At 52.8% G+C, this 102,549-nt stretch overlaps 33 protein-coding genes across 33 annotated transcripts; 15 read left to right on the top strand and 18 right to left on the bottom strand.

Moving 5' to 3' along the window:
• Positions 1-1,689: 1,689 nt before the first annotated feature.
• Positions 1,690-2,700, bottom strand: POSPLADRAFT_1040070 (hypothetical protein). Its single transcript, XM_024477661.1, has 5 exons — positions 2,517-2,700; positions 2,310-2,437; positions 2,280-2,288; positions 2,158-2,180; positions 1,690-2,136 (listed from the first exon to the last, which is right to left on the bottom strand). The coding sequence occupies exons 1-5, from the start codon at positions 2,669-2,671 to the stop codon at positions 1,960-1,962; spliced, it is 492 nt and encodes a 163-aa protein (XP_024338191.1). The 5' UTR covers positions 2,672-2,700; the 3' UTR covers positions 1,690-1,959.
• Positions 2,701-5,988: 3,288 nt separating this feature from the next.
• Positions 5,989-8,181, top strand: POSPLADRAFT_1145520 (hypothetical protein; the record flags this gene model as incomplete). Its single annotated transcript, XM_024485812.1, has 9 exons — positions 5,989-6,156; positions 6,217-6,426; positions 6,511-6,705; positions 6,765-6,832; positions 6,885-6,944; positions 6,999-7,079; positions 7,131-7,540; positions 7,619-7,820; positions 7,872-8,181. The coding sequence occupies 9 exons, from the start codon at positions 5,989-5,991 to the stop codon at positions 8,179-8,181; spliced, it is 1,704 nt and encodes a 567-aa protein (XP_024338192.1).
• A 562-nt stretch (positions 8,182-8,743) lies between these two features.
• On the bottom strand, positions 8,744-11,641 carry POSPLADRAFT_1143957 (hypothetical protein; the record flags this gene model as incomplete). Its single annotated transcript, XM_024485638.1, has 9 exons — positions 8,744-8,934; positions 8,991-9,168; positions 9,309-9,332; positions 9,428-9,530; positions 10,093-10,310; positions 10,544-10,846; positions 10,984-11,020; positions 11,073-11,517; positions 11,575-11,641. The coding sequence occupies 9 exons, from the start codon at positions 11,639-11,641 to the stop codon at positions 8,744-8,746; spliced, it is 1,566 nt and encodes a 521-aa protein (XP_024338193.1).
• A 551-nt stretch (positions 11,642-12,192) lies between these two features.
• POSPLADRAFT_1145441 (hypothetical protein) lies at positions 12,193-16,091 on the bottom strand (the record flags this gene model as incomplete). Its single annotated transcript, XM_024485802.1, has 7 exons — positions 12,193-12,471; positions 12,682-12,872; positions 13,148-13,564; positions 13,619-13,720; positions 13,761-14,891; positions 14,951-15,073; positions 15,134-16,091. The coding sequence occupies 7 exons, from the start codon at positions 16,089-16,091 to the stop codon at positions 12,193-12,195; spliced, it is 3,201 nt and encodes a 1,066-aa protein (XP_024338194.1).
• Positions 16,092-17,632: 1,541 nt separating this feature from the next.
• On the bottom strand, positions 17,633-19,200 carry POSPLADRAFT_1170133 (hypothetical protein; the record flags this gene model as incomplete). The annotated part of the gene is made up of 4 exons (XM_024488084.1): positions 17,633-17,871; positions 17,935-18,345; positions 18,415-18,767; positions 18,849-19,200. The coding sequence occupies 4 exons, from the start codon at positions 19,198-19,200 to the stop codon at positions 17,710-17,712; spliced, it is 1,278 nt and encodes a 425-aa protein (XP_024338195.1). The 3' UTR covers positions 17,633-17,709.
• A 428-nt stretch (positions 19,201-19,628) lies between these two features.
• Positions 19,629-21,143, bottom strand: POSPLADRAFT_1034083 (hypothetical protein; the record flags this gene model as incomplete). Its single annotated transcript, XM_024476988.1, has 5 exons — positions 19,629-20,144; positions 20,167-20,420; positions 20,475-20,618; positions 20,668-20,710; positions 20,772-21,143. 5 exons carry the CDS (start codon positions 21,141-21,143, stop codon positions 19,629-19,631), a joined length of 1,329 nt encoding a protein of 442 aa, XP_024338196.1.
• Positions 21,144-22,672: 1,529 nt separating this feature from the next.
• On the bottom strand, positions 22,673-30,496 carry POSPLADRAFT_1094491 (hypothetical protein; the record flags this gene model as incomplete). Its single annotated transcript, XM_024483119.1, has 17 exons — positions 22,673-22,738; positions 27,720-27,784; positions 27,849-27,881; positions 27,937-27,984; positions 28,034-28,125; positions 28,194-28,255; positions 28,308-28,377; positions 28,439-28,684; positions 28,742-28,832; positions 28,894-29,017; positions 29,070-29,088; positions 29,145-29,323; positions 29,383-29,534; positions 29,869-29,994; positions 30,056-30,169; positions 30,275-30,340; positions 30,397-30,496. Coding segments are annotated over 17 exons (1,653 nt in total), but the record flags the coding sequence as incomplete, so codon positions are not given.
• A 1,144-nt stretch (positions 30,497-31,640) lies between these two features.
• Positions 31,641-34,822, top strand: POSPLADRAFT_1046809 (hypothetical protein; the record flags this gene model as incomplete). The annotated part of the gene is made up of 18 exons (XM_024479124.1): positions 31,641-31,706; positions 31,758-31,819; positions 31,869-32,016; positions 32,073-32,117; positions 32,180-32,280; positions 32,339-32,356; positions 32,408-32,476; positions 32,531-32,606; positions 32,672-32,721; positions 32,790-32,940; positions 32,998-33,073; positions 33,140-33,172; positions 33,211-33,391; positions 33,441-33,522; positions 33,576-33,600; positions 33,663-33,897; positions 33,957-34,007; positions 34,783-34,822. 18 exons carry the CDS (start codon positions 31,641-31,643, stop codon positions 34,820-34,822), a joined length of 1,509 nt encoding a protein of 502 aa, XP_024338198.1.
• Positions 34,823-36,830: 2,008 nt separating this feature from the next.
• On the bottom strand, positions 36,831-37,049 carry POSPLADRAFT_1089730 (hypothetical protein; the record flags this gene model as incomplete). Its single annotated transcript, XM_024483074.1, has 1 exon — positions 36,831-37,049. A coding segment is annotated over one exon (219 nt), but the record flags the coding sequence as incomplete, so codon positions are not given.
• Positions 37,050-37,151: 102 nt separating this feature from the next.
• POSPLADRAFT_1093729 (hypothetical protein) lies at positions 37,152-37,943 on the bottom strand (the record flags this gene model as incomplete). The annotated part of the gene is made up of 5 exons (XM_024483112.1): positions 37,152-37,343; positions 37,399-37,547; positions 37,606-37,698; positions 37,748-37,808; positions 37,869-37,943. Coding segments are annotated over 5 exons (570 nt in total), but the record flags the coding sequence as incomplete, so codon positions are not given.
• A 6-nt stretch (positions 37,944-37,949) lies between these two features.
• POSPLADRAFT_1094910 (hypothetical protein) lies at positions 37,950-38,342 on the bottom strand (the record flags this gene model as incomplete). Its single annotated transcript, XM_024483121.1, has 2 exons — positions 37,950-38,094; positions 38,155-38,342. Coding segments are annotated over 2 exons (333 nt in total), but the record flags the coding sequence as incomplete, so codon positions are not given.
• A 1,482-nt stretch (positions 38,343-39,824) lies between these two features.
• POSPLADRAFT_1066184 (hypothetical protein) lies at positions 39,825-40,732 on the bottom strand. Its single transcript, XM_024482047.1, has 4 exons — positions 40,638-40,732; positions 40,217-40,585; positions 40,006-40,168; positions 39,825-39,951 (listed from the first exon to the last, which is right to left on the bottom strand). Exons 2-4 carry the CDS (start codon positions 40,243-40,245, stop codon positions 39,832-39,834), a joined length of 312 nt encoding a protein of 103 aa, XP_024338202.1. The 5' UTR covers positions 40,246-40,585; positions 40,638-40,732; the 3' UTR covers positions 39,825-39,831.
• Positions 40,392-40,722, bottom strand: POSPLADRAFT_1046810 (hypothetical protein; the record flags this gene model as incomplete). Its single annotated transcript, XM_024479125.1, has 2 exons — positions 40,392-40,585; positions 40,638-40,722. The coding sequence occupies 2 exons, from the start codon at positions 40,720-40,722 to the stop codon at positions 40,392-40,394; spliced, it is 279 nt and encodes a 92-aa protein (XP_024338203.1).
• Positions 40,733-42,565: 1,833 nt separating the features above from the next.
• Positions 42,566-43,481, top strand: POSPLADRAFT_1046811 (hypothetical protein; the record flags this gene model as incomplete). The annotated part of the gene is made up of 4 exons (XM_024479126.1): positions 42,566-42,636; positions 42,686-42,764; positions 43,111-43,191; positions 43,428-43,481. 4 exons carry the CDS (start codon positions 42,566-42,568, stop codon positions 43,479-43,481), a joined length of 285 nt encoding a protein of 94 aa, XP_024338204.1.
• A 1,530-nt stretch (positions 43,482-45,011) lies between these two features.
• POSPLADRAFT_1145336 (hypothetical protein) lies at positions 45,012-46,614 on the bottom strand (the record flags this gene model as incomplete). Its single annotated transcript, XM_024485792.1, has 4 exons — positions 45,012-45,292; positions 45,361-46,081; positions 46,136-46,291; positions 46,348-46,614. 4 exons carry the CDS (start codon positions 46,612-46,614, stop codon positions 45,012-45,014), a joined length of 1,425 nt encoding a protein of 474 aa, XP_024338205.1.
• A 1,237-nt stretch (positions 46,615-47,851) lies between these two features.
• Positions 47,852-49,446, bottom strand: POSPLADRAFT_1170134 (hypothetical protein). The gene is made up of 8 exons (XM_024488085.1): positions 49,289-49,446; positions 49,136-49,229; positions 48,833-49,083; positions 48,677-48,775; positions 48,529-48,617; positions 48,352-48,476; positions 48,092-48,271; positions 47,852-48,028 (listed from the first exon to the last, which is right to left on the bottom strand). The coding sequence occupies exons 1-8, from the start codon at positions 49,429-49,431 to the stop codon at positions 47,996-47,998; spliced, it is 1,014 nt and encodes a 337-aa protein (XP_024338206.1). The 5' UTR covers positions 49,432-49,446; the 3' UTR covers positions 47,852-47,995.
• Positions 49,447-50,388: 942 nt separating this feature from the next.
• On the top strand, positions 50,389-51,149 carry POSPLADRAFT_1040075 (hypothetical protein). Its single transcript, XM_024477662.1, has 3 exons — positions 50,389-50,590; positions 50,640-50,865; positions 50,915-51,149. The coding sequence occupies exons 1-3, from the start codon at positions 50,434-50,436 to the stop codon at positions 50,937-50,939; spliced, it is 408 nt and encodes a 135-aa protein (XP_024338207.1). The 5' UTR covers positions 50,389-50,433; the 3' UTR covers positions 50,940-51,149.
• Positions 51,150-52,218: 1,069 nt separating this feature from the next.
• On the bottom strand, positions 52,219-53,326 carry POSPLADRAFT_1046814 (hypothetical protein; the record flags this gene model as incomplete). Its single annotated transcript, XM_024479127.1, has 6 exons — positions 52,219-52,398; positions 52,497-52,585; positions 52,625-52,691; positions 52,721-52,857; positions 52,910-52,992; positions 53,106-53,326. 6 exons carry the CDS (start codon positions 53,324-53,326, stop codon positions 52,219-52,221), a joined length of 777 nt encoding a protein of 258 aa, XP_024338208.1.
• A 3,193-nt stretch (positions 53,327-56,519) lies between these two features.
• Positions 56,520-57,658, top strand: POSPLADRAFT_1057174 (hypothetical protein; the record flags this gene model as incomplete). Its single annotated transcript, XM_024480881.1, has 4 exons — positions 56,520-56,628; positions 56,667-56,810; positions 56,867-57,120; positions 57,179-57,658. 4 exons carry the CDS (start codon positions 56,520-56,522, stop codon positions 57,656-57,658), a joined length of 987 nt encoding a protein of 328 aa, XP_024338209.1.
• A 218-nt stretch (positions 57,659-57,876) lies between these two features.
• Positions 57,877-59,179, top strand: POSPLADRAFT_1145085 (polysaccharide lyase family 14 protein; the record flags this gene model as incomplete). Its single annotated transcript, XM_024485764.1, has 5 exons — positions 57,877-58,339; positions 58,417-58,504; positions 58,594-58,793; positions 58,888-59,005; positions 59,062-59,179. The coding sequence occupies 5 exons, from the start codon at positions 57,877-57,879 to the stop codon at positions 59,177-59,179; spliced, it is 987 nt and encodes a 328-aa protein (XP_024338210.1).
• Positions 59,180-61,198: 2,019 nt separating this feature from the next.
• POSPLADRAFT_1090396 (hypothetical protein) lies at positions 61,199-61,597 on the top strand (the record flags this gene model as incomplete). The annotated part of the gene is made up of 2 exons (XM_024483079.1): positions 61,199-61,392; positions 61,453-61,597. Coding segments are annotated over 2 exons (339 nt in total), but the record flags the coding sequence as incomplete, so codon positions are not given.
• Positions 61,598-62,497: 900 nt separating this feature from the next.
• Positions 62,498-62,716, top strand: POSPLADRAFT_1090250 (hypothetical protein; the record flags this gene model as incomplete). Its single annotated transcript, XM_024483077.1, has 1 exon — positions 62,498-62,716. A coding segment is annotated over one exon (219 nt), but the record flags the coding sequence as incomplete, so codon positions are not given.
• Positions 62,717-65,017: 2,301 nt separating this feature from the next.
• On the top strand, positions 65,018-67,859 carry POSPLADRAFT_1144177 (hypothetical protein; the record flags this gene model as incomplete). Its single annotated transcript, XM_024485666.1, has 10 exons — positions 65,018-65,124; positions 65,181-65,303; positions 65,358-65,680; positions 65,733-65,849; positions 65,909-65,977; positions 66,032-66,326; positions 66,388-66,647; positions 66,878-67,118; positions 67,177-67,550; positions 67,609-67,859. The coding sequence occupies 10 exons, from the start codon at positions 65,018-65,020 to the stop codon at positions 67,857-67,859; spliced, it is 2,160 nt and encodes a 719-aa protein (XP_024338213.1).
• A 2,874-nt stretch (positions 67,860-70,733) lies between these two features.
• POSPLADRAFT_1057177 (hypothetical protein) lies at positions 70,734-71,535 on the top strand (the record flags this gene model as incomplete). The annotated part of the gene is made up of 4 exons (XM_024480882.1): positions 70,734-70,821; positions 70,878-70,893; positions 70,944-71,078; positions 71,133-71,535. The coding sequence occupies 4 exons, from the start codon at positions 70,734-70,736 to the stop codon at positions 71,533-71,535; spliced, it is 642 nt and encodes a 213-aa protein (XP_024338214.1).
• A 1,090-nt stretch (positions 71,536-72,625) lies between these two features.
• POSPLADRAFT_1034093 (hypothetical protein) lies at positions 72,626-74,083 on the bottom strand (the record flags this gene model as incomplete). Its single annotated transcript, XM_024476989.1, has 1 exon — positions 72,626-74,083. One exon carries the CDS (start codon positions 74,081-74,083, stop codon positions 72,626-72,628), a length of 1,458 nt encoding a protein of 485 aa, XP_024338215.1.
• A 1,525-nt stretch (positions 74,084-75,608) lies between these two features.
• Positions 75,609-78,440, top strand: POSPLADRAFT_1145065 (hypothetical protein; the record flags this gene model as incomplete). The annotated part of the gene is made up of 10 exons (XM_024485760.1): positions 75,609-75,736; positions 75,791-75,913; positions 75,975-76,300; positions 76,380-76,499; positions 76,562-76,630; positions 76,684-76,972; positions 77,031-77,429; positions 77,481-77,678; positions 77,732-78,129; positions 78,190-78,440. The coding sequence occupies 10 exons, from the start codon at positions 75,609-75,611 to the stop codon at positions 78,438-78,440; spliced, it is 2,301 nt and encodes a 766-aa protein (XP_024338216.1).
• Positions 78,421-79,619, bottom strand: POSPLADRAFT_1144253 (hypothetical protein; the record flags this gene model as incomplete). The annotated part of the gene is made up of 2 exons (XM_024485682.1): positions 78,421-79,056; positions 79,110-79,619. 2 exons carry the CDS (start codon positions 79,617-79,619, stop codon positions 78,421-78,423), a joined length of 1,146 nt encoding a protein of 381 aa, XP_024338217.1.
• A 1,414-nt stretch (positions 79,620-81,033) lies between these two features.
• POSPLADRAFT_1046822 (hypothetical protein) lies at positions 81,034-82,814 on the top strand (the record flags this gene model as incomplete). Its single annotated transcript, XM_024479128.1, has 13 exons — positions 81,034-81,080; positions 81,136-81,170; positions 81,205-81,392; positions 81,530-81,566; positions 81,615-81,712; positions 81,763-81,842; positions 81,906-81,907; positions 81,995-82,102; positions 82,148-82,178; positions 82,230-82,278; positions 82,333-82,364; positions 82,420-82,553; positions 82,594-82,814. 13 exons carry the CDS (start codon positions 81,034-81,036, stop codon positions 82,812-82,814), a joined length of 1,062 nt encoding a protein of 353 aa, XP_024338218.1.
• A 383-nt stretch (positions 82,815-83,197) lies between these two features.
• On the bottom strand, positions 83,198-84,432 carry POSPLADRAFT_1144609 (hypothetical protein; the record flags this gene model as incomplete). The annotated part of the gene is made up of 5 exons (XM_024485715.1): positions 83,198-83,254; positions 83,363-83,632; positions 83,685-83,945; positions 83,999-84,142; positions 84,202-84,432. 5 exons carry the CDS (start codon positions 84,430-84,432, stop codon positions 83,198-83,200), a joined length of 963 nt encoding a protein of 320 aa, XP_024338219.1.
• A 335-nt stretch (positions 84,433-84,767) lies between these two features.
• POSPLADRAFT_1145059 (hypothetical protein) lies at positions 84,768-85,996 on the top strand (the record flags this gene model as incomplete). The annotated part of the gene is made up of 4 exons (XM_024485758.1): positions 84,768-84,975; positions 85,026-85,288; positions 85,345-85,413; positions 85,565-85,996. The coding sequence occupies 4 exons, from the start codon at positions 84,768-84,770 to the stop codon at positions 85,994-85,996; spliced, it is 972 nt and encodes a 323-aa protein (XP_024338220.1).
• Positions 85,997-87,396: 1,400 nt separating this feature from the next.
• Positions 87,397-89,464, top strand: POSPLADRAFT_1040078 (hypothetical protein). The gene is made up of 10 exons (XM_024477663.1): positions 87,397-87,555; positions 87,615-87,879; positions 87,935-87,990; positions 88,042-88,170; positions 88,191-88,196; positions 88,295-88,442; positions 88,495-88,659; positions 88,718-88,887; positions 88,947-89,162; positions 89,215-89,464. Exons 1-10 carry the CDS (start codon positions 87,436-87,438, stop codon positions 89,272-89,274), a joined length of 1,335 nt encoding a protein of 444 aa, XP_024338221.1. The 5' UTR covers positions 87,397-87,435; the 3' UTR covers positions 89,275-89,464.
• Positions 89,465-90,147: 683 nt separating this feature from the next.
• Positions 90,148-93,884, bottom strand: POSPLADRAFT_1066191 (hypothetical protein). The gene is made up of 24 exons (XM_024482048.1): positions 93,562-93,884; positions 93,488-93,506; positions 93,415-93,439; positions 93,244-93,358; positions 92,734-93,185; positions 92,632-92,686; positions 92,522-92,581; positions 92,442-92,469; positions 92,283-92,384; positions 92,088-92,228; positions 91,975-92,036; positions 91,901-91,925; positions 91,798-91,848; positions 91,723-91,748; positions 91,598-91,668; positions 91,422-91,546; positions 91,200-91,357; positions 91,022-91,146; positions 90,849-90,961; positions 90,783-90,795; positions 90,603-90,722; positions 90,517-90,548; positions 90,442-90,464; positions 90,148-90,387 (listed from the first exon to the last, which is right to left on the bottom strand). The coding sequence occupies exons 1-24, from the start codon at positions 93,743-93,745 to the stop codon at positions 90,287-90,289; spliced, it is 2,226 nt and encodes a 741-aa protein (XP_024338222.1). The 5' UTR covers positions 93,746-93,884; the 3' UTR covers positions 90,148-90,286.
• A 527-nt stretch (positions 93,885-94,411) lies between these two features.
• On the top strand, positions 94,412-98,030 carry POSPLADRAFT_1057186 (hypothetical protein; the record flags this gene model as incomplete). Its single annotated transcript, XM_024480883.1, has 4 exons — positions 94,412-94,441; positions 96,026-96,377; positions 97,204-97,780; positions 97,883-98,030. 4 exons carry the CDS (start codon positions 94,412-94,414, stop codon positions 98,028-98,030), a joined length of 1,107 nt encoding a protein of 368 aa, XP_024338223.1.
• Between the last annotated feature and the right edge of the window lie 4,519 nt (positions 98,031-102,549).

Genomic DNA, 102,549 nt, shown 5'->3' on the forward strand with positions numbered 1-102,549 from the left:
TTTCACGGGCTCGAACCCGCGACCTCTGTACTACCTACCCGATATGGACGCGTCGCTATCTACTGTACGATTAGATTAGATGGGGCGGCAGCGCACGGCACAGCTCGGGCCCCGCTGACACAGCCGTTCTGACTCACCGGCCCCCGGGGCCGCGTCGGCATGCTGCGCACAGACCAGCTGCGCACGGACCAACGTGCACAGCCTGCCCTAATCTCCCCATGTATATAAGCCGGCCTCTGCTGCCCTAGGGACCTCAGTTTCGACCTCTTGTCCCTAGGTCAGTAAGCTCCCCTTTGTATTCCTTTCTTACTTAACTAACTAATATACTATCTTGTCCCTAGCCTTAGGTTTGAGCGCTGCTCACCATCGCTTCGGTGAGATTTAGTCGGACGCCCCCAGCTTTCAGATCTTCCCCTGTCGCTTGACCTCAAGTCGCGACACATACCAAGTCATGACTACTAACAGGTTGAGTGATAATGGCAATATCATGTGGGTGTACACACATACACAAGCAACATGCATCCTGTGCCTCAGACACATCACACTCAGGTGCTTGATGTTATTCTGGGCAAGAGACCTTTGTTTCAAAGATATAGAAATCCCCTGCTACCTCCTTCCAATCATGTATTTATGGTCAAGTATTCAAAAAACTAGATGTCTCATATTGCGCTGTCTGTTGACCAACTGTGTCACGAGTTGGTACGGCGCCTAGCTGTTTTTTATTTTTTTCCTTTTTTGCGGGCTCGAACCCGCGACCTCTGTACTACCTGCCTGATACAGACACATCGTGATCTACTGTACAATTAGATTAGATAGGACGGCAGTGCGCGGCACAGCTCGGGCTCCACTGACACAGCCGCTCTGACTCACCGGCCCCCGGGGCCGTGTCAGCATGCTGCGCACGGACCAGCTGCGCACGGACCAGCTGCGCACGGACCAGCACGCACAGCCTGCCCTTATCTTCCCCTGTATATAAACCGGCCTCTGCTGCCCTAGGGACCTCAGTTTCGACCTCTTGTCCCTAGGTCAGTAAGCCCCTGTACTTACTTACTTATTCAATACTAACTTACTTGTTCCTAGCCTTAGGTTTGAGCACTGCTCACCATCACTTCAGTGAGATTTAGTCGGACGCCCCCAGCTCTCAGGTCTTCCCCTGTCGCTTGACCTCAAGTCGCGACAAACTGGCTGTGTTACTATACAATTGGACCTTGTTAGCAGTTCTCCTCAGGCTGTGAAGACTCGTCGAAACCTCTCTACACTATGCTCCCCATCATGTGCAACTGTACAACTCTGCGTGCATTCTCCAAAGCAACCATTGCCATTGTATAGATAATAGCGCAGCGACAAGGCGAAAGTAGCAGGCGCATCTTAAGCGCGCCACACGACGGGTGCGAGCAAATGGTTCGGCCTCCACCACTTCCTCGCACTCAGATTTAGAGCGCCGCTCAAAGAAACCGACCTCACGGTAAGGCGACGCGTTGGATCGTAGACTACGGCGCTGCATTGGCGAGGTGCATGTGCACGGACGCTCGAGCCGGGTGTCGAATGTCGATCGCGCGGGCTGGCCAGGGCGCTTAGTGGCCTCCACTCACGAGTCAGAGGCCGTTGGCCCCCCTGCACAGGCGTGCGTGCCGCCCCAGCATGCCAGCATGCCAGCACAGAAGGACGTAGCACGGCGCACCGCCCCACGATCCTGCATCCCGAAGGCCTCACATATCACATGCCGGTACAGGGCAGCTGGTATACACACAGACATACAGCAATGATGCACCCGCGCCCGCCATCCACGTCCAGGCCCACGTCCGTTTTCATATCCACATCCACGTCCACGTCCACATATTGATATTAAAATTGATCTCCGCCTCCCTCTCCGTCTGCATCTGCATCGCTGCTGTCCTGCGCGCACAGCCTCTCTCGAGTCACATCCGCCCTCATCGACATCGCCAGCGCGGCTGCCGCTCACAGCACCAGCGCCGCGCCGGCGCCGACGCCCGCAAGCGCGACGAGCACGCCCACGACGGCGCCGCGCTCCAGACGCACCGCCGCGCCGGCGCTCTTGCTCGTCGTCGGTGTGGTGGAGGCGGATGTGGATGCGGCACCGGAGGACGCGCCCGACGACGCCGAGGATGCGCCCGACGACGCCGAGGATGCGCCTGACGACGCAGCAGAGGTCGCGGAGGCGGCGCCGGAGGAGGCGGACACTGGGCGTAGATCAGCATGAGCCGTGATGCGCTATGAGAGGGTATCGCTGTGGGGGGCGGGGGGGCGGGGGGAGGGAGATGAGGACGGGGGTAAGGACAAGGACGTACCGGCGGCGCACTCTGCTGACTGGAGGGCGAGGGCGGCCTGCTGCTCGGCCGTGGTGCACTTGCTCGCGAGGCACTCGGCGGCCGCCTCCTGGAACGCGGTGGACGAGCACACGCAGGCGAGGTCCGTGCTGGCGGGCGCAACAGTCAAAATGCGTGCGTGAGCCGGCGCGCTAGAAAGAAGGAGGGGTAAGAAATGGGAGCACGCACGCGCTGGAGCAGGTGTTAGCGGAGACGGCGCTCTGGAGGCAGGAGAGGATGCAGGGGTCGATGCCGGCGGTGCTCGTGGGCACGGCGGCCGAGCTGCTCTGCGCGGCGGCGGCGCCGAGGAGGGCGGCGAGGACGAGCGTCTTGACGAACATCATGTTTTGTTTTCAAGAACGTCTGCGGGGGGCAGCAGGGGTGCGCAGGGTGGGACGGAGGGGCTTATAACTGCCATAGGGACAGGTTATAGAGGGCGGGAACTGGGAAGGCTCCGCGGGGTCGGTACCTGTGTCGAGCCTCGAACCCCGTGGGGCGCGTGACAGCGGCTCGGAAAGGCAAGGAGAGACATGGACGCCGATCACGGGCAGCACGCGTCTGTCCCAGCGCCGCTCCTGCTGCTGTCCACAGCGGGATCATCGCTTGCCCAAACGGACACGTGGCCAGGCCTGCATCCACACCCACGCTGTTGGGACGTCAGCTGCCATCTGTGGCCCGTGCTTCAGAGTTCAACACGACTCCCGAGGCTTCAATCACAAGCTCAACACCTCCGGGCCTCACCAGGAGCCGTCAGAAGGCGTCCCATGTGACGTCTTCGCTGCGTGGATGCCATCTCCTGCTCGCGATGCATCATCATCGTACGATGGCCTGTTGCTCAATCACGTCCAACGTACGCCGCCTTGGCAGCTCCTCTGCGCTCACACGGCCCCACCTCCTCTGCGCCCGCACGCTCTGTCTGCACCCCGCAGGCATGTCCCCTGTCATCTCCCCTCGCACAGTCTCCCGGCCGCAAAATGCGTACGCGGTCCAAGATACCATGGGCGTGTGCACCGCCTCTCCGGCAATCGCGTCGCGCGCATCCCTCTTCCTGATGGGTCCCACCAACACCTTCGGTGCCAAACCTAGGCCTGACAAGCTATCCATGATCATCTATCTGCCATAGCCGGCCTGGGACCTGGACCTTCCGCGCGCTGCAAAACCACCGCCAAGAACCGTACATACGAAACACGGCACCGGGCACGCCCAACAATGCTGGAGCAGTCGCGTGCTATCATGCTGGTCCCGCTCCCAACCTGAATGGCCCTAGTCCTTTTCCCTAGTCTGCGCTCGTTTTCTAGCGCGGTTCTGTACCCGCGGCCCAACATCTTTACCTGTTGCCAACCTGCAGGCTTACAGGCACTCGTTATGCGTCATCCACCGCCGCTGTCAACCGCGAATTGTCCTACGGTACTGGCACTACTGGACTATGGCGCTGTGAATTGAGAACTGCCTCCTGATCAACCTACTACAGCCGTCTGCTGGTCAATGAAGACTCAAGAGCGGCAAACGGCCGTCGTTTATTTGAAGCATCCCAGTCGAGGTCCTCCGCGCGGACTTCGCCCGAGCTCGCAATGTTCGCCGACATTCCGCGCTCCAGCCTCCTGCCGTTCTGTCGTGAGAGGACAGCATCAACAGCCAGGCCTAAGATGGCGCGCGAGTCGCAGATGAGCAGTCTTGCTGGCGATGCACACTGCACGCTCGCCGCTCCTGGGCCGTCGTGTCCCCGCCGTCAACACTTCCCAGCATAGCATAGCTCGCTCGAACGACGCTACAGATCCACCGACTCTACTGTAGCGTCGACCGCCCTGAATTTATTCATATTCATTGCTTACGCCCTGGACTCCAGCCCTCGGTAAACTGCCGGTTAGTCAACCGGTAATCAACCGGCGAATTAGGCCGATGTTAATTGGGGTCACGAGATGCCCCGCGCCCTACACTGGGCGCGCTGATTGGCCGACATTGCCACAGTCATGATGCATGATGCATGATGTTTGGTTGCGTTTCTGAGCTGTTCGTTTGTCAGCGGGGGTTGGGTTGCTCGTCTCCCGTACGATGAGTATGCAGCGCGACCCTTCGCATCGCGGCGTTGTCGAAATTGTGAATCGTTTCCAGTCGCTTTTGCGCATTCGGTTGAGCGGTGGTGCGCATAGCATCCTGTTGCGTTCTGATCTGATGAGGGACTGATGGGTATTTGTGTCCGCGTCCGCTCCGTCTAACACAAGGACCAAACGGTATTGGGGGGGTTGAAGGGGTCGTGTGGAGCGCTCCCGCATCTGAAGGCGGGGTTCCACCCCCCTTCAGCCGCCATCCCTAATGCAGATACAGATGCAGGCAACCGACACCAGGCCGCGCTGCGGCGCACCTGCATTTGCATCGCTCGCGAATAACATAGGCATGCGCCCTGTCTGCCCTCATTCGCCCCGCAGTGGTCCGTCCGGCGGGCCACAGTATCCCAGAGGCAGGACTCGCCTCGCCTCGCCTCGACTCGGTATGCGGCAGGCAGAAGGCGGGCAAGACGCAGCCGGCGGCGCGACCTGCCTGCGCGTCCAGAATGACCAATCCGGCCCCCCTGCAGGCTGCCTGTCGTGCCCACGCCGCGGATCCCCTTGTCTATGCCGTGCGCCCGTTGTGCGCCCCCCCTCGCTTCCTGCTCGTGCGGCTCACCAGTCGCCTCGTGGCAAAGCAGGTGCTTTCCTCGGTCTTCCGCGGGCACTGGACGTGGTACGTACACGTATGTGGTTCCGCGGCCTTCATGGCATCGGCAACGCGCGCGATCCGATTCGTGGTGGCACGTATGCACAGGCGCCGTTCTCCTCGAGATCCCTCCTCGGTCACATATTGCGAGACCGCTCGACGTGATGCGCTGCGCTCAGAGGGTGCACCACAGGCTGCCGGGGAACAGAATCGACACGACATGGTCATATGGCGCAGGAGCTGCTGTAACTGGATTATCAAGACCTTCAACGGTGTACGGGTCGTTTTCTTGTCATTCGGAGAAGGAGCCGCATCAACTGCCCAAGACCTTCCGATTCGGGAGTGTGCCGGCATTTCAGAAGTCAATCAACCTCGACTGCAATCCTTCTAGCCGTACCTTAAACTCTAAAGGTGGGCGCACGCTCATCTACTCGGTGGTAGTCCCGACGAACCGGCGCACGGGTAGTAGCAGAACCCAAGGTGCTCATGTGCAATCAACGCCATCAGTTTTCGCGTGGCAGACTCGTCTCTTTCTCTCCTATCCAGCTATGCGCATGATGTGCCGTGGATCCAGGACATGCCGCCGGCATACACGCCGTTGGGAATATATGGCAGGATTTGAGCCCATCTCGGATGAGACGGTGGGTGTGCTGATTAACGCTGAGTGTTCTTGCTGACGGTGCTTCACGTATATGGTGCATGCTTTGCCGCCGGCCTTCTGGACGTCTTCGTTATCTACACGAACCACCACTAGACCGTTGGTTTGTGGCAGATACAACTTCTCCTTCTCGAAACGATGGCTTAATACCATCTGTCACGCCGTCTATCAGTCAGTAGTTGTGCTGTGAGAGCACGAGGCCGGCCAGCCCCATGACTGCAACCACCCACCACTACTTAAGATGGGTCGAGTACTTGCTACTGCACGCTGCTACTGCATCCGCCGCCATTGGCAGAACGCGGTAGAAGCATGGACGCGAGGACCAATGAGCTGGCGATTGTCGCTATTACTTTACTTGCTACTGTGGTGCTCCTCTACGCCAAAGGCACTCGGCGTGCCCCATTACCGCCTGGACCTCGTGGTATCCCATTCTTCGGCAACATGTTCCAATTCAACGTGATGCGCCCCAACCCCCAGGTATGGTGACTGTCGGCCTGCGTCGCTCCGCCCGCCACATCTGACGCGCCCGACACGCAGTATCTGAAGTGGGCGCAGAAATATGGTCCTGTGTTCTCTGTCAAACTGGGCGGCCAGCGCATCGTCGTGCTGAACAGCTCCGAAGCGGCGGACGAGCTGTTTGTCACTCGCAGCAAGCTGTACTCCAGCCACGAGTCCCCGCATGTTGGGTTCGACCTGGTGAGCGACCAGCAGCGAATGGTGTTCATGCCGTATGGCAGAGAGTGGAAGGTCTGTCGGACGTGCCTCTCAGCGTCAACGGTTCGAGCTCACCCGTCGGCTGCCCTGCATTGGCTGTGCGCCGTGGTCAATCAGATTTCCAGGAAGAATGTTCACGGCCTTCTCGGCCCCGGCCCGTCCAAGCAGATGCGTAAGATGCAAGAACTCGAGTCCCGCGTCATGCTGCACGATCTGCTCTGCCACGGTGAGACCAGCATCACAGAGGACTTCGTCGAGGGACCGCACGGGAAGGTGCCGGAGAGGCATTGGTTCTCTATCATTAGGCGATATGTGAGCGAAGACAAGCCCTCAGCTTTGTGCATTGGTATGCTGAGCGCATCTCCGTGCAGACGACCAGCCTAATGATGACTCTCGTGTATGGCCGTCGCATCGAGCGCATTGTGGACAATCCGGAGCTGTATGTCGGCGAGTTCAGACCGTAGATATCACTGCTGACGAGCTACTGTCAGGCATAAAGTCTACGACGTCATGGCCAATATCACACACGTGTGCCAGCCTGGGAGTTATCTGTTTGTCAAAGTCATTGAATACCTACGCGTCGCTCATAGTTGGTCTTGATGTAGGGTGGATGCACTCCCTTTCCTGCGTTGGCTACCCGACATGCTGGCCCCATGGAGAGCAGAGGGGAGGAAGATGCATGAATGGTATCTATCGTTTTGCTCATCCGAAGTCCCACATACTAATCTAGTCTACAGGGAGATGGCATTCTGGGGGAAGCTGTTCTCCGACAGCCGCACGGCCTTGCTCAACGGCGCCGGGTTCAACGGATTTGTGCAGTCCTATCTGCGTGCACGTGCCGAAGCGGGACTCGAAGACCTACCCGGTAAGGGTGCAACAGAGGACGCGGCAGGATGGATGCGCGACAAGCTCGTTACATACACCGCCGTGTCCATCATCGAAGCGGGATCTGATACGACCTCGACCGCCGTCTTCTCGTTCGTGCTGCTCATGCTTAGCAACCCAGACGCACTGCAGCGTGCTAAGGAAGAGATGGACCTGGTGGTAGGCTCTAGCCGCATGCCCGAATGGGAGGACGAGGATAGGTTGCCCTGGCTCACAGCCTGCATCAAGGAGACGCTGCGACGCGCACCGCCGTTTCCCTTGGGTGAGTACGATGGCAGCTAATTCCCGTGCAAGCACTGACAATGTTATGTGCACAACCTAAATCCCTAATGCGATCAAGGTATACCGCACAAGGCAGACGAGGACGACGTTTACAATGGGTATCTCATCCCAAAAGGATCTACAGTCGTTGGGAACATATGGGCTATCCATATGGATCCGGTTCGGTACCCTGACCCAAGCGCATTCAAGCCGGAGCGATTCTACAATCCAGATGGAAAGTTGAACTGGGCCAGTGGTCCAGACACCCACAATCGCGACCAGTACGTCCTCATCGAAACGTGGAGTGATGTGTACTGACCAGTCCGGCTCAGCTACATATTCGGGTGGGGCAGGCGCTTCTGCTCTGGCAAATACGTTGCAGAGGCGTCACTGTTTATTGTTCTCTCGCGTCTCATTTGGGGCTTCGAATTGCACGCGGCGTCTGATCCGCAGACTGGCAAAGCTAGACTGCCTGGTGTCAACGAAGAGGACACGTTCACGGACGGGCTCGTGAGTGCGCCCAAGATCTACCCTGTTGGATTCAAGCCACGGTCCGAGAAGCATGCAGAGATGATCACGGCATCGTATAAAGATGTCCAGAATGACTGGCAGTCGATGGGGCTGGCGGGAGATGAGCGGTGAATGTTATGTAGCTTAAAGAAAGCGATCGCGCCCATATTTTCATGCCAGTCTTCAACGCAATGCAAATGTCCCTCTTCCCGTCGTGTCTAGGCTCTACCTTCCTGATTCCACGATGTTATAGAAATCTGTGCATAATACGATGCTGAATTGCCTTTCTGATATAGTAAGATTGGCCGCATAGATCCGGAATAGGCATAGAAACCCTCAAGGCCGGTCTCGTCATACTCGAGATGCACAGATATTAGTGAGACTGCTCCTTTGTAGCCCAGAGTACTGTACATCTTTTCCATTTTAAATCCGACGATAGTCCAGCTTTCGGAACAGTTCGGAGTCCCTACATCGCGGCCGTCGTTATGGAATACTCTATCTACTCACTGCCGTTCTGAAGTTTTGACGTATTGCGTATATGAAATATAGAGCATACCGGATTCCCAATTATCTGTTGTTTAGTTATTATTGTACGGACACTTTGGGTCCACGCATGACACCTGTGCTTCATAGGCTATAATGTCAAGCCCGAGATATTTTCCTCACCTTGTTTCATACGTGTGGATATGCCGAATTAACCACCCTTCACGAACTCATATTGAAAGCCACGATGGCGTGACGCCAGGTCTCTAGCCCATTTCGTTGTCGTCCCTGCCCTCGTTGCGCCTGTCCTTTCCCTTTTATGCTCCTCGTGCGCCCGTCCTTTCCCTTTTATGCTCCTCGTGCGCCCGCCCTCCGAAGCTATTCCCTTTCCCTTATCATGCGCTCCACACGAATGTTTGTCATTAATCATTTGCACCCCGCTGGGTCTGCCTCCTCACGTGCCGCCTCCGTGACCGCGACCCTATCTTCAGGTGCATCCTCCGCCGCGCTTGTCTCGTACGCCATGTCATCCGCCATCTCCATAACTTCTGCAACCTCTGCCGTGTCCGCGAGCAAGTGCGTGACGGGTACGACGATGTGAGAACCACGCCGGAAAGACCGCCGGCAGACAACGTCCTCGATGGACAGGAATCAATGGGTGATTAGGTTACAAACCGATGGGGCTACCTACGGCGCGCAACGCCTACATAAGTCCTATTCCCACACCGGCGCACGACAACGTGACCCGGGCCGGCAGCGACGCTTGCCCGACGTACCCAAAAGTCAACAGACGACGTTGGCTGTTGTGTGTAAAGCAGAGCACGGTCGTGAGCGTGCTCGTTGCGCTCGCGTGGGTGGCCATGGCCGCGAGTCTGGCGCTGTGAGCCGCACGCACTGAGTAGTCATGCATCCGCTCCTTGAGAGAGCAGGACACGGTTAAGGAGCGAATGAAATGTGGATACATCAATGAGATGCTACCTCTCCGTGCACTCGGCAATCTTGATGTATTGTGATTCAGGAGGGTTACTAAAACTAAAAGGCTTAGCTAGAGGCGTCCATATTCTGCCTTGTTGTGGACATGGTCTGGCGATTGTCTATGATTTTTAGCTGCAATATGAGCGTGAGCTTGATTGGTTAACCAGGTCGAGATCGAGATCCGAATCTTACGAACATGGTCCCGGGAGATGCCGAAACAGCGAGCACTCACGACCGGTGTCGGCCTTTCCACCTCCCTGTCACACACTACCTTTGCGATTCGCGAGATCATGGACAATTGTTCCGCCACTAGTAAGACGTGTTTTACATGGATGAAGACAAACTCAACCTTCTTCTGCTCAATGGTGTTCTAGACGAACCGGCACGTGGGTAGCTGCGGAACCCAAGGTGCTCATTCGCAATCACCGCCGGTCTGTTCTCGAAGAGTTTCGCTGGCGCCCGTGGCCTTGTATTGGCGGCCGACGCCCCCTCACTATCTACGGCAGACTCATCTCTTCGTGTTAGACTCGTCTCTTCGTGGCACTCATCTCTTCCTTTCTCTATCTAGCTATGCGCGTGATGTACCGTGCTTCAAGGATATCCCGCCGGAATACGCGCCGTTGGGAATACATGGCAGTAATTGGGTCCATCTCGGACGATACGGTGGGTGTGCTGATTAACGCTGAGTATTCTTGCTGACGGTGCTTCGCGTATGTGGTGCATACTTCGCCGCCGGTTTTATGGACGCCTTCTTTGTATGAACGAACCGTCGCCAAACCGTTGGTTTGCGGCAGTTCTCGAAACTACGGCTCAACATCATCTGTCATACTGTTTATCAGTCAATGCTTGCATGCGGCCCGCCAGCCCCATGTCTGCAACTACCCACCACTACTTAAGATGAATCGTGCGGCACACTACGACTGCATCCACCGCCATTGGCAGAACGCGTTAGAAACATGGACGTCTCGACCAATGAGCTGGCGATTCTCTCTGTTGTCTTAATTGCTACAGGCATGCTCTTCTACGCCAAAGGCACTCGGCGTGCCCCGTCACCGCCTGGACCTCGTGGTATCCCGTTCTTTGGCAACATGTTCCAATTCAACGTGATGCGCCCCAACCCCCAGGTATAGTGTTCGTTGGCCTGCGCCGCTTCGCCCGCACCATCTAACGCGCGCGACACGCAGAACTGAAGTGGGAGCAGAAATACGGTCCTGTGTTCTCTGTCAAACTGCGCGGCCAGCGCATCGTCGTGCTGAATAGCTCCGAAGCGGCGGACGAGCTGTTTGTCACGCGCAGCAAGCTGTACTCCAGCCACGAGACCCCGCAAGTTGGGTTCGACCTGGTGAGCGTCCACGTGGAGGACAGGGTGTACTGCGTTCTACTTCGTGTACTTTTAGTGCTGAAGTTGCGGAGTTGGTACGCCTTATCTCGCCGCGCAAGCGGTGGATTGTATGATTTAGGTGTTCATAAATTAACTAAGGCTACCGATACAGTCCTGACGTAGAAGAGTTGACTGAAGGATACGACAAAATAACGCAAAAGAAACAGCGAGATCATTTGCCTACTCCCGTTTGAACTTCGGGTAGCCTGCGTAGCCGGGGTACGGTTGGGCAGTGTCGGGTGTGCCATCTGCGCCCGTGACGTCAGGCGTGTGGGTAGGATCGTACCCTTCCTCTCCCTCACCCTCGCCAACCTGTCCCGCATCCTGACCTACGCCTTGGCCCACACCCTGATCCTCACCCTGGCCTGCGCCGAAGCCCACACCGGCATCTACGGCTTGTCCCTCACCCTGCCCTTCCCCATGGGCTCTTCGGCGGGACTGGCCCGCAGTGACGACGGCATAGGTGGGGATTATCACCGTCGTCGTGGAATCGAACTCAGTCTCTGTGGTCGTCGTAGCATCGGTCAATGTGGCGACCGTTGTAGTCGGCGTTAACGCGGTGCGCTCAACAGTCGACGTCGTGGTGGTATATGTCTGCTCAATTAGCGTGCGGGTCACCGTTACCGTCACTGCAAAGACGATTGGCGGTCAGTGAACAATCGTGGAAGAGGAATAGCCATGCTCACCGACTGCGTGCGTCAAACCGGCGAGAAAGAGCGCCGCGAGCGCGATTGAGCGGAAAGTGCGAGGCATTGTGTGGGTGAGTGGGAAGAGTTATAGAGGTGATGTGGGGATTGCGCCAGACTGGACCAAGCCTATATACTCTGCACAGTGCACACCGCCTCGGCGGACTTCCATTGTCATCGCCGGTCCACACACGCGTAGCCTGGACCGTCAGCGGATTTGCATCCGCCCCGCGCCCCGCCGCCGACGCTCCGCGCGCCCCATCATGTATAAGCGCATTCCGGCTCTACCATATCATCCCCGCCTTCCGATGCGCTTCCGCTTCCCGCCATGACTTCCATTATGCTTGCGATCATCTCCACTAGGTGTCGCCAGATGCGAGCAAAGCGGTTTCGATCATGCCCGCTGGGCTTTTTCTTACAGGTTGATCTCAGGTTGATTGGAAATCAGGCGGCAGGTGCTGTGTTAACGCATCCTCATGACCGAAATTTTGAAGTCGCGCTTTTCAATGTGTGAAAGTACGATGTTACTTCAAGAAAATTATTCAGTCCATGCGCGAAAATACATGCGAACGAACAAGTATCGACAACAGCAGCACATATCAGCACATATAACACTGTCTACTGGTACGGGCTGTAAGGAGCGTAGGGAGCGTAGCCCGTCGGGCTCGACGTGGTTGACGTCCCAGTAGTAGTGAGGACAGTGTCAGTCTCTGTATCGGTGACAGACTCTGTGACGGTCGTGGAGTAGCTCGTCGTCGTACTCGTGATCGTCGTCGGGACGGTCTCGGTGGTAGTGGTGTACACATAGCGAGTGCGCGTGACGGTGGTTGTCTCTGAGGTGTTAATAACAACTGTGGATGCCGTTGAGTACGCTGCGAGTGAAGCGGAACGACTATGCTACATGCCTGCACTGGAACCAGCGATGAAAAAAAGCGCAACAAGCGCGAAGATGTTCATGTTATATAACATCGTGGCAAGGAGCAAGAAGTGGGTTGGGATGACTTGGGGAAGACGGCAGCTCAGTTTATAAGCCAACGAGATCGCAATTCAAACTGGGTATCGGAACCGCGGGAACATGTACGATACACGAGGCGGACGATGACATACGTATGGTCGGCAAAACGTATTGGACACAGCGGATGCTGGGGTGCCCCATGCACGCCGGCGGATTCTCGACATCTCGAGAATAGGATAGGAAATCCAGGCAGGCTCGGCTCGGCTGAAGTGATGCTGTCTCAGTGTAGCCACAATAATCCGCCCGGAGTCGATCAGTGCATCTGCTTCCGTTCGGGAGACAGCTACGAACATCCAGGATAGGGTGATTCAACGAGCGAGTACAGCCAGCTTCATGTTCCGAGATGCCCAAAGGTAGAGAGTCATAGTGCCTGAAGTATATCGCATTTCTAGAGATACAGTAGAAGCTCCAGTTGTACATATAGTGCCAGGGACGTGTATCGGCACAGATTCCACAGATATAACACATGCGATGGGGGTCAAGAGGGGGGGGGGTCATAGGGACATTATTTTTGCAGAACATCATCAAGGAATTTCCTGAGCTCATGAACAAGCTTACGCGCATCATCACGCTCACTGAGAGCTGCGTTAAGCTCCCTCTTGACGCTCACAACGTCTTGCTCGATATTGGGGCTGCCGGTGTCGCCTTGCCAGGTGCGGGCCAGCTCAGAAGTGACCGGTGGACCGGCTGGAAAACCGTCAGTGTCGGTATTTGGATGCAGGGGTTCAAAAGCGTCATGCTCTGTGTCCTGAGACCGAACTCTGAGCTCGCGCTCGAGCTCCAAGATGCGCTCAAGGGCAGAGCTGAGCTCATCCTTAATGAGCGGTAGACCAGGGGTCGAGGCGCGGCGGTCTGCATATCCAGCTGATGCATCCATGTCGCCCTGGAATTCAGGACGAGGGATAGAGGAGGAGGTTTTTGGACGAAGGATTGAGGGCTCAAGGTCTCCGAAATACCCTCCCTCGTCAGTTTCCTCTGTTCGCAGCATAGTAAGCGAACATATATCCCTGTCGAGTGATGCACACACACCTGAGGAGTAAACACTGTCGGAAGTCCTTGTTCGACGCATCGGGTCGGCTCTGAAAAAATCATTCTTTTGCAAGAATTCTTGCTCGTCTGATGACCCATGAGCTTTTACAGAAAGACGCTCGTCGATTTATTCAGTACATACCTGTGAAGGGCGTCCTAGGGATAAAGAATTCACGAGGCCTCCCAGTCTGATGATCCTCGTGCTCTTCGATGACGCGCAGTAATCTATCTTGTGGAATACTGGACGCCCGAGGTCGATCTCCGTGCTCTGTCCTTCTCGGCAATGTCATACCGCTATCATACGGAAGGGAGCCTCCAAATGGGTATGTGTCGCCCAATTCGCTCTGGGCCGTAGATGCATATGTACTCGATGACCCCTGCGAGGATACTGACGATGAATACGGTCTGCCCGTGCGCGACTGCGAGGGAGATTCGAGGTGGAAATCACGCATATATCCACCGTACAGAGCGTCCTCGTCAGGGGCAACGTAGTCTTCGTCCTTGGGCGGATCGAGCTCCGCAGGGGTCGGAGGGCGTCTGGCGGAGTACATGGGTTTGCTGGTCTCGCGGTTCTTCTGCGCCTTCGTTGACACTCCATCCTCGATGTCGAAGAGTCCTGCGGAGATCCGAGACCACCGGTTGAGCAGCCAGACCATCAAGACCCGCGCAGCGTTCTTGCTTGGCCCTCCCAGCAGGCGATTCCCGAAGATCCGTGCGATGTCCTCGAATGTGAGGCCGTTGTCTGGACACAGCGGGATTTGGGTAAAGAAGGCACAGAGGTACGCGAGGAGCGACAGATTCTCGACCGGAATGAGCTGCAGAACGAGGCGGGCGATTGCGACCTGCGGACGCTCCTTCTCGATCATCTCCCGGCGCAGCTCGTCTGGGGTCTTGTGCGACTGTGGCGTCGCTGACGCGGACGGCGGCGTTTTAGGCTCGGACTGCGAACGCTTGCGCCACATCTTTGGCGGGGCCTTCGCGTAGCGCTCCATCTCAGCCTTCATCTCCTGTTCGCGTTTGGCATCGTCGCGCGCGACCGCAGGACGCACGCACCACGTCCATAGCGCGTTGTGGATTGTGCGGTCGAGAAGTGCGTTCGGGAGTGAGGTGACGAAAGACGAGAGGAGCGCGCAGACGTCGGCCATGGATGCATGGCGGAGGACGGAGGTAGGTGACGCGGCGGATCCTGAAGGCATGTCGTCGAAGGTCCGCACGAGCTCGACAAGGCGCGCACGGTCGGGAAGTGCACGGAACAAGTCATTTTGGTAGATACCTAAGGGTCGCACGCACTGTCAACATTGAGTGTGGTATATATCCGCGTCTCTAACTGACCGGTGCGGTATAGCTCCTCGATGCAGGCATGCACAACAGTCGGGATTTCGTGCTGTTGTCCTCCTATGACGATAGGCATCGACGAACGATCGAGTGCATCTGATAAGGGTGCTCCAAAGACGCCTTCAAAGGACAGTTAGTCATTGGCTCCATTGGCCATAAATCAAAAACAAGGCCACGTACGTGGGCGAACAGTGGCCTTGGCATCCTCGTCCCTCCTGTGCTCAACCTCTCCTCGCGCGATACGTTCCAACCTCTTTTGACGCGCCTCCGCTTCCTTTTCCTTTTCCTGGAGGAAATCCTCGACCTCTATGTAGTCCTCCAAGCGTTGATTCTCCCTCTGTAGTAAGACATTCAACTCCCTCAGGGCTTCGAACGGCTCCGGTGGTTGGTAGGGGGGAGGTGGTGGTTTCTCAGAGCGATCCAAGGGGCACCGGCTCAGACTACGCGAGCGGGGACGAGCCAAGCCCGTGCTAGCGCGCCTCTGTTTTTCCCTACCACGATTGGATAGTTCGTCTCCGCCGTCCCGTTGCGCTGAAGAGGGTACTGTGCACGAGGTCGAACGAGGCCTGGTAGATGTTAATGACGCGGGAAGCTGCCCGCACGCCCGAGCGAGGCGGTCGGATTCGTTGTCGGCAATACGAACAGAGCGCACCTTAGGGTGCAACAAGGGAGTGAGTGGCGCCGACATGTGATCGTCTCTGTCGTCCTCCAGATGCGCTGAGTGCGTGTCGCCGACGGCCGACAGCTGTGTCGCAGGTAGCGAGAACCGCTTGTCGAAACGACTGTTTCCGGCGGACAGCATAGGAAGGGACGCACGCTTAGTGGTACCCATGGTCTCGGAATGACGCGGGGTATTGGATCGTGTGGTAGGGCTGGGTGGGACAACGGCGTCGCCCGGACGAGAGGAGGACGCGCTAGAAAGGGAGGGAGGCTGGCGCAGGATACCGCGCGGCGGAAGTGGGGGCTGACCTTCCGATGCGCCTGCCATAATGGAAGGCCTGTGTTCCAAGTATTGCTGCTCCCGAGGTGGCGCCTCGTTTCTTGCGGACAATGGCGACAAGCTACTGCGCGTTTGGGAAGAAGTAGATGGGGTGTCTGGGGAAGAGGGCACTTTCGACCGCCGAGAGTAGAACGGCATGGTCCTGACGAGCGTATCCTGAGGCCTGCACAGGATGAGCGGGAATGCAGATTTAGGGAATCAAAACTACGGCGGCGCTCGCTGTCAAACAAGACAGTGCGGATAGCAGACTGAGAGACGTGATCCGCAGTGGCTTCAAGTAAATCTGAGAGATGCAGACCTGAGCCGGCGGACACATCTCGAGCCGCTTGAACGAGCGTTAGGGTTCAGACGGATGCAGCCAAGGCGGCTGGGCGGAACCAACGTCCTATATGTGCAGCATATCTCGATATGGCGGAGTTATTAGTCTCGATTGCGACGTGATCGAGATACAAACTGGCTGATCTCTAGCGCGAGCGGCCGGTCTGGGCCTGATCAAGATGTTTGGGCGACACTCGGATTAGAACGGCACAAGTTTGAATGCACGATTACACAGCTATATCGTATGAGTTGAGAGGTTGAAGTGCGTGTCGCTAGCCTCCTATCATACCGCTATGATTCACTCGATACATGGATTGTCCTGCTCAGTTTTTTGTTCAGGCGCTTCTTTTCATGTCGAACTCTCCTGCGCAGCCGGCAACGAGTCGTATCAGGTCAGCTTGTGGTGATCGTAAGAATCGCGTGTTCGATACTGTGAAAACCATTCATTAGCCACATTGCCATATTCTGTTCGTGAGCTATTACCGATAGAGCATTACTGGCAACGAATGCGTGGACAAACTAGTAGACGTTGATGGTTAGCCTTCGTGGAATCGCATTTCCTGCCAGATGCAGATTTCGGTGGACCTCCTCATTCTCCTTGGCTAAGCAACAGAGGTTGAATTCATAAGTTTAGCGTCGCGCTGTAAGACACAAGCAAACTAGTGACCCAGTGGTCGAGAACAACATGCGAGCGGTCGCGGAAACGGTTACATATGACTAAGCGTGATGCAACCGTGACCTAATCACGTTCTCGGCTCCCGAGGCTGGCCAGCCAATCAGGTAGACGAATATGCAAGCGTGACATGCTGTAATCTGCGAGCGCTTGCGACAAGCAGTCGCTTATTTGTCGTTGTTCGAGGAGGGGAGGTGAGATCCTGCTCACTGGTTTTGCTACTTGAATTTCGCTTCTTTTTAGCGACTTAAAGCGTCATTTCGAATGTACCTAGTAATAATTGCATATATATACGGTACAACGATAACGAGCTTTCAGACTGTTGTGAACTGAGCTTGCTTGCAATGTTTGGCAGAGAACTCAGCAGTCTGAGGCTGCGACTCGGAGAAACAAGTACGGTATGTGGTTTGTGAGTAAAGCTTTTACTACTGACGAATGACAGGTATGATAGAGCTACGGCCGAGCTTGATGTCTAAGTTGTTTGATTGGCACCGTGAACATCCGGCGTAGAACAATGAACGCCGTACATTCATCCAGGAAAATCCGGAAATGAAGCGGTTACTCTTGCCATTATTTTGCTTATTACCGCAATGCTCTTCTATGGCACAAAGGCATACTCCGTTACCACATGGTGCCCGTTCGGGAACCTGTGGTAGACTACGCGTAATATCTCTCGATCAACAACATAGACCGTGAATAAATGTGCTGATTTCCTAGTTGGCCTAGCACTTCTACAATTGTGCAAGCTGCCGTGGGGTGTTACCGTCACGCGAGAATCTCCTCCAGCACCTCGATGATCTTCACTACTTCCTCCAGCGTGTTATAGTGTACAAGCGAGATGCGCACCACGCCGTCCTCGACGTCAAGGGAAGGACTGAGCGAGCTCACGAGAGTGTACGCGTAGAAGTGCCCGTACCGAATGCCAATCTGCAAGTACACAGTCACCATGTCAACTCGCGTACTCCAGTCGGAAGCCGCGACAACACTCACGTTTCCCTTCGCATCGAACCGCGCCACGACGTCCTGGCTCCGTATCGCCCGCTCGCCCACCACCACGAAGCTCACCGTCGGCACCCTGTCAAGCCCCTCATGCTCTGCGCCCACGATACGCACCCCGCGTGCAGATTTGCTTCGTAGGAACGCCAGCAGCGGCGCGAGTAGCGTCTGCTCGTGTCGCGCGATGCGTGCAATTGCCTCCTCGAGGTTCCCGTCCCCGAGGGCGCGCAGATATGGCGGCACAGCGGTGCACCCCCACACGATCTCGTACCCAGGCCCGCCCGGCTGCAATTTATATGGCTTAGCCGCGACGGCAGGTGCCAAGAAGTGGTGTGCGAGCGACGAGAGCGAACGCGTGAGCGCGGCGCGGCGCGTGTACAGCACGGACGCGTGGGGCCCGTACACCTGCACCGAAACACACGGTCCCAATCAGGCATGCCTGCAAGCCATGCTGACACACAGGACACCTCGCACCTTGTACACGGAGAACACGGCATAGTCGACGTCCCAGCCGCGCACGTCCATCAGGCGGTGGGGCGCATACGCAACGCAATCCACACACACCTCGACCTTGCGCGCACCGAGCTCCGCCGCGCGAGCACGGATTGCGATCACGACGTCCTTCACAGGGATGATGGATCCGAGGATATTCGAGCATGCGGTGAATGCGACAAGCCGCGTCTTTGCCGTGATGAGCGTGAGCAACTCTTCCAGCTGCAACCCGACCGCATATGGATTGTTCGGCGTGGCGGACAGCTGCGTTGCCTGCCAAAGCTTCGTGGTCGCCCCTCTGCGCTCGGCAAGGTGTTTCCAGGGGCCGCCATTGGCTGCGCGGTGCCAGATAGTGGTCATCAGTAGCCGGGAACTAGCATAGAGTAACACAGCGGGCGAACGGTAGGTCGACGTACCTTCGTGCTCGCCAGTGACGATCAGCTCCTCGTCCGGGTGAACGTCCCCGTCCATCGCGCGCGCGAGGTTCGCGAGAAGCATTGTTGCGCTGCTCCCGAAGGCGACCTCGTCGACGCTCTCTGCATTGAAGAGCTCGCGCGCGGCCTCGGCACCGTCTTCGACGCGCGTCGTGCTTGCGACTGAGACGGAATAGTCCGCACCGAGCTGCACGTTCGTATTCAGGAGGTAATCTGAGATGCGCGTGGCGGCATCCGTGAGGCACTGAGACCCGCCGGCGTTGTCAGCGTACAGATAGCCTGATGATAACGCAGGGAACGCTGCTCGGGAACGAGCGACGTCGAGGCTCGCCATGGTTGGGTGCGATATGGAGGAGAGCACAATGCAAATCTGATATCCATCGTTCCTGAGACCCGAGGGAAAGAAAGTGCGGGAAGGAATGCCGGGAGCAGCGACTCCGCCGTCTTCGTAGGGTTTATTCTGAGTCCAGTCTAAGCCCTACGCTAAGGTTAGGGGCAAAAGCAAACCGTACACGACAAGGGTCAGAGGATGTAGCGGGAAAAGAGGGTGTGGACAGACTCTTTCGCGGTGCTAGCTTTCATGGTGACACTGATTAAACAGCTATCCCGAATGTTCAAAACCAGCAGGCGCGGACGGCAATCGCCGGCCATTGTTCAAGTTCAGTAAGCGAGTTGCTAGAATCATTATCTTGATCCAAGTACAACCGTCCGGGTCAAAAGAAAAGCCTTCAAAGTAAATTAATTCTGATATCGTGTATGCACTCATAATCGCGCCACAGAGCTACCGGCAGGAAGAGCGCCAACTCTCCTCCAATACTCAAGCCACTTCATCACGTCCTCAGACTCCAACTTCCGTAGGCGTGGATCTGCCAGTGTCTGCGAAGCCGCGACAGCTTCCTTGACCTCGAGATTAGGCCAGCCCATCGCCAACGGGCTGACCTCTGACCCATCATGTACGTAGATACGGAAGAATGGGAGTAGCCGCAGTGCACGACATTGCCCCATCTTCCTCCGGCGCGCCGCGGTGTCCTTTGGTAGCAGTCTTGCCGCGTTTTCCAATAGTGCCAACCATTTCCTATACGGCACAAGCTTGACAGAAAACTCCTTGGCGATATGCCTTGCAATGACATTCCAACACACGGGACGCGGATGAATGAGGTGCACGATGTGGGTAGGGCTCGACGCGTGTAGCATGTCAAGGAGCGCGTTCGCGGCGATGTCGAAAGGAAGGAAGGGACACGGCTGGTATCGTGTCCCGAAATCAGTACTCCCAAATCGCTGGGGAGGATGCAGGACATACCCGTGGATCGTCGACAAAGCACCCAAGGTATGGGGCGCTCTGCACCATGACAGGGAACCATTCGTTTGCTGCCCAATCTCCAGCAGGTCCACCAGTGAGCTGGCCAACACGCACAATCAGTGGATCCAGCGTGGTCCTCTGTGCTGTGGTAAGTAGTAGCTGCTCAGCGACCCATTTCGACTGAGCATAGCCGTTTCCAATGGCGTATATCGGGTCGACAGGTGCCTCAGCGATTGGCATGTCACGTGGTGCCTCTGAACGCGAGCATGTGAGCCGCTCTCCATATTCAAGACACTGCTTTGACGCACCATGGATTGCTCCAGTTGAGCTGATGAACAGCAGGCGTCGTGTGTCTGCGCAGGGAGAATCGAGAGCAAACTGGACGAGGCGAAGAAGGCCTAGTAAGACAGGCCCGAACGCGTCCAGCCCGCTCATCATATCCACACGCCATGCTGTGTGGATACAGTGGTGGTCAGTACTCGGCGATCACCGTTGACGAACAGTGGCTACCGTTGTGCAATATGTGAGTGACAGAACCGTACATCTGAACCCACAATCAGCACGCTGCAGCCGAACAGAAACATATCGAGAGTCAGACGACGAACCTCACGGTATTTGTCCTTCGCGATCCCCCAGTTGGGCAAGCTAAGGTCGCCCTCAAGTAAGGTGATCTTCGGCAGATCCAGTATACATGGGTCTATCGCACGCTCAACTAGTGCATCCTGCTGCCTCGTACTCAATGACGCGTTGTTGGATGCTCGGTTGAGAGCATACACGTGAAGGACGTCAGAGGACCTAGCGAGCGCTCCGAGAAGATGGCAACCCAAGCTCCCGGTTGTCCCGGTGACTAGAACGACGTTTCCACCGCGAGCAGGTAATCCGGCTGGTGGCATGCGGCGTTGCGATGGCACAGCTGAGCTCAAGCTCGCCAGCATCGCCTTCATATTGGAGATAGTATCGCCGTGAGATGATGCCATGGCAAGTGTTGAATGTCAGCGGCCCAAGGGGTGGCAGTATGCATTGAGATTCTGCTCACCGGTCGTCTTATAGATGACATACCGGAATTACCACTCACCGACACATCCCAATGCGTGCCACACTTGCGTCTTCGCAAGATACATCACGACGGGAACCCACACCTGAACAGAAGCACATGTGAGCCGCGTTTAAGACGTAGTGACCCGTGCATCTGGAAATGCAGTTGACTTGCACGATGATATGACCCAGATTAAGCCCGCTTCGTGGTCAATCATGATGTGCCATCACTTTTTGAATGTCCGCATCGCGTTAGTGGGAATTTCGCTCCTGTAGAGACCTTCCGTCACATTGAGCTTAACACTGTCTCATGGCCAGCAATGCCGGTGTCCGCGGTGTCTCGTCCTCGGCTTACCTCTCTTCGCTCGAGGATAGCCCGATTGTGATCCTCATTGTGTCCTGAGTATGCGAGATTGTAGTAAGTGTGCGGCGCCAACTTCAACCGGTCCGATCATATCGTGTCTGTTCCCGAACAGGCGCAATTATAGTAATCCGCTTAGGCAGTAAACTAGACGAGTAGAGGCACGCGGTGTTGTCCCCGTCGGTTGAGAAGGTAAGACGCAGTGACTGCCAAGGCGATACTGGTCCTTTAGCTGTATGGGCAGAACGGGACGCGTAGTGCATCCAACGCTACTTGCCTGGACCGCCGCGTCTTCAATTGGAGTATCATCTCGCTAGAGTATTAGGGAGCTAGTAAATCGCTCCCAAGATTAGAGGGAGATGCATTCTCTTCGGGGGCTCCTGCGGGGGGAAGGCTGGCTCCTGAAAGACCGACGAAGCTGCCCTCCGTTTGCGTCAAGTACTAATGCTTTATTCTAACATGCAATCCCAGAGAACGGAACATGCGCTGCTGGGAAATATCGATGGAGCAGATTGTTCTAGACTGATGTGGAGCGGGAGCCAGAGAACATTATAGCAATTAGCTGTGCGCCCCGCACCGATTCTCGTGGACGCGATCACCAGCTGCTCTCACCGATAGTCTAGTTTCCAACGCGTCGCCTTACCGTAAGGTCGCTTTTTGAGGCGGCACTCTAAATATGAGTGCACGGCCTTCACGTCATGTCGTAGAGCTCGAGATCTATAGATTTCTCTAGATTGTCAAGAACGCCAACTCGCGCTCGCGCAAGTCAAGCATGGGCCTCAGTTACGTCCCCATCATATAGAGTCTGCTCTGATTCAATAGCTTTACAGGTCCTGCGTCATGAGATATTCATACAGTATTCAGGTATCTACGGGATTTGACTGACGACAGACGGGATTGTTGATACAGCACAGCATAGTTCTCCCATGCTCAAATAACGCCCTTCAAAATGTCAGCAGCTGAAAATGTCAGCTTGTCAGCTCGTGCGTGAACAAACGTGTAATGTCAGATTACCTTGCTCGCCGATCGCATACGCCATTGCTAGACACAGGGGACACAATTATCAGCGCGTCACCTCAATTAATTCACGCGGGGAAGCGCACCCTGTGTGTGGCTGCCAATATGCAGCGGGACGATGGAGAGGTCAACAACGCGGACGTTGGTCGTGTGGTACACCTGCGGCCCGTCCCTCGTGAGCCACCAGGGATGATCTACGTAAGTCCGCTTGAGCCATCACGAACCTTCAGACGCGAGTCGACCACACCGCCATCTTCCAAGGGAAGCATCGAGCACGAGCCGACCATCAGGGAAACCTCCGACGCTAATTATGTATAAAATAGACATATTGGCCTCGTAATCTAATACTGCCCCACTAATCCGACTATTGGCGCACTACCTTATAACTACTGCTCCTAATAGAATAAGTTACTGCTTCGAAGCTCGGATGGCATTATATGGTGTGTGAACCATAATTGCGAGCAGAACTTTGGCCAAGGCGTCTATCCTTTTGCAATCAACTAGAGCAGAGACCAGTACTTAGTAGCGAGACATCTACCCCGGGCCAGACATACCAGTCAATTGCATATGGACAAGGTACAGTGTGGCCTCAATAATACTTCGCCGGGCTCTGCCAGGTCATGATCGCAGTGTTGACCCTCAATTTCGAATTTCGCATCGAGCTGTCTACTCGATATTCAGCTGACCTCATATCATTCTGATGTCAAATCATTGGACCTATTGGATGCGATGTGTGCGGACTCCTGGCGGAAATTCTGGTAATACGTGTGCGGTGTGCCGGACCGTTGTTTCGGTCATGTCTATGTTCATGACAAAGGCTCAGCGGGTGCTTCTATCTGGCATCTTTGAAATCGTCTAGGGTCCAGGTGATGATTCCAATGTTGAACTAGAATGGAAGAGGTTACTCGTCATGGATAATCAGATACTGATATCTCTCACATCGACCTGGCTTCGCGCTCATTCTGATACGGCATGATTGTAGAATGCAACAACTGGATTTTGAGGCTGTATGTCGTTCATAAATTCCCGGACTGCCAATATGTGGAAATGCGATAGGTAAGAGGTGATACCATTTCGAGTTACTACAGCTGCTCAGGTTGAGAACATCGAGATTTAGTGTGCATATAGCAAGCTCCCTCCAAAGTTCTTTCAAATGTGATTGAGTTCATGCCTACTAAATTTCTGATAACGCGAATGTGACAGATGCCTGATCGAGACGTCTAGTCACTCTCGATTGGCTCATGTGTGCTGGGTGTCTGAGCCCACGCCCGTACGTCCCTGACACCTGTAGTGACATTTTCCATGTTGGCGTCGATTCTGATGAGGGTGAGCTCCTGAATATCTGTCTTTGCTCACGGCCTCTATGTCCCATGCTATCAACGCGGTTAGCTCTCGTCAGCAGTGCGAATAAATTCTGGGGGTGAGGATGCCATTTCATTCGTGGGCTACGCTCCTTATGCGACAATCGCTTGCCCGTGTCATTTTCTTCATATAACGAGACCCAAGTTGATTCCTGATTGGTCGACTACAGTGTCAGATCATGCTCCGACGCACTTCCCTCCACCTTGTGTATCACTTGTACACAGCTTTCCTTTTCACCAAATCCGACATCAAGACTACTGTGGTACCAGTTGTACGCTAGTCTTAATCCTGGATATTTTGTACCCCATGCTGAGATGACACTTCAGACTATGTTCGCAATCGCGGCCTCTCCTCATCTCCAGATCTCACAGTTCGGGCACATTGTCTTTTGGATATGGCTTCATGTTTTGCAATTTGATGTTTCAAACCAGACCCTTCATCCGGATGAGGATGCGGTCAATAAACGGGATCGCCCACTTCCATCAAGGCGAATTTCGCTCCCCACGGCGACTCTCATTCGATGGCTGCTAATTCTACCCTGCTGGGGTCTCTCATACGTGTATAGTGTGGAGACCCTATGTGCAAGCATCACTCTCGTCGCGTTGACTGTCCTCTACAATGAGCTCGCAGCGCACGGCCGTCACTGGATTATACGCAACATGGTCAATGCAGCAGGCTTCGCGTCGTTTGAATTGGGAGCAACTTTGGTTGGGAGTACGTGTAACGTCATCCGTAGATGTTCAAGTCTAAAGCTAATCTTCTTCGTGCAATAGCTCATGGTCATCGGGAATTTGACGGTACCTCCATTCGAGCCCTGCTGCTCAGCGCAGGAATATTTGCCACCACTATTCACGCACAAGACTTCAAAGACGTTCAAGGCGACCAGATGATTGGTCGCCTTACTATTCCAATCGTCTTTCCAGAAATTGCACGTTATACAATTGTAATAGGCTTGTTAGTATGGTCCACAATCCTCGTGAATATCTGGGATGTGGACGAGATTGTCTCAGGAGCCTTTATAACAATGGCGACTTTTGTAGGAGTTCGCTTCTTAGCGAAGCGGGGTGTTTGGCATGATCAAGTGTCCTTTTATTGGTATAACGTATGTCCTCCTGATATTATGTTTATTGCCTCCCTGATATGCTTGTATAGGTGTGGCTGTCAGCCGCCCACGCGTTGCCATGCTATTATCGCTATACCCATGCGGCTGCTACGGAGTTGGGAGGTTCTGACTGTGTATAGATGTAGCCCATCAGCTCGTCCCTCTCCTGCATAGACATGTTTGTGCTGCCTTACAATTTGGAGTCGCCTCGATTTAGCAGTGTAATTGACTGTTTTGAGAATCGCGTGTATAGTGTTGGTCAGCCTGTTGAAACGCGCCGACCCGCGTGGTCAGGAACGAGCTCGAAAGCTCAGGCGCGCAAGTAGCCGGGGGCCCATCTGCAAAGCTGCATTCCCACTGGTAGAACGGCGGTTCTACGGTAGCCTCGGGTAGGATCCGCCATCTATAGCTGTCTCGCATAGGAGATCCATCCTATGCGAGACATCTGTAGGATGAGCGAGCCTCTGTAGCCATCAATGTGATGGGTAGATTGGCAGAACAATCCCCCGCCCGGTTTGGCTGCTTATCCATCTTTGCGCAGTGCAACACGTGGTCTTTGAATTTAAAGATTTCATATTATGATGTAGAGTATGTTGAGCTGCCAAGTGCGGCATATGGACTGCTACTTGAAGCACGAGTCCACTCGCTGCACCAATGTGCCAAATACTTGGTGCAACCTTCACAAGCTCTACACACATGCAGCAGGAGCTACTGCAGATCGTTGGGTGAGTGTCCAAGTCTCCTTTTCACACCGTCATCTGACCTAGGCTACAGACTACGGGCCTCACTCAGGAACGAGCTGTCGCCAGCTGCACAGGACGACAACCTGTCCGACAACCAATTTGCTGCAAGCGAGCACCACGAATGAGTGCTGCTAGGCTCTGCAGTTGTAGTCCTGCCGTACTGTATCGCGAAGACTTCGCCAATTTCACTGAGTGGTGCGACCTGGCTCCTGGTACCCCGCCATTCCTGCCCTGTCTCAAGCCACCGGTTGCCCAGCGTGAAGCACAGGATCAGATGGAGGCGTCGATAGCCGGCTCCCTATTCTTTTTGTTTGCCTCATTGTTGGACCACCAATGCGGCGTCCGCCACGCGAGGACCACCCCCAGCGCCGTCGGCGAGGAGCACTTAGTCGTCCCGAAACTCGTAGGGCAAGGACACTGTGCGACCCGCATTTCGCTGTTCAGGTTCGGCCATGCGTGTGGAGTCCATTATCAACAGCCGCTGCCGGCTTGGTTACACTCTACATGTACCTACGCTGTATGGAGTTTAAACCCGAGGATCCTGAATAAAAAATATGTACTGTATCACAGTAAACATAGATGCATACAAATTGATTCATATTTCCAGTTCGGTTTAACATGTCTGACAATTATATTATATTACCAAGCAGCGAGCTAGATTAGGCTGCGTAATGTGATGACGGCAATCGGGATCCATCACTGTCTACGCGTGCCTACACGTCTACACGACTCCCGGGCTACAGACTCCTCCTGTAGGACCGCCGCGCTACACAGGAATCCTGTAGATGGGGGGCTGGCAATATGCCTATGGGACCTACACGGGCTATGCGAGACCCGCGTAGGCATCGTCGAGTTTGCAGATGTCAAGCTGCCATATTGTAAAGCCCAAGGTCGTGGTTATAGCTCCTTGTCCAGTAAGACTGAAGCCGCAGTTAGGCATGCTGTAGATACTGGACAGAGGAACTTAAACGTACACGAAGGTTGAAATCTAAATGTGCAGGTCAGCGGGCACAGCTGAGCCAATCGTCAACACATACCTGGTCGTAGAGCTCGCCCTCCAAAATATCATTGTGTGCGTAGGCAACCACTAAAATGATGTTAGTCGGATGCAAGGACAGAAACCTACAATACGTGCATAATCTGTTGAGCAGATCCTTGTGACCAGCCCTGGTCGCATGATTTATGAAGTCGCTATTCCTCTCAATCATTTCGCGCGCCACACCAGACTTTCCTTCAATATCAGTCATTTGCGGCAAGAATCAGAGAACCGTACATACTTGAATAATCAGCTTCGCCAAACTCTGTGCCTGAAATACGGGTATAGGGAAATCGTTCAGAATGGGAAACCGGCGCAATAGCATTAGCGTCTGACATTCTCGATTGATTCATATTCGGTTATAGCTGCGCGATATCTCTAGTTTTTTCCAGATTGTCATGGATGCCAACTCGCGCTCACGCAGGTCAAGCATCCTCATTTACGTCTCCATTGTATAGAGCCCGCTCTGATTCAATAGCTTTACAGGTCCTGCGTCATGAGATATTCATACAGTATTCAGGTATCTACGGGATTTGACTGACGACAGACGGGATTGTTGATACAGCACAGCATAGTTCTCCCATGCTCAAATAACGCCCTTCAGAATGTCAGCAGCTGAAAATGTCAGCTTGTCAGCTCGCGCGTGAACAAACGTGTAATGTCAGATTACCTTGCTCGCCGATCGCATACGCCATTGCTAGACACAGGGGACACAATTATCAGCGCGTCACCTCAATTAATTCACGCGGGGAAGCGCACCCTGTGTGTGGCTGCCAATATGCAGCGGGACGATGGAGAGGTCAACAACGCGGACGTTGGTCGTGTGGTACACCTGCGGCCCGTCCCTCGTGAGCCACCAGGGATGATCTACGTAAGTCCGCTTGAGCCATCACGAACCTTCAGACGCGAGTCGACCACACCGCCATCTTCCAAGGGAAGCATCGAGCACGAGCCGACAGTGTCTACGGAGGAATGAGTCGAATGATCAACAGTGCGCGTGAGGAGCTGAGGAATGATGACACGCACGGTAGGACGTGCTCACCACGTTGCGGAGCTGATCTATATGTGTGTGTCGCATCCACAGCATGTCATACAGGGCGTAGTCGGTGCTCACCTTCGATCTGCTCGTCCGTCTCTGTGTTAGCAGCGGGCCATATCTCATCTACAATATGGATACACATGCGTAAGTCAATATTTCGGTAAGCCGTTACCGCACTCACCGCCTAGAATATCTTTCAATGGCTCGGTCATGGCCAGAGTTCGGCAGAATTTGACAAGTTCCACCAACGTCTGCAGATCTACACTGACAGTCAGTACTCAGATGGAGATAGGAGAAAAGGAACGGAGAAGTAAAAAGGGCACAGACCATACTGCTCCTCAAAGACGTGAGGGTCTATCTCAGGGTGCGCAAGCGGATCCTTGCTCGTGATGTGCTTCGGGGAGTTGAGTGTTTCACGATTGGTCATAAAGCATAGGCTTGCTCACAATTGTCCCTCTGGAAAACGGGCTATTAAGCGCGAACCCAATCGTGACATGCTTCTTGTTGACATCCAGCCTGCCTTTGTGTAACACGTCAGTTGGCAGCATACGTCATATAGGCCCAGAAGCAGGACTACGCACTCGGCGGCACAATCGGGCCAGGCGAGCACATGACCTCCAAGCTCGGTACATTTTGCTCGAGGTGCCTGAGCTGGATCTCATACTGTTTCTGGAGGCCGCTCGGGTATTTTCCATCTCGGATGTTGGACAGTATAGTTTCGGACACGGTGCGTTGTAGTCTTTCAGCATCCCTGGAAATCGCGGCGAGGGGAAGGAACACCAGGCAGACAGTCGCGAGGTTCAGAGCACCCTTTCCTTGTGGGCTAATGCAGGCTGTATGAGCCGATCGTGCAATTGATCATCGTTGAAGAAAGACTCACTGTAGCGCAGCGTGCTTGACGGCCTCCTCGGGGAACAATAACGGATCAAGGGTGTTGACCTCACGACCGTCTACCTTATGTTGCTTCACCTCTTTGGAGGGTATAAGAAACATGTCGCGCCACCTATAGTGAAGTCTTGTTTCTGCGCGCACCGTATATTATACCAGACCATAGATGCTCTTGTACATTAGCTCCCACGCCTGGGAGCTCGACTTTAGTCTGAACACCTGCTTTCTCCTGTACATTAGGGTCCCCTATACCTGACAGTTCAAGGATCTGGCACGCTCATGAGCCTTTTGGGGACAGTGTGCGCTTTATGAGTGCACACCTGAGGCGTCATAATAGCACTGGCAGGAAACAGTCAGTAACAGCCGTCGAGGGCCACACTACGAAATGCATTCACCCGGCAGCGAGGCAGACTTCCTTGTCGCAGAACACTTCATGGACGCTTCCTCCGCACAAAAAGCTCGCACCGATGGCGGTAACCGTGCCGTCACCGTTTGCCTTGGTGTTCACCTTGATAACGTGGGCCGAAACGAGCACAGTGAGGTTGATCCGCGAAGCGTTCGGCTCGTAATATACCTTTGCCAGTTGAATAATCAATTGTGCCATGAAGTAACGTTGGATAGATATCTGCTTACGGTTGTCGCGTATGCACGAAGATGTGTCTTTGGGTCTAGAGTGGAGGCAAACATAGATGTGCCATGTACCTGCGGCCAGTCGGAACCGCGAAACCAAAGATTGAAGGACACAAACACGCACGAATCCAGAGGACTGGTGAATACATGTGCGCCTTGGTAAGCAAGCGTGGTAAATCCGCAGAAGATAGCACTTACGGAATCAGGGATGTGCTCGACACCAAATTTCTTCATGGCCTAGATAGTCGACATAAACTCACGTTAGTATTTCAGATACAGGGGAAACGTGATCGCACTGACCGCAATGAACGGCTGCTCGAGATTTGAGATCACCGTCGGGAAGGACGTGTGGACTGCGCCTGTATATCACCAAACACATTGCAACGTAAGATGCCAAATTGACCGTAAGTATTAAGCACATGTGAACTAACCCGACTGTCCTCGAGGTCGTACGTGAGGAGGTCCTGATCGTGGTCAGGCGTTGAAAACCTGTTATATTGTTCTCAGCGCTCCTTGAGACCCAGGAAGTATTTTGCATATTGAACCTCTCCGCCTTCTTGGAGTACTCTGCGAATCGCTCCCAGTTCCATCCTTCGTTGCCGAGATGGCCGAATGCTGGTATATTGACACAAAATGGGATGTCAGCTGGGCATGCGGGCGCTGTATATATTCCTACATTCCAGATACTCTCGGGCGGGCTTGTTCCAGACCAAGAAGTTCATTGCTGAGCTACCCCCGAGGCCTTTGCCTCTGCATAGCACTATTAAGTCTGCTAAGAATCCGAGCAGCGCTCAAAGGGAGACATACCGAGGCCAATAATAGGGGCGATTGTTCGACCCAGATTGCTTGACCTGGCTAGATGTTAAATCTCAACCTCAGCCGTCGATATTAAGACTCATTGTGTTAAACGCCCAGTCAAACTTAGGATTGTTGAACTGCATGCTTCGTTGCCGCGGTACCACTGTCATGTTATGATTTCTATCCATCGAGCCTCAGAGTGACTTGATGATCACTTACGGTGTGCCTTCTCATTGAGGTTGGCCTCTCCAGCTTCCAAGACCAACACAGAGAGTGTCGTATCCTCCGACAAACGGGCCGCCAATGCAAGCCCAGCAGTCTGAGCAAGCAGAGTCAGCACCACATACCGTGCGGCAAGCTTTCCAGGTTTCCTACTCACCCCTCCACCTGCAGGCGCGTAAGCGACGTGACAGACCTCGAAGAAACCATACTCACCGACAATGATATAGTCGAAGTTCTTCCCAGCGACCTGCGTGCTGTCAGCTAACATGTTGCCTTGCTCTCTCGCTTTACTGTGTGCTTGCTTGCTGAATGCTTGGACGCGGACCGGGCTACGAGACGACAAATCCACCTTATTCGGAGAGGGCTTTTTGAGCCTAAGCCTGTGGATGTCACAAATGTCAGTCACAGTAGTTCAAGTGTGAAGAAAAGCTGTTTATTCCACGAGGTGTGTTGCAGCTGCGGGTATACTGAAGGGGGTTATCTGAGCCCAGGGGACTATTGCAGGTTACGTTCCGCTGACACTGCTGTCGTCGGTCGGATCTTGTGAGTACGTGACTGTACTGTATGAATCTCGCACGACACTGGCATTGCACAAACAGTGAACTCTGAATTGACTGAGAATGCTTGAGTTCCGTGAGCGAAGGTTAGATTGATGACATTCTGGAAAGGCCTAAGGACCCCAAAGTTTGTGACCGGATGCCTCGGAGACGATGCATTGATGACCCGAGGCATGCTTCTCAGCACTTCGGAGCCGCAGCCCTATTCAAATGAGCTTTGACATGAGATGGCGCTCGAAAGTGTCAAATATTGCATTCTTTCGACGACGCACTACCGCCGGCCTCGGCGTGGGAAGATGGGTACTGGGATCAGAAGCGGAGCATGAAGTTTCCATCAGGGGTCCAGTGACCAATGGCGCGCGACATTGTGATCGGAATGTGATCGGGGAGACGGTCACGCACCGTCTGTCGTCGTGGCGTCACCGAATTTCTACAACAATGCAAGATTCATGCCAGGAATACCCTTACGCTTCTCGGATGACACCGGGGTGGCCCGCAAAGAGCCCCCTTACCCGTCATCCTCTCCTTCCTCTTACGTGGACGCCTTTCCAATATCAGTGTCGACAATCCGCACCTCTGCAGGCGTTACGCTACCTTTCGCATAAGCCATTGTCAGTCCGCCACCAACCTCTTGTTCATATGTCGCAAGCCAATCTCGACAAAGTCGAGAGCGGCACCGCATCCATGGGTGCGGAGTCGGCGGAACTTATCATTGTTGAATTTGATCCTGACGACGGCCTAAATCCCAAGGCAAGTAAAGCTTCACTCCTGGCATAACCTCGCCTCACGTATGTCATATAGAATTGGAGGAGGTCTAAACGTTGGTTCATGACCTACATCGCCGGCCTTCTTGCCTTCAACGCGTGAGCTAGAGCCGAATACGGGCAGATATGACACCCTCATTATTTCCAGAGGATTTGCCTCATCAGCACCCGTCGGAATCGTCTCGAATATCCTTGCATATTTCCACTGCTCGCAAGAGGTCGCCGCATTGACAATTTCTCTCTTCATCTTTGGCTACTGTGTCGGGCCACTTCTGTGGGGGCCCTTGTCCGAACAGGTTCACGCCTCGTTTCCTGCGATGTTTACTGCTGTCTCATACGTCACATTCCACAGTATGGCAGGAGACCAATATTTCTCGTCGCATTTCCCATCTATACGGTGTGTATGCGTCAATATTCCACCTCAATCCGTCAAACTGTATGAATGGCATGCTCTTCTAGGCATTTCAGGTCGGCTGTGCTCTGTCACATAACGCAGCGTCGCTCAATATCTTCCGTCTGCTCACCAGTATCTTCGCTGCTGCCCCTCTTACGAATAGCGGGTGCGTACTGCCTTCACGCTCAAGCGCTACTTGCGGCGTCATTAACTAATGCAAGTAGCGCGCTCATTTCGGACATGTGGGTGTCCCCTCATGAAAAAGGATGCTCAAAGCTCACACAGCCTCACAGATGGGATGCAAAAACGCGCGGGAAGGCACTCGCCGTATTTACCGTCGCGCCGTTTATCGGACCGTCCTTGTGCGTTCTCGAGTGCCAGACGTTTTACTTTACAATCCTAAGCAGTCCACACAGTGGTCCTGTCGTTGGCGGCTGGATCTCGCAGTCAGGGACATCCTGGCGGTGGCTCTTCTGGGTCCTCACAATCTTCGTACGTATGCTGGAGTATGGATTCTCATTGCACTCTGATTGACGCTGATCTCTTCATTCTGCTAGTCTGGTGCGTGCATTCCGGCGATTCTACTCTTCCTCCCGGAGACATACGCGTGAGGTTATCCCCATTGTGTTGCAAGTGTGGTCATATTCGTCACTGTATCCTGATTAATCCACATAGTCCGATTATCCTGGCAAACAAAGCACAATTTCTGCGTAAGGAGCTTGGGCAGCGCAAGACGTTCCGCGACTGGGTCGACGGGACAATCCTAAAGCCGTGTATCATGCTTGTTCAAGAGCCCATGTTGATTGCCACGACTGTCTACATTAGTGTGGTGGTGCTCTACACACGCGCTCGTTCTCTCGGCGCTCGCTAAAATGGGCAGCAGTTCGTCTATGGATGCATGTATCTCATATTCGAGGCGTACCCCGTCGTTTTTACTCAGGAGCACCACCTCGATGCAGGTGCGGGGCGGATTCTTTGCTTCTCTCACAGCATATCTCATGTTCTCTTGCACTGCCTTGCCCTAGGTGTCTCCGGCATGGTCTACATCCCCATAGCTGGTGGCAGCCTCACGGGCTTTTTTACGGTGCGCTCTCAGTTCCCCCAATGAGTTATACACATGTTCACGCTACGCCCGTCCTGCTGTACTACTTCATCTTCCACCCGCGCTATGAGCGCGCCGTGGGCGCGTGTGCACCAAGCCCCGTCCCACCTGAGCTACGCCTCGAGTCGGCCAAGTGGGGGGCACCGCTCTTTGCTATCGGGTTCTTCTGGTTTGGGTGCGCAAGCACACCCTCCACATTCCCTGTCCTCCTAAAGAGCAGTCAGATGGACATCCTACCCAAGCATTCCCTTCTGGGCGCCGCTGTTTGCAAGCGTGTTGCTGGGCACCGCCACCATCTGGATCTTTGTACGTACTCCATCTTGCTGATATATGTACTTACTCACGAGACATGCGTTCAGCTGGCATTATGCAACTACATCATCGGTGTGCTACAGACAGCTCCCAACGCCTCTGGCAGCGCCCGTCCGCTAATGCTCTCTGCGCAGATGTATACCTCTTTGCCGCCGCCTCCGCACTCGCTGCCAACACTGTCGTCCGCAGCGCTGCCTCTGCAGGATTCCCGGTGTGCCCTGAACCTCGGGCGTCCGTGTTTTCGCCTCTGATGGTTTCGCCTGTAGCTCTTCGCACCCCGATGTATGAGCGTCTAACTCCACGCTGGGCGTCTACAGTCATTGGGTGCTTTTCGCTATCTATGGTCCCGCTTCCGTTTCTGCTCACGCGGTGCGCCCTCATTTTCCCTTCGCGCACGACGATTGTCGACGAACGCGCCAATGCTATAGGTATGGTCCAGCGCTACGAGCGAAGTCACGCTTCTCTTCGACTATGCACAAGTAATCGGAGGCCACAACTCGCTCTGTGTGACTTTGACTCAGTACTTCTAGCGTGCTAGGAAGCACATCGTTGCTTTTTCGTTTTTACCGTCTTTTCCTTGACCTGAGCACCAAGTGCATGATATTCGTATGCTCTATTGCGTCATGTTCACCGCGAGCAGGTAATCCTTCTGGTGGCATGCGGCATTGCGACGGCACAGTTGAGCTCAAGCTCGCCAGCATCGCCTTCATCTTAGAGATAGTATCGTCGTGAGATGCCATGGAGCTGTGGGAATATGAAGTTTGAGAATCTGCTCACCGGCCATTTTTATAGCTGGTATACTGCAATCACCACTCATTGACACATCCTACATTTGCATCTTTGCAGCGTACGTCACGACGGGAACCCACACCTAAGCAGAAGCACGCATGAGCCACGTTTCAGGCGTAATGGAACTGCAGTTGACTTGGACGATGATATGCCCTAGATTGGGCTCGGTCCGTAGCCAATCATGATGTGCCATCATTATTATAATGTTTCCGTCGCATGTGTGGACAGCTCGCTACCGTAGAATCACATTGATCGTAGCACTGTTTCATGGCCAGCAATGTCGATTTCCGCGGTCTGCCGTCCTCGGCTTACGTCTCTTCGCTTGCGAATAGCCCGTTAACGGTATTGATTCTAATTGCGTCTTTTCGATTGCGAGACAATTATGGTCCGTTCACGGTGCCAATTTGATTGGTCCGAGTGCGTACTTCGCTCTTGCGCAGGCGTGACAATACTGTGGTTGGGAAGGAGTTGCTCATGGCCGCGTTCGCAAGCTTCGGGTTCATGAACCACTGCGTGATTCTTGTGTCAATTAATGCGTTGAGATCTTCTCTACAAGTGTGAATATGTTCAGTGCAATACAATGAGTGTTGTACCGGCACGAATCCACGAGGACGACTCATTTTTGGGCAGTGGAGGGTAATAGGCATGAAGTTGCTAAAATCGTCTCGGCATGTCACGGCGACAAGCACACACTCCGACTCTGCAACACCCATCAGCAGCGAGACGAGCTTTCCTGTTACGGGACACGGGCGACCTCTATACTCCGTATCGCGGAGACACGCATTGTCCCAAACGGCCAAGTTCTAGATACGACTTGGGTGCGATATGGAAGAGGTCCGCCACAGCCTGCACGCCAAGGAGCAAAAACATATAGAATGCGTCGTAGGACGCGGACATCTCGTCACTCTGTGATGGTTCGTAGAGAGTCTACAAGTATTGTTGGCATCGATGAGTGAACACAACGACGCGGAGACGGCTCCACATTCACGGCTCCAGCCAACGAGTTCATGACAAGCAAGACCATGGCAACAATAGGATGGTCGTATGATGGAGTTTCAGGACGCGCATAATGTATGCGCGGTTGTCTGACCAGTCAGCTTTACAGGCAGGTCAGACGCGCATGACGCCGCAGGTCCACATCCAACGTAGTCTCGCACACAACCACGAGCGACCATGGAAGCTGAGGCACGCAAATTACCACAGGAAGGACCACCGGACTAACAATATAAGACGCGCCGAAGCAGCTGAGGGCTACCTTCGTAGGCGCACCAGTTGAGGGGACGCAATTTGACCATCGGACATGCCGCAAACCTGGACCACTTGCGCTGAGGAATAGCCCGGACAATCTCTCTCGGGCTCGCGTACAGCACAATGCGACCTACAATGTCGGCTGGCAGCATAAGCAGACGCAAATAAGCGTAGTACGCCAGGGAGTAGGACAACTGACGATCGGTCATATTTTGATACGCCATGGAGAGCCCTGTATGCAGATGACGCTCCGCAATGCGAGCAGCTGATGTAGATTCGCAGTGCTGAAAAAGGGCGTACCGCAGGGCGGCTTCAAGAGCTAGTACACTGCCAGCACAAACGTCGCAGTCATGAATGGTTTGCGTACAAGTGACCTTTAGTTCTGAAGCGCAACCTGATTTCCAATGAACACGAGCGAGCGAGCGAGCAATGAGAAGAAGAAAAAGTCCCGTCTGTAGCGAGGCTATCTAATCTAATAGTGACGGGAATCTGATAGGTTTGGTGCTGTTTACCCGGAGGACTTTTGTGGCCACTCGCGCCTGCTAGTACTTACTCTATGTCGCATGTGTGCACTCCTGTGAACTTCTCTAGCAATCAGAGGCTAGATACAACACATATCTGGGTCAGGGTGAATCAGTCGTTACACTGTTCCAGTCTGTGTTAGAGCTTAGAATGGTGGCTGCGCATGCCATCGAATTTCGCATCGTTTGTAGTATGTACCACGCAGGCTTTGCGCAAGCCGCTCTGTATGTTCCTTACGCGTTTGGAAGAGCTCAGACAAACGCGATATATATTTGTCGATCGTTCTCGCTTCGTGTCTCAGACGAACTTTAACAACCTGAGCTTCTTGGTAACGGTTCTATGACGAGTACTTAGTACCTGAAGAAGTCACAGTCTCAACGAAGTGTTGATTTTCATGAATGAGGTAATCTCCTACATTTGTCTTAGGTTCTCCTCCGCACCTTCCGTCAGGTCAGGTGTCGTTATGGTAGAAGTGTGCGGGCTCGCCACGATGTACTGGCTATAGTAGCGTTGGAATGACCGCGGGGACGAGTAGTCGGAAAGTTCGAAAACGCTGTGGTGTTGACGAAAGAATTGGCATTTGTAGTGGAAGGAGTCCGTGGAGAGGAATGTGCTGGTGGTGAAGCTGCGATAGAAGGTTTTGGTGCGATATACTTTCCAGCAACTTGTGGTGATAGAGACAGGGCCTGTATGCGCTCACACACTCGGTTCGATGAGCTCTCAGTCTCCGCTTCTGAAGGTGCGCGCGGCACTTTCGGCGTGGAGGGTGTCATAGTCACTCCAGGCATGTTTGCCGTACGCTCTGCGATACGCCGCGGAAACGTCCATACCGTTTCGCCTCTTTCGTCTTTCCAGTGCTGCGCCATGCAGCCGAGAAGTGTGTTGCGACCGGAAGAGTCGAGGAATGGGCGGTTCGTGACAATCACCATTCCCGCCTGCAGTCGAGTGAGCATGACATTCATGCGCTGAAGCGACTGAAGGAATCCGGGGCGTGTCGTGCGCACAGTCGACACTATGACATAGGGCATCTCGTGACCTGACTCATTATAAGCCGCGCGCTTCTCAACAGCAATATTGGTCGCGGACGTACCTTGAAAACTGTCCACGTTGTAGACCATATCCCATGGAAGATCTGCCGCCTTTAGAGACTTTTGGATGGCACCCCTCTGTGCGTCGTAGGGTGTGATAACGCAGAAGTCTTTAGTCTTGTAGTAGTACCGAACAAGATTCATGACGGCGTGCACTTCCTCCATATTCTAATGCAGTCATGTGAATTGAGTTTGGGAAACGTCTGTGAACTTGTAGACGTACCATCCAACTCGATCCGACCTTCGTCTCTTCTCCTTTGGAGACGTTCACGAACTTCACACATGACATGACCGTGATTCGATGATCAGAGCGTAGTTTCGAGTTGTAGACATGTTTAGAGATGAAGTCGCCCACAGGTATGGGCATACGGTCTTGTAGTTACCTCGTAAGTATGCATTATAAGGCGGCGGTTCGGAAAATGCGTCTTACATTGTGTCTCAAGGAAAAATGCCGCGGGTTTGATATGTTTGAAGTCAAAGATGGTTTGAATTCTAGGTGCCGCTTCCTTGCCGTATGGCGGAACTAATTAAAAGTGAACACCAATAGTGAATGCCGGACAAGTGGCACTCACGCTGCTTCGGATCCCCAAAGAAGCATATTTTCTGTAATTCTTTAAACTTGTGGAAGAGATGCTGCCAACGTCGGATGCAGCCGAATAAGTATTCGAATATTCAGCTTATCCCCACACACACCATGAATTCAAAGGTGTCTATCTGCGAAGCCTCATCCACAACCAACCTTTCCACGGGGACTAAGTCGAATACACCACACGTGTCCAACGCGGGGTTCGACAACATACTCAACGTGCACAAGATGACACTTGAGTCTAGGAGCAGACGTCCGACCATGGCCCCGTGTTGGAACAGGTCATCGGAGCGAATCAGGTACCGTTCAAGAGGCTCGTAGATGTGTTCATGCCTGCGTATCATGATTTAAATTATGAAGCGATCACGCAGGAGAGAAATTCGGATCACAGACCACTCGACATAGAATTCCTTGGAGACGAGGACCTTGAAGTCGATGTCGCATTTCGCAAAGCTCAGTGCAATGTTCTTGACGCCGACATTGGACTGTGCAACGACCCATACAGGATGACTCACGCGCTGAGCATCCCAGAATTTGGTGGCAGCGGAGATGGTCCTCGTCTTCCCTGTACCAGGCGGCCCTGCATGTGATTCTCATGAAGTGAAATCCAACTATGTAAATACCATGAATACCATGAGCGACAACGATTTGCGTTTCGTCAGAAACCATGGCGCTGGCAACCCGTTGCTGCGACGGATTGAGTTCCGGAAACGCGCTGGTGTGCTGACCTACAAGCTCGTCGACAGCCGGCACATCCGTCTGATGGAACCACAGTCGTTTGATGAACTGGGACTGAGCGAGGGAGATTTTTCCGTGTAGCAGGCGAAGAAGAAACTCGTCCCGTGCACGCTCTGCATTGGTGAATTCTTCTCTGCCAACTACGCGAATACTTTGCACCTCGCCGCAGAAGTCTCCGCGAACAAGCTTGACGGTAGTCGTCTTTCCCTCTGACCGTATGGCCTGACCATATGCGATATTGCCCTTAGCTGTGTTGAACTCAACTGTAGTCTATATACACGTGAGAATATTGAACGAATTACTGCGGCGGCATGCCAATGATCGACTGACCTGTCGGCTGGGGCGCACTCTGTTGTTGAATCTGGAGTTCCTTACGATGACTTTTCCTTCGTCCCTCTCTACGTGCTCAAACTCGTTGGCGAGCTGGTTGGTCCTCTGCGCTTCGAGCATGTCGATGTTGCGCGCGAGTCGACCAAGACAATCGAGCTCCTCCTTCGAGAGGTGCTGGCTTGTATTCACTTTGTTTCCCCATGCAACTTCACCTGTGCATGCCTGCGCCATGCTAGATGTTAATATACGACGTTGGGTAAGCATGTCCATGGCGAAGAGATTACATGATCGTCGCTGACCACGCGGATAACCACGCACGAAGGCACAGGTCGCGCTCTTCGGTCCCAAACCAGACGGCATTAACAGCATGCTGTTTGACGTTGGGGTCAAGGCGATTACATATAAACGTCGATGGCGACCATGCGTTCTGGGTAGGTGGGGAGACCAGAGTACCTAAATCTACCCCTATACAATGAAAGCCCAAGACGTTGTATATCTGCAAGGCGAGCCTTGCCATATTGAAAGCAGCAAGAGGACAGGTTTCACAGGAAACCAGATCTTGAAGACACTCATAGTTGGGTGTCAAGCTATTGGTGAAGTCTAGGAGATATACGCGCTCTTTGGTGGCAAACGCGAAGGCATCGCCCGAGGACTGCACGGAAATTCCCAGGACCGACGGGGCATCCAGCCGTATGCTTTGCACGATCCTGTCTGCATCTCCTGAGGAGTATCGCCGCACAGGGACATCCCGAGGGTAGCTTGGGGCTTGAAGAATATCCTGTCGGAGATATTGGGATCTGATAGCGGTGGTCATGAGGAGGAGCATAAGAAAGCTGAATAGGGAAAACGGCGCCTGCTGTCCATCATTTCATACACATATAGCACTGGCAGCACGAGTCTGATGCTTCAAGAGCGCCGAACAGCCAGCGCTATAACCTTAATTCGTGTCATCCGTAAATGGTAAATCTGCATATCTCTATGATACACTCAAGCGAGATATAGCTAACGAGTATCTAGCTTCCAAGCCTGAGAGCGCAAGACTGAATGTGATTGCATACTTATCTCGCTGGGTCGAACACGACACATCACTGTGAGCAGGAAACGGACAACGATCTCGTCGTCCTATCGCCGAGTGAGTGAGGGTACGATCCACGCATACAAACTGAAGAGTCGTACATCCATAATGGACATCGCGTCGCTGAAAAGTAGCTCTGAGCGGGTACAGAACCATATCTTGAGTTTCGTGTCTTCAAATGTCATACTGATGATGTACCGCCTGCGCGGGTCCCGGCACATGCGGTCGTGCATCCTCTGAAGCAACGCCGGCACCACCTGCCCACTGCGGATAGATCCTACATCTGCGGAGCGGGACATGACACAAGCTCACCTCATTATATGCTGTGTTTGAGCGATCATACGTGCGCGCTAACGGCAACGAGAGATCGCTGCAGGTGTGCTCGGCCTTGGGCACGTCCCGTATGACAAAACAGCCGCAGGAGATGTCCCCAAGAGACGTATGAGGCGCGCATTCAAGCATCACGTTTGGGTTAAAGCCGTGCGCATCATTTCCTAGTACGGCGGAGATGCTCTGCGCAACCTTCACAAGCCTGCCCTGAAAGGGGAGGACATATCAGCATCGCGGCGATAGCGACGAACGCGACGGAGTGGCCAGACGCTGCGTGCGTCATCGACAGGACCGCGCACTTGTTTGTCGTAAAGACGTCGAAGCTTTGTTCGTTGACCGCCTGAGGGTTCACTGCGCGCTATCAGTGGCCCGAACGCGGAATGAGCCGTAAGCACAGGCATACCTGCGTAGTACTCCCCGGGGAAGTCCCTGACCTCGCCAACCGTGCTGTCTATCGGGCTATAACGGTGGTAGTCCGCGGGGGCCATTCTGGATGTGTATTGGCCATGTGGATTTCGCGGGAACGACGTATGTTCATACTCGGAGACGACGACGCTCCCGCCGTCGAAGGCATGTGCGGTGTCCGAGCCGGGAGCGACGCCGAGGGGGCTAGCAGTCGTGATGATGTTTCCCTTGACCTTGTTCAGTGTCGCGAGCCGTCAGTGTGTCTCCACAGGTCTGCTGAGATATTGTCGGAACTATATGTCTGAGAGTCTTGTGCAAAGCTCACCTGGCTTGGTCAGGTGTGGCTTCCAGAGGTCACCTGGAGTGTATCTAATCAAATGAGGATAGTTTGTCATGTCGGGATCCAGGAAATACCCGTCTGGCACTCACGCCGTCGCCTCAGCAGGTCGGAAAGATTAACAACAAACCATCTTCTATGCGGGCTAGGAGAGAGAGGGAGTTACCAGACTTCCCGCTGTTGAGACAAGCATACATAATGTAGATAAGAAGCAGCCCGAAGGTCGGTCAGCCCCTGTCGAAGAACAATGCGATGAGTTTGGGGAGTATGTAAAATAGAAGACGCGACCGCCCCACTGGCGCATCTTAAAGCGATAATTCAAACCAAAGGGCAAGATTTCATTGATGGACAGGTTTGCGGCACATGTTTGTGTCACGGATGAAGTCCGAGAGCTGGCGCTGGACGTTGAACGCTGAACGCTTCGCAATTCAATACGCTGCTTGCGATGCGATGCGATATCTATGTGAGCTTCAATTTCATTTCGTAAAGACTGGAATCTGACTGGAGTTAAACATTGATCTCGGGGCCAATGTAATTGCGATACCCACGGACATAGTGGTCATTGCTGTGTAGTGTTTCAAATCGTAGTTGATGGTTGACAGCTTATCTTGTATTGTTGGACCTGTTGAACTCAATGTGTGTGTAAGCGGACTGCGGACGAGGATAGGCTGGACCTGAAAACAACGACCTACTGTGGTGAATTGTTGCTGTGATAACACTTTGCGACATGATCCCGACCGTTGATTCCGAATCCCGCATGAGCCCCGCTTGCGAACAAACATTCTTGGGTAGGTTTATCGATATTGTATTGTGTGTAGTTGAGGGGTATACCCCGTCACGAAGCAAAGAGAAGCACCCGCCGTGTATCATGGCCTCTCGGCGGATCTAGAAGCCGACAATAGATACAGCACTCAAGCGGAGCCTTATCGTAGAGAGCCGACATCCGAGTGGCATCGATAACACATCTGAAGAATCTGACATGCTGACATGAGCGAAGAGGAGTCTCAGCGACTGACGTTGTAATAGGCTGCACACGGAGACTGCCGAGCGGACAACAAAAAGCAAGTGTGCGCAACGCTATCAGCAAACGACGACAGCCATAATGATTGATGCAATGAGCATCATCCATCTGGGTTTGCTGAGTGAGTCTTGTCGGTTCAGAGAAGACCGGCTTGAGGACAAGTTTGCCTTATTGATGATAGTCGAAATATTTCATTTCTTCCTGGAATGACAGTCCATATCAGATTCGAACTCCTGTTCGAGGAGAACCTTGTAGATGTGTGGTGAGACTTACCACTGGGCCGGGTTGGTGCTATTGGCCGGAGAGGTAGGTCGGAATAGGTGACATATTGATATCTATCACTAGCTGCTTCTATCTCTGATATCACGTCAGATGGAGATGTTGTTTCGATATCTGTTGGATAGTTATTTTAGATTAGATCAGCCAAGATACTGCTGCTGATTCGGAAAGTGGTACAAACAATATTGTTGTTTGTTTGGCAGCTGGCTCGATGAAACAGTATATAAGTAGACACAGATCATCTTATAGAAACTTTGTGATGTATCCTCATTCCACACCTGAAGCTAGAATGACAGTAGTTGAACTGGATCTTAATGGACAAATTGGGTGTTTCTTCATTGGGATTATACTCTCTGTTGTGTATGTCACTGTTTATCAACTATTATTATCTTCTAACATATCTGTGTAGGCTTTATGGCTGTACTTTTAGTCAGGTTATCTATTACTTCTATCATTATACACAAGACAGAAAGCAGTTGAAGTTTGTTGTATGTTTCATGTAATATTTCTTTAATGTTTGACACATTGATTGTATATACCTAATCACAGGTTGGTTTGATGTGGTAACTTTCAATGTTATATCTCCATTTAGGCATGTAAGAAATCATTAATTCTTTACAGGACAATTGCTACTGCTGTGGCTATCACTAACCTAATGGTACATTGTAATTATCTAGTTGAAAGAGATATATGTTTATCCTTTTCTTGCAGATTATCTGGCATTATATCATTCACAATCATTCAATGCCCAGTGCCTTGCAGTATATTCCCATGTGAGTTGATTAAAAATTGTTTTGTTATTGCATACATTCAATACAACTAAATTTATATTAGGGTCCTATGTGTAAGAACAACAATAGTTGGCACACAGATTTGGGATACTCTTTGACAATTTTGCACACTTTCCCAGGTTCAGTTTGCAATGGCTGTGGGTTGTTAAATACTTTTGTACTGTGATTTCAAAGTGACAAGTGATATAGGCTACTACAGTTTTTGTGGTACAGTGGTGAGTATTGCTCTCCTCTATATGTCATTGTTACTACAGACCCACCTTTTCATTCATTTGCACATGCAGTTACTACATCAAAACAACATGGCTGTGTATGTTGAATACAATTTTATTAGCTTATATAACTAACATTGTTATTCAGTGCTTCCACATCAAGAATATCGGTTACCACTTAGTCTTGCCATGGTATTACTAATATCATAAATATAAACAGTTCCAGTTTGCTAATTAAACCTTAACAGATTGTTATGACAACTACATCTTTTGGTTAGTGGCTGCAATTCTATTCACTAGATACTAACATGACATGATGGGTGTAGCTTGTGGTTGGGGTTTGTATATTGAAACATCTACATTATCAGCATGCTCACTTACATTGATGAACTATAGTTACTGTTGTCATGGGGTGAGTATTTTTATCACATATTTTCAGTTATAGTCATACCACAATATACAGTGTGAAGGATCTATCTGTGAAAGCATTTCACACTACCAAGGTTGGCAACAAGATATATATGCCTGATATAAAATAATGACATCTCTTTATAAGGTGCCTGGCACCATACAAGTCATCTCTGCCTGTATCACAGACATCTACATCACTGCTTTATTGTGCTGGGCCTTATACCATAAACACACAGGATTCAAAAGGCAAGTTTGAATCAAATACTATATTCATATATATGAGCACACTTTAATAGCTGACTCATATAGAACTGGCAGTGTTATACATGGATTGACTATGTATTTTGTCAGTCATGGAATTTTGACTGCGTGAGTTGTAGCATTATACCCAAATGTGTGTGTACTGACTGTTTAACAGCACCTTGCAAATGTTGTATTTTATCACAGTATGTCTTGCTTCTTTTAAATGTTTAGCAAAGTTCAATTCCAAAGCTGGATCAATAGTATACAGCCCTTCCACATGAGTACATATGGGCACTGTTTCACTTTATAAGCAGCCAAAGTAAGTCATTGTATCTTGATTCATGCCAATGCTAATATAGCACACATTGTAATTTCAGTTTATATCAACTCCTTGCTGGCATTGTAAGCACAGTTGAGTCTAGATTTAAATCTGGTTATAACACTATTCTAGGATCAATGGCCGTGCCCATATTTTGCAAATTGATAACCTACCAATTAGCCTAGAAAGCTATAAATAAAGTGGATCATGAAGAGATTATGCTGGGTTGATCATGTACGTTCAGCTAGCAAGCTAACAATAGTAAACCCCTATGACTACAACAAATACGAATGTACATTAAATTGTGTGCAAGAATTGATCTTCTTGTGTGGAACCAACAGGACATCTAGCGGCCGTATGCTTCGCACAATCCTCTCAGCCTTTCCTGAGTATCACCACACAAGGTCATCCTGACGGTAGGATGGGATCCGAGAGCGGCGGTCATAAGGAGGATAAGACAGCTGAGCAGGGAAAACGGCACCTGCTATTCGTCGTTTCATACACATGTAGCATCCGCATTGGTTCCGGAAGGCTTACCGTATATTTAATGTCCAATATCAGATAGAACGAGTTTGGATCATACTGCATGACCATCCGAGTTGTTCAGATGATGAGGCTGGCATTATGTACATACTTCCCGCTGGCATAATCTCTATGACACACTCGAGCGAGATATAGCCTACGACGCCGTATCTCGCTACAGGTGACAAACATCTAGCTTCCAAGCCTGAGAGCGAAAGACTGACTGTGACTGCATACTTATCTTCCAGGCAGCTCCACAGATACCCTCGCTTTCTTTGCATATACCAGCTCCGCAACTCTCGGTGCATCGCCTAGCGGAAACCGCATCTCGTCCACTCCGCGCCCGTCCTCGCGAGGCACACAGACCACGAACACAGGCCCGCATGGCACGCTTTGACGCGCGTCGTCCAGGTCGACTAGGCTTGCGCGCACATTGCCTTCGGTCTCGCAGTGAATAATGACGTTACTCGGATTAACGTCCTTATGCACCGCACCACTCTCGTGCAGGTAGCCCAGACCTAGATCGGAAACATAGGCCACGGTCAGCCGCCGGAACGATACTGGGGTAGCAAGAACGAAGACGCACCTACTAGTGCGTCTATGAGCGCGGAGACCACATTGTGCAGCGAAGTCTCCTTCGCGAGGACCTTGTACGACACGTCGCACACGATACGGTAGTGCACCCGGCGATGGTGCTGCTCAAGCCAGCTTCTCTTACTCGCGCGAGGCTCCTCAAGCAATACCTCCGCAGTCGAACCTCGCCCCCCGCTGGTCCCGCTTGCATTGCCCACAGCGCGGTAACGGAACGCAGGCTTGATCGCAGACGCGCTATCCAGAGCGTCGAGATCCAGGGTGGCATCCACACTTCGATCCACAAGCACGTCGCCATGACACACCAGCCTCACAGCATCCGGACATGCGTACCGGACTGAACCGCCCCCCGCGCGCCGACCCATCAGGCGCGCCAGGACCGCACCCTCTCGGGGGCAGTTGGCTGCCGCCCATTCGTCCCTCAGCACGAGCGCTGCACCACATTCCTTCCCGCCCTCGAGCTTTCTCACTTGCCAGATCCGCACCCCGCGCCCGATGAGCCCGCCCATACCGGAATTGTAGTGCGGTCCCGTCGTACGATACACCACCGGGTCCTCGCCCATCCGCATTGTGATGTCATATCGCGGGGCACGGTCGTCATCGCGCCATATGTTGCCGCTGGGGTCGAGCACGACGCGCATCGTAGGGTCTAGACCGAGCTCTTCCTCATTGGCGTACATCACCGTGAGCAGGAAACGGACAACGACTTCGTCGTCCTATCACCGAATGAGTGAGGGTATGATCCACGCATACAAACTGAAGAGCCGCACCTCCATAATGGACACCGCTTCACTGACAAGTAGCTCTGAGCGATTACAAAACCATATCCTGAGTTTTGCGTCTTCGACTGTCATACCGATAATGAACCGCCTGCGTGGGTCCTTGCACATGCGGTCGTGCATCCTCTGAAGCAACGCCGGCACCACCTGCCCACTGCGGTTAGATCCTACATCTGCGGAGGTGAAACATGACACAAGCCCACCTGTTTGTATGCTGTGTCTGAACAATCGTGCGTGCACGCGAATGGCAACGAGAGATCGCTGCAGGAGTGCTCGGGCTTGGGCGTATCCTGCATGACGAAAGAGCCGCAGGAGACGTTCTCAAGCGACGTATGAGGGTTACATTCAAACATCACGTTTGGGTTAAGGCTGCGTGCATCATTCCCTCGTATGGCAGAAATGCTCTGCGCAACCTTCACAAGGCGGCGCATAGCCGGTCCTTCCGTGGTTATTGATTCGCTCAAAGACATGTTGATGTCGCTGGGGCATGGTGTGACGGGAGTGCGTGGGTACTCCAGCTTCGCGACGATATCACGCACGTCGAGATCATCCCGAGTGCGAGGTAAGACGTGTTCGAAAAGGTATGCAAGCGGAACTTGCAGGACGGGGTCGCCGAGGAGGCGGCTCGTCGCATGTCTAGCAACACCTAGCGTCCTTGATAATGATGAAATCGAGTTCTATAGCGGCTTATTGTCAAGTGGCACCAGCATGAATGGAATGAATGCGCACCATTTCGACGTCTAGCAGGGTCCAAGGACTATCAAAAACAGTTCGCAGGTCAAGGTGGTCGAAGTGGAAAGAGTGGCTGAACAGGGACAGAATGTTTAGGAAGGATGGCCACTAGCACCGCCGTGAGTGGGTGGCACAATGCCTACTCCACGCACGTGCAACGTGCATCAAAATCAACATATCGAACAAAGACATCCTTGAGAGTCCAAAACTAGGAGGCTAAGCACATCCAACGCACTGTTCTCAAACATGCGCACCGCCTGCAACACGTATGTATCTCTCCGTCCTAAATGTCCTGCACAACGCTCCGCGAACGAGCCGCACGCACGAGGTCGCGACATGCACCTCCATCGGATGCAACTAAGACTTCGGCGATCTGAATACATACTTTCCGAAAGGACCGCAATGAGGCCTCGCAGACATGTGAAACGTTGTTTAGCACAACGCCGCGAGGCTGGCGAAGCTAAACGCCGGAAAAACGACAGTGCAAAGCAACTCGGGCATGCGCGTTGAGATGCATGGCGATGGAGAACACGATAAATACGATGAAAGCGGAGAGGAAAGAGACCGGCTTGTGTGCTGAGCAAGATACCTGAGCCGACGACTGAGACTTGAAGACGAGCACACTGGAATCTAAGTGCGGGAGGAGCCGATGCCAACGACGTCCTTTGAACGCGCTGTGTGTACTTGAACTTTGTAACGCAGAGGATCTTACAAAAGTCCGAGTCGGCGTAACAAGCTCCTGTATCGATACACCGCTAAAGCCGCTCAAGCTTGAACATAAAGTGGACGTCCGATTCTCGGGAAGAAATGCGACGACAAGTTGTGGACAAAGCTGGGTGGTTGCATCGGAGCTTGAAGCTGCATTGTGGCGTTCTCCAATAGTTCGGTCTCCGTCTCAATAGCCAGTGGCTACAGGGAAGTGACCATCCTCTCATGGCATTTTATAATCCACATGGAGGCGCGCGTCGGCAGCATCTGGAGAACAAGCACGATAATTTTCAAGATGTATCTAGTAGCAATACTGAGAGTGGTATTCACTGCACATTCTTCTCCCGCTCCGCCTTTGCTCGCGGTTCGGACCTCGCCACGTCAGTCACTTGGTATATTCAGCACCGAAGCCTAAATATCTGCCCGCCCAATAGACATGCCGACCTAGCCACGACAACATATCTGTGTTAGCTGGGATCAGTGTACCAGTCGATGCACAGGACGCACCTTGACTAGCGTCTCCACAGGCACCTCCGAATTCTTCCGCAGGTCATCGTCGAACGCGACCAGGCCCGGCGGAAAGAGCACGACGACCGTGCTCCCGCCGTATGCAAAGTACCCTAGCTCGTCGCCGCGCCGCACCTGTGCGCCCGACTGTCCACCCGCTGTCCACACAATCGAGCCGACCTATGCCACGGAGGTTAGCGTACCGCAAAGAGAAGGTACAAAGAGAGGCCGGAATAGAGCAGAGGAAGGGGAGGACACACCAGCATCGCGCCAATGGCGACGAACGCGACGGGCTTGCCGGACGCCGCGTGCGTCATCGACAGGACCGCGCGCTTGTTTGCCGTGAAGACGTCAAAGCCTTGTTCGTTGACTGCCTGAGGGTTCACTGCGCACCATCAGTGGGCCGAGCGCGGAACGAGCCTTAAGCAGAGGCATACCGGTGTAGTACTCCCCAGGGAGGTCCCTGACCTCGCCGACCGTGCCGTCTATCGGGCTATGGAAACGGTGGTAGTCCGCGGGGGCCAGCCTGGGTGTGTTTATGTGTGTCGGCCATATGGACTTCGCGGGAAAGACATGTGTTCATACCGGAAGACGGCGACACTCCCGCCGTCGAAGGCACGCGCGGTGTCTGAGCCGGGTGCGACGCCGAGGAGGCTAGCAACCGTGAAGTTGTTCCCCTTGATCCTGTCCAATGCCACGGGTCGTCAGATCAACATCGCCCATGTCACAGCAAAAACGCACCAGAACAGCTTCGCGAGGTCGACGTTCTGGTACACCACGAGCCGGCAGTCCGCCGCACTGCAGATGCCTGCGGGATCTTCCACATTCTGCACAGGCCGCGCGTCGGGCTTGAGGCGGCGGAAGAAGAACTCGTTGAACGTCTTGTATTGTGCGATGTCGGGCAGTAGGAGCTCGTCCGTGCGAATGGCATATGTCTGGATGAAGGACGGGATTGACTTGACGGAGTCATGCGCATCGTAGATCTTCCCTTGCTGCATCCAGAGCATGTAAAGATTGATACGGGCCGTATGGAGAAGTACTCACGCGCACTGAGAGGTCCCTCAGGACTGCCTCGACAGACTTGCTGTGCAGGACCTTACGCTGCTCGCCGCCATAGAACAGGAGATGCATCCCAAGCCTTCATTCATTCATTCACATTACTTTCTGATTCTCGAGAGACAGAATGGGAATATGCACCTGGTGTAGATTGGCATACTCTCGAAGAACCTCTCGCCGTTCGTACGATCGATCACGAAATTCCCGACGTGATACTCGCTAGCCAGCTTCTCGATGCCTGGTATGAGCTTGTGCACGAGCGGGAGTTCTAGAAGCCTATGCATGGGCGCGTGTATGCCATGACGGACATCAGCATGGGTTTGCGAGTGTGTCACCAAGTTGTCGAGGGTTTGAGCGACGTCACCAGGATCCTGGGAGTGGGCGGGAAGGTTGGTGGCATTGATGTCTTGGATGGGGCGCTGCTGCGCTTCGGACTCGGGCAAGTGCGACATGTTGACCTTGGAGACACGGGAAGAGAGGAAGGGTAGCTCTGGCGCGTCGAAGATCGTCCAGAGATGAGTGGGCACGGCATGCGATGGTGCCCTGAGCTATAAATAGATCATCTTGCTCTGAGGTCATGCGCCCCTAACCCTAACTTATGATCGGGAATGACATGAATCCGGCATGGTCATCCAACGTGATCGGCGGCCTAGCCAGATTATGATATATAAATAGAGGGTGTATGGCCGCTATGATCTCACGACCTCACTGTTTGCGCGCCGTCTAACCGCGCTGATATGCAAGACGAATTTACTGACTGCTCACCTCGTACAAGCGACACATCTGAGTCGCTCATGCGCACAAGTCTGCGAGGAGTAGATGAGGGTCGAGGGGAAAAAGGGAACGTACATCGTTCGATGTCGAGGCCATTTAAAAGGCTTACAGAAACAGGTCGAAGGTATGATGCCAGAGCCACCAAGAATGCAAAATGACGTGTGTGAAGGAAACAAGCGTAGCATATGTCCGATCACATACAGCAACTCCAAAAAGAGAAGCCGCTTCCTCGTCACAATTGTCTCCCGTGGGCAGACCTAACATATCATGGCCGTTTTTATATGTGGAGTTATGTGGAGTGTGGATTTGGGGATGAGTCGGTTGGGTGTCGCTTTTGGACGCGTCCTAACTTATAGGTGACGTTACATTCAAGATCTATTTCGGAGGTCAAATGCTTATGTAAGAGATCAATCGCGTCTTGGGGACTCGCAAATTGTGTTGATTCGGACCGTCGGCGCGAGCGAACTAGACTGGGGACTTCACATCTAGTCCTATGTTCTGCAGTCCTTCAAATGCTTGCGAGCGGCTTACCCGATGCATCATTTGGATGCGCCCGTGCCGCCCTCAGGAGTATGATGAGTCGCTGGCACTCTCGAGTCACCCACGCGGACCACTTCGCCTCACCGTCTATGCCATCGTTGACCATTGAGTCGAAAAAAGAGGAAGAAGGTACGTAGCATGTGCCTGTTTATTGACCCGGAATAAAACGAGAGACCAGAAGAAAAGAAAGAAGATGGAAAAGGGGTGTCGTCGTCGCACGGGACGCTTGCGTTCTTCACGCCTGACGTTGTCTTCGTCGAGCACGATTCCTTCCACTGGTCATTAACTGCGGCGTACGCCGCTGTTTATGATCTCGCTTCCCACGTTCGGCTGCATAGCCGCCGCACAAACTCTTCGGGACCTCGTTCTGTCTGTTTCTTCCCGCTGGTGCCCGTATCTTCGCAGTGTGTGCTCTTGCGATCCATTTTCTGTATCAGTCTCACGTTGACTTAGGTTACCTGAGGTTGAATACTTGTGATACAGGCAAAACCTCTCTGGGCGCGTCAACACTGACACTAGCGCTCCTATGCTCTATAAAATGCATTGTACACGCACGGAAGCCGTGACAAGCCGTTGGTCTCCGCCTGCGCTGGTACTGGATCGATCGCATCAAACTCGCTGTGAGCTATATCGCCTTGCGCGACGCATAGGGCCTATAGCATGTTTCTTTCCTGCGCCTTCGTCGCTGAGAAGCGCTGACTTCAAGTCACATATCATGTGCACCGGACGAGACCAGTTAATTGTATCGATGTTTTCTGGAACTAGAAGCAGTCTGAGTCGGCAGCGTGTTCTATTATACAGTGGCTCCTATTGCAACGTCAAATGCGTTCCTGGGTCGCCTCGAACTTTCTTGTTTTGGTATCGCGCTATTTTGCAATTGGGAACCGTCAATTGGTGTAGCTCTGAGAGATGAAACAATGGATGATAGATACTGGGTTCGAGGCAGTCCTCAAAGCTGCAGCCTGCATACGGCATGCATACTCGTGGGTCGCTCGCGTCGCCGCCTGCAGTTCGCGATTGTGCGGCCACGCACGCCCTGTGCACCTTTGTGGCTGCGCCATCGCAAGACGTTGTAGCTTTCGTCTGATAGCCCATATTCTTCGCTGACAATGTCAACCCTCTTGACGTAACCCGCGATATGGCCGTGCCCAATATGCCTTTCCTATCTCTGGTGGCAGTGTTCCTATCCCAATGCTTCGGCCTCGTTTTCCGGAATCGTGGAACGTCTGACCTTCATACAGATGCTGGAATGGATCGCATTCTCTATGTCAGATAATCCGCAAGGCGCAGCGCGTGAACACGCCTGTTTGTAGCTCAGCATTAGCTCGCTCATACCCTCAATTGTTTCATCATATCGCTGACCATGCCTCTTGTGTGTTCTGTTCAGGGTCTTTAGCACCTCAGCGCGGGATGAGAAAGATCAGACACGGGTACGCGTGCTTTGAGGAATCCACTTACGCCCATAAATGCTGCAGAGTAAGCGACCTGTCGAGATGCGGTGCTGATAGCTGACGGCTGTGAGCATCTTAACAGAATGGAGATTATAGAACATGTGGCTGGACACACACAGTATCCGTCGCACAGGAAAGAAGCACAAGTAAAGCAACAATCAGAGATGCACAATGCTTAGGGTAGGTATGCAGTGCAAATTGTCGACAGGTACATTCCACACATATGAAACTCTCTTATGATTTGACAGTTGCTGTACGACCATTATGCAAACCCGGACTGTCCTCAGCAAGGCAAACCCCTCAGGATCACCCAATCACTCGCATGTCCAACCCTGCCTCAGGACTTCTCTTCGCTATTCCGGCTGCCGCGGGCAGTGAGAGTTTCTTGTATTGCTGCTGTGCCCCCAGGTCTAATTGCAATGTAAACTTCTGTGTCAAATTACCGAGGGCGTTTCTTTCCTTCAAGACCGCAGCCGAAACATGAAGCTGTGTTGAACCTTAGCAATATTAGCCGCTCATATGCCGTATTGATTCCTAGATTTGCTAATCAGCCGTTTCTTTGACAACTGGGGAGATCCACGAACGAAGCATGAACCCGACAAGACATGCTCTTCTGGCAGGCAGCCCTCCTCTTCTTCTATCTCAAAGTCATCCTCCTTTCCATACCACCTATCTATGAAGAGCAGATACTAACACTTTCCTTATATCTTACTATGAACCTGGGGCATCATCCCTATGATACGTCCACCGGACCGTTGGTCGATCCCTTCGTCCATCAGCTGGTGGTGCAATGGACAGGCATGCTGACCGTGGGTGGTCTGTTGTTGGCGTGAGTTACGTTGATTTGCATGGATTGCAATCTCATCGATGCATTCATACTAGAACAATTATCACCATATTGCAAGTTGGCAACAACGCCGACAATATCGTGCTGCATGTCACTGGCTGGATTGCCATCATCTCAGCAGTTGCTGCGATGTTCCTATTTGTCGTATACCTGCTGTATACTTCGTCCCTGTCGAGGCCTTGCCCAGAATTGTTGCTACAGGTGACAGGATCTGCCGCGTCATGTTTGATCCACTGAATAGAATGATAAATCACAAAGGGCTCATCTAGTGGGCGAGAATGGATGAAGCCCTCGACATTATTCGCTACGCTTGTCGCATATCTAGCATGGTGAGATTATCGCTTACCACCAGGCTGCCTGCGCACTGAGGGCAAAACGACGTGACAGGGCGATGATTTCTTTCGTCTTCTTCATAGTAGCTTCCCTCTGGCCCACAGTTACCTCCAGCGGGTCACCTCTTGGAGATGGTTCATCTCGTACAGGCCCGTCCGATTCGGCGTGGATGAATACCAACGCGGTTCTCTTTTGTGTGATGGGCATGTTCGCGGTGCATGTCTTTGTCACCATGGTGATGTTCAGAACTTTCATGCGTGCTCGCTACTGCACTGTGATCGTCCAGGTTGTCCCTGTCGAATTCTCGGCGGCCACAGAAGGACCATCGTTCAGGGACCTTGAGGGTACGATCGTCGACCCGCGGAATGGTGAACTCATCAACCCCTGGGACGGTCATGCTGATGACCGTGAGTAGTCGCCTGTGCAGACTTGCCACACGTATTTATATCGGAGCGTTCGTAGCAGACTCTGCAGGCATATAACTTCTTCGGCCTCGAGCTATCCACGTTCATGGTTCCATACTCCTGCACCATTTAGTTTACTTGGACGATCTCGCAAACCTGACGCATTTTCGACATCTCGCATATCTTTTCCACCAGATGAACTGTTATCAATGCGTTCAGAGGGGCGAACCCAACCACAAATGACAATTCTTGCACTGAGATCATATAAGACCTAACCCTAGCGGATGAAGGATACGTAGTACTACCGTGTGTTGGTGACGCATGTGTCCAACACATCGTCTGTGTTGATGTGAGTATGTGTCCGACTACATACTTTGAATATGCCCTGTGAGCAACTAGTCATGCAAGCCTCCACGATGTGCGGTGCGGCGCGCACAGCTAATTACTGCGTTGTTCTCTGGTTTTTGCTCCGCATCAGTCTGGGGCACTCTGCTTCATCGATATCCTTTAAGCAGCATATGTTGTTGAAACGCGCTGACCCGCGTGGTCAGGAACGAGCTCGCAAGCTCGGGCACGCGAGTAGCCGGGGGCCGGAGGCCCCCTATCGTAGTATATAACGACCCCACGCGATGTACGTACCGCACGCGTTTGTCCCTTACGGGCATCGCTACGCCCGTGGACAAATGCGCCCCGTCGCCCAGGCTCCTTCCCGCCGCTGTGGGAGTTATAGGGGCTCAATCCGACAAATTTGACGCAAGCTAAGTCCTGCAAGCCCATCTGCCACACTTGCGCCACAATCCGGCTACATCCGAGGCTGAATCAAACTCCGAATCCCAACCTTAAACCCCCATAACTCCCTACAGCGGCTGGCACAAAACATCTACAAACAGCGGAGGAGCGGCGCATGTCACCTCGATTAGGAAGGCAGGATAATGGCCATCATTACATAATTATCTCGGTCCCGTGTACAGTAGCGTTTCTCGCGTCCTAAGGCGCGTCGTGTCTCGTCGTCCTTGGTGCAGTTTTGTGACCAATAACTATAGCTTTCACACCGCTAATGAATTTTATACATATGGCTTTTACACAAAGGATCACATCCCTGTTGAGCTCAATCTGACTGATGAAGGCGTCATGCAACAGTGAACACCCCTTCGTTGAAGAACTCATCCTCGGCCTGGCTGGCACTTCAGCGCTCTCAATGCATTTGCGACCCAGGTTTTCGACTGTCACATTGAAGATATGGCTTCCAAGATGGAAAGTGTTGCGAGCAATGGGCTTTCTGCGCATTGCTGTTATGCTTACTTAGGGGGGATTGCAATGATCTCAATTGATGCAATCAAAATGATTTGATGACATTTATCATATCCGGGAATCAATCCTGCCTCATATGGGATGTGCGGCGCCGGTCCTCCGCTGTTTGTAGATGTTTTGTGCCAGCCGCTGTAGGGAGTTATAGGGGATTAAGGTTCAAATGGGATATCACATGATATGCACGTGATGAGATGGCACATGATCTGTGGCAAGACTTCTATTCTCGGATACACAAGATAAAACATTGAGTACACTATTCGGATGAAGTCCCCTATAACTCCCACAGCGGCGGGAAGGAGCCTGCCCGTCGCCGTTCGCACCGTCGTTCCAACAGATGTCACATCCTCGGGTCTTCGAAACTTCATGTGGATACTCTTGCTCTGCACTGGATGCGGGCCTATGGATTCTCGCGCGTCTGGCCTGCCTTGCACGCGCAATCGCTGACGAGTATCTTGCTCACACACACCTGGCACATGCCTTGCGACACCTTGGGCCACTACAACTGTTGGACTGTTGTTAGGTTGTCGTGGAGCGTTGGCTAAATTCGAGTATGTCTCTGCTTTCTATGTTCAGTTACACGTTGCAACAACACTCGCAGACTACGACCCGTCTCGGGATAACCTAGAGCGATGTGACGACCGCTCGCCACGAGACGCCACGACGCGCATGACCATCGCCCTCCAAGCATACCCATGTCTCTTCTGATTTACTCCGCGGTAGTGGCAGCCTATCCCTATTTAAATACCCACGCACTCCGCATATGAACTTGGCCGCTTGATCGAGACCGACTGCCAAAGTAATATGTGGAAGAATCTGAAGCTGCCTTCTTTTTCTTCCTTGAGCCGCCTCGTCCGTGCACTGCAGCGGTAGACCACTAGTACTCGACGCAGACAAAGGGCAGCTTCGTCGGTCACTCAACAGCCAGCCTTCCCCCCGTAGGAGCCCCGGAACAGAATGCCTCCCCCTCTAATCTTGACAGCGATTCACTACTTCCCTAACTATCTAGCGAGATGATTCTCCGATTGAAGACGCGGCGGTCCAGGCAAGTAGCGTTGGATGCACTACGCATCCCATTCTCCCCATATAGCTCAAGACCAAGTATCGTCTTGGCATTCACTGCGTGTAACCTTCTCAAACGACGGGGACAACACCACGTGCTTCTGTTCGTCTGGATCGCTGCCTAAGCGGGCTATCATAATTATACCTGTTCGGACGGTATACTAGGATCAACTGAAGTTGGCGCCGTACACTTACTATTATCTCGCATCCTTAGGACACAATGAGGATCACAATCCGGATATCCTCGAGCGAAGAGCCGTAAGCCGAGGACGGGACACCACGGACACCGGCATTGCTGGCCATGAGACAGTGTTAAGCTCAATGTGACGGAAGGTCTCTACAGGAGCGAGATTCCCACTAACGCGATGCGGACATTTAAACAATGATTGCACATCATGATTGACCACGGAGCGGGCTGGGTCTTATCATCCTTCAAGTCAACTGCATTTCCAGATGCACGGGTCGCTACGTCTTGAACGCGGCTTATATGTGCTTTTGTTCAGGTGTAGGTTCCCGCCGTGATGTGTCTTGGTAGAACGCATTAGGATGTGTCGGTAAGTGGTAATTCCGGTATGTCATCTATAAAACGACCGGTGAGCAGAATCTCAATGCATACTGCCAACCCATTGGGCCGCTGACATTCAATACTTACCATGACATCATCTCGCGACGATACTAATTCCAATATGAAGGCGATGCTGGCGAGCTTGAGCTCAGCTATCCCGTCGCAGCGCCGCATGCCAGAGCCACTATTCGTCAACGGTGATCGCTGAGCACTGACCTGTGTTGTATTCACCCAGCCTGGCGTCTGGATATGATGAGCGGGCTGGCCGCGTTCGGGCCTGTCCTATTGGGACTTCTTCGCCTCATCCAGTTTTCTCTCGATTCTCCCTGGGAAGATACACGACATCTGCTGTTTATCCGCTCGTATGCATCAGTCTATGGTGCGTCAAGGCAATATCAACGGATATTCGAGAGCGACTCACTGGCTCGTGTTCAGAAGCACCACGAGATATACCGGTCCGTGAGGCACCTGCTGATCCGTCATACGCCACTTTTAGCGGCTACACTCAGTCAAAATGGGTCGCTGAGCAGCTACTCCTTGCCACAGCACAAAGGACCACGCTGGATCCATTGATCGTGCGTGTTGGCCAGCTCACCGGTGGACCTGCTGGGGATTGGGCGGCAAACGAATGGTTCCCTGTCATGGTGCAGAGCGCCCCATACCTTGGGTGCTTTGTCGACGATCCACGGGTATGTCCTGCATCCTCCCGAGCGATTTGGGGGCACTAATCCCGGGACACAACACCAGCCGTGTCCTTTCCTTCCTTTCGACATCGCCGCAGGCGCACTCCTTGACATGCTCCACGCATCGAGCCCTACCCATATCGTGCATCTCATCCATCCGCGTCCCGTGTGTTGGAATGCTATTGCAAGGCATATTGCCGCGGAGTTGTCTGTAAAGCTTGTGCCATACAGAGAATGGCTGGCACGACTGGAGAACGCAGCAAGGTCGCTACCAGAGGATAAGACAGTCCGCCGCAGGAGGCTGCGGGAATGTCGTGCACTGCGGCTACTCCCGTTCTTCCGTGTCTACGTACCTGACGGGTCAGAGGCCAGTCCGTCAGCAATGGGGTGGCCTGATTTCGAAGTCAAGCAAGCCATTGCGGCTTCGCAGACGCTGGCGAATCCGCGTGTCCGGCAGCTGGGGTCTGAGGACGTGATGAAATGGCTGGAGTATTGGAGAAGAGTTGGCGCTCTTCCAGCGAAAATCTCTCTGACGCGACTATGAGTGCATACAGTGTATCAGAATCGTAATTACAAGTTTTAGTGGACAGTTGCCCATGGATCAAGATAACGATGCTAGCAAGTTGCTACCGAACTGGAACATGAGCCGGGGATTGCCGAGAGCGTTCGCCAACACTGACTTTGAACATTACCGCCGCCATACCTGATAATTCCGATCCACATGTCTGTTATACGTCCTCTAGCTGCTCAATGAGTACCACCATGGAACCCAGCACCACTGGAGACAGTACACACCCGCTTTTCCCGCTACACGCTCTGGTCCATGTCATGTACGGCTTCACCACCTCGACGAGTCTGGCAAGCCTCTCTGATGTTTTCACCTACTACCCGTTGAACTACGAGGCTCTTGGATTGCACGCGATTTCAAAGCGCATGCCTCGCGCTCTCGTGGCACCTCCGCTCTCCAAATTGCAAGATCAGCTTACAGACAGCTCGATAGCATTAGCATGGGAGGCGTTCTTTCCACGAGGGAGCGTCAATCCGAGCAACAAGAATGCTCCAATTGGCGGCTTTGGGTTTTATCTTCACGGGCCTCCAGAATTTGCCACCATTATCAAAGATATAAACACAGAAGGTCCGGGAGTGCTGGACGTGGTGATGAGTTATGAGGTCATGTTCGAGGACGGGTTCGAATGGGCATTAGGAGGGAAGCTTCCTGGAATATGTACGTCGTTTCGTTTATTTCCTGACACAATTCCATGAATGGTGCGGACCGTGACGACTTGAGTGCGGCGTGCACAGATGGCGGTGTAGGCGACAAAGCGTTCGGATGTACTGGTGGCCGTAAACAAGATCGTTGTCAATGCTTCAATCTGCGTCTCATGTGGAGGTAGGCGAGTATGAATAATCGCTATAATATCGCTCATGTCATTGTTCGTGATACTTTGGTCGGTATCCATAATATATGCGCTGACAAAGGGCCTCTGGACTCGGGGAGCTTTATGCATATGTGCCGCCATCTGCCTCCAACTCTGAGAGACTGTTAGCTACTCCGCCGGATTCTCTACACAACCGGGACTTTGGTATATCAACAGGGCGCGGGGCGTGGATGTTCGAGGCTGGGCGGTGGACGGCGATTGCGCAGCGCGTGAGAATGAATACAGTCGGCAAGGAAGATGGTCAGTGGCCTTGAATCCTTATACAAGCCAGGCTGATATTGGTCGCATATATGCATTCAACTGTCGCCATTATTATATCCCGTGGGTCTAATAGGTGAAGTGGAGGTCTTCGTGGACGGGAAGTCGGTGATACACGTTTGTGGGCTCGTACTGCGCACAGAGCCTGAAGGGCACATTCAGGGACTGCATCTCGAGACGTTCTTCGGAGGTGCGTGCTAGTCTTTGGAGGTAGATACAGGTGCTATGACGTTGCGGCGTCAGCAGGGAGCAAACCAGAGTGGGCATCGCCGAGAGCCCAGAGCGCATGGTTCCGCGGTATCTCTGGCGCCATTTTGCGTTCGGCCACGGACAGCCACAACAAGAATGTGCGACATGACGAGCTTTGACAATGCCACTACGTCGTAATAGTCTGATGGCGGGGCCTCATACGGAAGCTCTTATCTGCCCGTCTGTCGTTTTTGCTGGGCGTATGTTTGAAGCTGTATTCAACATGGGTTCCTCCCGTATAGACTGTTTTGGCCATAAGGTGGTAGTCACGATAATTCTTGGTTGTGCGAATGGTATCGTTCCTTGTCACCCGTGCAGATGCATGTGAGCGCTTGTTGTCATTTTCTGCTCTTATAGCATCCGCGATAACGCAACCGATCAAGTGCGGAGCTGATTATCTTCCGGGCAGCCTGCAGGGCGTTTGCGGATGGCAGCAACTCATGCGCGAACACTGCCTGCGCTTCGAAGCTGAGATCCGAGACTGCAATATCCGGTTTTCCCATGCATCCTCCAGATCATGAGGACACTCTCTTGACTATGGCCGGTCCAGAGCAGACGGCCCCAGAAGTGCTTTCATGTCCGCCATCGTCCTTCTTCACGCTCTGGTACTGCACACGCTAATGCATGATGTGGCGAAATATCGGTCAATACTCAGACGAGGCGCAGGCTTATCTACATCCTTTGTGAGGACAACACGTGGTCATCAAGTCTGCGCAAAGGGGCTGTTTTTCAACTTCTGTGAACACGTTTTCGTTCATCAACCTCATGTCGCCTGCGTGGTTCACCAATCCTGAGTTAGATATAAGCTCGGACATGATCCAGCTTCCATATCGCCCTCCTGCTCATGATGTCGCCCACCGTTACTCTAGGGTCTCAATATGTTTTCCAGGACATCATCCCGCCGTCATCTGCACCAACTCGTATTCCAATCCGAAGATACTTGTCGCACGAAATTGAGAAGCTCGTGCAGGCCGTTCAACTCCATGGCGCGTCAGTACTCGGAATTTCCTTGCAGCTATCAGTCGATGCTACGATAGATACATTAGCGCTGGCTAACAAAGACCGCATTTACCTGCTTGATCTCCAAGCGAACTCGCCACGCGCCCGTCGTCTTCAGGAGCTGTTTTATTGCAAAGATTGTCCTCTTGTCTCATTTGACATGGCAAGGGTCGCTTTGCAGTTGTATCGTGTTTTGGGGTGCCATAGCATAGGGGTCGACTTGGGCACCTTAGCCTCTCCCTCGACACGGGATAGTTGGTCACCACAGACCTTCATACGCAATCGCATAAACCCAGAGGTAAACCGACATGACTTCAACACCATATGGTTCGGCCAGGGGGAGGACAACCTATGTTTACGTGCATGGCTATCCGCATTGTGAGTCCATAGTCGTTCGGCCTCCTCAACCAACTAAAGACAATCTCACGTTTCGCAGTGCGGCAGCACAATGCAGCGGCAAAATCGAGGAAGCCGCTAAACTTGACACGAGTCAATACCTCTCGGACCAAGAAATCGATTGTCTCAGTCAGCTTGTGCTCAATGTCGACCTTCTCGAAGCGCAGAAACCGGACCAGTTCGAGAACGAGTTTGAAAATGTGGAGATGGGCGATGGAAACGTCTTAGTTAAGAACGCGAGATACCAGAAGAGAGTGCGGCGCAGTGAACAGGTGAGTGCATCGTGGTAGTTCAGGCACCAATCTTTCACGCCCGTCTAGACCACAGTCGTTTTCGACACCGCAGACGGTAAAATGGTGTATGGACAGGCGATACAAGTTGAGGGAAAGACCACCACAATCAAATTATCAAGCGGAAAGTTCCGTGGCGGGGTGCAGAACGTCCGTGTAGTTGGCAAAGAAGAACTTACCAATGCGGAGCGCGCACGGGACGAGTTTCTTCTTCGCCTACTACGCGGGGAGGTCTTCCTCACTCATTCCGAGTTCATCAAGCTCTTATGGTTTCATCGTACAAGTACCTTGTCGGTCAACAAGGTCGAAAGCCAGTATAACGGGGCGTTTTTGGACCTCAATATGTCGCAGCAGCGAGTTGCAAATGCCATGGTCTCGGAGGAGATGCCGATCATTGTTGCGCATGGTAGATCTACGCTATTAATGCATTTTGCTTTTTCTTCATACACATCTATCACAGGGCCGCCTGGTACAGGGAAGACGAGGACCATCTCCGCTGCCACCAAATTTTGGGATGGTCAGCGTCTGAGACATCCTGTATGGGTCGTTGCACAGTCCAATGTCGGCGTCAAGAACATTGCACTGAGCTTTGCGAAATGCGACATCGACTTCAAGGTCCTCGTCTCCAAGGAATTCTATGTCGAGTGGTCTGTGATCCGAATTTCTCTCCTGCGTGATCGCTTCATAATTTAAATCATGATACGCAGGCATGAACACATCTACGAGCCTCTTGAACGGTACCTGATTCGCTCCGATGACCTGTTCCAACACGGGGCCATGGTCGGACGTCTGCTCCTAGACTCAAGTGTCATCTTGTGCACGTTGAGTATGTTGTCGAACCCCGCGTTGGACACGTGTGGTGTATTCGACTTAGTCCCCGTGGAAAGGTTGGTTGTGGATGAGGCTTCGCAGATAGACACCTTTGAATTCATGGTGTGTGTGGGGATAAGCTGAATATTCGAATACTTATTCGGCTGCATCCGACGTTGGCAGCATCTCTTCCACAAGTTTAAAGAATTACAGAAAATATGCTTCTTTGGGGATCCGAAGCAGCGTGAGTGCCACTTGTCCGGCATTCACTATTGGTGTTCACTTTTAATTAGTTCCGCCGTACGGCAAGGAAGCGGCACCTAGAATTCAAACCATCTTTGACTTCAAACATATCAAACCCGCGGCATTTTTCCTTGAGACACAATGTAAGACGCATTTTCCGAACCGCCGCCTTATAATGCATACTTACGAGGTAACTACAAGACCGTATGCCCATACCTGTGGGCGACTTCATCTCTAAACATGTCTACAACTCGAAACTGCGCTCCGATCATCGAATCACGGACATGTCATGTGTGAAGTTCGTGAACGTCTCCAAAGGAGAAGAGACGAAGGTCGGATCGAGTTGGATGGTACGTCTACAAGTTCACAGACGTTTCCCAAACTCAATTCACATGACTGCATTAGAATATGGAGGAAGTGCACGCCGTCATTAATCTTGTTCGGTACTACTACAAGACCAAAGACTTCTGCGTTATCACACCCTACGACGCACAGAGGGGTGCCATCCAAAAGTCTCTAAAGGCGGCAGATCTTCCATGGGATATGGTCTACAACGTGGACAGTTTTCAAGGTACGTCCGCGACCAATATTGCTGTTGAGGAGCGCGCGGCTTATAATGAGTCAGGTCACGAGATGCCCTATGTCATAGTGTCGACTGTGCGCACGACACGCCCCGGATTCCTTCAGTCGCTTCAGCGCATGAATGTCATGCTCACTCGACTGCAGGCGGGAATGGTGATTGTCACGAACCGCCCCTTCCTCGACTCTTCCGGTCGCAACACACTTCTCGGCTGCATGGCGCAGCACTGGAAAGACGAAAGAGGCGAAGCGGTATGGACGTTGCCACAGCGTATAGCAGAGCGTACGGCAAACATGCCTGGAGTGACTATGACACCCTCCACGCCGAAAGTGCCGCGCGCACCTTCAGAAGCGGAGACTGCAAGCTCGTCGAACTCAGCGTATCAACGCACCCAAGCTCTGTCTCTATCAGCACGGACTCCTGTACGGAACAGCGTACTGGCATCTTCTCCCACGACCTCATCTTCAGCACGCTCCAGAATACCTACCGCTCCCGTCAAGAACGACCGTACTTCCAGCGTTACCAGTGAATTCCCAGCTCTACCAACCACCCGCCCCCGCAGCAATACTAACTCCGCCATGGTCAAGACGTCCTACAGTGCTGTGGCGCGTGGATACTCTTCTGTTGCGAAGACGACACAAGAGCAGCGAACGCCAAAGCAGCTTAGTAAGTCCAGAACAGCACCATCTGGTGGAGGCTGGGCAGAGGGGTGGAGGAAAGCCTGAGGCATTTTTCCATAGCGAAGGCAAATTCGTTTACACCATATGGCCAATTTCCTCGTCTCTTGTATATACTTTGTTGGCGTTGCTTGTTCTCCAGACTCGTTGAACGAAAGTTCCGTATCGCGTAACCCTAACCATCCGACATTCATAAGCGCCGAGCGCATTGGTGCTATTTACAAGATTACTTGTCTCCCCTAGGCAGCCTACAATAGAGCGCCCTTTTTGATGGTCAGAGGATGGGCTCTCTAAAGGTCTGCTTCAATACGCGCAACCCGGACCGTAAGACAGCATTTCAAGCGATTGCCGACTGATGGCCGGGCCATGCCGGCTGACCATCTGAACTTACCATAGCGTTGGTTGCAAGCTTGTCCACCGCCTTTCATGAAAGCTCGATATGTCGCATCCATACTGACTGTAATGCATGATTATCTGACACCGCGCGATCTGCTACGGCCATGCCAATATCATGTCCCGGCGGTGACACCTCCCCCACTGTATCGCGGCAATTGGAAGTACACAACTCGAAGTCCCCGCGGCATGACTGGTATCCGGCAGGAGAGCTGAAGCGAAAAGGAGCGACAGAGGGATTGAATTCAGACATAGAATAAAAATAATGATATTCGATGGCATTGCTGATGTAGATATCGCGCGGGACAGGTGTATTGTAGTGAACCAGACTACAAGATTACTCACTCACTGTCCCCGGTGGCCATATAACATTCGACTCGGCTTTAACGACCACTGATATGCAGCTGTAGGCCATTATGGGTCTGCGATGTGTATATTCTCCCCGAAGTACATGGATATTGGCTTTGATACTGGCAAATACCAATGCCAGCACTTTTCGAGTCATCGCATTCTGGACAGGCGACAAGTTGTACAGCAAAGCGCTCCGTTCGGATTCTTACGATTCAGCGACATATGATGCTACGATCTCCTTGGACCAAGAGAATGCTATAGGTGCGTAGCTTGGCCCTTTCACCAGCTTTCCAATCGTGTATCAGACACCGTGTTTGTAGCATGTCTTCGCAGCAGTCAAACACTATCTGCGACGCTTTAAGACCACGAAAGTCCACTCCCAGAGCTGTCGTTTCCCTTCGATACACCATCTCGAAAAAGGTACTGCTGACTAACGACGCATTATGGTCAGTCAGCCAACTGTGACCGGAGACATGTGACTTCGGAAGGCTACCCACAACTTTGGGGCAGCTGTGGAGTGCGGCAGCCCCCTGGCCTTTATATGCAATCACCGGTAGCAGTGGGTCCTTGATTTGTCCTGATTACAGCGAGAAGCACTGTTGACGAGGCCACGGTTCTTCTAGAATGCAACTCAATCTGGTGTTTTATTGCTTGATCCCCGTCCATCCGGCTAAACGCCGAATTGTAGTGCAAGTTGATTTTGGTTCCGTTCTGTTCTAGAGCTAGTGACTCTGCGTCGCCTTTTGGGCTCGTAACGTGATGCCCCCGCTCCACAGCAAGTACAGATAGCCTCGTTGTTCACGGGATTCATGCGACTCATCGCCCACTTCGTCGCTGCCACGTTGTAACTCCGTATTTGTATCATTGTATAAATGATGGCTCCACATGTGATTTGATCTTAGAATACCAAGGAAAGACTGTTGCTTCTTGAAAAGTCCCGAGTCTATGCACAGTGGGCTACAGCGTTTATATGTCGTTTTCTTTCACTGATACAGAGTTCTCGAAAAAGGTAAGGCTGGTGGGTACCGCATGGTCCATCAGCGCCCATGGCGCACACAAGGACATACACTTCTTCTCCAGGTGACAATTTACGAGATATATGACATTCGTTTGCTTACCTTAGTGTCGGTCTCTTTCCTGAATATATCAGCCCCCTCCCTGTACTGGACCCCCATCTGCTGGTCTTCCCATCTCCAGCTTCATCCCCTCGAATCAGCCATGCTCTCCCCCTCCGACGTCCACCAAGTTGATGCTCTGTCGGCTTCTAATTATGCCCTCGAGCAGCGGAAGTACATCGCTATTGCAAGCAGTCTTTTCGAGACTGGGTCAAGATTTCTTTTTATTTGTACTCAGTCCGTTGTGTTCACGAATGTCATCTCAGAGTCACGGTGGATATTGAAATTCCCATGATCGCTGTCGTGGGCGTTCAGAGCGCAGGGAAATCTTCATTGATTGAGGCTATGTCCGGGATCACACTTCCTCGCGCGGGTGGCACTTGTACGCGGTACGTGTACTAGCAGTAGGTTCTTCAGGACTCAATATCACATTCTACGTGCAGATGCCCGACGTACTGTAGGCTCAAGTACACAGCTTCTCCATGGAACTGCCGTGTGAGCCTCATGTGGACGAAGGGACCGCGAGACGAAGATGTCCCCACCGTAATCGAGCGGTTCGGTGATGACATTGAGTCAAAGGAGGACGTCACCGAACGTATCCGACGCGCGCAACGTGCCATCCTTAATCGTAGCACGTCATTGAAAACTTTTCTTGAGGGCGACGATGAGGACCCGGATACGTCAGAGGTTACTTTCTCCAAGAACTGCGTGTACTTGGAGATCAGCGGATCTGACGTACCCGACCTATCATTTGTCGACCTGCCAGGTTCATTCGTTCTCGTTGAAGTAGCCTCATATGTTACTCACCTGTGGAACAGGTATCATTGCTACCTCTATCGAAGGCGTACCAGGTGAAATACAACTCATCCGCGACCTGGTAACTGAATACGTCTCGAGGCCGAGCTGCATCATTCTGCTCACGATTTCATGTGAAAGTGAGTGATTGTCGTCAATCTCAAGGTCCCATATCGTTAACACTCGTCTCAACGCCCAGCCGAGCTGCACAACCAGGGTAGCTACGAGATTGCTCGCCTTGTGGATCCAAAAGGCGAGCGGACTATAGGTAGGTGCTTCCCTCGTCTCACGAGCTCGACGCTCAGTGATTACCGCGTCACAGGTGTTCTCACGAAGCCAGACCGCATATCAGCTGGCGACGAGGACACTTGGGTCGCGATCCTGCGCAACCAAAATGCGACCTGGCGGCTTGAGAACGGCTGGTTCAGCGTCAAGTCTCCGAACACGCGGGAGATAAAAGAAGGGATGACGCACGAGCAAGCCCGCGAGGAGGAGGAGCGCTTCTTCCTGCGAACCGCGCCCTGGTGCGACCTCTCGGTGTCAGCTCGCGGAAACCTCGGCAGCAAGGCTCTCGCTGATCGTTGTAGTATGGTTCTGTCGGCCTTCATGGCGCAGAGGTACGTGCTATGATATTACGCCGCTGTCCTTCTGCTCGCCTAATGCTCGCTTACCCGCCAGGCTTCCTGAGATAGAGCTTGTGATACAAAAGTCGTTGCAAACGACGGAGGAGCACCTACGTGAGCTGCCGACAGAGCCGTCCCAAGATCCTGTGGGCGAGGTCTACAACCTCATCAGTAGATTCTCGATGCAGCTGACGCGGTACCTGGAGGGGACGCCCGAGCCGGACGGACTGCTGCAGACGATCAGGCCCTACCAAGATGCTTTCAAAACGGCCATTCGCGGTACAGCTCCGAACTTTCAAGCAAGAGACAGGTCTCGTAAAGGCGAAGTAGAAAGCGACCCGGACAGCAAGAGCGGTTCAGACAGCGAGGATGGTTCAGACAGCGAGGATGGTTCAGACAGCGAGGATGGTTCAGACAGCGAGATGGAAAATGACGAAGAAGGGTCTTCAAAGCATCCGGATTTCCTGAAGCATGAGGAAATTCCGCCACAATCGGATGATCGCCGGCCAATATACATCGATGAGGTGGCAGAGCGCTCTCAGAAGTGAGTCTCCTCGCTACAGTCAGCGCTTCATATGCTCAACGTACTCGCAGGGCAATCACCCGCGAGCTTCCAGACCATTATCCATTTATCATCACGCAGGAATTCGTGAGGGAGTTGATTCAAGACTGGGACACGCCGACCTTCAAATTGTTCGACGAGATAGAGGCGATTCTGAGCTCGAAGATCAAAACGTTTATCCACTTAGAATTCGCGCAGTATCCCAACCTGCAAGCACAGGCGATGTATGTCTTCTGCTCGTTTTGCATAACGTTACACGATGCTGAAGTTGTCCTTTGGCAGGATGATTGTCACAGACCACATTGCTGCACTGTCAGATTTGTCGAAGGAGCATCTTCACTGGCTGATCGACGTAGAGAAGCGGCCGCGTACACTCAACGACCACTACTACCGCGACTACCGCGACAAGTTCCTCGCATGGTACAAAAGCCAGAGGCCCGAGTACAACAATCTCGCACTTCTTGACAGTCTGAAGGCGTACGATCCCGCCGCGGGGGAAGGTGCGGAGCAGCAGGATACTATCGGAGTGGTACTCTCCTGTTTCAACAAGCTTGGCATAAATGGTCTCCGGCCCACGGATCTGGCGAAGGTCCTCCCGACCGACCCTCGCGAAGCTGCCATTGCTATCATGGCTAGCGTGCGCGCTTACTTCCAAGGTTTTGACGGATGTTTAGATTCTGTCTGTCATACTTGTGCTCACACCGTCCTTCTCAGTGGCATACAAGCGCTTCGTGGACAATGTTACCATTGCTATCGATGAGAAGCTCATCCTCGGCCTCAATCGCTACCAGGTCCTTGAGTCGAACCTCAGGACAAAGCTCGGCGTCGGCAGTTCTGATGGGTACGAGAAGTGCTCGCGCTACTTGCAGGAGGACCGCATGATCGCCAAGTACCGAGAGGATATGCGAAACAAGCGCGACCGGTTGACGAAGGCGAAGAGGGAGTTGATGAAGCTGCGCATGTAGTCTGTCGTCTCGGGCTACCATTGGCATTGAAGAAAACTTGTATGCAAAATACTGTTCTATTTCCAGATGCGTCATGATATGAACGAATAAAGCAGTCGTGCATATGTTTGCAATTTTGTAACTCAGGAGCGCTGGCAAGCTGAGTTGACACGACAAGACTTATTGTACAGAAGAGATTTCGTACATCCGGAAAATCAGCACGCATGAGACATGAAAGGACCTGTGAGGTAGTGGCCATTTTAGAGTGTATATCCTGCGAAGGCTACAGGTTATGGCGCTCACGGATCGTGTTCGTCTAGTAGTATGCAAACTCGAGGGCGCGCCTCAGATGCCACTACCGGCAAATGCCGGTGCTATGTTTGTTTGGCTGTTTGTTATCTTTGTTCGCTTGTTTGTTCTTTCTTTCTTTGTTTTTTGACTTCTAATTTCGCGAGTTTATACTCCATACAACTAAGGTCAATATAGAGTGTAGCTGAGCCGCAGGTGACTCCTCGTAGTGGTCTCCGCCCTCTCGTATAGAACCGCACAATGGAGTGCGGGTTGTGCGGTGTCTTAAATCTTTGTGTGGCGCTTCCTCGCGCGGCAAGAACCGCGTCGATTGCCCAGAAGTAGTTCTTCCTCTCGGCTCGCCACTTCCATAGACTATATGTAAATCACCGAGACACAAGACGAGGTAGGGGGCGGCAGAGCGTCTGCGACCTGAATGCGGTCGCCCAACAAGATCCGTAAATTCTCGCTTATAGTTGTTTAATATACCCACAGACAAAGCAATCTGTCTCAGGCTTTGAGCATTCTGCATGCCTCATGTCGAAAATGGTAAGTTATCTCAGGTAGTGCTCGAGTAATGGTACACATCACCATTCGCTTGGATTACCACAGTCATATCTGATTGCGCTCGCTGGGTCGCATGACCGGCATGAAGGTAGCAATCCTCTTCAACTTGGGCATTTGTATAAAACAAAGAAGCCCTACACGCAGCGTGCCCATGGCTTTATACCGGATCTCGGTCAGAGCATAGCCAACTCGGATGGACGGTACCCGAATGCTGTAAATTGCGAGATCGTCTCCTATTGCTCGTGAGTAGATTTGATACGCCGTAAGTTCAGCTGACGAACATTACGCAGGCTCTAGTCTGTGCAACAGTAGTGTTTTGTGGCGTTCGTCACCCAAACATGAATGGAGAACAAAAGTCTCACTTTCTATCTGTGGCAAATTCACCGCCACCGCCACCGCCACAGGGGTGTACCACATTCCATTGCTATATTCCGCTCTCTAGTGCATGGTGACGAAATGGTGTCACTTGCAAAGTCCGATTGTATGATGTGGATCATGTGGTAATAGCCAGGCACCTTCGATGTCGCTTCAGTGATACCTGATATCTTTAACTTCCTCCTGAGTTCGCATGCTGTTCAGGTTGTGCAGGTTCCGGCTCACCCTACTACAGGTAGCATCTTGTTGTCAGGATGGGCCTGTCGCGGGTGTACACAACTCATACTATCTGAACATAGTCTTATCGGCCACTGTGGTTTGTTCGATAGGAATACATCCACAAGATGGTCGCCTAACTCGAATCCCACACACCATACTGTGTGGTAAATTCGTCGAGAGATGACATCTCAGAATGGTGCTCTGTTAAGGCTCTGGTGAGGTCAATTGTGTCTTTTTCTGGTATTGTCATCAACTCACGGTGGTAATGAATGCATGGCACCCAGGATCTGTATGGATAGGAAGTACATGCGTGAAGAATTCATAATATTGAACTTATCTCACGATTTAACCGCTCGACCGGGAGGTTATATCTAGATTGATGAACGGATGCCACCCTCAACCAGCATATATACGGTGTATGTCGTGGGCACCTTTTCAGTACATCTCCTTCCGTTGACAATGTCTGAGTCAAGCGTTGATGAAAGCCAGTTCGCGTATATGTGAGCAAACCTACTCACTTGGTGCTGTATTTTGTGTCGATACATACTTTGCTCTGATACCGCAGCTTGATAGAATCATATATTGGGATCATGGCTATAAGTGCGTACATGACGATGCTCGTAAATGCGGCCCTCACTGATACACGGATAGGCCTTTTTGTGTATGATTCCATCATCACATTCAATCTGGAGTGTCGGGCTATCTGGGCTTGCAAATTTACGGGAGCGACTGCTTTATACGTAACTCTCCGCTATGTGAGCTTAGCAAATGTCATCGCAACCGTCATTATGTACACTATACCATCATGTGAAGTAAGTCTTCAAAAATTCACACCGTTCTTAATCATCCTAGCTCATGACATCCTCAGGGGTGACTTTAGACATTGATTATGTTTGACGGGAATGCTCAACTACACTGATTCTAGTTTCTTCATCTCAGGTATACTACAGACAGGTGCTCTCTGCGGGACGTATCTCGCCCAGGCAGGTACATTCGTCGTCATTCTCTGATGTTACAGTCTTATCACATGTGGCTGACAGCGTTCACCTCGATACGAGTCTATGCCATCGACGGCCAGCAGTGGATGAAAGCCTCAGTTGTGATGATATTGGGGCTTGTACCTGTTACTCTCAACATTGTGAATATTTTTCTCACTGTGGATATTATGTCACTCATTCATGCGTGGTTCACAGTATGGAAGCTCTAAAGAATCTGTGTATTGTACTGCTGAAGTTGGGGTCATTGGATACTCATTCTCCGCCTCCAAGAGCAACAGGTACGTCAGATTAGTACCTATCTACATCTAGCGAAGTCTGATCAGGATCTTCAAGATGTAAGGCCATTGCGATATGCACATTCCTTGAACTGAAATGAAATGTATTCGTTGCTTCTGCAGTGCTTCTCGTCAGCCGGGCATGTATCCTCATCTCGAATCTCCTCGTCGTCATGTCCACATGGCAGGCAACACGCAACAACCGAGGATTGACTGCACTGAACAGCAGAGGATCTCTCACATCCATGCTATTCCGGGATGGTGCGTGGTCCACCTCGATATAGAGTGCGATTGCATTCATACACTTGTACGTGTAGGCACTGTGCACTTTGCGTGAGTCTATCCTCCTGACAGTAGATTATAGTATAACATCATGGTAATAGGCTAGTGGTCGGACTCAATGCAACCAACATTACAAGCACATTACTGACGGATGTGGGTGCATTTGACACGACTTTCTATCCTGACTTAGCGGCGTCTGTTCAGAATTCATTGGATTTCTCCGGGCCTGTGGAGTAGTAGGCGCATTGATTCCCCCTTGGCTGACACGCTTCCAAACTGACAGTTAACAGCATCAGTACTGTGGTTTTGTGCCGCTTTTTCCTCAAACTACGCCATTTTTCCGGCACCCCCAACGTCAATGGCAGCACTTTATCCTCTCATAAAACCTCGTTCTCGAGGTTCGCATCGAGAATCATTGGTCATTTGGGCGAGATGCTTGAAGACGACCATCAGGCTCTCGAAGTCAACCTGGATCGCGAGCTAGATGAACTCAGTGACGCGGAAGAATTCGACTCAGAAGGCGATCTCTATGACATACCTAACAATCCTTCAGATACCAACGTCGGTCGGGCTCGCCTATCCACAATGGTGGACGAAGTGCTGCCCAAGCGGTACACTCGTGACAGGAGCACCCCAGGGCATAATCTTTCTGAAACTTCCTCAGAAGACCAAGGAATGGTGGACATTGTCTAGTAGGTCAGTGATACTCCACGCCACTCTGCACCCAGGCTTGCTGAATGTGGTTGTTACGTAGGTGGTTGAAGGCCTGCTTCATCTGCACACAACAAATTAGCAGGCGAGACGCTTACGTTTACATCTGTCATAAATCTAGAACAACGTAACATCCGTCCGAATAGGCCTCTCGTTGGTTTACGTGGGCATTCCTGCCACCCCATTATCTCGCCAGATACTTGTTCCTCCTCTTGAACGTGGATATTCACTCTCAGTAGAATTTCGTCGGTCGACATCTAGAATTGGACTTCTATGCCGTACTTATCAGACCGTCATCAGTCATTGCCCCTGTCTTGTAGTAGAATTTGGCGCACGTGCGGTTTCTGCCGGCAAGCCATTCTATGCAGACCCCGTTTTCCTGGCTACGGCTGTAGAACCCGAACTGCAGAACGCGCGGGACAAGAGCGATAAGAGGCCTGAGAACCATACTCAGTTGCAGAGATGCGAAACGCCTTACCCACCACGCGAGGAATAACTTCCTACGCGAGTCGTTTGATGTGAGTACCAGCGATCTCATGCATACTTTTGGTACGACAAATTGCCTTCGAACCAGACGTCCTGAAATGCTCACTCCCTGGTTCTGGTGCGAATGAAATTTGGTTGTTTATGCGGATCAATGAGACTACCTATATAAAAGTAACAGCAACAAGTCAATAATCTGTGAATCATAATTCTGCTCGGGATATACGTGATGCTGCCGCTAAGGCTCGAGAGCTAAAGCTAGAATACCTAGCGTAAATATGATAGTCGACGTATACGAGGAGTCCTCCATCATGTACAGCGTTTTGATCGTTGATCACGAAGGGCCAGTGGACATGCTACGAGCTCGGGCGTCGGTGCAGTATGATGGTGCAAATAGGAGCGTACTGATTAGCAGAGACCTGTCGCGCGTGCGACCAACGATGCAGGATGGCTTATTCAACATATCCCCGTTATACCGACGGGCCTAGTGCGCACTGTTCCTATTGCTAGGAATAAGGACAAATTCACGATTGATCTTCGGAAGAAATAGTATGAGCGACGCAATCCTTGCACATTATATATGGTATACTTAGCTAACCTTATCGAAGGCGCTCCGGATTTTATCCTCAATATTCCTTACTTGCGTGACAAGTTTCCCCGGCATTGAGCTGTCGTATTGCGGTTGCTTGGCCAATATACTATGTAGCTTCTCGTGCCATCGCCATCGATGATTTGCATTGACCTTCGGGTGTATCAGAAGGTGCATGCCATCAATGGTCCAATGGTCTACAGGGGTGAGTCTACCCTTCTTCGTGGCGACAGTGGTGCTCCAATATAATGCGGTGCTACTTCCCACGCGTGCACTCGCGGAGTCGTATTGGATCATGACATCGCAGATGGCTTGGCGGCAGCGCTGGCGATATTGGAGGAACTGATGGTAAGCCTCCGCTGAGCTGCCTTCCATGTAGTCCTCGTAGCGATCAGACTGGCAAACCACGGCCGCGTGTTTCATCGCCATTTCAGCTGATTTGATCCACCCGCGCGCAGTGGCAATGAAGTAACACTGGAATGGGGACGACTCGATGTAATCGCGCCAGTGGTCCTTCGCAATTTCAGATGCTCTCGTCAGTCCATACTTCTCAGCTGCATCGATGATGGCGGTGGTCTCCTCCAAGTTCCCAAGAGCGGGAAGAGATAGTGGGTACGTCAATTGCAGTAGCTTCAGCAGGATAGAGCTGTGCTCCGGTAACTGCACGACGGGCTTCCCGCCCATGAATGTTCTAGAGGAGTCGAGGATAGACGGGTTCCGTGTACATGCGAGAAGCAACAATGCCCTGCTGACGTAGAAGTGTACCCCGTCCTCGGAGCGGAGGATCAGATCAGTACCAATAGCAGACTCATTGAATGGGGCAACTGCGGTGGTACGGCGAGTATCCCACGAACTACGAGAGTCTGAGATTGATTCTTCTTCAAAGCTGATGCCGGGGGACGCGAGAGCACCTGAGTGTCGGGACTTAAGGAGTTGGAAATATTGGGCGGCAGAGAGATGGTCCATCTCCGATATGTAGCTATCGATGTTACTTGTCCTAGACCATTCGAGTGCTGCCTCGAGAGCCAATTGGTCCGATGCAATGCTGCAAGCCACCACATACACATGAAGAGGATGGCGTTTGACGAAGTCCTGAAGCAGATGGGTCATAAGCGTTATGGCACTTTCCATCTGGTACTTCATCGCTGCTTTCGCGACTGCTGCTGCTGACTCCACATCGGGGATGATCGGGTTATCGACAGGGTAGCAGAATCGCAGTAGGTGGTCCAACGTGTCGGCATCCTCTGTCACCGGGATCACAGGAATCCCTCTTTCAGTGTCAACGTCCTTCTGAGTTGGTTGTGGAAGCGTGAACATGCTCTCGAAGAATTCGGATGCAAGGCTGAGAACAACGGTATGAACGTGGAACCTGACGTTATTTGAGGACTGAAGTATGACATCTGCGTTGGGTTTGTTGAAAGGAGGTGAGGCTGTCGTATACGAGGCAGCGCTTGTCATCACGGTAACCTGAGGACTGATGACTTGCAGTGTGATGCGCCCACTAGAAAAAGAAAGCGCTGTGGTATCCAAAGCAAAAGGCCCACTGCACAAGTTAGAGGAAGTGATTGCGGTGATTGGTCACTGAGACACGTCCGCCTTAACGCGTGACGCCCACTGGCAGCCCCCGGGCCAGTGGCGCCTCAGACTTCGAGAGCGCCGATAGAGCGAGCAGTAATATAAATCACTAAAAGTGGCCTCGTACCCATATCCACCCACCGCATCAGCATCTCATCACTGCGGAACGTAGAATGCGCGGATACGATAGGTCTGAGTACGAGACCAACGGCAATTATCATGGCAACCCAACTAGCCTCTTCTTCATGTTTTCTCCGGCTCCCATGCCAGTAGCGATTGTCAGAGCCAACGAATGAGGACAATGGAGAGTTGCCTTGAGGAAACCGGAGAACAATATGAGTGATACGAGTTGATGTAGTGATCTCAATTTCTGCATCGGTCGACCGAAGCCTACCGTTGTTCGGAGCCCGGATATACTCCGAACATTGACCAGCATAGTTAATCTTTCAATTTATATCTGAGACACCTTCACTTCCCCGGCCGGACCCTGCATGCTGGCCAATCAGAAGGCGTCATCATCCCATGTTCGTGCAATGTTCGGAATCCGGACACGCCAATTGGAAAGTGTCCGGACTCCGGATCATGAGTACCGCGGTGGCCGCTAGCGAATGATTGCCATACAAGTATGCTTGGACGTATCCTCTATAAGTGACAGAAATTGAGAGTGTCTCCATATTCCGAGGTCACAGGATTATACTCACCTTCTTTCGCCGTGTTGCATCTCCGTGTCACACGAGTCTCACGAACAGGAAACGCGCGTAGGAACGCGATCAATCGAACGCACAGAGTCAATTTGTTAAGGCTTCGCATACCACTATGGTCTGCATAAAACACTGGCACATTTGTGTCCGCGAGCAATACTGCACGGCAAATTTACATTCCACACGATGAATCAGGTTTCTTGGAGTCTGCACATCTACACGAGGCAACCTTCGATTTCAGCATATCTCTGGGTATTGTCGTTATCCGCCCTCGTGGACTGACTCGGAGGACACGCTGTGACAGGTTCGGCGGTAGATCGACGCTATCTCACCACTGGCGGAGATGAGCTTGGTAGCACAATTTCCCTTTTTGTTCGGCTCGCGAATACGCCACACTTTGAACCCTCGAAGCCGAGGGTATCTGAAAATTTGCATTTGGCGCAGCCTTCTCACTGACAGCTATTTTGCTGAACAACGTACATGTGCTCACACGTTGGCCGTTATGGACATGCGTCAACCTGTATCAGGTGGAGCAGCATGGAGTAGTGAACGGCAACCAGGGGTATCTTTGTAACTCCCGCTGCGAAGTGTATACACGAGCCGACAGACACCTGAACCTATAAAAGCACGACCGCATTGGAACGCAAATGTATCGCAACCACCTTTAGCTTGACCAGCTCTTTTCCATAGTCGACGTCATCAGCGCAATGCTTCCAGCTTCATCCTCCGTCGTAGCTTTGAGCGAGGTCAATGGAGGTGTCGGATTGTCGGACCCCGTCCATTCGGCGGGTAGGCGTAAAATGCTAGATCTTGTGAACCGCCTGCATAGCACAGGGTACGTAGCTGTTTCAATCGTAGCCTCCTTGCATCTGAGCAAAGAACCTCACAGCGTACAACGTGACATTGACCTCCCAATGATTGCTGTCATCGGGTCTCAGAGCGCGGGAAAATCATCCCTGATAGAGTCAATATCTGGCATAACCCTCCCAAGGGCGAGCGGGACCTGCACAAGGTAAATTAGTTTGCGCACCTTACACACAACAGCTGGAACTCTCATTGTTGCACGTCCACAGGTGCCCTACAGAGTGCCGGCTGTCATCATCAAGCGAGCCATGGGGGTGCATCGTATCCCTGCGCTTCACGACAGACAAGATCGGCCAGCCCCTGGGCCAAGCACGCAATGAGAGGTTCGGAGAGCCTATTCTCATAAAGGCCGATGTAGAGGAACGGATTCGCCGCGCTCAGCGCGCCATCCTCAACCCAAGCGTCGACGCGCGGCAGTTCTTGGAGGGAGACGACGTCGACCCCGAGGATCGCGAGCTCACGTTTTCCATCAACTGCGTGTGTCTCGAGATCAGCGGGAGTGACGTCGCCGATCTGTCGTTCGTCGACTTGCCTGGTGAGGGCGACCCTCTGCTCCTGTCCCATCCTGTAGACCTGCATCGTTCGTTGAGCGTGATGCTGATGCTTTGTGGTAGGCCTGATTGCCAGCGTCGGGACGGGCGGCAGCGCCGGGGACATTGACCTCGTGAAGAATCTCGTGACCACATACATCGCGAAGCCGAGCTGCATTATATTGCTCACCGTCGCATGCGAGAGTAAGTGAATAAATGATTTGTACTCGGAACATGTTGTACTGACCTACGCCATGCCCATACAGCTGATTTTGAGAACCAGGGGGCGCACCACCTGACGAAGCAGCACGACCCCGACGGGAAGCGAACCGTCGGTGCGTATCTCACTTCTCAAACAATGTCCGACGCTGACTCGAAAGGGACACAGGTGTCCTGACGAAGCCCGATCGCATCCCGCGCGGCGAGGAGAGCCGTTGGACGCGGTTCATCAAGAACGAGTACGAAGCGCTGGACAACGGCTGGTTCACCGTGAAGCAGCCTGATTCGCTCGCGCTCGCCGCGGGAATCACTTGGGTCGAGGCGCGCCAGACCGAACGCCAGTTCTTCGAGTCGACGGAGTCGTGGGCAGAGCTCGAGTACGAGTTCCAGGGCCGCCTCGGCACTGCGAACCTCACCAGATGCTTGAGCAATATACTCACCGACCTGATCGCGAAGAGGTTCGTTCCGGCGTTCGTGTTCCATATAAGACAGCGCATGCTGATCCTTCGTGCGTAGGCTGCCCGAGCTACAGGAGGAGCTGCAGATTCTTCTCCAGAAGACCGAAGACAGTCTCCGGCAGCTCCCCAAGCCGCCGTCCACCGACACCTTCGCTGAGATTCTGCATCTTATCTCTGAGTTCTGCCGCGACTTGGACAAACATCTCGAGGGCACGCCCGGCGAGAACGGGCTGCTGCAAGTGATGAACCCACTCAAGGAGAAGTTCCGCGCAGCCGTCAGAGACACGGCCCCGGACTTCAGGCCATACAAGGGCCCGAAGGATGGATTCGACGGAGACACGCCATCGGGCGATGGGTGGTCGATGCCCAGCTTTCTCTCGCATGAAGAGGAGTCGGCCGTCAACTTGGACAGCTCACATGCCATCTACATCAATCAAGTCATGGACCGCGCAAGAAAGTTGGTATCTACTGGTCTATGATCGACGTGGCCACTGACCGCTAGTGCCAGGGCGGTTACACGCGAGCTCCCGGATCACTATCCTTTTGTAGTCTATCAAGACTACATCACGTCAATCACGGCCAAGTGGCACATACCGATGCGCATCTTGTTTGACTCCCTACAGAAGGTATTGAACAACTACGTCAAGCAGCTTGTCGCAAAACATTTCTCTATCTTTGCGCAAGGCGGCCTACAGCATACTGTTCAGTAAGCGAGATTCTCAAGAGGAGGCTTGCATTTGAGCTAACGGCAAATTGCAGCCAGATCATGGTAGAACATATCAAGGCTTGTTGCGAAGCGACAGCAAGCCGTATATCCTGGCTTCTCGAACTGGAGAGTAGGCCTGCCACCATGAACGGCCACTATTATACAGACTACCGTGACAAATTCCTGGCCTTCTACCGCGCGCATCGCGAGTCCGACGAGAACGGGTCGTTTGTTGACAAGCTACGCAGATACAAACCGTGTACGACTAATCCGAGAAGGGCGACATCACCCACAGAGTATCAGTATCAAGAGAGCATCTCGAAAGTACTTTCTGGACTAAACGAGATTGGCATGTCGGGGATAGTTGCGACAGATTTGCCGAAGCTGTTGCCGTCCGATCCCTACGAGCCTGCTTTAAAGATCATGGCGACCGTGCGCGCATACTTCCAAGGTGAGCACGGCCGGTAACTTGGCTTCAGATATATGCGCCGGGTGCTAATCGTTTCCGAAGTTGCCTACAAGCGCTTCGTGGATTATGTCCCTATGGCAATCGACCATGAGCTTGTCCTTGGACTGTCGAGGGACGGCTCGCTTGAGAACGTCCTCCTGAAGGGCCTTGGGATAACCGGAGCCGAGGGCCAGCGCCGCTGTCAGGAATTCTTGCAGGAGCCGAGAGATGTCGTGAAACGCCGCCAGGAGCTGCAGAAAAGGTGGGAGCGGCTCGAAACAGCCAGAAAAGAGCTCATGGATCTGTGGCTTTAACGTCGAGTTGGAAATGAGCGCAAAAGTACCGGTTGCATCTTGGCTTGTATTTCTTCTGGTAGTAGCATCCTAGTAACAGTGATTCTTGTCGAAGGCTATGCCAACAGGACTCACCAAAATCCATAGTGCTTACATGATGCAAGTCTTCGAGTCTCATAGTCTTTGTCGGATCCTGAATGAAAGATAATGACAAGTTAGACGGCCACTGACGCATCGAACCACTGCCGGTTCGAATCACGAGCGGAAAGTGAACCAAACCGGTTTCTGCATTGTCAGGTGGAAGCGCGGTCGCCATTTCGAAGTGTCCATTCTTTACACGCTGTGCATCGTTCGCCGTCTTTCGTTCAACCACCACCATCTTCTCCCCGTCCACGCGTAGCCGTTGTCTCAACATGCTGCCCATCCTTCCCTTCTCGCTGCTCCTGCTCATCGTATCCCATGTATCCGCGCAAACGTCGTCCCAGGTCCCGTCAACAGTGTCTTTCGCGTCCGCAGCATCATCTTCGGCGTCGGGGAGCATCAGTATAAGCTCAAGCGTGGTCATCACGCAGACGGTGAGCGGGTCCGGCAGTGCGGGCTCGTCCACGATCACGGCGTCGTATCCCAGTTTGAGCAACTACCCGTCTTGTAGTGCGTTTATTACTTGTGGCCCTTGTACTCTATACTGACGCTTGATTGACTGTGCGCGCTGCTGTGCTTCATATCAGTCGACGACTGTCTTGATGAGGCTGTTGCACAAGCCGGTTGCGACAGCGTTGTCGATGTCGCCTGTTTTTGTTCGGTTGCAAAGTCCGTGTGCTTCCTCCCATATCTCTTTAACCTACCGCTAACCAGCCGTGTCTCACTCCACAGCTCAACCGCATTCGCAAATTCACTGGAGTCCTGCATGGCAAAGAGCTGCCCCGCGAGCCTCTCTTCCGCTGAGTCGCTCGCGAACCAGTTCTGCGCGGTCGCATCCCCATCGACATCTCTCAGCTTCGCGACCACGTCCTTCCCTTCCTCATCGTCGTCCATCACATCTTCTTCCACCTCGCTCTCCTCTTCTATCCCCTCGTCGACTTCACCGCACACGTCAGTCTCCAAGTCGAGCTCTGCTTCCAGTGCCGGCGCTGCTGGTGCGAGCACAACGAGCTCGGCAGCGCAGCTAGGCGTGGAGGCTAGCGTTGCCTTGTCCCTCATCACCGGGCTTGTCTCTGCAACCCTGGCTTTCATGCCACATTGGTGAAACCCGGGAGTCTGGGCCGGAACGCGGCCTCATTAGATGTTGATATGTCACGGAACGTTTCACGAAAGGACGCGATGTTGGCGAGGACAATAATTGTGGTGTCATAGGCTTTTGGTACGGTACGGATACTCGCAATCTCACCTTTCTTTCTTGATACGCTATTCATTCGCTTTGCACCCTCCTGGCTCCGCTATCGACGTGTTTATCCGCCATGTGTACATAATGATACTCGCCTTTTCATCCTAGGACAATACAACGATACCCCATACCGATGATAGCCGACGCGATACGCCTTCCCTCCACCATTCGTTTTCAGACAGTGGTGCACTTGCACCTTGATTTTTTCACTGCTTACTGCAATATCCACAGCACCATATCTCAACTTAACTTTTAGCGTTAACGCGCCACTGACGTAGTGTGCAAATCCAGGAAAGGAAATAATGCTCCTCCTGCTATTATGGCATTAAGCAATCAATTGGAACGTCCCTAGTTCACCTCGCGACAAGCATAATTCTGATATACAATGTCTCTGCATGTACCAGTCAACTTGTAAGTAGTCTGGTGTTTCACATAAGATCGTATCGCGAAAAAATTGACTTTACTATATGTTCTGTCCGAGTGCAGGTCACCGCATATTCGTGAGCGGGGAAAAAACCTCAGTTGCTCCCCTCTAGACCTCGGTCTTCAGCTTCAGCACCTGACGAAGTCCTCATTTTCATCCTCAAAAGCAGTTGCGCTGTGGGACTTTCCATGGCGCTCGCAATGGTCACAGCGTTCCGTCTCAGAAGTCACCAAATGCAAGGGATGAGACGAATGCGCCAATAGATGTCAGTGTGCAAATATACGGGTTCGTAATGTATGGAATATGAATGTCCATTCCCTTTGATGGCACCGACACTCCCAACGAGATTGACCGTCGGCCTCGGCCATCTGGCCCATCTACAGAAACACACTCACGATCGATGAAGTGTGGGCGGCGGATACGTTGCGAGCGCCGCCGAGATCGACGGTAGCGTTTCTGTTTCATTCCGGTCAGTGCCTTGCTGTTTTCTGATTCTGGCAAGCTGCTTCCTGTCCAGCGCAGATATGGTTAGATGCCCGGGTTGATCGTGTTTGACCTCCCTTCCCATCCACCTATCCACGCCCGCGCCCAACCATCGTGATAAACCAATGGCTTGATCGGTGCCCCCACCCAGGCTATGCAATGCGCGTGTATCTGCTCTCCCGCTTGTGCATGTCATTCCATCTCATCATCATTGCGATCTGCCGTGGGCGCACTCTCAACCGTGATAATGGCATTCGAGTGCTGCTCAGACGCACATATTGTAGTTGTCTCTTCTACACCCACAGACGTTCAAGGTAGGGAACATGTCCGACGACGATGCAGCCGCGGTAAATGGGGAGCTCTCATCTGCGTAAGTGGTTTGAAACGTGCAGCACATGAGGGCCTGAGCTCGTTTTGCTGCTCAGTGCTGTCATGGATTATTATTGGATAGCTGTGTCTGGTGCGTCTGTGTCTCGTATCCTGCTTTGGCGAAGTGGTTAACGTCGAAGTGCCCAATCAAGGCCTGCTCCTTTTTGATTGCCTGATCTCACTGGGCCAAGAGGTGCACGTTGTCTGGGGTCGCAAGTTGACCGGAGCAAGCATCCTGTACCTGTTGCTTCGCTACTCGGCGGTTTTAAACGCGATAGTTGTGATCGTAGCTTTGAGTAATAGTGCTTGCCAGGTGCGCGATTTTACTTAGGAATACACGATGCACGAGTCTGATTCCCGGCTTAGAAGGGGTGCGCTCTGCAATAACCTTTGCCACTGCGCTGTGTCATCGTGCATTCTCACAGGCAGTATGACTTTCAAATGGTTCAGGCGGCTTTGTGTCTCGTCATGACCATTGCGCAGACAAGTGAGTTCTGTCACCTCGGATGTATGTACGCATGACGACGTCCCTCAGCACTCTCAGCATTTCATGTATACGCCATTCAGGGTGGCCGGTGGGAGGTCGCGCTGCTAGTCATGACGATAGGTCTCGTCCCCGTAGCTACCAACATCGTGAGTGATGGGAATGGGCAACGAGCCCAGCTACTGATGATGTTTGTTAGTGGGGCCTTTATGAGCAGAAACCGACCATTGTCTTTGGTTTCTGCACTACGTATTGGAGCGCAGCTATACACATTGACACGTAAGACCCCTGGACTATCTCCATTATGATATCGTCACTCATGAAAATCTGCGCCGCCTTCAGGTGTAAGTGCTCATTGTCGATAGGAGCCTGATGTTACTGAGCTGGCAAGAAACCAGTCTTCATCATCACGCGATCTGCCACTTTGGCAGCAAATGCCCTCGTGCTGCTCGCAACGTGGAAGGCAACGTATGGCATTAAGAGGCTCGCGGAGAGGGCCAAGGTCAAAGTCTCCATTTCGACATTGCTCTTTAGAGACGGTGTGTACCTTTTCGCGTAGCGGTGTTTATGCACTGGCTGAATAGAACGCCTTGATGCAGGCACAATTCAATTCACGTTAGTGCACCTCGAAAGAAGTACAATGTCGCCTTACATCCATCGCTACAGAATTCTTCTTGCGCTGAATTCACTCGTCATGACTTTGTTCTTGATTAACGTGAGTGAGACAAGCGGGGAGGTGCCATACGCATGTTCATCTCATCCAATCCAGAACAACCACGATATCACCGGCTCCATCGACATGTACGTCTGGTGGCTCTCTCGCCCGGTTGTCCTGACCGATCTGACACTATCCAAGGTTCATGTCCCTGCTTCTGTGCCGCTTCTTCCTCAACCTCCGGCAGGTCCACCTGTCCGAGAGCAGCGTTGTCTCCATGAACCGCTCCAGCCGCTCCACCCCCAGCTTCGTCTCGCGCGTTGTCGGCAATCTCGGTGCGCCGCTCAATGATCCATTTACTCCTGACGCAGACAGCACGCATCGAGTGGGCGCGAAATGAATCGTGGGATAGTACACATGAGACCTACCTGCGCCTGCATGTGGATCAAGAAGTCGACCAGAGCGACGAGATGCGGTTGGCGGATGAATCCGAGCATGACGGTATAGAGGAAGTTCCCAGGGTCGCAAGGCTACCTCTGCAGGAGGGCCTTGGACTTCCAGAGCAGGCAATTGATTACGTTGAGTTGGGCATATAGCGGTCCTTACAGCAGCATGCTGGAACACTCTATTAAAAGACATGCTCGGACAGAAGTGCATCGTTAAACCTGTTGTAATGTTTCTTTCATTCCCTTTGCAACGAGCATTGCACTTCATGACAATCAAGCAGCTCCTATTTTCGAAAAGGTCATTCAGCCGTGTTAACAATAGACAGTCTCGTACGCAGCGAAGACAGATCGCGAAGTGGTAGGAACACACGCACACTAACACCAACGCCCTGGCCAACTGAACTCAAAGCAGTGTGATACGCTAACTACAAAAGTAAGAAAGTCGGACTACGCACGTCAGTAATCATTACAAAAGCAATCTGACCGTACAGAAAGCAACCCCACGCGTCCGCAACAGAAACCCGCTGGCTCTACTAGTATTCAACCGCGTCGTCGTCGTCTGCCTGCATCGGCACATGTGCCGCGGTGCCCTCCCCTTCTTTCTTCTCCGTCCCTGCACTCACGGCAACCTCATCGCCCTTCGACTGCGGCTTCTCCGTACTTGCACCAGTTTCATCCACGTCCATTTGCGCCTCCACTGGCGCAGTCTCTTTTGCCTCCGTCTTCACATCTTCCTGTGCCTCCGGCTTCGCGTCCTCCGACGCCTCCATCTTCACATCCTCGCTCTGTTCTCCGCCTGCCGTGCCGTTCTGTGCTGACGTCGCCTTCGCGCCCTCGCCCTCTTTGCGAGCAGACCGTGTACGCGCATCCTCCTCCGCGACGCGCTCACGTAGGCCCGCGATCTCGGTGATACCAGCTGCGCGTTCGGACACGAACGAGGTCCATTCTGCCTCTGCGGCGATTGTGACCTGGAAAAAGTCAGTAAACGTTGCACCGTCAACAGTAAGAGATCAAACATACCTTCTCCTTCCGTCTCTTGATGAACGCTTCTTGTGCGGGAGTGAGAACCGCAGGGAGATAATATAAAGGTGGCGGGTGTGACCGCTGAGGGCCTAAGAGGATGGTATCCTTGCCATTTGCAGAATGCAAATCTGAGGATGGAGGGGCGTCTGGGTCGTGGGAAGGCGATGGTGAGCGGGAAGCAGGCGGTACGTCGGGGATGACGTCGGACGTAAGGAGGAAGTGGGCGAGGATGGGGTGGCGTGTGCGGCGTAGTTTGTGCTGGAGGAAGCACAATCAAATTGGGGACACACTAGGACTAGCGATGCACGCACGATTGAATCCCTCAGTTGGAGGTCCTCCTCCTTGCGGTTTGCAATTGTCTTGTCTTTCTTAGCTTCCTCTGCGCGGCGGACATTATCTGTCTCCTTACGTAGCTTCTCTTGCAGCCGCTGCTCAATGAGCTGCCGCTTTTTGGCCTGAGAAACAGTGCACTGATGAGATAGGTCAAAAACACGGTTCAACTCGAGTCACATACCGCCTCGCTATTGTTACGCGCCCGATCCTCATCCTTTGCCTTGTTCAGTGTACCTAGGACGAGTCCGAACATCGACTTGCCGCGCTTGCGGACGGACGTGTCCGCGGTTGCGTCCATGTCGATTCGCAGACGTTTGCGCGTTGGTTTCTGGGAGTCCTCTACGTTGGTGGTAGCATTAGCGTCGCCTGAAGCATTACCTTGTTGTGATTGCTGCTGAGACGTATCCAGCATTGGTGTGTCGGCGTCGGTGTCTGGCCTGGCCTGCGATTGTACGCTGGAACATGGCGGCTCAGTTCCGCAGTGAATATATGACCGATTGGATGACATACGACTCTGCTGCCATATTTTTGTCTACCCGATAATGAGTGTTTGTACCTCGACGTAAGTCCTTAGTCGTCGTCTTGAAGGAGATGGTGGGCGGCGAGCACGGTAGTCGGTGGTCTGTGCTGCAAGCGCCCGCAAGTGCGGCGTCTGTTGACATATTCCCACGACCATATGTGCCGCTCATGGGCGCTTGTCTGAATATACATCTGCTTTCACCGCTCGAGTCAGGCTCTGTTACAGACATGGCTCCCTCTTCGCAGCAATCTACGAAATCCACGAGAGCGAAAGGAAGTACGGATATAAAAGTGAAGAAACTGAAGGACGCATCTCAGAAGACGCAGAAGAAACCACCGCCGACGGACACCGAGAGACTGAAGCGACTGTTTACCTCGCTGTGCGCACAGATCGACGGCGCACACTTCGCTAATGCGATCAAGACATGCGACAAGAGTAAGTAATGCAGGCTGTTTCTTCATTCTTCTGCTAAGTAATGTCTGCAGTCCTGCGGATCGCGCCGCGGGACCCTGACGCGCTACAAACTAAGATGTTCCTGCTGCTGCAAACGGAACAGTACATGCCCGCGCTCTCGCTCATAGACAGCCTCACACTTCAAGGAGATGTCAGTAGCTCGAACTACGAATTTGAGAAAGCCTACTCGCTATACCGGGTTCACCGCGAAGCCGATGCGACGGGTGTCCTGGAGGAGATCAAGAACAGAGATGGCAACGAGAACAGAGGGGTTATGCATCTGGAGGCACAATTAGTATGTATCCCTTGCGGTCTCGTGTCTATTGCACGTGCTTATGAAAGCACTACTAGGCCTACCGTGAGGGGGGTTATCAAACAGCATTCGATCTGTACAACACATTGCTTGATACCGCTGAGCCTGTACGCATTTGATTCCGCAATCACCGTCCTGTATCCAGATAGTGAGAGACCACAGCGCAGCGCCTGCGTCGGTGCGGTGCGAACGTCTCTCATCATCGGATACGAGACATTCAGTCCGCATTCCCCAGCGTGCTCACCTGCCATTTTCTAGCACTCGGATGAGCACGCAGATATCCTCACTAATCTCTCCGCCTCGCAAGCGCATCTCGACTTCCTTACCTCTGGCTTTCTATCCGCGCTCTCCTCGCTTCCGCCCACCCTCGCTGACACGCTCCAGTCCGCGCCGCCACCTGCTGCTGCCCCCGCTTCCATTTTCTCTACCACAGTGGCACCTGCACACGTGCTGGAGAAGCCTATACATCAGAAGAAGCCCCGCGCACGCCGTATCCCACCCGGCGTCACTCCTGGCGTGACGCCTCAGCCGGACCCAGAACGTTGGCTTAAGAAGAGCGAGCGGAGTAGCACGATGCACGGTAAGCGCCGTGCGCGAGGAGGTGCGACTCAGGGCGCGATGGAGTTGCCCACGGGCATAGCAAATGCCCAGGGAAGTGGTGGAGGGAAGGCGAAGAAGGGAAGGAAGTAACTCAAAATTGCAGTGTTTTTCTCCTGATGGCGTGCGAAGTGCGACTGGACGTGCGTGCAGCATGGTGTCTGTCCACGAGACAGCCTCGGCTTATTGGCGTGCCCGTAGTGCATGTTATAATCTCGTATGTGTACACTCCGGCGTGTCAGGGCATTCAAAACAAGCTAATCACGATTCTGTGATTTGTGACATCGGACATCCACCGAAGATGTGGGGCATTCCGTCGTAGGCGATATCTGCATGAATCGCACTCATTCATTACTCTTGAATCCTTGCCAGGAACGCGCGATCTCATCAGGATTCCCACATATTCCGCCGATGCCAGTGGCGTGTAGGGTGCACGGAGAGTAGCTTCTCAAGACACCATGCACCTTGCTGAACGCGCGATGTGTATCATCCATGGACGATGTCATTTCTCGCTTGCGGCTCCACTTGGCGGTCACACCCATTCACCATCAGCGTTGATCTGCTTCCCTCATTCCCGCCGCGGAGCCATCTTCCGTGCAATGTCCGCTTTTAGTTGACGATTTTGCCTGGGTGAGGGACGAGGACCAGATCAGTCGCACGTGTCCTCGTGCGAGTGGCCAACAGCACGACGCAGCACGACGCACGCGTCTCTTCGCCACCGCATGTAGCCGTCACAGCGGCGCTCCTCGTGCCTGCCCCTTCACTCTATACTGGACCTGTATCATCGAGCATCCAGGCCGCAGCCGCGTGGATCTTGCACGGATCTCACATGTTTTACGGGCAATTTAGCAGAATGGGAATCCGCCCAAGCTGCTTCCGCAACACCTGGAATACCGCTGCACTGCATAAGCAAGGTTGCGCTCGTGACCATACTGAATAGAATCCTCAGTGCGCATCGTTGGCACATTGCGGGTGCCAGACACGTTCTGCCAGCGCGACGCGGTCACGTGTCATGGTGCGTCCTCGTTGCCAAGGCGCGTCCCCTGGCGCCCGACCCGGAAGATCGTTGCTGCAATGAAAGGTCGAATGTTCTGCGCGTCGTGCACATTTAGCATCTCCCGTTTATGAAAATGTTTAATGCCTAAAGTTTCACAATTTTCCCTAGCTCTTCGCCAAGGGATGCATCTTGCAATACCCGTATTGGTTTGATCCGTCTTGGGCGCCCCTTTTGGCAGACTTTGCCCACTTCTACGGGCGGCTCAACCCTTGCGCGAGATGCGAGCCTCCGGGTAACTTGAAGGCCTTCTGTAACACCGTCCTCAGTTTCCGCCGTTTGTTTGTTTGCGCCGCGGAATGATGAATGGGCATGTTTAGCGTGTCTATTCGACACGTCACAGCAAAGCACGCCACGCGGGGATGCCTGTCCGTTGCAGTATATATGACCCTTGTCTCAAGCCATAGTTAGCCAACACCTCCAGTGCTCTCAACGTCTACGACCTCGTTCACGAAGCCCCCCTCTCTAACCCACGAAAATGTCTCACCGTGAAGTTCTCGGCGTTGTAGTCCTCGCCCGCAATGGCGACCGCACTGAGGCCTACCAGGATCCCATCACGTACCAGCCTGGCCCTACTTTGAGCACTCCTCTCGGCGAGGTTAGTGCAGGATCGACAATTCTCTCATCTTCCTTTGCTCAAAGCATGCGTTTGTACAGGTCCAGTCGCACCAGCTTGGCCGATACCTGCGCGACACGTACTTCAACCCCGCCAGCTCGTCGCATATTCAGGGGATCCGCACTAACCTTGTGGACCTTGACCAAGTGCATGTTCGCGTCAAGGTCGGTGCCGAGGGACCGGCTGTCTTTGACTCGGCAACTGCGTTGCTTCAAGGACTCTTCCCGCCGAACCCGGCCAACCGCATCACGCTCGCCAACGAAACTACTGTAGTCGCTCCTCTCGGAGGCTACCAGTATGTTCCCCGTGAGTCACCTCTCTTAGCCCCACATCTGCCAGCTAGTCTAACATTGCGTTGCAGTCGAGACCGTCGAGCCAGCCAACGATCGCTCCCTGGAGAGCTGGACTGACTGCCCAGTATGCTTATTTCCCAGAGAAGGTGGCAGGAGACACTAATCACGGTCACAGGCATTTGAAAAGCACGTCGCAAAAGTGCACGAATCCTCTGAATTCAGGGAGGCGAGCAAATCTGCGAACGCCTTCTTCAGAGACATCCGAGACTACGTCTTCGGTCGTCCTGCCACTATGGAGAATGCAGTACGTTTCATCTAATGCGTCACAACTCCCCGCTCACTCGCTTATGTGATTGTCCCGACCTATAGTACAACGTAAGTGTATTGCCATGTTCGACGTACACCTTCATTATTAACCGGGTCGTTAGGTGTGGGACTACATCAGCGCAGAGCTGATCCACAACAAGACCTACGCCCACCGCCTTCCTCCCACATATGTCGAGCAGGCACGTGGCCTCGCAGACTACCGAGAGAACCTTGTCTTCTCCGACCCTCAGCTGAACGGCATCGGAAACAGTTGCGTGTCTCTGGTGTCTTCGCTAATGTGCTCGAATTGACTGCATTTCAGTTGCCGGCCGTACTGCGTTGGCCTCGATCGTCGGCTCCCTTGAGCGCATCGCATTCAACGGTGACCCGCTGCAGTTCATGCTGATCGAGACGACCTACCAGCCGTTCATCTCCCTTCTTCACATGACTGAGGTCGTGAACGAGCGCCCCGACCTCGCTGCTATTCGTAAGTATCTTGCTCTCGTGTCGTACTGGACTAACAGGCTATGGCTGCGCTTGTTTAGCCGACTTCGCATCTGCGCTCTCGATCGAATTGCGCCGTGGCCGTGCCCCTGATGTGCGTGACTTCTTGCGCTTCAAGTTCAAGAACGGTACTACGGACGATTTCGAGACGATCCACGTCTTCGGTCACCAAGAAGACATCCCGCTGACGGAATTCATTTACCGCCTTGAGGTTTGTTAGATCATCGATTGCCCTTGACCGACACAGCCATTCATTGCGTCTCTTCACAGGGTTCGGTGATCAAGAGCAACCGCGAGTGGGCGAAGGCTTGCGGCGCTAACTCCGTGTGGCCCGAGCTTCCGGAAGTTTCTGCCAAGACCAACGCTCTGGTCAACGGCGGCTGTGGCGTGATCGTCGCATTCATCCTCATGCTCGGCCTGTGGCTCGTGTCCAAGACCGTCCGCAACATGAGACGCCGCAACTACATTCGCATTGGTGGCGAGGAGGTAAGCCGTCGCGTTTATGCATGAGATGCGTTCGTTCACCTATATCGCCCAGGAGCTGCACGGAACGACGGAGGTCCGCAACGAGAAGACCCAGATGCTCGTGAGGGCTTAGGTCTTAGCTTCCTTTATCTTGGGCATGTGTATTGTCTGAACTATGTACGAGGAGCGAGAGTGGACTATCATTCCCGGTATGCTTGGCTTGCAGTGCTTCTCGTTGTGTTCGCGTATTTTCATGGTTGCACCATTTAGCTGTTCATGTTCACTATGTAATGAACGATGTCCGATATGTTATCATGACACTATAGCGCACACATCGGAGATTCAGTGAGATAGTTGAGAACATCACATCCTGCGGAACGTTATTTCGCGGAACCTGTGCTTTGTGACATCGTGAGTGACAACAAACGAAAGAAGCCTGTGACGCGCTGAAGCAGTTCAAGTATTGCTCTTCCCTTGCTAGTATTGTTAGCAAAACTGCGCCTGGCGCGGCGCTTGACGATAGCGAATCGCGATTGCTGGCGCAATTCGGAAAGGTCAGGCCTGATTCAGACTCTGAGTAAAATAATGTTCGGAAGAGTGGGTACCTCAACGAGGTGGAGAAAGTCGGGATACACAAAGTCAAGCTCCGGGGTGTTGGAATCTGAGGTCACTGCTATCGTCTCTCGGTCTGTACTTGCACTGTGGAATCTTCCTCACCTCAGAGCGTGAAGAAGTTGTTGCGCCATCCTTGTCAGCAATTGCCATGGGCCTCTGTCAGACCCCGCCCCTGCGCTGGGCGAATGCCTGCGCGAGTTTGGCCCACGACACTACCCTTTGCACGCATATCGGTATTTCAGCGACGCTACGATGCAGATGACCAAGGCACAAATGGGTGGCGTCAAGCAGCCTCAGGGCGGCGTGAGTCTCAGCGAGTACTGCACGCAAGTACACCAGTGTGGCCACCCGGTCGAAGAGATCATATGTGTCACCTACGGTATGCCGTTCTGTGTTCCAAACCTACATTGCATGAACGACCCTCCCCGTACTAGTTAACCAACAACATGATACATGAAAGTCGTGATACATGAGACAGTCCGTATAGCGTGACGAAGAGTATAAAGTGAGCAGTGAAGATGAGGAAGAACTCATGCAATCGTAAAGTCGGATGAATATCCGACAAACGGTGTAATCAAACCAGTAACCATATGCTTCGCGTCTCCATAGTAAGACATTCGATACACGCCGTCTAAAATATCTGCGTAAGTGATCAAGTCCAAGACAACGGGTTCGTGGTACCGACCTGGGGTCTCAGGCTCAATGATCCTATAGTCATGGTGTAAGAGGATGCAAGGGACGCTTCTATGAGATCGCGTACCATGTGATGTTCACTTCGCTAACGGCAAAGAGCTGTTTGGGAGCAATGAGCCGGATCGCCAACAACATACATATTGGATGGCTCACTGTATTCGTTCTGACCCATTGGAATGTTGTCGAAGGATGCGAGTCGGACTTCACGGGAACCCATTCATCTTCTACTAGCCGATCAATAGTGAGGTACGTCCCCTCTAAACGTAGGTTGTTCTAAATGTCACGAAGGTCGTTAGTCGAAGTCACTGAAAGTCGTCTCCAACATATACTGACCCTAGGATTGGCACTGCATCCCAGCTTTCAGTCGTCGTCTATGCATAAGTAATCTCAAGAACATACCCGACAAAGCGCGCGGATACAGTGCCGCCAGGGTGGTACGGTGAGGTGTTGACGTCAACGAGTACGTCTCCAAACTCCTTGCCCAGAGGCGGCATATCTTGTATAACAGGAAGCTGAGTCGGACCGGTCAGCGTCGTCACTTTGTCTGCAAATTATTGCTTTTGTTGACTCACCTGTAGTGAAATGACTTTGCCCGTCAAATCCTCTGGGGCAGGATCCGACGGCGGGATGCCCGATGCGTCTGCTGCGAGATACGGAACAAGGTTGCCATATTCGTGCATGTATGCCTCCAACGTGACTAGCCGGTAAACGTTAAGGAGCAGTATAACAAGGGCTCGGGGAATTACCTACAAGGTCCAAAAATGGTGGATGCACCCTCATAGCGCTGCACAGCATATTCCTCCCTTGTTGTGACGTAATGAGCGTACGTGTTGGCCGGTCCTGCGATTGCTACATAGGCTTCATTTCCCACGATTCCGGACGAGATAACCTCAGCACGGATTGCCTCCCTGCAAAGTAATCGTGTCTTATGTTCAATATCACTCTGGCTAATTAAGCGGGTAGGATACAGACCTCATGCGTCGACCGGCCATTGTCGTCATTTCGCCTGGGATGATCACCATGACAAAATTGCCTACTCGTAGCATTTGTATATCAACGGTGTCGGGAGACCATTGATATGGTTGGCGTGCGTAACCCTAAGCCGCTCGTTAACGCTCACGGAAGATGAAGAGTTACTAGCGACGCACTGTATCCAGGAGAATAGGCTTCGGATAATGACACTCGATTTGTTCAGGTGGCGGACGCGGAGTCACAGCGCCTTATAGGAACGGTTCATTGCGATGATCATAAAGTCTGAGATTGTGAAACCTACCCTTCACGATCTCCCAGAAAGGATTTCTGCGTGATCAAGGGTCAGATGGGAGTGTGGAAATGAGTATGAACCTACTGAGAGGAGCTATTGTCGCCCTGAATGAAGTCGAACCGGCCAGGTCCGTCACTGCACGGTATTATCAGCGCATAACTTCCTACTTCGAGATAAATGGGCATACGTGGTGCCTCCCGCAAACGAATATCCTAGCAAGGACTGTCAGTATGATCATAACAGTCGCTCACATGCACTGACCCAGAGCAGAGGGGCAGGTCTTCACCGTGGTGCCGTTCTGCAGTTCGAAAGATTTGAAGTGCCTGTGGCATCAATCAGGCTTCATGATCGTTGACCTGCTTTCAGTAACTCACATATTCAGGTACTTGTGCACCGAGCGGACTGGACCGCTGACGAGCTCTAGCGTCCATTCCATGAGTGTTTTCGCGCCGTCTACTTGGCGTTGTGCGATGATGCGGTTCGACTCAAAGTCGGACATGCGGAACCCCGGCCCTCTACAGTATGTGCATAAATCATCAGTAGGCTGCGGAAGTACGGTGAAGACAAACCTTCCGCGGCAATCCTGTGTGGCATTACCACATGTCGAATGCTCGTACTCACACGGCTCCCCGTCCCAAGGCTTTCCAGGACTTTCGCATACCGGTCCGAGGCTGTGAGCACATCCTGACTCAGTACTTGTCGACTTATGGTTTGGGATGAAGACCCACACGTTCGGACTCGTATCGCCAACATTGGCTAAGCCTTTTGATCAGTTGAAGCTCAATTATACGCGACCACGAAGCCATACATTGCGTGAAGCCTGCAACAAAGGCAGCACTTCCAGGCATTGATGAGGGTTCGACCATAGCTATGCATCACGTTAGTGCTAGGATGACCCGTATCAAACAGCACACCCACATTCGTATAAATACGCGGCCATGCCCTTGTTGTCGCCGCTCACGAGAGTATTATTCTAATGGGACCATTAAAAAACATAACGAGCGACCTATTCCCCCGCACCTGGTATAGGCTAGTGCCATGTACCGGGAAAAAGCTCAGGAAGCCTCTTGCATTCCCGTCTGCATCATCAAAGCGCAACAGGGTCATGTCCTTGTCCACATCATACTCGTACTTCGCCCTCTCCTCAGGCGGGTTGGCCATATACGCGCTCGGCGACCGATTTATGTTCACGCCGAGCACGGTCGTATTACCAAGTGTCAGCCGCCCCGGCGCAAGACTGGCATGCGCACGGCGCACGGCAAGCACTGTGCCCTCGACGATCGCGTCTGCCGTTTGCTTCACATACCCAAGGGACGTGATGTGTGGGAGAAGGTTCTCGAGGTATCCTCCGACGCCCGCATGCGAATGCGTCGCGACGAGTGCGATATTCTCGTTCGTATATAGCCCTGGGTACTGAGCAGACAGCGCGGAAACGATTGAGCGTCGGATACCCGAGTCGCCCATGCCGATATCTGGCATGTCAGCAGATGTGAGTTCGTAGCCTTTGGGCTTCTCGGTGATGGGACATACCTGCATTAATAAAGACAATGCGGTCTGACGGGATGGACGCATCAGCGACAATCCATGCACGGCTGCGCTGCCGCATGTGTAACCCAGTATCTGTTTGTTCACGGTCTGCGTATCCCTGAGAAAGGGCGTTATGAACGTTAGTTGTCAAGGCGCTATTCGAGACAGTCTTACCATCATATTTGTCTCGACGACTGGACTGTTGGACTGGATTAGAGGCTGAGTGTAAATGTGATATGCGATTTACCCAGTGATATCTCCGATTCCTGTCGATGAACAGATCAGTGGGGTGTAGAGAATTGGTATATAGAAGGAATATACCAAGGCCGAGAAGATATTGGGTAGGCAGTGCAGATATTTCAGTGTTCTGCTGTAGCGCTAGGTGTTGAGGATACACCAACGTCAGGGCATTCACCCAGAGAAGAGCTCTGCTCAGTAGCTCCGTGAACGAGCGCATGACACTCCAGATGTCTGGGGTCAGGCTAGATGGGTCAACAAGGTACATCCTGAGGGGTGGATCTTCGGCGGTCGAGATTTAGCAGGACATCAATCAAATAAGGACGGGCGAGCCAGACGAAGTTCTAGAGATAAATGGCCAAGTGCAGTTACAGGATGTGCCAATTTAGTGTGAGTGTCAAATCGCCTGAAAGTTATGAGGCGTCTTTGTGCAAGAGTGCGTGTCTCCTTGCCAATACAGGCCGCCAGTACCCTCAGCTTGGGACTGCGCAGTAAAGGGAAGCGCTCCATGATAGGCGTGTGTGCCACACGACGGTCCGAAGCACGTGTACAGACCCGATTTATTCGGAGCGCTAGTGTAAGGACTACGAGAGGGTGCGAGGTACGGCGCGAGGGATGCAGCGCCGAGAGCCGAGGTCCTCGGTAGAAGAGATGTAGTATACGATATTAAATGGCAGAGCGCCGGTCGTCGAGTGATCGAGTCGAAGACGAGACGCACGAGAGAGAATACGATGAGGTAGAATTACTGGTGTTGACTCTGCGAGGATTCCCGAGTGAATACTCGCAGCTTATATACATGAGCAACGGGGCTGTGCTACGGTACGTACAGTAAGCAGTCGGTTTGTATCCGCGCTGCATTTCTATATACGAGTCTTCCGCCTTGTTGTTACTCAGCTTCCACGCAGGTACTTGGTCGTACTTGGTCATCGCGAGCATGACCGGGCCAGAGTGCGACCGACGACCGGTATGCGACGACCATGACAGCTAGCTACATCGCTCCAACGACCGTGAAACCCCATGATATTCGCCTAGAGCAATTAGGACCCAGAAATCACCAACGACTTTGAATCAAAATCGTGGAGGGTATGTATAACAATATTTTTGTTGCAGTACCAGGCATCCTTGCTTGAAATTTTAGGTTGCTTAAGGATCTACTGTAGGAAGCGCACGTTGGACGAAAGTGTTCGTCCTCAGTGAGAATTGAGACAGCAGCTGTTGCTAATGCTCGAGGAAACAGGCTGTTGGAACAACAGTGCGAATGGTGTGGGCGTGTTTGTCCATGGGCATAGCAATGCCTGTAAGGGACAATCGTGTGCAGTACATACATTGTGCCAGGTCGTTATATACTACAATAAGGGCCTCCGGCCCCGGCTACTCGTGTGCCCGAGCTTTCGAGCTCGTTCCTGACATGCAGGTCTACGTGTTTCAACACAGGCTGCAGGAAAGTGCACGTGCAGTGAGCACGGCATGAGGTCGCAATAGGAAAGAATTTGTGTTGGTTTCGGTTCAAAGTTTGATACGAGATCAAGGTTCATTGTATGTATCCGTGGTTCACCTTCTCTGAGGATCACTATCAGTCAATGTTAAACCTCAAAGTTCAGGGTGTCAAATTTCTTCATGATGAAGCTCTAATCATCTACTTCACACAAGTGAACATGTCACGACTTGATACAGCGTCTAGCCGTTTTTTAATTTTTCCTTTTCGCGGACTCGAACCCGCAACCTCTGTACTACCTGCCTGATATGGACACATCGTTATCTACTGTACGATTAGATTAGATGGGGCGGCAGCGCACGGCACAGCTCGGGCTCCGCTGACACAGCCGCTCTGACTCACCGGCCCCCAGGGCCGCATCGGCATGCTGCGCATGGACCAGCTGCGCACGGACCAATGCGCACAGCCTGCCCTTATCCCACCATGTATATAAGCCGGCCTCTGCTGCCCTAGGGACCTCAGTTTCGACCTCTTGTCCCTAGGTCAGTAAGCTCTCTTGTACTTACTTACCTTTCCTTACTAACTAATATATTCTTGTCCCTAGCCTTAGGTTTGAGCCTAGCTCACCATCGCTTCGGTGAGAACCAGTCGAACGCCCCCCGCTTTCAGATATTCCCCTGTCGCTTGACCTCAAGTCACGACATTAGGTCGAAACTCCCATAGCGGCCGGCGTTCATTGGAACCCAAACACTCACTCTCCTTTCCCACAGGTCGGGTGGTGCGCACCCCTACGGTACATTACGATACGTAGATAGCATACATACATCGCCAACACTCAGGGAACAAACTCTTCAATACCTGCACTTCAGTGGGCGGTACTTGTCCTCACGGACGCGTGGACTAGGTTCCTGCTGCATAATAGTCAAAAGCAGTATTGGGCCCCACATGAACTGCGAACCCTAGTGTCTTCTCGGGCGCCGTAGCGTAAGCTAGTATAGCACGGCCATTATAGTACGTGCACCTCCCCGTCCTCCCCCCCATTCATCGTGGCTGCCTGTCAAGGCCAGATCCACGCCTTCGACTCTCAGGATCTCATCGACGTCTACATCCCAGACGGCCCTGAGACTGTCCTCTACCGTTGCGAGCAGCAGCCGTGCCCACATCGGACACCCCGATCGATCAAGGAGGATTACCCTCGGTATAAGGCAATCAGATGGGCTCAACACCCCCTCGGTCCCTGCAGCACCCTTGCCTCTTGCTCTGCCTCGCGGCATTCTCGCCCTGTCTCCCCCAGCTCCCGACTCCCTCAAACTGTCGTCGCCGATCCAAATCAAGCGTGAGGAGATCTCCCTCCAGACCCTGCGCCAGAGCCTGAGCCTGAGGAGGGTGAGGATGAAGAAGGAGTCTCGGAGTCCGAGTCCGCGGATCCTGCTCGGCCCGCCTCGCCGACAGCGCTCACCCCCGCGTCAGCAGTCCCTGACATACGTAACCCCGCCACCAAACTTTCTCCGGCACCTTCACCGCCGACTCCGCCAAGAGGCCGCTCGAGCACTCACTCCTCTTGAAGTTTGACCAGTGGAAGGCCACCACAGCCGCCTCCGCCCCCGCAACATGCTCCGTCCCCCCCAATGCTGATAATGTTGTCCCCTGCAGCTGCCCCCGACAAGGAGACTTTGAAGCTCCTCCTCCCACTCTGATACGATGGCAAAACCGTTATTGAGTGCAACCGGTTCCTGTTGCAGCTGCGCATCTACTGGCTGATCAACATGTCGTTGACCACCATTGAGCTTAAGGTACAAGTCGCACTAAGCCTGCTCGATGGAGACGCCTGTTGCGACTTGAGGTCGAGCAACAGGGGAATATCTAGAAGCGAGGGGCGTTCGACTGGTTCTCACCGAAGCGATGGTGAGCTAGGCTCAAACCTAAGGCTAGGGACAAGAATATATTAGTTAGTAAGGAAAGGTAAGTAAGTACAAGAGAGCTTACTGACCTAGGGACAAGAGGTCGAAACTGAGGTCCCTAGGGCAGCAGAGGCCGGCTTATATACAGAGGAAGATAAGGGCAGGCTGTGCGCGCTGGTCCGTGCGCAGCTGGTCTGTGCGCAGCATGCCGACGCGGCCCCGGGGGCCGGTGAGTCAGAGCGGCTGTGTCAGCGGAGCCCGAGCTGTGCCGTGCACTGCCGTCCTATCTAATCTAATCGTACAGTAGATAATGCTGCATCCATATCGGGCATGTAGTACAGAGATCGCAGGTTTGAGCCTGCGAAAAGGAAAAAATTAAAAAATGGCTAGACGCCGTACCAAGTCGTGACAACGCCCGCACCTGGGCCACTCTCTACTTCGCCCAGCTCGTGTCGGTGCAGATAGGAGTACAAGGGGCCACGACCCCATTCAGGAACGAAGCGGCCTTTGCCACCGCCTTCAAGGCCCGCTTCGGAAATCTCGACGATGAGGCGACAGCACAAATAGAGCTGGCGAAGCTCTGCGCGGACAAGTCGGTCTGTGAAAAACGCACCGCTGCGGAGTTCTCCGCGCTGTTCAAGGGTCCAGCGGACCGCTCTGGGTATGGGGACCTGGAGCTACGCGACAAGTACCTGAGCGGCATCCCCTCCCGCGTGTACCGAAAGATCGAGCTCGAGACCTTCACCACGTGGCGAGCTGCTGACAAGCGAGCCACTGAGGTCGAGCAGATCCTCGACATCAGCCGGGCCCGTCGGCCCAAACTAAATAACTTCTTCTCGGCCCGAGGTCGAGAATGCGGCGGGGCACGTGGTGGTGCACCCCAGTCACACGCAGCTTCGGCCAGCATCAATGCGGCCATCGGAAAAGGCAACTTCCCCGGCACATGCTTCAGCTGTGGGAAGCAAGGGTACTGACGATTCAAGTGCCCCAATTGTAAGGACAAACCTTACACAAAATGCGCCGACGCGCGGGCTACGGTTGCCTCGGGCTCCACCCAGGCTGTAACAAGTGCCCCCGTCACAACAACACCCTCGGCAAGTATAAGTGCCGCTTCAGCAAAATCCGAGCAATTGGAGCTGGCGGACTTAATGGCACAGGTGAAGTCGATGCGCGAGGAGCTCGAGCACTATCGGGCAATGAAGGAGGAGGGTTTTTGATCCGGTCCATGCTTCGTGCCACACGCGTCGGACTGCATATATCCTGTAACAAGTATGATGTATTGTCGACTGCAATGGTGTATGAGTTGGACCAGGGGTCCCAGCACTTTCACATCCCAGTTCGACTTCAAGGAAAAAGACGGCACAAGGACATAATCGCTATGGTGGACAGCGGAGCCACCACGAAGTTTATCAACAAGCAATTCATTGAAGAAAATAAGGTGCAAATGCGGAAATTGAAGGAGCCGATTCCGCTGTACAATATTGACGGCACCCTAAACAAAGACAGAAGCATCTCGGAAGTAGCAGTGCTACAGATGCACATAGGAGAACACATCGAGAAGACGGTGTTCACGGTCACGGACATCGGTCCAGAAGATGTGATCGTTGGGTTGGATTGGCTGCGTGAGCACAACCCTGAAATTGATTGGAAGAAAGGCTCCCTCAAATTGTCGTGATGTCCTGAAACATGCAGTGCCAGGAAGACTGGCCGGATGGAGCAAGCAGTGACTGCGCGTGATACGGGGGTCAGGCCCACGGCACGCAGACGTTCGCCGAAGTCCAAACGGTCGGTCATAGGCGCTTGCCGGAGTAAGGTACTCCCGGACTTCGAACCCGAAGAAGATCTGGTGGAGGTTGAGTGGGACAAAGCCGATTTGATCGAAGCCTGGGAGCAAGGCATCACGCTTCCCGGTGCTCCTCAGCTGTTCGTCGCAGCAGGACATACGTACTCCCAGCTGTTCGCTGAGGAGGAGATCAAAAAGAAGGTCGTTAAGACCGCCGAAGAGTTGGTACCTAAACAGTACCACGAGTTCCTGAATGTTTTCTCCAAGGAAGCATCAGAACGGTTACCCGAAAGGAAGCCATATGACCATGCAATCGAACTCATGCCCGGCTATTCGACATTCCATTCGAAGGTGTACCCCCTGTCGAACAACGAGCAGGAGGAGCTTGACAAGTTCCTCAAGGAGCAACTAGCGAAGGGTTACATACGGGAATCGAAGTCGCCCATCTCGTCCCCCTTCTTCTTCATCAAAAAGAAGGAAGGGACGCTTCGACCCGTGCAGGACTACCGCCGATTGAACGCGATCACGGTCAAAAATCGTTATCCCTTGCCGTTGATCGCCGAAATGGTGGACAAGCTCTGTGGCGCTACGCTCTTTACGAAGTTCGATGTCTGATGGGGATACAACAACGTCCGGATCAAAGCCGGTGACGAGTGGAAGGCGGCCTTCGTAACTAACCGGGGACTATATGAACCCCTGGTGATGTTTTTGGGCCTCACTAATTCCCCCGCGACCTTCCAGGCCATGATGAATGAGATCTTCCACGATCTCATCATCGGCGGCAAGATCCTTGTGTACCTAGATGACATACTCATCTTCTCCACCAACAAAGAGGAGCATGAAAAGGTCACACGCGAGGTTCTGCGTCACCTTCAGGACAACGATCTGTTCCTGAAGCCTGAGAAGTGCGAGTGGGACGTTCCCAAAGTCGACTACGTCGGCTATGTGTTCGGTGGCGATGAGGTGGCGATGGATCCCGCAAAGCTGAAAGGAATCAATGAGTGGCCGGTACCCTGGAACAAGAAGGACATTCAGAAGTTCCGGGGGTTCTCCAACTTCTACCGCCGCTTCATTAAGGACTTCGCCAAGATCTCGTGACCACTCGACCGGCTCACAGGGAATGACCCATGGCATTGGGGCGAAGAGGAGCAACATGCCTTCGATGAGCTCAAGCGGCTCTTTGCAACGACTCCAGTCTTAGCGCTGTATGACCCTAATCGGGAAACGCGCATTGAAGTCGACGCCTCGGGGTACGCCACTGGTGGCGTATTGATGCAGAAGCAGGATGATGGCAAATGGCACCCCATCGCCTTCAGATCCCATGCGATGGATCCGGCCCAGCGGAACTACGAGATCTACGATAAGGAGACGCTTGCAATCATCGAAGCACTAGATGATTGGTGCCACTACCTCGAAGGGTTACCCAATCAGTTCGAGATCGTCACCGATCACAAGAACCTCGAGTACTGGCGCACGTTCCAGCACCTCATGTGTCGCCAAGCACGCTGGTCGCTGTTCTTAGCTCGCTTCGACTTCCGCATCACGCACAAGGCTGGGACGTCCAATGGAAAAGCTGATGCCCTGTCGCGTCAGTCAGACCATCAGATCGGCGATGAGGACGATAACACCGATCAGGTGGTTCTCAAGCCGGATGGCTTTCGCATCGCCTCCACCAGGCGCGGTCATGCCTCGGTAACGACCGATCAGTCGCTTCTAAAGCGCATCAGGGAATGTTCAGAGAAGGATCGGGAGGTGGCTGAGGCACTCGAAAAGGTGCAGGACCTCGGGCCACCACGGCTGCAAAGGGGCTTTGAGGAGTGGAATGCCGAACAAGGGCTTCTGTTGTTCCATGGATGTGTATATGTCCCAAAGAACGCAGAGCTCCGGCGGGATATAGTCAAGATCCACCATGACTCGCCGATCGCCGGTCACGGCGGTCGTGCCAAAACCCTGGAGCTCGTGTCATGGAACTACTGGTGGCCTGGGATGTCCAAATTTGTCAATGAGTACGTAAGCACCTGCGATGTGTGCAACTGTACCAAGACATTCCCAGCTAAACCCCAGGGTCCGCTGAAGCCGACTGAGATCCCTGAGCGCCCGTGGCAGATCATCACGACCAATATGATCGTTGGCTTGCCGAAGTCTGATGGGTTCGACTCGATCCTGGTCACCACTGACCGCTTTACCAAGCAGGTCCACTTCTCGGCCTGTCATGAGACCCTGACGGCAGAAGGTGCGGCAGACCTGTACATCCGCGATGTGTTCAAGCATCATGGGGCCCCGGCCAAGGTCATATCAGACCGAGGTCCCCAGTTCGCTTCGAAATATCTCCATGCGGTGTACAAGGGACTAGGGATCGAGCCGGCGCTGTCTACAGCGTTCCACCCTCAGACAGACGGTCAGACTGAGCGCTGGAATCAGGAGATTGAGCAGTACCTGCAGGATGATTGGGCGAAGCAGTTGCCGCTCGCGGAATTCGCACTGAACAACCGAGTTCACTCCGCGACCGGGCATTCCCCTTTCTTCCTGCATCAAGGGTACAATCCTGAGATCCAGGTTCGGATCAATCCAATGTCCACGATGCCTGCTACCACCGATTGGCTGAAGATCCTGAAGGAGATTTGTGACAATACGTGCTCTGTGCTTGAGCTGTCAGCCGAGTGCATGAAGGTGTACTACAACAAGCACGTGCAGGAGGCACCGGTCTTTGCACCGGGGGACAACGTCTGGCTTGATGCCCGGAACCTTAAGCTAAAACAGCCGAGCAAGAAGCTCAGTCCCAAGCGCCTCGGGCCTTATGCCATGCGGCGAAAGCTTGGAAACTTGGATTACGAGTTGGTTCTGCTGAAGTTGGTGCCAGTGCACCCAGTGTTCCATGTCTCCTTGCTTAGCAAGTACACATGTAGCAAGATTCCGGGCCGGGAGCCGGAGGAGCTGCCTGCGATCGAGGTTGAAGGCAACGAGGAGTACAAGGTTGAGCGGATCAAAGATTTGCGGATCTTCTGGCGTCAGCTGCAGTACCTCGTCAAGTGGCAGGGTTATGACGACTCGCATACGTCATGGGAACCAGCGCGCAACGTTGCCAATGCGCCGGCCCTCATAGCCGACTTCCACCGGAAGAATCCAAACGCCCCTCGCTGCCTCAATGCTGCTACATTTGGTGGTCTCAACTTCCAGCCGATGCCTTCGCCATTGACTGAAGCACGCTGCCGCTCCAGGTGGGAGATGGGCAAGGGCGCCTCGCATGAGGTCATGCGCTATTGAGGGGGGGGGTAATGTCACGAGTTGGCACGGCGTCTAGCCGTTTTTTAATTTTTTCCTTTTCGCGGGCTTGAACCTGCGACCTCTGTACTACATGCCCGATATGGACGCGTCGCTATCTACTGTACGATTAGATTAGATGGGGCGGCAGCGCACGGCACAGCTCGGGCTCCGCTGACACAGCCGCTCTGACTCACCGGCCCCCGGGGCCGCATCGGCATGCTGCGCATGGACCAGCTGCGCACGGACCAATGTGCACAGCCTGCCCTTATCCCACCATGTATATAAGCCGGCCTCTGCTGCCCTAGGGACCTCAGTTTCGACCTCTTGTCCCTAGGTCAGTAAGCCCCCAGTTGTATTCTTACTTACTTCACTAACTAATACATTTCTTGTCCCTAGCCTTAGGTTTGAGCCTCGCTCACCATCGCTTCGGTGAGAACCAGTCGAACGCCCCCCACTTTCAGATATTCCCCTGTCGCTTGACCTCAAGTCACGACAGAACAGATGCGTCACATCAAGTCATCCACCATTTCAGTTCCCTAGCTCATCCAGCTCGAGATCCACATTGAGGATATCCACTGCATGATGAGACTGCCATATCTCCTGTATTTCCAATGAACAACACCAAGGGTGACTCCTGGGATTCTGATCCTTTGGTTTTAGCAGTGGAACTATCACGACTTGAGGTCAAG

The sequence above is a fragment of the Postia placenta genome (assembly GCF_002117355.1).
Source record: "Postia placenta MAD-698-R-SB12 unplaced genomic scaffold POSPLAscaffold_8, whole genome shotgun sequence".
Lineage (NCBI taxonomy): Eukaryota > Fungi > Basidiomycota > Agaricomycetes > Polyporales > Adustoporiaceae > Rhodonia > Rhodonia placenta.

Excerpts from the sequence above, each read along its gene's own strand:
- POSPLADRAFT_1040070 (XM_024477661.1), bottom strand. The coding sequence starts at position 2,671 with ATGATGTTCGTCAAGACGCTCGTCCTCGCCGCCCTCCTCGGCGCCGCC. Across the intron at positions 2,438-2,516 it reads GCTAACACCTGCTCCAGCGC|CACGGACCTCGCCTGCGTGT; the intron begins GTGCGTGCTCCC and ends TGCGCCCGCCAG.
- POSPLADRAFT_1066184 (XM_024482047.1), bottom strand. The coding sequence starts at position 40,245 with ATGATCGCTCAAACACAGCATATAATGAG. Across the intron at positions 40,169-40,216 it reads CAAACACAGCATATAATGAG|TGGGCAGGTGGTGCCGGCGT; the intron begins GTGAGCTTGTGT and ends ATCTATCCGCAG. Across the intron at positions 39,952-40,005 it reads ACGCGATGTCCATTATGGAT|GACGACGAGATCGTTGTCCG; the intron begins GTACGACTCTTC and ends ACTCGGCGATAG.
- POSPLADRAFT_1170134 (XM_024488085.1), bottom strand. The coding sequence starts at position 49,431 with ATGCATAGGCTTCTAGAACTCCCGCTCGTGCACAAGCTCATACCAGGC. Across the intron at positions 48,477-48,528 it reads CCCTGGGGAGTACTACACCG|TGAACCCTCAGGCAGTCAAC; the intron begins GTATGCCTCTGC and ends GATGGTGCGCAG. Across the intron at positions 48,029-48,091 it reads CTGTGGAGACGCTAGTCAAG|GTCGGCATGTCTATTGGGCG; the intron begins GTGCGTCCTGTG and ends TGTCGTGGCTAG.
- POSPLADRAFT_1040075 (XM_024477662.1), top strand. The coding sequence starts at position 50,434 with ATGCTTGCGAGCGGCTTACCCGATGCATCATTTGGATGCGCCCGTGCC. Across the intron at positions 50,591-50,639 it reads GTCGAAAAAAGAGGAAGAAG|AAGAAAAGAAAGAAGATGGA; the intron begins GTACGTAGCATG and ends ACGAGAGACCAG. Across the intron at positions 50,866-50,914 it reads CTGGTGCCCGTATCTTCGCA|GTTACCTGAGGTTGAATACT; the intron begins GTGTGTGCTCTT and ends ACGTTGACTTAG.
- POSPLADRAFT_1040078 (XM_024477663.1), top strand. The coding sequence starts at position 87,436 with ATGTCTCACCGTGAAGTTCTCGGCGTTGTAGTCCTCGCCCGCAATGGC. Across the intron at positions 87,556-87,614 it reads TGAGCACTCCTCTCGGCGAG|GTCCAGTCGCACCAGCTTGG; the intron begins GTTAGTGCAGGA and ends GCGTTTGTACAG. Across the intron at positions 89,163-89,214 it reads TTCGCATTGGTGGCGAGGAG|GAGCTGCACGGAACGACGGA; the intron begins GTAAGCCGTCGC and ends TATATCGCCCAG.
- POSPLADRAFT_1066191 (XM_024482048.1), bottom strand. The coding sequence starts at position 93,745 with ATGTACCTTGTTGACCCATCTAGCCTGACCCCAGACATCTGGAGTGTC. Across the intron at positions 91,849-91,900 it reads TCGTTTGCGGGAGGCACCAC|TGACGGACCTGGCCGGTTCG; the intron begins GTATGCCCATTT and ends AATACCGTGCAG. Across the intron at positions 90,549-90,602 it reads AATGGGTCAGAACGAATACA|CTCTTTGCCGTTAGCGAAGT; the intron begins GTGAGCCATCCA and ends GCTCCCAAACAG.